Source organism: Drosophila ficusphila, unplaced genomic scaffold (genome assembly GCF_018152265.1).
Source record: "Drosophila ficusphila isolate 14025-0441.05 unplaced genomic scaffold, ASM1815226v1 contig_106, whole genome shotgun sequence".
NCBI lineage: Eukaryota > Metazoa > Arthropoda > Insecta > Diptera > Drosophilidae > Drosophila > Drosophila ficusphila.
In genome coordinates, this window is record NW_025063993.1 from 3,438,325 (window position 1) to 3,582,027 (window position 143,703).

At 39.0% G+C, this 143,703-nt stretch overlaps 12 protein-coding genes across 12 annotated transcripts in view; 9 read left to right on the forward strand and 3 right to left on the reverse strand.

Moving 5' to 3' along the window:
- Positions 1-5,695: 5,695 nt before the first annotated feature.
- LOC108088352 (protein lingerer) lies at positions 5,696-34,869 on the forward strand. The gene is made up of 5 exons (XM_017186099.2): positions 5,696-5,905; positions 8,022-8,391; positions 29,075-29,180; positions 31,294-31,593; positions 33,547-34,869. The coding sequence occupies exons 3-5, from the start codon at positions 29,175-29,177 to the stop codon at positions 34,696-34,698; spliced, it is 1,458 nt and encodes a 485-aa protein (XP_017041588.1). The 5' UTR covers positions 5,696-5,905; positions 8,022-8,391; positions 29,075-29,174; the 3' UTR covers positions 34,699-34,869.
- Positions 16,470-18,324, forward strand: LOC108088353 (accessory gland protein Acp76A). Its single transcript, XM_017186100.1, has 2 exons — positions 16,470-17,442; positions 18,129-18,324. Exons 1-2 carry the CDS (start codon positions 16,470-16,472, stop codon positions 18,248-18,250), a joined length of 1,095 nt encoding a protein of 364 aa, XP_017041589.1. The 3' UTR covers positions 18,251-18,324.
- Positions 34,870-43,135: 8,266 nt separating the features above from the next.
- Positions 43,136-44,402, forward strand: LOC108088264 (protein Gemin2). Its single transcript, XM_017185981.2, has 2 exons — positions 43,136-43,421; positions 43,482-44,402. Exons 1-2 carry the CDS (start codon positions 43,206-43,208, stop codon positions 44,013-44,015), a joined length of 750 nt encoding a protein of 249 aa, XP_017041470.1. The 5' UTR covers positions 43,136-43,205; the 3' UTR covers positions 44,016-44,402.
- Positions 44,403-44,466: 64 nt separating this feature from the next.
- On the reverse strand, positions 44,467-45,522 carry LOC108088262. Its single transcript, XM_017185980.2, has 2 exons — positions 45,329-45,522; positions 44,467-45,273 (listed from the first exon to the last, which is right to left on the reverse strand). The coding sequence occupies exons 1-2, from the start codon at positions 45,374-45,376 to the stop codon at positions 44,515-44,517; spliced, it is 807 nt and encodes a 268-aa protein (XP_017041469.1). The 5' UTR covers positions 45,377-45,522; the 3' UTR covers positions 44,467-44,514.
- A 293-nt stretch (positions 45,523-45,815) lies between these two features.
- LOC108088321 (ATP-dependent (S)-NAD(P)H-hydrate dehydratase) lies at positions 45,816-47,330 on the forward strand. The gene is made up of 2 exons (XM_017186057.1): positions 45,816-46,179; positions 46,253-47,330. Exons 1-2 carry the CDS (start codon positions 45,853-45,855, stop codon positions 46,811-46,813), a joined length of 888 nt encoding a protein of 295 aa, XP_017041546.1. The 5' UTR covers positions 45,816-45,852; the 3' UTR covers positions 46,814-47,330.
- A 182-nt stretch (positions 47,331-47,512) lies between these two features.
- Positions 47,513-48,789, forward strand: LOC108088322 (protein canopy 4). The gene has a single exon (XM_017186059.2). The coding sequence runs from the start codon at positions 47,580-47,582 to the stop codon at positions 48,243-48,245; it is 666 nt and encodes a 221-aa protein (XP_017041548.2). The 5' UTR covers positions 47,513-47,579; the 3' UTR covers positions 48,246-48,789.
- Positions 48,790-48,884: 95 nt separating this feature from the next.
- On the reverse strand, positions 48,885-50,805 carry LOC108088320 (UPF0489 protein C5orf22 homolog). The gene is made up of 2 exons (XM_017186056.1): positions 50,152-50,805; positions 48,885-49,975 (listed from the first exon to the last, which is right to left on the reverse strand). The coding sequence occupies exons 1-2, from the start codon at positions 50,669-50,671 to the stop codon at positions 49,074-49,076; spliced, it is 1,422 nt and encodes a 473-aa protein (XP_017041545.1). The 5' UTR covers positions 50,672-50,805; the 3' UTR covers positions 48,885-49,073.
- A 7,678-nt stretch (positions 50,806-58,483) lies between these two features.
- On the forward strand, positions 58,484-76,691 carry LOC108088287 (dual specificity protein phosphatase Mpk3). The gene is made up of 5 exons (XM_017186008.2): positions 58,484-59,581; positions 75,015-75,132; positions 75,252-75,459; positions 75,527-75,662; positions 76,068-76,691. Exons 1-5 carry the CDS (start codon positions 59,179-59,181, stop codon positions 76,574-76,576), a joined length of 1,374 nt encoding a protein of 457 aa, XP_017041497.1. The 5' UTR covers positions 58,484-59,178; the 3' UTR covers positions 76,577-76,691.
- A 2,717-nt stretch (positions 76,692-79,408) lies between these two features.
- LOC108088288 (sideroflexin-2) lies at positions 79,409-86,648 on the reverse strand. Its single transcript, XM_017186009.2, has 5 exons — positions 86,447-86,648; positions 82,141-82,563; positions 81,318-81,586; positions 80,272-80,810; positions 79,409-80,211 (listed from the first exon to the last, which is right to left on the reverse strand). Exons 2-5 carry the CDS (start codon positions 82,154-82,156, stop codon positions 80,052-80,054), a joined length of 984 nt encoding a protein of 327 aa, XP_017041498.1. The 5' UTR covers positions 82,157-82,563; positions 86,447-86,648; the 3' UTR covers positions 79,409-80,051.
- On the forward strand, positions 83,029-86,450 carry LOC108088286 (UDP-glucosyltransferase 2). Its single transcript, XM_017186007.2, has 3 exons — positions 83,029-83,845; positions 83,906-84,314; positions 84,367-86,450. Exons 1-3 carry the CDS (start codon positions 83,400-83,402, stop codon positions 85,423-85,425), a joined length of 1,914 nt encoding a protein of 637 aa, XP_017041496.1. The 5' UTR covers positions 83,029-83,399; the 3' UTR covers positions 85,426-86,450.
- An 8,926-nt stretch (positions 86,649-95,574) lies between the features above and the next one.
- LOC108088260 lies at positions 95,575-96,943 on the forward strand. The gene is given in 3 exon segments (XM_017185978.2): positions 95,575-95,603; positions 96,042-96,253; positions 96,256-96,943. Coding segments are annotated over 3 exon segments (285 nt in total). The 3' UTR covers positions 96,300-96,943.
- A 10,488-nt stretch (positions 96,944-107,431) lies between these two features.
- Positions 107,432-143,703, forward strand: part of LOC108088276 (protein naked cuticle) — a 44,735-nt gene continuing 8,463 nt past the window's right edge. Inside the window, 1 exon segment of the mRNA XM_017185995.2 lies at positions 107,432-108,483. Coding sequence (XP_017041484.2) covers positions 108,420-108,483 — 64 coding nt within the window. The 5' untranslated portion in view covers positions 107,432-108,419.

Consider the following 143,703-nt stretch of genomic DNA (forward strand, 5'->3'; position numbering starts at 1 on the left):
GCCAACTGGCAAGAGAATACTTTAGAGAAGATTCATGCAGACATTATTTTATTTACAAACAAAATGCATTTTAAAAACATAAATCAAAACAAAATACGAAATAGTGTTGTTGATTGTGAAACGATTTTTATGCACACATAAAAAAATACAACAGCAACACCAGTCGAAAATCAAATGCGTTAACAACAACAAAATATACGATAAAGCAGCAGCAACAACAATAATATTAAATACATTTGTAATTGAAAGAGAAAACCATTTAAAATAAAATTTAACAACGTAAGATGACCACTTTATTTTTATGGGAATGGGCTCAAGAATCTATTGATTGTCCTAATGGTCAATCAAGGCAGGACATTGGCTTCGGAAAAGGCTGCCCGATTCGCTGAACATTGTTCATTTTAAAATAATGGCATTTTCCATGAAGAAAGCTCGGCATGCCAGAATTTTCATACCCTCACATTTGAAACAAAAGCCGATTCATCGACATCATGTTTCTAAACGTATTCGAAAAACATTAAATATTTTACATTGATATTATATGATTTTGTCAATGATATTAAAACAAATATTTCCACTCAACGTAAGCTTCTAGAAAATAAAATAAGGGCGCCCTCTAACGGCAAATGCTAGAAGCATATCCATACTTTTGACATGGGGTGCCTTACATGTAAACTCGATGTAAGATCGTAGCTAACAGAATATGCAATAATACCTATTTAAAAATACCAAAGGACTACAGAAAGTAAAATTCGTTTACTACGCAGTAAGTAAAATTCGTTTACTACGCAGTAAGTAAAATAAGTTAGCAATATAAGTAAAATATGTACTCATATTTTATAAGTAAATTATTACGTAAAGAACTGAGAACAGCTATCAAGCTGGAACTTTTTGAAAAGACTTGTAGCGGTTTTAACATATGGGGGCTACATATCATAAAGCTCTAATAGGATAGATACAATAATAAACGAGATGAGCATTATTATGTTTTAATTTCTGACCATGATTTTGAAAATGTATCCTCAATTACAAATTAAATTTCATAATGACTGGATAAATAAACTTATATATGTATGCCATACAAAATAACAAGAACAATAAAAAATTTATAACTCTCTTTTTTTTATTACAAAATACATAGTAAATAGATTTCCGAGCAAGGGCTAAAAAAACAACAATCCCGATTTTAGCAAGAATTAGAAAATACGTCGAACAATTTAAAATTTTAATTCATTTTTTCAATTTTTCAATTTATCTCAATAAAAGATAATACAACTTAAGAAATTTTGTCTTAGTCTTCCCATTCGCATATAAAATTTTTTGGAGTATCGCATGGTGAATCGTTCATTAAAAAATGATAATGCGATCTGAGTTCCACGCAATCCTCCTTAGTGAAAAGCAAGAAGAAATAGCTAGGCTCGCCAGATGCCCATTTCAAAAACGTCACGACTTGTCCGGTGGCTTGGGAAACGTATTTATCCTCTATACCTAGGTCGTTGATTCCCAGCCAATAGTTTTTGACCTCCGTCAGTTTGGCTGTGATCTTTGACCACTCCTCGTAGTTTCTCGGAACAGCCAAATAGCCTCCCATCTGCCGGCACGTATCTGAAGCAGCCCACCAGTTGGCCAGAAAATTGTTTTCGATGTAGAAATATCTAAACCCGATTTTTTGAAACCTTGGACTTGGTTGAACACCGCTCAGCGAATTATCAGTTGCAAAACATGGGACGCAGAAAGCAAATAATACGAGCAAAAAACGAGTTGAAGTTAACATTTCTTAAATGTTTCCTAACCGTCGAATGAACCCTCACTGACCGCATTGTTCTTCGCTGGTCTTGTTGAAACCTCGTTGTCAGTAAATTATACGTATTGCTTATAATCAACAAGTAATTAACTCTGCCATAGGTTATCAATGGGACAACAAATTGTAACTCGTTGTCGTATATATATCGCATTTTTTTCTTTTATTTCAAAGAATTCCCTGGAAATATATGTGTACTTGTTTCACAGAAAGAAAAAAGAAAAAAAATCAAATAACTGAAAATCACCGGGCATGCAAAATAGATAAGGACAGGCTAATGAAGATAGAAAGCTGGGCGGTGGTTGATATATTAGTTTACGTTACACGGAAAACAGAAACTTGACGTCAAGTGTAGTTTTGAAATGTAATTTAATAAAATAACAAGCACCGAAAGCAAATTTTATACACTATATAATTATATAATGTGAAATGACACAGGCCAACTGGCAAGATAATACTTTAACGAAGATTGTTGCACCATTTAAAAAAATTGAACATCGTAATATTACCACCTAGTTATTAAAAAAATAGGCTCTAGAATCTATTGATTGTCCTAGTGGTCAATCAATGCAAGGTATTGATAAATTCATTTTGAAATAATAGCAATGAGCCGGAGGACATTTAAAACAAACTTTGATGCACCGGCTTCTTAAAATGTATTAGGAAAACAAAAATAATTTTCATTAATGATAATTCTTGTGTTGGCGTCCTTTGACGGGAAAGACTAGAACCTTTCCCGAACTTTTGACATACGATGACGTAACTTTGAATTTAATTCAAAATTCAAAAGTCAAAAGAAAACTCTTTATTCCGTTAATTTCCGTTAATTTTATATTTCTTCTTTCCTATGCCAGCTATATGATGTGGTTCTTCGATTCTTATGAATTAAAACTAAACCTAAAAAATAAAATAAACAATTAATACTGTCCACGCATTTTAGATATTTTTTTTAGAATCCTAAATGTTGCTGTTTTTTACCTTTTTTTCGTATATCTAATCATATTTGTATGATAAAATCTGATAAATATATCATATAGCTACCATGGGAAAGATCGAAAAATGTATATTCCTATGGCAGCGATATGATAGAGTAATCCGATTTTGATCAAATTTAATTAAAAATTCGATCGAAGTTAAAAGAACAAAGAAATCAAGTCGCTATGATCAAAAACAACGGCATCCGGAGCCCCCTTCCCCTTAAAATTTTTTTCTGCGTCTGCCCCTGTAAAGAAGCCTTGACGGAAAAGACCATCTGATGAAGTAGCTTGCATGTAAGAATAATTTGAAATCTTAGATAACCGAACATGCCAAAAATATGTAAAATTCATTTACTACCGCAGTAAAAAAAAAAAGTTTGCAATAAAGGTAAATGGTAGAAATTTAACCGTTTCTGTCCAACCTTGCTACGATATTTAAAGTTTTATAGTTATGTAAACTATTAATTTTTCGTTTTTTTCATGCTAAAGGCATGGACCTCCATATTTGAGTTAGTACACATGTCGGGTCGGACTTCTATATCATAATAAAAATAAATAAAATATGAAATACACAGACAACTTTTAATTGTTTATTTCAGTTTAGAGTTAAAGTTTTCTTTGATATATGAAATATGTCCTCTCAATAGAAATTGAATAGAACTTAAGAAAATTAATTTTGATATTACACTTTGATCAGTCTTCCAATTCGCATATAAAATTTTTTAGAATATCGCATGGTAAGTCGTTCATTAAAAAATTATATTCAGATCTTAGTTCAACGCAATCCTCCTTTCTGGAAATCGGGTAGAAACGGCTGGGTTCGCCAGATCCCCATTTCAAAAACGTCACGACTTGTCCGGTGGCTTGGGAAACGTATTTATCCTCTATACCTAGGTCGTTAATTCCCAGCCAATAGTCTTTGCCATCCGTCAGTTTGGCTGTGATTGTTGAAAACTCCTCAGAGTTTCTCGGAACAGCCAAATAGCCTCCCATCTGCCGGCACGTGTCTGAAGCAGCCCACCAGTTGGCCAGGAAATTGCTTTCAATGTAGAAATATCTAGTCCCGATTTTTTTAAATCTATGACTTGGTTGAACACCGTTCACCGAATTATCAGTTGCAAAACATGGGACGCAGAGAGCCAATAAAATGACCAAAAAACGAGTCGAACTAAACATTTCTGTAATGTTTCTTAACCGTTGATTGAAACGCACTGATCGCAGTGTTCCTCGCTGGTCTTATTGAGAGCTCGTTTTCAGTAAATTATATGTATTGCTGATAATCAACAAGGAATTAACTCTTCCATAGTTTATCAATATATATCGCGAACTCATGTTTATATATACATACATATGTGATAAATGTGTTTCCAGTGAATGCTGCTTCAAGGAATGAAAAAAAAAACAAGATCACTCAATTAACTAGAAATTCCTGAGTGTGCAACACAGACAGTTTTAATGGCTTTTAGAACTTGGAAGCCTGTAGAGTTACAGGGCTTAGCTACTTGCATAAGTTTTGGGTACTTGTTCTTAGTCCTAACTAATTATCTTTAGATATGTATAATATATATTCCGCTGATTTGCTAAATAATCAAAACATAGTTTTATTTATTTGTAGATTTATTTTTGTACATAAAATAAAAAAATGTGAAGAAATAAAAATTTAAAAAATTGTTTCCAAAGTGCAAGTCTTTTAAAATACACAGATATATATATTTTATATATACATATATATATTTTTTAAATGTTTGTTCAAATTATAAAAGTTGAACTGTACTTTCGTATTTCTTGAACTCGCCGTTGTCGTCCTTCAGTTAAAAAATACTGGTTTCATAGAGCTTTCAGAGGATGAAAGAAAAGTTTTATTTCAAAGCTGTTGAAAGCTTAAAACATAAAGAATCGTTACAATTTAAATGTAAGAGGATTCATACATTTATCTCTATTGCCTATGAATACATAAGTGTTAATGTGGTAGTGTTGAAAATTTAGTACTGAAAAGTTACTGCTGTACACTTCAATAAGTAAAATACAAAAAATAAATCATGTTTTCTAACCTAATATACAATATGCAAATTTCATCATTACTTATGCAGAAAATGTGTGGAAAATTATAGCCATAATGCAATTATTGCAATTATTTTTCAATTATAGCCTGTCCATTGTTGCCGAACACTCGACTAAGGCCTTTTCGCCATGTCCTTGCCAAAGTATTAAGGCACGAAATTCCAAAATTTCGCTGCCTTGCCAGACGAAAGTTGCAAAATATATATGTTTATGTGAAAGGGAGGGAGTGTGCCACGCGAATTATACTTATATCTACTTACGGACTTATTTTTAGTGCCAGCTGAGCGGAGTGCAGCCAAATAGCTGTGATGACCTTACGTGCATGAATATTTCAGCCGACTTCTGCTGTTGCCTGGCTGTTGCCGTTTTCAAGAGCGAGGCAAGGTCCTTCTGCGAAACTGAGTGAGGACGAAGGTTGGGCCACCCCCTCGGAATGCCTCCCATAAGCTGGTCAACAGGTTGGAACCCAGTGCAGTTGAAAGTTCTTAAAAGTTTCCAAAAAAGTAGAGAAAAGTGAAATTAGTGGATGCCCCATGTCGCTTGGCCATGAAAATTCAATTAGTAGAGGGGTGCTAATTAATGGCAAATTGAAAGCTTTCCACTTGTTGAGAAAGGTTTTTCGAAAATGCCACACGGCCATTGTCCAGGCACAAAACACACACGGCTCACGTGCAAAAAAGCTCCGCACGTGTCCTGCCGCACATGGAAATCGGCGGCAAGTGTCGGGGGGTGGGGGCAAAGCTTTCACTGCCAATAGCAACAGCGTGCCCCAAACACGAGCTCCCCGAGCTTTGGCCGACTCCAAAAACCAAAAAATCCTTTTGGCCAACAGTTTGTTGCTCTAGCTGTTCCCGAACGGACGTCTCCCTCGGAACTGTTCGCCCCTCAAAAGTTGTCACTTCGATTGGGTCTCGGACTTCGATTCGGTTTCGGGGAGAGGTTCCTCTTTGGCCAAAACAAATTGACAAAAAAGGAGTAACCGAAGCCAGTTCGGAGGGGAGCTGCTCCCTTCCCAACTTCGAGGAGTGAAAGTTTCTTTGCCGTTCAGTTACAGTGTGTTTTGTGTGTGAGTGTCTACATATTTGAATAACACAACGATCGAAGTTAAACAAAACCCACAAAAGTGGCGAAAAGGGAGTGATCCAGCGAGTGTGGACTACTTTTCGGGGAACACGGCTAACTTGGCTGCTACCTAGTTCCTGATTTTTACCCGAACATGCAAAGCCAACATTAGGTTCTGTCAGCCAACTGACTTTAAGTGGCAGCCCAAGACGGCTACATGACCAGCAGAATACCAACCAGAATATAAAGTGCTTAAAGGTCTAGGGTCAGTAACTAACTAACTACCGCAGTATGCACTTCCCCAAGGAGCCGCTGTGGTTAATGTAATTAACACAGGACATTAACTCATCAACCCTGCGGAATCAGGCTTTTGTTGCGGTCTTTTTGCAGAGTTTTAAAAGTTCTGGCCAGGGAAAAAACTAATAAAATAAAGAAGTTTTATTAAGGGGAATGCGGAAGCAGATTCAGTTTTCAGAAAAGGAGATAATTTAGCATGTAACCAAAACACATTCATTTCAGAAACACCTTTTTACGGTCTAATAGTTTTAGAAATCAATAAATCAAGCATAATTGAGCTCCAAGTACAGCACAACTAAATATTCATGGAAATCTATAGTAACTTCTTGATTATTCAATGAATCAAACCAAACCAAACTGAGTTAGAATAAATTATAATTCCCGTTGTATGTTTTTAGCATGTAAAGCTATCTTTTAGTGGAGCGTAGTTAAAGTATTGAAATACACAAAAAACACTGCCAAATAACTAAGAACTAAGGTTCTAAAACTGAAATTATTTACTTTAAAATTATCAACAAAACCAAATAGCCAGTAAAACCAATATATAAATCTATATTATTCTTTATCGAGGCACGTGCAGTTAAAGACTTCCGACTCCTGTTATTTTATTAATATGCGAACCAGAGAGAAAGAAAAGTGCCAAATCAGCATTGATTCGAGGTCATAATCCAAAAAGTTAAATAGGAACAATGAGGAGCGCTTGACTCGGTGCTCCTTTGACTCGGGAATTCTATGGCAAAGTTTTTGAGATTCCCCCAAGGCTGTGCTGTGCTGTGCTGTGCTGTGCTGCCATTCACACAACTACGAGTATTCGCAGTTTTGTTAAGAGTTTAGCGAGACTATTTTGGGCGGAGCATTCAAAGTGGAGCCAGGGGCTAAGCCATGGCCATCCAAGGCCATCTGCATTTCAAATGACCAACGCAACAATGAAGGCTGAAAATCAACAAAAGAGGAGTGCCCCTAAAACAAAACCCAGAAAAAGCCAGCAACATCGCCAGTGACAATAACAGAGAACAGAGGCAACTGAGAATTGTCGCATGCAGGGTGGGGCTAACCCACACACACACACACACACAGACACCCATACACTCACTTACACACACATTTGCAAAGGGGAGGCTACTTAAAACAGCGCACACATGACGTCATTAAGCATATTAAATGAGTTTACAGCGCGTTTGTTGCTGCACACTGAAAAAGAAACAGCTTTGGATTCCAGAAAGGCTGTAAAAATAATTTAAAACACATAAAAGCACATGAAGCTTGTTTCGTACTTTGTTTGGTCACAAAACATGACTTAAGAACTTTATTGATTTTATTCAACCCGAATTAAACAATTGCAAATAAATTCGTTTTCAATTAACGAGAACTTGCCTTCAAACTTAAAATTAAAAGGTCACTAAATAACTTGTAATGTACCTAAGCGATTTAATTTCTGTTGATTTACAGAATTTATAACTTAAAAAAGAATTACTTGTTGTTAATATTGTTAAACAAGTTTTTGCCATTAGAGCATTTAAACCCTTTTTTCGACGTGTCTTGTTGCATGGTGCTTAGAGATGAGCGCAAAACGGTAAAAGGCTATTAACAAACGCCTAATGGCGCACTTGAGACACTTTGCAGCCAAAGGGGCGTGGTCGGTCGGTGGGCGGGGAGCGTTGGATGTTATAGGGTTAGGACAAAGGCTGATAATGCGAATGGATCTGCGGTGGAAGTCGCCTTAAATGGCCAAGTGGGGAAAACTCTTTCCACTCCCTGCACTTTTTCCGTTCTCATTTGCGTATTCGCTGCGCTCGAAATTAAGTTATTAAATATTCATTCAGTGCCCGGAAGAAATCACGTAATCCACGGAAATGTGTCGCGGTCGTATACAAAAATGGAGCGTCTAATGCATATGTGAAATGATCAACCGAAGGCCCATTTGTCAGCATCCCCGAAGCGCGTTGCGCAAAGTGTAAAAATAAACAAGCAACCGGCAGCTAACAAGCAAACAACAGCAATAACAATTTGTCAAGTGCACACAACCAACCACACGGCCAAACGAAAAGCAGGTGAAAATCCCAATAAACGCTTCGTCGGAGCGGCCAAAAACGCGCTCCTCTTCCCAAAAACGCCCCGCAGCAGCGAACAAAGGATTATCGCGATGGCAAGGACCACGCAACTGGAGCTGGCCACGGTGGAGCCTGCGAAATGGTGAGTGGACGACCCACATTGACACTGACCCCTGTAAAAACCATGTGTCTCACTTTTCGATTCGGATCTTTTATCTCGGGGATGCCACTTTAGATGACTCTCGGAGAGGAAATTGTGAAACATTTCCTTTTTAAACAGTTCTTTACAGGGTTTCAGCGGTTTTTAAATCAATGGTTATCAAATTATTTGAAAATATTTTAGTAAGATTAGTTAAAATTGGAATTTCTGTTGTGGCCAATTTTAATTTATTCTTGAGGATTATACAATAAGTTTTTATTGCGATCCCAGTTCAAAAAATCTCTCCCAAAAGTTTAAGTTAAATAGTTCCGCGTTCTCATAAAGAACATAAAACAAAACCCAAACCCACCCATTTTTTATTCTTTTTTATATAAATATATTAGTTGTTTTTGGAGGAGCTAACTGAAATCGCTCCCTTAAACCCTCGGCTCCTCTTAACCAATCAATATTATCGAGTTAGCAAACGCGAATTGCGAGCTTGTATCTGTGTGCGAGGCCTTGTATCTGTGTGCGCGGGTGTTAGTGAGTAAGTGTTGTCTGAAAAAGCACGTGGAGTTTATAAAATATGCAGAGCAATACATATTTAAACAGCCCGGAGAAGCGGAGGCAGCTCATCCGAGCAAAAGATGAACATGTCGAAGCCAACGGCCATTGCTTTTGTTTTTAACATGCCCACGTGTACAGGTATTCTGTGTATGCGAATACTGTATACTATATCCTCGTATATGCGAGTATGTGTACTTCACAAGTACCATATTCTAAGTGAAATCATGTCCTTGCTGAAGATTCCATCTCTCCCTTTCGAAATATGCTCAGCATAACACGCTTTTAATGCGGCATAGTTATCATACAGCGCCTCTTGATAATGAAATAATCATCTGTAACGCCGGTAAACAAGCATTAACTAAATGGAGGATTAGCCCAGAATGCTCTTTGATGAGCTTAATGGAGTTGTGGGTAGGTGAATGCCTGGAAATTTGCCAATAAAGCGCTTTGAAGTGATTTGAATGGGCGCTTAACGTTGAGCATTTGTCATTTGAAGTTTTAGATTATTTGTTGTTCGGTTTAAGAAATGCCATTAAAATAAAGTAGCTGCTCAGAGCAATTGAATGTGAAATTGTATTATCCTGAATTACAAAGTTTACAGGAATAAAGTTAAATATATAATGTAAAATTTAATTGTTCAAAGCTAGAAAATTTAAAAGTAACTAGCAATGCAGATTGTTAAATACCTGTAGCTTTAATTGTAAATCCCAACTTTGAATTATAAGTTAAAGACTAAAAGTTGTTTAACAAGTACAATTCAAATGTAAAGATCTCAAAAGGTACAGGAAACCCAAAGCTTTTCCTTTATTCTCCCACAAAAAGCCCTCTTGATAACGGACAACAAATAAATATTTGCATTTAACAGATTTAATTCCAACACACATTCAATTCAGCCACCCATAAATCCGCTGCCATTGTGGCATTCAAATCCAAAAGGCAGACGTAAACACGCCGCGGAGATGGGATTCCATTGTTGTCTCTCTGATTGGCAGTAGACACGGGGAAATCTGATACCAAAACATGTCGAATTTATGCCACTGATCCGCCTCAGGCTTTTGGCCAAAAATAGCTGCAGGCATAAATAGCCAGAGCCGCGGAAAGAATGCGAAGGGCTTTGTGTTCTTGGGCCGGGGAGTTGTAATTAAAAGGAAATCCATATTCATTTCGTGTAAGCAGCCGCAGCGAGCCAAAAAGAGCTAAAAAGAGTGGCATGCACGGCGCAGGACGAAGGCCTCGGAACAGCGGGAAAAGTGTGGAAAAGTGTGGCACGTCGCTTTGTGTTTTAGTCAGTCTGGCTGGAATGACACCGAAGAATGCTGACAGGAGCATTCCTGGTCCCTGCTTTTTGGTCCTTTTGCTGGGGAGGAGATGGCTACGTGATACAGAGAGTCATATAATCCTGCTGCACTACAAAAATTGTATTTAAAAATGTAGATTTAATAAATAATAATAGAAGAGTTGAAGAAAGAAAAAAAGAAGAGTTGAGCTTACCAAAAATAAATTTTTTAATTCAAGTGTTGCAGTACTCCAAAACACATTTATATTTAATATGTAGATGTTATTCATTTTGTTTATCTTTGGTGAAATCCTGAATCCTGAAATCCGCTTTTTATAGTGTAAATAGCTGCGGTTGTGCATTTTTATTTCGAGCTCTTGATATACCTGTCTCTCTGCGAAAGTGCTCTGAAATATCCGGACTTTTTCCGTGTGTACAGATAAGGGCCTTCAGAGCCGCTGCCATCTCCAGTGCGACCCGCTTGCATATTTGTTTTCACTCGAAAGCATCGAGGTCTGCCGAGGGTCTGGGCCTGGCTACGAGGCCTGCTGCCGGCCTATTTTGTGGCCGCCGCCTTGCATGTTGCAAACAATTTTCCAGAGCGGCGGCAGCAAAGCGGCAAAATGTTCGTGCGACTAATTTGTGAAAAAAGGAAGAAAGCCGGCCAGGCAAAAACAACAACGCAACTGGCACGAGACGTTAAAATCAACGGTCCGTGTCCATTAAAACGGGGCCAAAAGCAGCAAAAAAAATAACAGAAATATACAAGCAGAGCTCTCTGCGTTCCTGTTAATGAGAAATAATCACAAAAAAAATAAAAGAAACATCGGCGAAAAAGGCGAGCAAACAGCGGCACATTTAATGCCCCCGCGTGAACACGCTGGATTTATATAAGCGCATTCGGGTATATTGTACACAAATAAGCGGAACAACAACCTTTTGCGACAATCGGTAAACACACAAAGCTAATAAAAAACTGTAAAATATTCAACAATTGGCAAAGCTTTTAAGAGTCTTGCAGACGCCCCTGATATTGAAATGTAAACCACGCAATTTTCCACCCGCACGGCGAGCGCTAAAAAATATGCTACCATAACGCCACTGAGAAAATTATGGGGAGGAGATCGAGTGGGCGGAGATAAATAAGTGCCGCACGTTGAAGAAAGTGAACTGGTGGAGAAGGGGGCGAGGGGAGGGAGAACCTGTTTTGGCTTCCTATAAAAATGTTTTTGCGAACTTTAAGTGGTTAAGGCATTTGGGTAAAATGATATTTTGAAGTGAAGCAAGTCGTCCGAAAACGATAGGAAATAAAAATGTGTAGATATGTTCGTAAAATACTACATTTTGTTGACAGATATTGGGGAAACTAAAGTTATTATTATAAGGATGGTGTTTTTGGCATATCTAAATTAAAAAAAATAAAATCTTAAAAACCTGTTTAGGTATTATTTGTTCTTACAAATGCAAACAACATACCTACTGTATTTATATTAAATTCAATAAGTTTTAATGATGACCACTAATACACAATTTTCTTGCTGTCTTGATGCTTTTTAAATCAATTAAAAATAATATACCCTTAAAAGGAGTAGAACTAAACACCTTAAATTCGCTTAAAGCGAAAATAGGAATAGGCGTACGATTATCACTAAATCAGGAAATTGGTAGTTGCCTTAAATACGCATTTACCATCAATCACGACGGCACCACCGGCTATTGAAGTCGTGCATTATCCATCTTGTTTTTGAAGGTCGACCCGAAGTGGCTCCATTTATAAATAGCCGACTCAGGAGCGTTCCACTCGCTCCTCGCCGAGATTATGGCCGGGGTGGTGGCCATAAATTACGCAGCCAGGACAATATAGCCGCACAGAACGCACACAGACAACGCCAGCTGGCTTTGGGTAATTCCCCGCTTTCATAATGAGCATAAAGGATAAGCAGACAAAGCCCAAGGAGCGGCGGAAGTGGGAGCTTCTTACGGAATATGCATACAATTATGATCTAACGAAATCGCAAATTAATTGAAACGAATGGGGAGCACAAAAGTTTTTGTAGCAAATGCAAAGTAAGCAGAGCAGCAACTGCCGGGGAGAGCCAACTGCGAAACAAAACGTAAACATTTCAATTATGTCGCTGCGGCCGGGACAAACTTTTCCTCGCTAATTAAGCTCAATGGGTGCTCCGAGTCGAGCTGCAGTAATTAGCCAGCCGGCAGAAGTCTAAACAAAGCCAGAAACTCGAAAGCAAATGAGCCGAGTCGAAATGACACGAGGGGAGGGGAAGGGGTCGGCAAGAACAATGGCAGCAGGCCATTTCCGGTCTGCTCATGTGTGCTGTCGTTCCCCGACGCCAGGGGGCGCTCGAGTGCTCCACTTCCGCCCTCTCCTCCTCTTGCCTACTTTTCTGCGCCTGTGTTGGTGTTTGCCTTCGTGTGGGTGTGTGTGTGTGTGTGTGTTGCAGCAACAGTTTGTTGCTTTGTTTGGCTGCTTGTTTGCCAAGACAACGACACGCTTATAAATTTTTAATTAAATTGTTGTTTTCCAGTTTGTCGCCGTTGTTTTTGCTGTTGTTCTTTAGTCCTATCTAGTCGCAGGAAATCGCATTGATTGTCCCCTTTCTGACATGTGCGTGTGTGTAACAGAGTGTTTGTGTATGTGTGTGTATGGAAGTGGGAGAGAGGGAGTGGCCCCATCCTTTGTTTGGCAATGGACGGCTATAGCTTGTGCAATTGCCTGTCCATATTCGATAGCTTCTCCGGGGCAAATTGAGTTGTTTAACTTGCAATTGAACCGGGCCAGAGATTAAGTGGGGAAGTCCGTTCAGCTTAACCTTTCGAAAGAAAATCGAGCTCAATTGAGCTTAGACTGGCATCTGCGGCTTGTGGCTTAAAGCCACTGTGGCATAAGCTTAAAAAACATATTCACTCTTAAACAATTTTACGAAGCAAGATGTTCCTCGTTAAAGGTGTTGTCAATGTTGAAAGTGGTATCTTATTTCTAATTTCTAAAACGCATCATTTATTATTTATTTTTATTTAACAGACAGCAGTTAAACATTGAGTTGAATAAAGAAACAAATCAGTAATATAAATATTAAAGTAAACGTCGTACAAATTTAATAAGGCCTATTCTTGCTTTGTTTGATATCATTGTCACTAAGAAGATTTCTTTGCATACCAGTTCGATGACTTTATAGTTATATAGCCCTGTAAATATTATACTACGTAAAGAAAGGTAATAAATAAATATCTTTTACATAAAAAAGCAGAGCATCCCAATCATTACTCAATATCAAGCGCCACAAAAACAATACAAGTCACTGGTGGTTATTCCTTCGCATAAGCAGCACACGAAAGTAGTTTATCTACATACACATGTCTAGACCATTAATATCACATTTATTATGTATTCCCTATCAGTGCTCAGCCAAATGCTCAAGCCGAAACCCCATCGAGACCATTTACATGTCTGAACAATTTTTTGTAGGGCTTGCCTATGACAAATTAACTTATTTAGTTGCGGCAGCAGCGGACTGTCGTACGAAATAATTTATCAAATTCCTATATAAATTATTGATGTCCTGGCGAAGGACTGGGTGCCAGTGTGTGTGTGTGTTTCTGAATGGGTGGAAGGTGCATGTGTGCGCTGATCCAACTGCCAACGCCCACACAATATTTTCTGGGTCCTGCTGCAAGGCGAATGAATAAAAATTGCCTTTGGCGTAGGCGTAGTGGCAAATGCCAATCACGGGCATTAAGTCAGTGGCAAAGGAGCGGAGGTGGATTTCGGTGCTCCAGTCTGAGTGGGAGGCATAATGAGCTCCGGGGTGTGGGTGTGGGTGTGGGTGTGGTCCGCGCCATAACGGGAAATCGGGGCCAAATGATAAATGACAGTGCAGCGGAGGCCCCTCGAAATTAACATAATTTTCTCCTTTTAATTGGCTGCCGGGCCAGATGTGCACTGAAATAAAGCTTCGAAAGGTACCATCAAACAAGTGCAAAACATTCTTGACAGCAGAAAGGCATAAGACAAAGATCGTATTTATTTATTTTAATTTCTAAACAAATAACTTATAATGCTTTACATTTACACAAATTATGAAAGATACGTTGGGTAAAGTTCCTTTGAGGTTCATTTAAAGTATGCAAATAATGCATGTCATCTTAATTTGTTGTTGTTTAATAAAAATTAAGTGGAAATTGTACCTTAGCCCATTGTGTAAACTCAAGTCATATTAAACAGATAACATATAAAAAATGCCGACAAATTCTTGACATTATGTTCGCAGAGTTTCCAAATGCGCTGAAGAAATTCCCGACTTTTGTAACAATAAACGAACAAGTTGAGTGCTCGTTACCATTTTAAGAATTTTGCTGGGCTGAAATCATAAAATGTTCATTAATTCTTAAAATTATGCTCAAATTTGATTAGGTCTATCACATAAACATTACATATTACTCATACGCGGCGTGTACCTTACTGACAAGTGTTGCTTGGGTATTCTGACTTCTCATACCAAGACATGGAAACTCTCCTAACAATTTTTCTCGGTGCAGAAAAAGCAAGTAGCAGCTACCATCGTTGGTTGTCGGTTTGGCTTGTTTGCGTCTTCATTGGTGTTGGTTGGTGTTGGCTGCTTCTGGGGTGCCGCTGCCATTTCTAATGCCACTGCTTCTGCCGGTGCCGGGTAATTTTGCATGCAAATAACTGGAAATTAGTGTAAGTGCTCACTGACATGCCACACACTGAGCGCCAAAGCCAGTGACTGTGTCCCTGGTGAAGCTCCTGGATCCTTAGCACCCCCTCTCCTTGCTCCTTGTTCTTTGCTCCTTGCTGCCAGGATCCCTGCTGCCTGCTGCCAACTCAGAGTTTCCAGCTAGGTGAGCAGCCCAAGAAACCCCACAGCCAATGGCAGCGACGGAGATAAACAGACGACGGCACAATGAAGTGGCAAACGCTTAGGAAAACGGCTCTGCACGGGAAAAAATTTGAAAGTCAACGTTATTCCAAAATAAATTTTTTTAATGTATAACTAGTGAAGTGAAGTGCACTTAATATTCTGTGAAAAATAAAACGGATTATTGTGGACTTTAGTTTGTATGCAACAGTTATTTTTAAATCTTTATTGTTTTGGTGTTGTTAAATAAACAACATTGCATGAAATGATTTAGGTATGGATCATCATCTCAATATATCCTAATAAACTAAAATGTACAATACAAAACAGGGATTCGTTGGTTGAAATATTTTAAAAAAGTTAAGCATGTTATATAAAAATATAATAAATAAAATATATATACGTTGTTCTCTCTCACTTCAATGAATGAATCTTTGTTTATATTTCGGCCAGTGTTCGAGGTCTATGTGAACCTGCATGTGGGCGTTGTATGGCAGCATATCTAAATCGACTCCTCAGCCGCTGCCGATGCAACTTTCCTCTTTCGCTCAGCTGCTCGCTGTCCTGGAACATCAACGCTTTAAAAAGCCATTAAAATGCAATGAGCGCACAAACGTTTTATGCCACGAGCTGAACCGAGCTGAGCTCCGATTTAAAATTGCAGTCGGTTTACCCGCGGAAATGGAATAGAAGCGGATGAGAACGGGCGTTGCCGTAGAGATGGTGTTAACATAATTAAGAAACTTGGCTCAGTTGCCCCGTTCAAATTAGAAAAATGAGTGCATGGTGGTTTAATATTATTAATAAACACATTTTCACAATTAATCGCTACAGAAAATGCATGTTGTTTCCGTGGCGAAGAACGAATAAAAAGTTCATTGGTCACACACGTTTAAAGAAACAAAAATAATGGACCATACAACAAGAATGTTAAAACCCTGAAATTCTTTAAACAATATAGTTTTACTTTTACTGTAAACAAAAAAAAATAGATTTTATTTTAAATTAGTAAATTTTAGTTTATTTCAGTTAAGCTTAGTATACAACATTTTAGATAAATAATTATTATAATCATTTTTACTATAAATGTTTTATTGTTTTTGCTCGTCTTTTTTTCTTATTACCCCTCAATAATTGAAATGTTTTTACTTTTTCTTGAAGTATGTTTTCCTATTTTCCTATTTTATTAATTGGTAGTGGGTAATTGGTAGTCGGGACTCTTCACTTCTTTTACGCTTATCAGATTTACTTAATTGATAGGCTTGACAAATTGAATTTATTTTTACGGTTTCCCCAAGCCAATCTCGGATAACAAAATCAGTTTCAGAAGAACCGTAGAAATGGTTAAACCCATTCTGCTGTGCACATCCTTGCTGCTGTTAGCCAAAGGTTTCTTCGCGATCCGATTCCAAATTGATTTAGTTAAGCGACTTAGTCTAAAGTCTTTGTCGGATAACTTTGCGGTCTCCCCATTTGGGGTTTACCAGGCTCTATCATTGTTTTATCTGGGAAAGGACACTCGCAGGGATGTCCAGCTGGCCAGAGCTCTCAGACTAACAGGGCGTCGTCATGAGAAGATCACGTCCTATTTCGACAAGTCTCGTCAGAAAGCAGTTACCCAAGAATTTACCCTGGCAAATCGAGTATATGTGTCACCGAAATACAACGTATCGGAGAAAATGAAAAAACACGGCACAGACTTTGGCGTGGATATAGAAAACATTGGGTTCTCAGACGTCGAAAAGTCGAAAGAAGAAATTAAGAAGTGGTTTAGTAAGTCCATTAACAAAGCTGGAAATAATCTCTTTGAAAAGGAAGATTTAACCAACATCACGGAAATTGTGGCAGTGCAAGGAATTTCTGCGACAACTCATTGGAAATATCGATTTAAGTCGATGTCAAACATGCTTTTCAGCGTGGCAAGACCGAATAAGAAACCAGTTTCTTATAAGGCCGAAATGATGTATACGGTAGCACCCCTTCAGTTTTTCAGCGATGACGAGGTTCGAGGTGCCATGATTCCATTTTCAAACACCGATATCGGAATGTTGGTGATACTTCCCAGACAAAAATTCGGCACCAAAAGAATTCTGCAGAATCTGGATAAGTATCTACAAATCCCATTGAAAAAAGCGGAGGACACGCACTTGTTTTTGCCTATCCTAAGTTTCCAGGATACCGTGGACTTAAATTCAGTTCTTCAAGAGTTGGGCATCCAGAAACTTTTCACAAGTGCTGATCCCGATAGAAATGCCACCGTTGCAAATTTCAAGCAGTTCAATGGTCTGCAAATCAAGCCAAATCGGGTTTTGAGTAAGTTTTGACCTATAAATTAAAAAAAAAAAACAAGAAAGGAAGCTAGCTTCGGCAAGCCGAAGCTTAAATACCGTTGCAGTCATCAAATAAGTCAAACAAAATGCATAAAGACTAAACAATATTGAAGCTATGACGACTTTTCAATTAATTTTCCATATATTTGACTATTGTTCATATGGCAGCTATCAATCAAGTCGATCTGATCAAAAACAACGGTGTGAGAATTTTTTATTTCATTCTCTCGTATGGGAGCTATCCTATATGATTGGCCGATCCGGCCCGATCCGACTTATATACCGCGTGCAATACCTACACAACTTTTGGGAAAGTTTCAGCAAGATAGCTTTTAAACTGAGAGACTAGTTTGAAGAGAAACAGACAGACGGACAGACGTATTTCGAATCAGATCGTGATGCTGATCAAGATAATATCCTTTACTCTGCAAGGGTATAATGTATATCAATATGATATTAATGAAATAAAGTATTGTTGCCCCTTGCAGATGCAAATGTAAATTAGTTAATGCTAGAAATATTGGTAACCATATTAAACAACAAAATAGAAACACTGGTTGCATTATTTTACAAAAAATAGATAACTAGGCTGTTCTGATGTCTTAACTGACTGATTTAATTTAGGTATCAATGCATTTTAAGCATTCCTATTAACAAATATACTTTTAGTATACACCGAATCCGGGGCCGACGATGACCAAAGAGTCCTGAAACTCAACAAACCCTTTGCGTACGTTATCAAGGACGAAAGTACCATTTACATGGCGGGACGAGTGTCGCTAATCCCATAGTGCAGCTTCAGGAATTTACACCGAAATGTCAGCTGAATTGTAAATTAAATTAACCTGAATTAAGCCAAACAAAACCACGCGAAAGTGTGTTTATTCCGGCCATTAGTAAAAGGGGTTTAGGAGGGGCTATCCCGCGAGTCCCCGATGGCATTGTTTACAACGTTGCCGCGCATATTAATTGCCTGTTTAAGCAAATTGAGGCCACAAAACATCAGCATCATCGTTGCCTTTCAGCTCCTGTTCCCTTTTTTTTTCCTGTGTGTGCTCCGTGCCCCGTGGCATTCCACAATTACTCGCGATTGCGGTGCCAACGAAGCCAAATGCTGACAATTGCATCATGGCAGCCGAGTGGCGACCCTCCTTGCATACGGCAATTGCATAAATTATAAGACTGGGGCAACGACTGGGGAAAGCGGCGCTGATTTCCCACAAACCCAGCGGTGCCACAAAGACACCGACGACAGCTCTCGCTCCTCTAAGTGCCGGATTCTCCACAGGATACTCACTGTGCGGTGCGAAGGATGTGGCGACTGACAGGAGGAGGCAGGAGGTCTCCCCAGCTGCAACACACGGCTTTGATTTTGATTTTGGGCGACCTGCCACTGGTTTTAAGGTCGAATAAATGCAAGTATCTAATGTTGCCATCCATTATTTAAATTCTTGCTTAACCAACTGAAGCTTTGCAAGACACTGTCAACAAATTAACTAAGAATTTCAAAGCAGTGCTTAGCACACACAGAAAAAGTATTTTTCTAATTTGCAAAAAGTATTCAAAAGGAGAGCGAAATTAGGGGAGTAGTCAATACTAAAGTGTATTATTCATATTAACTTAATTCTTATTGTATTTTATTCTCTGAATCTCGATGACTGTGACTTATGTATGAACTAATTTAATTTTATTATCTTTCCATCAGCATATTACCAATTTGTATTTAAATGGGAAAAAAAGAAAGCCGCTCTATGAATTGAAAAACATATTTTGTATCAATAAATTAAATCAAGAATTAGAAAACACGTCTATGACATTAGCAAGGGAATTAATAATTTATTGATAAGCAGTGCTTTGCACTTACGAAAAAGTTTTTTTTTTTTTATTTGCAAAAAGTATTCAAAGGGAGAGTGAAAGAAGGAGAGTGGTCAATATTAAAGTGTATTGTTCATATAAACTTATTTCTTATTGTTTTTTTTTTAATTCTCTGAATCACGATCGCTGTAATTTTTTGTATTAACTAATTCAATAATATTGTATTTCCATCATTAACATTTATTAACATTTTGTGTTTAAATGAGAGAAACCCCATTTTTTATCTCAATAATTAAATCATGTATTAGGAAACTAGACCATGTTATTAGCAAGGGAATTAATAATTTATTGATATGCAGTTCCCAGCATTACAAAGCACTGTGGAAAGCCATTAACCTAGAAATAATGCTCCAATTTACGGGTCTTGAAAGTTCTTTCACAACATGACATTGCTCATTCGCTCCGCTGGCCTCACAATCACAACAAACTTGCATGCAGCAAGTATTTTTACTGGTTAAAATGAAAACCGATGGCGCCTACGGTTCACATGGCCAGCAGGCCTCCCGGGTCACAAGTGAGTGCTATTTTGCTCGGGTTGATTGCTGCCACGTAGGGCTTATAAAATGCAACAGAGTGCAGCGACATCGGCATCAACGGAATGCACAAATTAAATTTGTAAAGTCAAGGATCACAGACAGTGCTGGCAATAGGGTGGATTTGGAACTCTTAACTAAGAGGAAGGTCAAACAGCATTCACGAACTGTTAGTAAATGAAAAAGGAAAAAAAAAACATCAGATGGGGGTGCGCTCAGGTATATATAAAAACTATCTAGATTACTAACAAGTTTGTTAAGGTGGCAATATTTATAAAAATGTATAAAGTAATCAATCATTCCGTCTGCAAGCTTACTTACTTTAAAAGTAAAGGTTTTCAAATTAACCTATTCCTGAAATTTAAATTGACTAAAACTCACTTATCTCGTCAAAAATTAACTATATTTTATTGATTGGAAATAGGTAAAAACTTTCAAGTACCAAGGCGTGGCGCTCACACCAAAAAGATTGTTCAAGGGTGTTCTGACAAAGAAAAAGCCGTGAGAAAAGTCAAATAGCCCACGTATCGGAAAAGTTTGATGAGAACAAATGGAAACAATTATAAGGCAGACAGTCGATACTCGTTCTAGATTCGTTCTCTTTGTTCTCGTACTTCAACTTTATCCTTGGGTTTTCTTCATCCTTTCTTTGCACTAAAGTTAAACTCACTTAATTGAATTGAATGCCAACCTCTTCGTAGATGAGGGTGATCATGATGAAGTCAAAGTGCACTCGAGTGCAAGTTATTCAGCCAGCTCTTCTTCAAGCTGGCAATATGGCAAATGGATTTGGGTTACAATGCCTTAGATTATTACTGCCAGCTTTCTACTGGATGGTAGAATCAGGCAGAGAAGGAAGTGTATTAGCGTGTCAAGACGACATAAACTTAAATCACATTTCAGTCCATTGTTTGTTGTAAAGACATGGCAGGAAAGGGCATAAAAACGATAACAGACAAGCGCACAAGAAATGGCAAACATTCACGGGAGTCAACCTTCTCAGAAATTCGTTATCTACGCATTGGAGTTAAATAATTTTTGTAATGGTGTAAATAAAAAAATTTTGATTTTTTATGTCAACGTTTAAGACGATTCTTGCAATAAAAAAATATACTAAAGCAAATCAGTTTTCAAACCAAAATTGCGACAAGGGAAAAATAAAGACTATATATAAATTCTATTTTTTAGATTTTTTTAAATATTAGTAGACTTAAAATTGCCAGCATTTAAACGTCATACCCAAATTACCTTTCCAAGTAGAAAGAATATAACAATTCTTTCTTCAGTTGTTCCACTTTATTTCAACTCACCAATCCACCCTCGTCCAACTGTTGACTCTCACCTAGACGCCAGAAGTCATCCTTTGTTTCCCCATTTTTTTATTGAATTTTCACACGACTGCGAACCACCGTCTAGTTCACAGGACCCCCTTTCCCCTTTCGCCGCACAGCTCATTTAACACATTGACTTTTGGCTTATTAACACCGGGACACAAAGGAAGGGTCAGGTTCGTGGCGAGACCAAGGCTGTTTAACTAATGGACTGGGCATTAAATCGAATTCGCTCGTTATACACATGACTCTGATAATAATCGATAATGATTTGTGTGCGTAAACCGGGGCAAAAGTCGCACCACGTGCCACCAGTCGTGGATTATAGTAAAGCACATGTTATGCAGGAGCACACTATGTCAAGACCATTTATTTTCTACTTGATAAACTATCCTTTACTTAGTGTAATAATTAGTATTATTAAAGAGTTTTGATTGTAACATTTTGTAATAAGCGTAGTTCGGTCACTTATTTATGATATTTTTTAAAGTTTTTTGATCACTTAATACTTTTCAATTAATAATACCATAGAATTTTTCTAAAGTTCAGAAAAATTGATTATTTAACTAAATATTTTTTGAGGGTGGATTAATATATTCAAACTTGTTACATAAATATTATTTGAACTTAACCTTAATAGTAAAGTTTTTATAAAAATAATACAAATTTATAATATTATTAATTTTAATAATAATGATTAATATATTTTTCTATGATAAATAAGTCAAATTGTAAAATACGAGCACGTGCTTCTGTGCGTTTAATTCAATGGTGCTCCCCATCTTTACGACCATCGACTTTGTCTGCGAGTTCCTTTCAATTAAAAACTTATTTGGCAGATTTCGAATGCAAAACTGGCAACTTTTGTTTCCCGACATTTTGCGGCTGCTCTTTGGCAAAGTTTCGCCCTGCGAAAAGTCGCGCTGTGCTACGCATTGAAATTGAGTTGCCCTCATTGTTGGCCCCATTGTTATTGTTGTGGCCACAAAATGGTTGGCGCACAACAACACTTAAGCTTAAGTGACTGCTCGAGACATTGACTTTTTTTTGGCGAGAGGAGTAGGGAAAACCCTGTGAATGCGTGACCGGAAAGTGTTTGGCGCTTCCGGTCGCCGCAGCCACCGAAGCGGGAAAACCACCGCAGCAGCCAAAACCGCAGCGGAAGTTTTGCCACGTAGACAATAACACCCATACAGCCGCAGCTACAAGTGCTCGAGCACACAGACAAAGGCAGCCAGGACGAGTACACCTGGCCCAAACCCAAAATGTGGCTCCCCACTTCTCCTCAAGGCAAACTTTTGATGCTCTGCCAATAACTTGTTCGAGGTTATTATGTTAAAAAGCCAAGATTAATTCAAATCATGGACAGTAATGGCAGTTGAAAGATAAACGATTTTCTTAAAAGTCATATTTAATTATTTGTACTTGAACCTAACCAGAAGCTTTAAACAAACAATTCTCTTAAACCAAAAACGGAGCTGTAAAATTTAAGCCAAAAAAGTTTTTCCTTAAACAGGATTCAATATTTTACAAAATAAAAACTTTTGATTGCAAAACATTATTAGGTTTTCTATTTTCCTTTCTATTCTTAAATGCAACTAGAATAATTATTTTATTTTAAGAATAACGATACACTTTATTCAGAGACCAAAAGCCTTGGTTTGTCTTAATTTTTAAAATCAGATTTCAGTATGTTTAATACTTTTTTATGACTGAAATTTGTTTATATAAAATTTATAAAAATTGTAATAGTTAAAGAACTATTCATGAGTATAAAACAATAAAATTGCATACAAGTTCCGAAAGTTTTATAAGCTCGTAAATAGTCGAGAGATGAATAATAAGTTCCACTGGAAAAGTTTAAAACGGAGTAGTGTCAACTAGCGGCCAAGGTTTATTAAGCTAATAACCACATTATTATCCCACGAAGCCAAGTGGAATCAAAGGCCACTTCAAGAAGCTCAGAAAAGCAAACAATGACCACATCTTGAAAAATCTCAGCTCTTGAGGGTTTTACACAAGAGCATTTCGGTGTCAGCCAGTATTTCAATTCTTCGCTACTTGACCATTGCCCAGAAGCAGAGAAATGTCCTTACAAAGGACGCATAAAACAACAGCTGTTATTCTGCAGAAAATCCCCATAGAGCGGAGTGGATTTTAGGAAGTGAAAAGCGACAAAAAAATGGAAAAAATGGAAACCTTCGACGGAAAACAAAAGCTGGCAAAGCTATACTGATGCAGATAGAATGCTCAAAACAGACCTTTCATAGGCAGCAAAATGTCACGTTTCGACCATAAAATGTGCTAAACTGTTAATTCGGCAAACACACCATAAGCGAAATCAAATAACAACAAGACCAGTGGGCCAGCTATTGGATATCCCTGTTCCATCTCGCTGATTTCGCGCTTTTATGCAACTTCGGAATTGAGAGGGAATACCTGAAGAGGTGGAAAATAAAAGTTAAGTTAATTGCTTTTGCATAAGGCAGGCGCCGAGAGGCAGAAAGTCAAAAGAATACGCTTCCAAGGAAGCTGAATAATGGCGAGGAAGAAATAAAACTCAGTCGAACTGCCAGTTGAGTTGATGCTCAATTGGGTGGAAAAATTTTTCATCCATTGGCTTGCATTTTGCGGGGAGCTTCGGGAACGGTCCGGAAAACTCAAGGCGGGCAGCGAATAATTACGGAGAAATATTTCAAGTCTTAAATCGAAGCAATGGAAAAACGAAAGGAATAAAAACAGTATAAAAATTCCTTGAAACGAATAAGACTTTCATGATTCAAGCATAAATACAACCAAAATTAAACAAAAGTTTATAATACCTTTATCTTATACATATATGCATATATCAAAAAAATGTATACTGATTAATTGTGAGGATTTAATATTTAACGCGCTGCAAAAAACAGCCGCAAACTGTTATACCAAAAATACAAAGACAAGTTTACCTCGTTACAAAAAACTCAAAATTCATTCACAAAGTCAGCTTATTATTACCCATAAGCTTTAATTTATAACCTTCTGGAATAGCAAAAAACTCTTTAACAGACATAAAAATATTGCGGTATGAGTGGGATCCCATAACATTTAACTCCTGTTGTCAGCAATCTCAAATCTTGATCGAGTTAGGCTTAAGCCTCTACCCCAACCGATCCAATTTGTCAAAGGCGAAGTGAAAATCAGCGCGTAATCCAAACAAATTCGGGTTCGGGTTAACTGGCCCCATAAAGAAGCTTAACAAATGAGGGTAAGGGCGACCCTTAGCAGCTAATAAGTACCCCAAACAAGTTTCTTAATCCCACACCCAGCATTTTGGCCGCCTAGGTCAATGTACACGATTAATACGGGGACCCTCCTGAATAAAACAACTGGGATCCAGTTAGGGCCATCTGGCTTTAACTCAAATTCTCGGGTGCCTAAAACAATGACTCGACTTCAATGAGAGTTGAACGACTCGCACAAAAAGCCCAGGAAAGTGTTCTTCGAGAGGTAAACGGCTCTGTTTGCCCGGTAAAGTATGCAGCAATATTTTACACATGAAAGTTTTGTGCCGCAGCCAAAAAACCAAGAAAAAGCACCGGACTCTCCGCACTCCGGACAAAAACACATTGTTGGCCGCACGGGCTACATAAATAATTTCCACCACACACTTACTCACTCACCCAGTCCTGGCACTTTGACTAAATGGTGTGTAATAAAATTTAAATTGCTTTTGTCTGGATTTTCTTTTAGTATTGCCGTTAAAGTTGCCTTTGTGATACAGGAATTTCCTCATCTAGGCCAACTTGACAGCAGGGTGGATCCTCACTTGGAAGTACGAAATTAAAAGGAAGGTGATAAAGACTTGCCAAAAAGAAATGTTTAGAATAAATCTGATATTAATATACATACATTAGGTTTACTTCACTGCATTTGCAAATAAAAATGACTGAACAATAAATACATCCAAAGCTAAGTCAATATTTTTCTTCATATCAAAAAATCATAAAATATAAATATGAACTTATTTAAAATCAATTTATAACAAAAACACAATTTTGCAACGTCAATTCATGGTTTTAAATCTTATACAAAATTCTGAATTTGTTATTGGAAAAAATTTCTTTGAATCCCATAGGGTACCCAAATAATACATAAATTATATATATATGTAATATATATTTCGTGTTATTCTTAAATCCTGAACCACCCTGCTGCTTGTACACCTCGACATTTAAAACAATTGCCCCAATTGCCGCTAATTAAATATGATTTAGCCGGCCAGAGCAAACGTCTGTCTTTGGCTGAGCTGTCAATATTTGTCAGGAAGCGGGCGATAAAGCTGCCGTGTCCTTACACTCTCACACAGACGTGTCTAGAACTGTCCCTGACCTCTGACATTAGACCGTGCATGAAACTGGCCTCGGGCAACCAAATTTGTTTATAATTCAAATACCAGAAAAAGGCGAACTATGCAACAGTAACGAACATTGTGGAATTGTACAAAAAAAGAGGCAAGGAAAACACGTTAAGCAAACACGATAACGATACTATATAGATATGAGAAGGGACCCAGTAAGGACAACAAGGACACTGCCGAAACACAAGCAGGCAAATTTATTTCAATTTAAAAATTTGGTCACGCTCGACACAAAAAGCGAGTTAAGCGAGTGGGTTGGAAAGACATAGTTGCTCGAAGTGGAAAGAATGGGACAAGAACTTGGGGCCACTGCCATTTGTATAATTGCTGTCGTGATGGAGGAGTAAACTGAACTCTGCTCGGCACTGCCAACGTCTTGTTCCTCAAAGATTCCCAGTTTATGCCATGACACGCTCCAAGGACGCTTGACAGCAAATGGATAAGGACATTATCATCCGTGGACAGGGGGGCTTAAAAAACGACAATGTGAAAACTAGCCAGCCCGAGGCTAACTGAAGGAGGCTAGATGTTATTGAAATTTGAGATGAGCGCTGGCCAATTCAAGGGCCTCCAGGCTACGTATTTTGCAAACAAAAAATATTACAATTCATAGGATTTCGGTTCTTAAGGGGTTATATCCAGTTGCGATTTTGAAAAAATCGAAATTTTTTTTTTGCCTATTTTGAATGTATATATATCTAAGAAGATTATCTGAAAATTTCAAAATATTCCGGTAAATAGTATTGGAGTAATCGGTGTATTTGTAAAGACGTCTCCCATGTAGTTTAACTAGTAGCCAAAACTTTAAATGCGTTTTTCTCGAAACTATGTCTTCAAAGTCGGTGAGGAAAATTTCTCGGAGATGGCTTGACCGATTGACTTGAAACTTTCACATTCTCTTCTTAGATATTTTTTTCAGGTAATGAGACTTGGAATTTTGGCTCCGACAAAAATTTCGATTTTTTTAGCCACTTCAAAGTTGAAATTTTTGTGCCAAAAACAAAGTTTTATGTTTGGGAGGCCGCCATTTTGTCAAAAATCAAAATTTTGAAAATCCCAAGTCTCATTACCAGCATTTGTCTATTCTTTACGTAATCCTTCTGGTTTTTTGTATTTCTGATCATTTGCACCGGAGATATTTTCCTCACCGCAAAACCCTTTTTTGAAGTGGACCCTCGGGAAATCCTCTACAGGACCGACGGAGTCCAAAAATTTTTTTTTTTAAAAATGTATTCTAAAACTAGAAAAAATTACCTATCTTTTCATATACAACACGTATACATACAATAAATAGCCTCTCCAAAAATAATTTTCAAAAAAGCTCATTTTTTTGGCCTCGCAACTGGATATAACCCCTTAAAAGAACTTTATATATGGGTTTTTAATATTCAATCTGTCTTGAGTAAACGAAGTTAATAAGTTGTTCATTCCATTCAAATAAATAAAATTTAAAAATATATTGATTTTTGTTATAAGGTACCATTTTTGAAAAAAAAAAATTATTTTTAAGAACTTTAAGAAAAATAGTTTCCTTAATTTAAACTTATTGCATATTAGTCTTAAGCAAATCCCCTGTAGTAAAGGTTGGAATATTCTACCAAAGCAAATATTCAATCTGCGTAGTGTACACATTCTTGCCTAAATATTAAGTTATTTCACTGCGATTCTCACGCCGTCATCTCCCTTGAAATATTTATGCAGGAAAGTGAGCCAGCCAGCCAAGCGTCGACGATTTATGACTGGGAATTACTTGATATGCAGTGGCGATTCGAATCGCAGACGGGCAGTTCGAAGTCGAAAGGACTGCAAGTTGAAGGGGGAGTGCAGTAGTAGTAGAATCGGACAGTCCGAGTCCTTGGCCATGGCAATGAGTCCGGCGGACTCGTGTGTTGACATCGATTGACAAGGTGTGCGGGGGGTGGGAAGGAACCTCCAGGTCGAAGGCCACCAACACATGTAGGGAAAACTTTTTCCAGGCGAGTTCGAGTTCAAGTCTGCCGAACAAAAAATAAACGTGAATGTCGTTAAGTTGAGGTAACCCACGTGTTGTCCTTGCCGCGCGTTGAATATGTGCAACAAGCAATGGCAAATCGCAGAGGTGTGGTGCTGGGAATCGGCCAGGTGTCCCTGTCCACTATATATGTCTATAAGTTTGTATGTGGTCACATTGTTGTGGCTGTGGGAACTAAAAAACCAGTTGAGACCACTGGCCACTGGATAGGCACACAAAACTTGTGGCATCCTTGAGGCAATCAACGAAATTATAGGGGAAATAAGAAAAGTTTACGACAACTTTCCGACATAAGAATTAAATGTTTTATCGGGACATAAAAAAAGACGAGAACAAAGACATGCTAAAAGAAATTAATTTTTTATTCATCGAGGTTTGCTTCTGTTATTCGGTTAACGTTGAATTTATGCATAAAAACATCTGGTTGGTAAAAAAGGAAAATGTATAGCTTGTATAAATCGGGTTTATAAAGGATACATTGAATTGAAGAAAATGTTTTTTCGCAAATAAATTCTGCATAGTATTTTATGGTTCCAGAGACTTTCCTTAATCCATTTTAGGTACAATTTTAAACTGTGTTCAAGCAACTCCACAAATGAACCACAAGAACCTTCACTTAGGAAATCATAGTACTTAAATAAATCACGGTTGAGGGCACTTTACCAGCCACAAATAAATCCGTGGCACTATATATTATCAGAGCCATCGAAATAAGCCGTAAACACTAAATTATAGCTCTCCGGGGACACTTACCAGCACTTAGGATTGTCAACAAGAGCCATTAGCATATGATGCGATCCGCAGGCGAACTTAATTCAAAGTAACGAACTGAATTGCTCAAACTAATTATCGGACCGTTCTACGCAGCTGGGCCAACATGGGGTTTATGGAGGGTCCTTGGGGCAAAGTAGGGGCTCCGGATCCACATTCACATCCACATGCACATCCGTGCCCGTGTCCTGGCGACTGATTTATGCTCGCAGGCGTCGCAAAAGCATTCATCCATCGTGGCACCAACAGTATATCCTTCAACTTGACCACCATGAATATCGGTGTGGGTAGAAGGAGGTGGGTTCTTCATACTGCGGTTGCCATTCAGCTGGATGTGTGTGTGTGCGAAATGTCCTTGTCAAACACTAATGGCGTCGTCGCCAGTGCCTTTGTCCTTGCCGGCGTGTTAATGTGCGACAGTTTCCTGCTATGACGTTTCCTTCCAACGAGCTGAAATCGAATTGAAAAGCAGCGTTTTAAAATTCCCTGTTTGTTTGTTCGAGGTAAAGCAATTGAAATATGTTTCCGGCTCGCCGTGAATTCAATCCGTCTCCTTTGGCGAGAACGAATTGGCAGCCAGGACATTTGCCGTGCTCGCATGACGTCCCCGGGGTCATCGAAAGAAAGACTGCATTCGCTTTTGAACGCCTGCCTCCTGATTTATCCTTTTCTCTGACTCGATTTCTCTCTTGCAGAATTTATGCCTGTGCAGTTTTCCATCGATTTTCGTCTTGCGCCACAACGGACTGGGGATGAAACACCAAGCACATAAAACGGATTTGATATTAAAAAAATATGCAGGTAAACAAACGTGCCAATATAAGAACTTTGGGGTGAACCTTACACAACTATAACATATGTTTGCCTCCCAAGACTCTAATTATTTCAAAAACATGATTGGGAAAATTATAATATATACCTAAATAACTTATTTGGAAAATAGCTTATTATTTTACCTTTAAGTTCATTAAAAGCATCATAAATATTTTCCTACACTTTAAACCATTTTTATTTTGTTCTTTCTTTTATTTAAGGGCAACACTGCGTATGCGTAACATTGTTAGGAACTTTTTGGGATTGTTGCTCACTTTTTAGTGCTCATTTTTCCATTACCTAAATCCTATTATCACGCGACAGAACACATTTATCACTTAAGTTAAAACCTTGTTTAGGTTTTGGAAACAATCGTTTTTGTAAATAATACTAAATTACTACTACATTTTTTAAGTTTATTTCCCTTGAAGTATAGAAATTTCCTGAACTGCTTCGGCTTATGATGTTTTGTTTAGAACAATCATAACAAGTTTTGATAGCTTTAACCAGAATATGTAGCGGTTTAAAACGCCTATGTTTTTGGGGAGGAAACAGTGTTTCTGCTTTGAACTAAACAAAGACCGCAGGGCCACCCTAGCCACACATGGTGGCAATATGCTGCAGGAAACTCGGGGAGCCGAACCCCAAACACAGAACACAGAACACCGAACGCCGAACACCAAACAGCGATTGGCGGCACAGAGCGACAAACAACGGCAAACAATGACTTCCAGCCACTGCGGCTTATCGCAAATGCAACATGGCGGCGGCCAAGTCACGTTTCAGCCGCCACTGAGTTGCTGTTATTGCGCGGTAGTTGCCGCTTGTTAACGGAAAAAACACACACAAGCCTTTTGTAATACAGACACACTCGCCCGCTGACATGCATACAAATTGCAAAATGAGGAACTCAAACAAGCGGCAAGTGCCACAGTTTAAATTGAATAAATAATGCGCGAATTTCGCAAGCAGCGTGCAAGGTCGGTTGCTTCAAATGGAGGCACATAAAGAGATGTTGCATCGCCAATGCAAATATTTATTGACACCGCACCAAAATGTCAAAGGCAATCGCTTTTCATCGAGCCTACGCAAGTGCGGAAATTAAATTACTCCGTCAAACGCGAACTTGTTGCGGTCAATTATACCTATTAAATAGCCATCCGAAATTTCTAAATTATCAGGAGGAACTTAAATCAGAAAAGCATTCCACCAGCAACCAAACTGCAATTGCGTTGCTAATTTATTCAAAAATTCTCCGTTTGACTATATTGGCTATTTTGAGAATAGGATACGCAAAAAGTTATTTTTATTTGAATAGGAGAGACAAAATCATTGAATAGTTTTAGCCCAACAGAACTTGGCAAATTGGCATTTATCTACAACAATTGTTTCAAATTTATTCGTAATATGTGCAAATCAAATATTAAAATTAAAATAGAACTTTTCCTCTCTCAACAAAAAAACATTATAACTTTATTAAATTAAATTAAAACTGAAAAAAGCTAAAGTAGCAATTAAACACGTCCAACCTTTTTTGTTGTTTACAGTTTTTGTTTTTCAGCAGTTCCCAGACTTTTAAATGACACTAATGAACAACAAGTGTGCTTTATAGAGCAAGCCAATTAATGTGTTTCATTTATTCAACTAATTGTTATGCGAACACCGTTTATTTATTTATGAACATGGGAAAATGTTACCTCTTCAAACAGAGAGCAGAAAATTTCAGGAATGAATAATAAATTTGAGAAAAATTAAAAAGGTCATCACAGAGAGAGAGATATATAAAAAGAATACAAAAACGGGCAGGAGCTTGTGCAGATATATTCTTTTTAATTTGCTTTATTCAAATATTAATTTAAGTGAATTGGTGTTTATTTAATTTTCTGGCACAATAAATTCCGAACTTTACGTGAGAGAACCATGCTCTTAATAAAATGCACGTCGAACCAAAAGTCACCTCTGTTGAAATACACCTGTACACATTTTTTGTGCAGCACAATGGGTTGATTTTCCAATTTCGCAGCCATACAATCAACACCATTGAACCCCCGTATTGGCACCTGGAAAAAGGCAATTAATCACCCGACGTTTGCACTTTCAGAAACAAGAAAAAAGGCGCGAGCTGCGCCTGAAGCGATTCTGGCGCTCCCCGAAGACAACATCCTCGGAGGACTCGACCGGCTATGAGAGTCCAACAAGGACGAAGGCGTCCAGCGCCGGCGGGAGCAGCGATGCCCAGAGATTTAACCACCTGCACTACACCAGCCTGTCGCAGGGATCGGGCACCTCGTCCTCGGCGGGCGGAGCCACTGCGTCCGGAGCGGGGCCCACCACCATTGGGTCCTCCGGCAGCAACAAGCCCTCCTGCTCGCTGCCACTTTTGCAGGTGTGGCCCAGCCAGGTAGGCACTTGTCCCCCACCTTGCTTTTTTTTTTTCCTACCCACATATGGGAAAAAACATGTTTCAAAATCAGAACAGAACAGTCGAGGTTGATAAAAAAAGTTTAATTATTCAACTTATAAAAAAAAACGATCATACAATATAAATAACTTTAAAAAATGTAAAAAAACAAAGATTACCTAAGAATTTTTATAAATATTTTACATAAAATATATTAAAATCATAAAATAGTTAAATTGCATACTTTTGGGCACCCTTGGTATTGGTGAAAAATATTACAACACTTATAATTTCACCACTACCTAAAATTAAAAAAAAAATTTAATTAATGAATATGTTTAAAAAAGTCTATTTTTGAAACGTGTTTTTTTCCCCTGTGTAAGCCAACAAAAAAATCGTAGACCAATATATGACTTTTGGGGAAAAAGTAACCGCAACAGTTTCGAAAATTGGGGCTTTTGTGTTATATGTACTGATATTTTTTGTAACCACTCGTCGTATGCGAGTTGTTTTTATGCTGTGGCCAGTTGTGCGTTTTTGCGTTAATTTGATTCTCCGACTCTCTATTTCTTCCCACTACACCAACACCAACACCAACACCACCAAACTCCACCAACACCACCAAACACCACCACCCGCCTCAAATACATACAAACCCCTCTGTGTGTGCGTTGCGTGTTTGGTTCGGTTACGGTTATGGTTTGGTTATGGTTTGGCTTTGGATTTGGATTTGGTTTTGGCTTTGGTTCTGGTTCTGATTCTGGTTCGGTTCTGGTTCTGGTTTGATTGCTGGTCTGTTGTGGTAGCCGCTCCTGCGCCAGGAGGGCTTCGTACAGTTGCGTCGAAACAGCGGCCCCGAGGGTCAGCGGGTATGGTTCCATCCAGTTCCTCTTTTTCCAGCCTCTCTAGTCTGCTCCACGTTCTCTAGTCTTTTCTCCACTCTCTATCTAACATATGCTACTCGTAACTCCTAGCTAACTTTTTGCATGCCTCGATTAACTAACTAACTAACTATCTAAGAAAAAGCCCTCAACGAGCTCAATTCGTTTTTAACTACTAACTGTATAAATCTGACCACAGTACCCATCTTGTTGAGGTTATTTTGTGTATTCTACACGTGTTTTTACCTAGATCTCGTTACTCATGTACTTCTATTGGGAATTTTATGCTAAAAACTATTATTTTTTCATGCACAATTTTTGGGCAAGGGCTGGTCGACAAACACTCTAGGAATGTGGTTAATATTGGCCAACAGAACTTTACGCTTATTATTTTTCAGACATTCAAATATTCAATTACTAATTGGAATTTCAAAATAATATTGCATGACTAGCAATTAAATAAAGCTTGTAAGCAAATTAAATTGAAAACAATTTCATTAAAAAATAAATTCAATAAGTATGGATTACTAACAAAATATAGTCTCTTTAAAATAAAATAAAAATTAATTTACTTTTCTTAAGTAAGAATATTTGTACATATTTTATATAAAAAATAATTAAAGCTCTCGAATTAAAACACTATTTTATTTATTAAGGTAGAGGTTTTTTCGGAGTTTTAAAATTGATTTCAATTCTCAAAAAACTTTAATTTGGCTGATAATACATATTCTAACAAATGGTAATGTATTTATTGTTTCTCATGAGAACTTAAATCTCTTTGTCAATCAGCTCTCGCTCAATTGAACCCCAACCACCTCGTGTAAGTAATCTCCCTCCGCCACACCACTTCCCCTTGTACAAAATAATGCAACCCCACCCCAGAGACAATTTTTGAACCACCTAACTAACCAAGTCACCGTGAGAACTAACCACTCCTCCCGAAAGCAGCGACTCCCACACTGCACCGAGAACCGGCTTAACCTCCCCAAATCCCCCAAAATAAAACCCCTTCCACCTGAAAAGGTTTTCCGCGGGAAGTACCCCATCTCATGTGCGATCTGGACTCTTGCAGGATTCGCCGCGCGGCGAGGCGGACGGCCAGTCGTTCGTGTTCCCGGCGATCGTGGAGACGAGTGTCAGCAGCCCGGTAGCGGTGGCCAGCGGCAGCGGGAGCGGCAGCATCGGTAGCACCAGCCTCAGCCTGAACCAGGCCAGGCGGAGCACCAACCACCTCAGCCTGTCCACGGACCGGCGGAGCTCGCTCTACTGTGATACCCTGCACGCCGGCGACTCCGGCATCGACTCGGTGCAGGCCTCGCCCTCGCCGAACGCCTTCATCGCTCCGCCGGGCGTCCACCACGCCCTCCCGCTCGGCCAGACGGGCGGCGGCTCCTGCCACGTGTCGCCCACCAGCACGCCCACCCAGGGCTCCCCGAACCTCTCGCTGGGCAGAAGGGGCGTGAGGAATAGCATCTGCGTGGTGCCGAGCGGCAACAACGGGCGGCGCAAGTCGAGCGCCCTGCTCCATCCGGACCACGCGCGGCTCTTCGCCCTGCGGATGAAGCATGCGGCTGCCCTGGAGCGGGCACAGACCTCGCCGGACCAGACCTCCATCGAGGACGCGACCGAGTTCCACGACAACGGGCTGGCGACCAACCTGACGAACCTGCGGCTGTGCTCGGCCTCCTCATCGACGACGTCGTCGCTGACGTCCGTGGCCGCGGTCAGCCTGGGCGGCGCCGGTGGTGGGGCGGGGGGTGCGAACACCACCGGTGGCTCCTCCTCCGGCTCCGCCTACGCTGTGGGCGCGGCGGGGGTCCAGCAGCGCGTCTCCGATCCCTGGCTGCAGCCGCAATCCGACCGGGAGCGCGACTCCCGGCACGACGGCCGTCGGCGCTCCTCCACGATGACCGCCCGCTACTCGCTCTTCGACGCTTTGGATCTCGAGTATGTCCTGCTGAGGGCCGCCGCGAGGGGATCCGTGGGTCCGTACAGCCTCAGCGAGTCGATACACAAGCTCACCTTCACGCAGTCACTGGCCTTTCCGGCTTTGGCCAGGGGATTGGCCACCAAGCGACGGAGGTCGGCGACGCACACCAGCTCCCGGCCACTGAATCCGCACGAGTCCGGGCTGAACACCTGCGCCAAGGTGGTCACCGCCGTCGTCCTGGTGGCCCTCTCCTTCATGGTGTTCCTCATCGTCTACAAGTTCGTGCGCACGTGAGGTTTGCTCCTGGCCCCGTCGCCAGAGCTCCCGGTCACATATCAGCCCAGCTACGGAGCGGAGGAGGCCTCGCCGGGGTCCTCCGTCATCTCGTCGGCGGGCCGCAGTCTGGGCAAGCACATGTCGGGGTTCAGGAGCAAGTTGGGCCTGCGCCAGCCGGACTTTGAGTGATCCGCCCAGTTGTAGTTGCAAATGCAGTTGCAGTTGGGGCGGGCATTGAAAAAACTGGTCAGCGACATTTGCACTTTAAATGGTTTCGAATCGGTGATTTATACTAAATCGAACAGTACCTTAAATATTATATTTAAAGTTTCTTTAAAGTTGAAAAAGAAAAGGAATTCTTACATCGGTATTCTGCCCAATTAATTAGAAGAGCATTCAAATTTACGAAAGAAACTCTAAAGTTATATTAATCAAATTCATTTGAACTTGTTTTAGATTGAGGTAAATATTCTTAGTATCCTTAAAAATCTGCAATACAATAAAGACTTAAAATAAAGATATTAATTCTCTGAAAAACAGTTCTTGTCAAACCATTAATGCTTAGCAAAAAAGTTGCTGACCAGTTCAATTTTGTGATAAACTATCAATGAAAGCTAATTTTCCAAAACAAAAACACAAAAAAAAACGAACACATTTACACAAAAGAGAAACCAAAATGTAAGTTAATGGAATAACAAATTAAAGGCTTAAACATTTAGTAAAACAGCTTCAAGAGGCTTGCCAGAGTTTCATCAAATTTATAAAATACTTATGAATAATAATATTTTTTTATATATATAAAAGTCGCTGCTCGCATTTCCTAGGCTCCTAATTAGCAAAGATTTTGGAGTAAATCTAAGAATCTAGTTTCATTGTTTGCAGTTGAAGTGCCTAACTAATTTTTGAAAGTATTACAAAGTACATAAAAATTTCGCTTGTTTTGTTATCTTCCTAAAAACGAATTTAGAAATTGGCAGCTGCTTTGAAATGAAAATATTTACGCGCTGCAGTAGTCCACATAGATTTCCCTGTAGACAAACATTTTCAAAGGGAATAAATAGTTGGTGAGGGAATTGGGAGGATATATGATGACGGAGATTAAGTTTTGCATCTTTTATTTTGATTTTTTAGGTACTTGTATCTATTTCTGAATGTCATTAATTTATTAAGTTAAGATGACCTGCCTTATATCTTTTTCAGTATTTGTTTTATTGGTGCATGGGAGCTGCAACGTCAATTAAATAATTCCAATCTATTCCATGTCTCTTATCCTTGTTAACCAAAGCTTAACCCACCTGTTTTCAGTCCTCACAAGCCCCATAACACCATTTTAGTGTTGAATAATTGGCATTAGATTTAAGGATCAGGAATATTGGCAGACGATTAGAACCTACAAAGACAAAAATTTGTACTGAGTTGTAAGGAGGCTAGATGATGGCGAGACGATATGATATGGAAATCCAGGCATATTAAATTAACATATTTATGGTAGCTATATATAGTTATACAAGCAAATAGATATGAATATGTATACATGCATTATATATATGTACATGGGTGTTTATAAATGTATACCTAAGCGGCTTAAATGTGACAAAGCACTTGCTGAAATACCAATACAAACTCTCTACTCTTAACTTGCTGCCTTACTTTCCTCTAGTGAAAATAGTCGAAACAAAAAACCAAGATCGATGAACAAAGTCCCGACTTACAAATTCTTCATAAATTGCTGCCTTACTCTCTAAATGAACGAAACGAAAATCGAACAAAAACCTTTTGAAAGAAACCTCTTTAACTCTCAGAGCTTTTTTCCTGTTTCCTCTATGAGCTTGGCCTACCAATGAACCCAAAAATACGCAAAAAAAAAGCAAAAACATTTTATATAGAGTAAAAAAATATATACTAAATGTAATGTTAAATAATTGATATTAATATTAAAGCTGGCTAAAGTATAAACATTTTGTTGCATAAGCATAGGCTATTCCTTCCTCTCTTTTTTGCATAAATAATTTCTACATTTGTCGACGGCATTCATCAATATTTATGCATAGTTTTACGACCTTCTCTTTTTGCGTTACGATTGGTGTGCAACCAACTATGGTTAAATAAAAAATTGCATATTAAATGTCACCAAACAGAGATGAGAAGAAAATGAAAAAGCAACTGTAACCGTAACTGAAGTAAGTTGAAACGTGCAACAATAAAAGGAAGAAATTTTCAAATAAACCATTCCATTTGTGTTTCTGTTTTCTTTTGTGAGCATTGTGAGCAAGGGAAGGGGTGAACATTAAATTGAAAATACTACATTTTTACAATCGCATTTATGTCTCGCTGTTCCTCTGGCTGCTGGGAACTGCCAATAATTAATTGAGACTGACGTGGCACAAAGGAACTGAAGCTAATGAAGATGATGATGATTTATGGAGAGCCACGATTCCCAGCACATTAAGTCGGTCAATGCTTTTGAACATAGCTGCAGCAAATGAAAACTAATTAAGTTGGTAAGCTTTAATATTATAATAGAACAGAATCATACTTTGACTTATTAAAAACTTCTTGCATTGAAATCAGCAAGCCTGACTTTTAAAACCACAATGATTTAAGTATTCAAAGTTTTAAAGTGGTAAGTAAATAATTAATAGAGCCGCACAACATTTATATTTTTTTTATACAAACACACTCAACACGCACAACATTTTTGATTGAATTAATATTTAATTGATTTTGATAATAGTTAGTTTAAAATATAAACTCTTGTAACGAATTTAAAACACCATTTTATTATGCTTAACAATTAGTTGCCATTATAATTGCAACAGCCAGTAAAAAAGATAATCCGATTAAATATTTACCAGGCAAGTTTACACTCATTAAAAAATCATGCCATATTTGAAGTACATACAAACCACTAATAATTGAATTGTCAGTAAGCTGGGAAGGCTGCACATTTACGTAATCGATTTAACGCAGATTGATGAGCCGCAAGAACTTTACAAATTGCAGGAAATAAGTTGTCTGGGAACTTTGCCCAGTTCGAAATTGCTCCCCCAATCTCCAGTTTTCCATTTAGCCAGGCAATCACAGTCGTAAGTCGGAAAATTCGCAAAGTTCTTTGGGCTTTGTGATAAATCGGCTGTCGTTGGTTGTCTTTTGGGCAAGTTGCTAATCTAAATAATTAAGCAAACTCAATTTGATTTCCCGGGGCAAACACATACACACACACACATGCGTGTAACACCCACTTTTGTGTGTGTGTGTGTGTGGCCAACTAATTTAACCATAAAGGGCAAAGCAAACGCAACTGCCAGACGAAATGGAACGAAAACACTGACTGAAAGCGAGGCAAAGGACATTTGGCACAGATTGCGAGAACTAGGCCAGAACATTTGACGAAAGCCCGGCCGGATTAAAGGAGCTGGGCCGGAAGAGTCCATTGCCACACACACACTCACACACACACCACACACACATATGGTGTTCTGGGGTCTGGTGCATAATTAAGCACGCAAACCGCAGGGAAACAAAAAGAAAAGACCCGAAAAACAAAATCACTGGCTGTGGACGAATCCATAACAGAGGGACAAGCACAATATTCAGGGCGTTCGATTTCTGCTGCTCCGGATGTTCGAGTGAAATGTGTTTCATATTGCGTATACGCAGTGTGTGACCAGCGGGGAGCGAATGCGTAACAATTGACCAAATAATTGAAATGAAATTTTAAACGATTCACTGCATTCGAAAAAGTCGGCCATATATGACGACTTTCGATTTCAAGCCTCTACTTTTGCTGGTATTAAAAGAATATCAACAGCTTTTGTTCGGCTGCACTGAGAAATATTATTGATTTTACTTCAAAAAGTTGTAAACGTTATAAAGCAAAAAAGAGAAAGCGAACATATGTGAAATAAGTATATAATATGCGTTAAACATTATGAAATCGGCAATAAATACATAACCAAATTAAAAATCATAGTTGGGAATGATTTTAGGAAGCTCTTTTCTTTAATATATTGTGAATTTAGGTAAGTATGCTTAATAGATTTTTTATCTGTGCATTTGGGCTGCCGTCTGTGTTGTATTTGCAGCTTTTGATACGCCTGGGCCGTATATTTTTAGCTCCCAAGGTTGCCGCAACATCGGATGCTCATGCGGATGTGGATGATTTGAAAAGTGGTAGGCAACAGTTAGCAGGTGGGTGGTGGACGGTGGGTGGTTCGTGTTTGGCGGTGCAGGGGAGGGGGCTGAGCACACACGAGCCGCCGCCTTGAGAGCCACCGCAAATGCACCTGTTTTATTTCCCCCGCCTTTGTGTTTAAACTTGTTGCAAATACGAGTTGTAGCTGCGCCGAGCATCTGTCGAGGCCTTGACTCTGACTGTCGGTGTCCTTGGGAGAGGACCTTGGACAGAAATTGAAAATTTTGTGGGCCTGCTAAGCGCTGCACAAGAGCAATACATTCGACCTCTTTTTTCGACCCGGAAAGCGGCGAAAAGAAGTTTTGCCTGAAAGCTGGACCTCGACAGAGAACTAAGAATAAATGCATGTAATCAGAAGAGGAAATTATATGTGCATAAATTTGTTTGCATCCGGGTTACCATTTTCGGTTTTAGCAAGCTCCTCAGATTTTGACTTGATTAAAATTGTAGAAGTTTTCGAAAATCGATCTGGGAAACAAAGCTTATAGGAACTAGATGTATAAGTATTGTGCCTTTATATTTGTAATCTATAAAAGGTGTTTATATAATTTTAGAAAACCAGTTAGAATAAAAATTAAAATTGCATACATAAAATATATTTGCAATAGTTTAATTCGTATGGACATAGCCTTTACTAAAAGAATCGATACTTCTAATATACTCCCAACGGCCTCATTCATTCATTCTGTCAAAGTTAATGGGATATTCAATTTATTGAAACTTTAAAAATCTTAAAGGCCGTATTAATGGCAAGCAAATTACTCTTACTGTTAAAATAGTTATAAATCAACAAAATAATGTTTTATTTTTAGAACCCATATTTATTCAAGGTTTTAATCGGGGAATTATTTGGGTAAATGAGTTTATTTACGCCTAAACCGTTGAAAATAAGCTCAATCGAGTTTTCATAGCCCTTCGCAAAAGGTCAAACTAAATTTGATTTAAATTTTAAAATACGCACACGGTGAAAGTAATTTTCCTTCACATTTTGCAAATGATGATCCGCCAAATTGAATGAAGAAGGCAGTTTTTGGGGGAACTGTGTTTTAAAACAAGATAAGACCTTCTGAACCGAACTGCGGCGCAGACCTTTTGCATTTCAATTAAAAATGATTAAAGATACACAAGAAAAAGGTTAAAAGGCGCGCATGCAGCAAAATTTGTTGCGGGCAAATAACTTTCAAGGGGAAAGAAAAACAACCAACCGGAAAAGTAGTGAAAGCAGAGCTGGAAAACTGTCACACACACTCGAACAAACAGATAAACAGTTAAGATTCCCCAGCCTATATATTATATGTACGTACGTATACTTTTTTTGCAGTAGCATATTTTATGCAAACGTAGGCCGTAGGAGTTTTATGGGGGAAAAGAAAGGTCCTGGAACTCTGAAAATTAGTTTGGCTAACTGCAAGGGGAATAGAAAAAAGTGCGGATAAATTTTGTAAAAGCCAAGCCGGAAACTTGGGACTTCAGTGCATCAGAAGCTAAAAGGAGAAGGAAGGAACCGAAAGAAAAGCGCGTGCACTGAGTTTTCCCTCGCTCAACACAATTGGGAAAAGCATCAAAATGTGGAGGGGGTTTTGGGAAAAGAAAAGCGACTCACTGTCTGGATGTCGACGCATGTTGTTGGCTTTTTACATCCTTTTCATTCATTTTTGTTGCCTTATAACATTTCTTTTATGATTTTCTTAATAAAGCATACAGCAAAAAAAAAAGAGCTCTGCCGTATAATATAATTGATTTATCCGTAATGTATGTTTACGAAATATAAGCTTAACATAACTTACTTTTAGCAATCAACGTTTAAAAAATGTATCCAAAATGTCCCATGGTAAGTAACCAAAAGCTTAAATTCAATAAAATCAGAACAAAACAAACAGCTTTAATATAATTTTTTCTTGATTTAAAAGGACTAGAATATAATAATTTTTTTCTCTGTTAGAAACATACAAAAAATTAAAACGTTATTATTTGTTTAGTAAGAGACGTTTTTTAAATAAATATTTAGTTGTCTCTTATATTTTAATTTATGCCAAAATCACGACCAGAAGTAGCCAAAATTTCTACAATTTCAATTCGAAAACATATGCCCTGCGCCCTTGGCTAACGTGTTTTTCCCTCAGCGCGTTTTTTTAATGAATTTTAAATTTAATACAGGCACTTAAACTGGTAGAAAAAAAGAAGCACACTGCCGCGCATAACTATTTGCAAATTCAATGGCGAAGCGAACATATAAGAGGAGTCTTCTTTGGATACCAGTTCGTCCTGCGACTGACAGCTAATTGAGCTCAGTCTGCTCCTTTCGGGCTATTTTACGGCCCCAAGGAACTCGCACAAAAGCCGGACAAACAGCACCTGAGCCTGAATCAGGAACTTATCCCGAAGTCGGGGTAAAGTCTCGGGTCCCGACTGCCCACCCACTCTCGTAAGACAATTATGAAATGCTTTTTTTATAGTCCTATTATTGCCGGGGACTTGGGATGTTTCAAGGCACACAATCGGGCTTTGTTATATGGCCAAGATCGCTTTGTCTTGCCCTGCCGTTGATTAAAAACGTGCATGCATTTGCAGGGAAAATTTAATTTTCCGCTGGGCAAAGGGATTAAGTTTAAAATAAGTCAAAAAAGTAGGCATAAAATCGTTAATAAAAGGTAATTAACCTTAAGCTTCTTACAGAGTGCTTTGTTTCAGGGAGCACCCTTTTTGAGGTTTAATTCGGAATTTAAGAGAGCACCAACAAAGGAAACTTTCGGAATTGTGGAGATTTTTAGGAAGTGAAAATTTAAAAAAGGGTAAAATAACAACATCAATACGTTCTTAATAGGATTTCCATCACTATGGCATTCTTAGGTCATATAAAAATTCAAGCAGTGGCGTAACTATAGGGTGGCAGAGGTGGCCAAATGCCACGGGCCCCCGACCCAAGAGGGCCCCGGCTCAAGAGGCCGATAGCTCAGTTTTTTTTTTTGTTCTATGTGTTATAAGAACCTGTGTATTTTATTTGAATTGATAATATAAATATACATATTTTAAGTTCTGGATCTCTATAAATGTATACAGTGTCGGATAACTAACTACTTAAGGGGGCTTCTCATGTAAAATTTTAAAAAATCGATTTTTTTTCATGTATCGATAAAATAACGTCTTGAGAGTATATTCCCGAAGTTTTATGACTCAACTCTCAATATTATGGAAAATGTGAGTGATCGAACGAGCGCGCTAACAAGTTCAAGACCCACTAACTCAAAACTTTATCATCTTTTCTCAAAACTATGATTTTAAAAACGCGGTACACGATTACGAAGAAACTACTGAACCGATTTTTGATTTCTAAAAAGTGTTTTGCAGATTATACATTGAACGAGAGTATGAATCGCGCCACACGCGAATTGAATAAGTCCGCCATTTTGTTTTTTAGAATTTTCAAAATATGTTTTTCTCATACTTTAAACATGTCTTCAAATATATGCAAAAAATTATTCGTGTAAGTTTTTTTTTTTCCAAGTGAAAAAAATTCCCAAAAAACAACTACTTTTTGACATATTACATGAGAAGCCCCCCTTAAGCGGTTTATTAAAATGACAGGGCCCCATCAAAAAAATTTGCCACGGGCCCCAGATGGTATAGTTACGCCACTGAATTCAAGGTAAAAATCTACAAAAATTAGCAAAAAAAATTGATTTCTAACCGAGTAATCGGTTTCTTGTATAAATTGATTTTAAATGACAGTAAAAATGAGTTTTAAATGCTTTAAGGGGTATCGACGGAACCCAATATTTTTTTTTTTAAATATGAATTCTTAAACTTCGTTAAATTCCCTAAATTTTCATGTTTCAATAAAAAGCCTCTCCAGAAAGCACATTTTATCGCAACATACAACTGGATATAAATTGATTTAAATTGATTTTATTTTGAGTCAGATTGGATGAAAATATTTTTTGTGCCAAAAGCTGTCTTAAACAATATTCTAAAGCTTTTCGAAGTCCGAAAATGTAGAACACAAGTCTGCTAGCCTTCAATTACTAAACAACAAATTTAAACACATGATTTAAAAACAAAGATAAAAGAGAGTCTAATTTGCCTGCACAAATTGGAAGCAATGGATATTATAATTCTTTTGTTTTTGTAAAAGTTAAAAACACATTTTGTGCAGTGAAATTTAAAATAAACGTATTTTAACTGAAAGACTCTGACACCCCTAGATTCTTAACATTGCAGCTGGCGATAGTTGGTATTTTTTGATTAAGCTGCAAACGGGTACACTGTTCGCCGGCTCAAATGCGCCACCAAACATTTTGTAAAATACAATAAGATAAATACCGAAAGTAACATGCAGCATGATGCCGAGGAACAGACTTTCCAGCTCCAAGCACTGGAGATCCGGGAACCGGACGTCAATTTCGACCCTAAAAAGCCACCAGAGTCCGGAGAGGAGTACTTAATGCACATGTTGTACGAAAGGAAACGCTGTCCAGCGGTCGTGACCAAAAGATCGGACAAAATCAAGGATAACGCGGGAAATAACAACTTCGAAATGTTGGAAAGCGTAAGTAGGGATTCTTTCTATTGAATAAATAAGTAATTATTTAAATTATATGTTTCGTAGCCTGCCTTACCGCCTTTTAAGTGCCTGCTGCCCACGCCCGAATGGCGCCATGAACAAGTGAAATCCTTTCAAGCAGCCCGCTCTCAGGTGTTAGTCCTTCGCCGAGAGTTGGTCAATCACAACTACGATCAGTCAGCAGAACCCCCTTTAACCTCAGATCAGGAGAAGTGGCAGGAATTCTGCCGAAATCAACAACCCCTCTTGAGCACTCTTTTGCATTTAAGCCAAAGCAACTTGGAGCACCTGCTGGAACTGCTCAGTAAATGGTTGCAAGTTAAAGACCAGGATAACAGCTCATCAGTCGACCTCCTCCAAGATGTGTGGCTAGCCCGCTGGCTTTATGCCACCTTGGTCTGTCTGCATCTTCCACTGGAACCGTATGTGTTCAGCACCCTTCGCTATATCGCACGATCCTGCATCCACTTGAGGAATCAACTAAAGGCGGAGGAAACTCAACGTGCAGCGCCCTACAATTTATTACTAACACTTATTGTTCAAGTTTTTGAGCAAAGCGATTTTAAGGATTACATTTAAGGTATTCATTTCTCGATAACGTAAGCCGTAATTTAAGCACAAACATAAACCAATTGTATAGGTTGCTAAGCCAAGAAGCTACATGGACATTTTTATTGATTTTTTGAACTTCAAAAACCTTTCACCAGTTAATTTTGAATTGTTAATCGTAAAATGTAATAACTTTTGCCAGAAATAACATAATTCAAGTTTAATATTCAACTAAGAATTGAGCGCCTATTAGGTTACCGGTTATTATAAAAAAAGCTGATTAGTTATTTTCTTCAGTAACTGAATTGAACTTTTTTAGTTTAATGTTCTTTAAGTCAATCTTCAGACTCAAGCTGTTATAAATAACAATTATGTATGCTAAGTCCAAACAAACTCATTAAATTTTGTTCTGATCTATGTCGATTATTACTATCAATTCTTTTGCAAAATGAAAAGGTACATATCTATTTCAAAGGGAATAGAATAGTGTATAAAAAAACAATGATGTTTTTTGCTTAATAATTTATATTTAATAAGCGGGAAACATGCGTCTGTAGGCTTGGCAGATTTCACAACTGTTGTGGTGATCGTCCACAGGATTACTACAGCTGGACAAATGGCTGCACTGCGTCAGCGAGGAACTCTGGCTGAGACTGCTTAATTGAGTTGAGCTCGAACAGGTGGACAAACGTCGCCCCTGCTGCTGTTTCTGCTGCTCCGGAGAGGGGCCTCTCCATCCCGAGTAACTTGGACAACAATTGGAGTTCCTGCCGTGGCACACTGTTCGCTGCTTTCGAGGCTTATCCAAGTGGCCCAAGCAACGGCTTTCCACATGGCGATTTATAGGAGGAATAGGCTCTTCTCTGAAAGCATCGCAACTGCATCCCTTCCTTCGATCCTGAGTAGTCAATTGAGCAGACAGCTCCACTTTGGGAGCCAGGATTCCGGGAAAAGCTGGCGTGGCCTTCATCAGCAACTGGACATTGGAGCTGTGTGCACAACTCAACCGAGGAAACGTGGGCTGCATCACATCCGATAGACTTCCCACGAAATAGGCCAACCGCCGACCGTTCTGCCAGACGGTTATCTCCAACTGTTCGGCTTTCAGTAGTTCGTGCATATCCTCCAGACACTCCACACTTTTAAAATAACCCTCCATCGTGAATTGATCATGGCACAGCATTGGAAACCGCGGCTCCATCGCTCCTGTACGGAAGTAGTAACCCAAGGTCTTGACAGTGGCCTCCAGGTATCCGTGGGAACAAAGCCAAACGCCGGGACACGTGAGCTAAATTGGAAATAGTCTTGAAAACATAAACAATACTGTAAACTGCATAACCAACCGCATGAAGTTGCAAGTCTAACTTCACGTAGAATCTCTTGTGTGACATTTTTTAGCAAACTTTAAGGGAAAGTTTATTTGACTGGCGGAAAGGGGCCAACTTGGCGGTTGAGATTGGGGATTGGGGGTACAAGGCATGGTTCTTTGTTTTGGAGCCACCGGTTGCCGGGGCAGCGGTTAAAAGTGAAATTCAAAGCCGATTAACTGTCGATAACAGGGAAGGGGCTGTTTGATAACCGAATATGGACAAATTAACTTTTCTATTTATTTAGGGCTCATAATGAATTCAAGTCTCCAATGGTCTTTTTGAAAATTTTTTTATTTCTTGCCCCCTTCAATTTAGTTTGTAAGTAAAAATATTAACAATAAACAAATATTAAACTTTGGTAATCAGCGGATTGCACTTTGTGGGGTTACATTATAAATCTACAGCTGTTTTCATGTGACCGATAGTACATTTAAGTATTTTCTCATCACTAGATTTGATAACGAATTAATAACACAGAGTATTTTAAACCCAGGACAATGTCAACAGTATCTGAAATACCGGTACACTTGCCAAAACTTTTGGCACTATTTAAAACTATAGTACCAAAGTTGGCTGATAATAAGCATAAGGGACAATATGGACGCATTGCCGTGATCGGCGGAAGCGAGGAATATACAGGTGCACCCTATTTCGCTGCAATTACTTCGATCCGTGTGGGAGCAGATTTGGCTCATGTGTTCTGCCATTCAAAGGCATCGCCAATCATAAAATCCTACAGTCCCGATCTGATCGTACATCCTGTTCTGGATTGCCCAGACGCAGTAGATAAAATAACACCGTGGTTGGAACGACTTCACGTAGTTGTGAGTACTTGGCAATTAAATAAGAACTATTTATAATCAAGAACTATTTTTAAACAATCTAATTCAATTTAAGGTTATTGGCCCTGGATTGGGACGGGAACCAAGTGTCTTAAAAACGGCATCCAACATCCTCAAGCTTTGTATGGATATTCAAAAACCGGTTGTTATTGATGCCGATGGACTGTTCCTTCTTAATGATAACATTGACTTGATCCGTGGGCAGCAGAATGTAATTCTGACTCCTAATGTCATGGAATTTCGGAGACTCTTTGGGGAGGATATCAATGCTGCTCGTCAGAAAATGTCCCTGCTTGGAGATGGAGTTGTCGTCCTTGAGAAGGGCGCCAATGACAAAGTTTATTGCAACGAAATCTACTCAATGCCAACAGGTGGTTCCGGTCGCAGATGCGGTGGCCAAGGCGACTTGCTTAGTGGATCCTTAGCTACCTTTTTCTACTGGTCGTTGCAGTCCAATCAACCAAATCCTGCCTATATTGCTGCATGTGCCTCAAGTTATTTTGTTAAAAGACTGAACTCGGCTGCGTTTCAAAAGTTTGGACGAAGTTTATTAGCGAGTGATATGGTTAATGAAATACCCGCAGTGTTTCAGGCTGATTTTGAAAATAGTGTCTGAAACTGGAACAGGCTATATTCCCAACAAAAGTTTTTACATTTTAAGAAAGGCCAACATCAAACTAAATCGTATTTAAGTTTGCGAAAAGGAATATAACTACATACGTACGAATTTATTCCAAATTTCTTTGTTAGTAATGTTTGCATTTAATTATTCTTCATTTAATCTATTTCCCAACGCTTTTATACGAGGGTCTCACTTTTTATTTTACACAATTTAAGGAAAACACCTGTTTTTGACATAACTTTTCGAATTAAAAATAACAACATCTGTTCCTTAAATTCAAACTATATAACAAAAAGAAGAACTTATGTCGTTCACCTAAACCAACTAATTGGAAAAGCATTCGGAATTTTTATCAAATCTTATGAACACATATCTATATATATTTTGTTGCTGTCTGGGTTTTGGTATACCAGTTATAAATTACTATAATTTAAAGGGCAAATAAGAATATCTACGAAACATAAAGTTTAAAAATAAATACTTTTACTCGTTTTACGGATTATCATCTTAATGGAAGACTCTTAAATAAAAAACGGACCTTTTGCAAAATGTAAAATTAAAAACATTTTTTAAATGTCGAATTCTTTTCAAAAATCAGTTGAATAAAATTCCATATTTCAAAAACCGCGATACAATTTGGCGACTAAAAAGCTAACTTATCAGAACTGCTGACTTTAGCGCTTTAGAGCACTAATTCTTATCGCGAGCGGCATTTCCACGTCAGGTTTATTGTTGTTTTCAAAATAATCACTCGGCGGATATGCGCTTTAAGGGACTCACTTCCACTCTGGGACTCCTCGTCCTCCTCCAGTTAACCAGAGGGGACTCCCCCGAGGAGGAACAGGGAGTTCGGTACGCAAATCGCTGTGAGGCTTGCAAAATTTTGGCCACCGAACTGGAGGCCCGGCTTGGAGAAACTGGAAGATCCCACGACGTTATAGAGATTGGTTACTCTGTGGACGATGTCAAGCCCAAGAAACGCACCGAGTACAGAAGGAGTGAACTCCGCCTTCTGGAATCCGTGGAGAACGTCTGCGAACGAGTGCTGGAGTACAATCTCCACAAGGAACGCTCGGACAGCACAAGATTCGCAAAAGGAATGTCGCAGACCTTCCAAACCCTTCATGGACTGGTAGACAAGGGTGTGAAAGTCGATTTGGGAATTCCCTACGAGCTGTGGGACAAGCCACCAGTAGAAGTCACCCAAATGAAGACTCAGTGCGAAAACATGCTGGAGGAATACGAGGAAACAATCAGTGATTGGTACTTCAAGTACCAGGATCAGAAATCCCTAAAGAAACATCTCTGCGAGGATCATGTCCTCAAGAAAAAAGAGGAAAGGGAGTGTCTCAAAGAGCAAATTGCACCACCAAAAGCCAAAAAAGCCGAAAAAGAAAAAACAAAAGGCGATAAGGAAGAGCTGTGAACTTAAAACATCTCCAAGAATTGTGTGTCCATTTCGAAAAAAGCACGTGAAAAAAGTGTTTGAACAAAAAGTTCAATTCTAAAAATTATTTTTGATTGCCTTAATTGAACTGTAGGTTATACAAAATTTTTTCGCTTCTTTTCGAAATGGAAAACACAGTCAACTTTAGTTACCTATAGATCAAAGCAAAAAGTGTTTTAGTATTCTAAGAAAACTCACTATGTCTCCTAATTTTATTTGTAAACCTTCCACATTGACTGAACTACAGAGTGTTACTGAAATTTTCGCCTGGGGCCATTGGCTTATTGATTTCGGCCACGAATTGGGGTCGACAATTAAAAGTTGACTGCCCTCAATGAGGTAGCATGCTTGGACCCCAAAACACCACCGCCAGAAATGCCAGGCTGTCGCCTAAGTATTTACAGAAAAACATATTTATAAATAAGATTTCAAGCATTTCCAGGAAGCCATTGTATCGAATCAAAATGTTTTCATTATAAAACTGAAATTTTAATAAAAAGTATTTACTGTGAAAATTTAAAAATCTTCTCATGAAGCTTCAAGTTTTTTTAATAGGACAGTTAAGTACTGATACTTTCTTTCAACTTAAATTATCCTTGAATAAAAGGGCTTTTTAACTGTTTGTAATAAATACGTTGCGTATATTTAAAAGTAAAAAATATTATATTTCTTATTGGGTTTTGGATCTTTGAGTTCTAGTTTGAAATCACTACGGGTTCTAGTTTGAATCGCGGGGTTTTTCAGTTTTGCAAAATCATAAACCAATTCGAGATGGCGGGTGCAAAAACCCCTTTGATATTAGTTAGCTTAGAGCTTCATCACATCCCAGGGATCGTCCATATAGTGCAGGATGGCTTTCTCGTGCAGTCTATCTCCAAAAACTTCCCGAAGCAACCGCAGAACACGTTCCTCAATAAATGCCACCTGATCCTGAGGGCAGTAATCGTCTTGAGCAGAATGGGCCATCGTAATGGCCACCGGTGGAACTGGAAGTCGTTCTATGAATCTCTTGAAGTTCGCAAAGTACGTTTCCAACTCTTCGGCGGTGCTGATGTGATGGGGCAAGCCATTATTGTCGGTGGTGCTGCCCGAATCGAAAATTAAATGCCAGTCGATTTCATCATCTGGATACTTTTCTTGCAGCTGCTCAGCCAGTTTTACGATCTTAGCATACACTTCAGGAGTGACCACAGTCTCATCTGGCTTCTCCAGTCCCTCGAAGTTGCGCTCCTCCTCCAAGTGCCAGAAAATCGTCTTCAGTGCGTCCAACTGAGTCTGCCGCCTGTCTGCCGTGGCCAAGTAATCGGCGATTGAAGCAGTGCCAGACTTTTTCACCTTCTCCACGCTTTCGAAGTGGAAGATCTCCTTTAGCTGATTGTAGCAATCAGCATCCTTGTAGATCTCTAAAAAGGGATTGGAGGTGCTAAAAAAGTCCAGATCTATGTCCAATATTAATCCCTTGGCATCCTTATCCGTCAAGAATTCGTTGGGATTAAGGTTTTCGTTGTCTGCGTCGTGAACCTGCAGCTCCACGCTCTTAGCATCCTGGAGATCCTCGGTGGTGCAGTAGTTGCCATCGGCTATAAAGTAGTCCAGCGGACAGTCGACGCCAATTCGGTCGTCCTTTTGGCCGACTTTGAAGTCGTGCCTGCCGGTGGGCAGCTGCTGGCACCACGAGTTCTTCAGCCACACCACTCGGTTGAAATGTCCTAAGCGAAAGAAAGATAAGCATAATTAGTTATGATTCGAAATATGAATTACTGGCTATAAGTTTGGATAATTTTTTTAATTCTTAATATTTTTCTTTAAGTCTATTGAACATTAAGGAAGCATTAATGTATTTTAAAGTTCAGAACTTCACAGTTCCCAAGGGAATTATAATAACCTGCATATAAAGTGGGCATAATCCAGTTTTCGATGCTCAGTTCGTTGAGCATGGTGTCCTTTTCGTACGCCGAACTGGCGGCAATATGTCGCGGTATTACCAGATCGGGATGAGAGTCGAAGTGCACGAGGGTGTTGTTCTCCAATGGAAGGTGACGGGTGGCCAAACAGCGGTAGATGAACTCTAAAACATCGTTGTGATAATCCACGATGAAGACGGGAATGCGGTGGAAGTTCCTCGGACTAGCTTGGGTGCAGTTTTGGGAAGTTCGCTCTGCGGGAATCAGCAGGGGAATCTCCTCGTCATCGTCGAATTCTTCGCTGTCCTCGTCTTCCTCCCGACTCTCATCTTTTTCGTCTGCAGTCTTTTGTCTCTTTGTTGGCGGCGCCTCCTCCCCCTCAGGCCCCTCGCCTTCACCCACACTTGGCACCCATTTCTTCGCACTTTCGGGACTTTCACTTTGCGATAACTTTTTTAGGGCCGCCGCAGCACTTTCCTTATCCAGCGTATCCGATTCCATTTTCCCGGGGATTTCTCGGTTTATATCCTTTGTTCCAAGCACGCTTTTCGTTAACTTGCACAAATACAGCAGACTTAATTTCTTTTGTATTTAATTTCTTTGGGGGTCTTTGACCACTAACAGCTGTTGAACAGTGCGACCAGACAGTGCTGATAAAGTAATCCCTCATGTTGCCAAACTAAGGCCTAGCATCTGTAGCATTTGTGTAAAACTATCGATAACACCGATGTGCCGGCGTTTTTGAAAGTTAAATTTTAAGAAAAAAAACTTTTTTTGTAGAATATTAACTTTTGTTAAAACGCCACAACACAAAATTTTAATTTTAATTTGGTTTCTGTTTTTTGATAAGAAATAGGTCAAAAATAAAAACTTGTCTTAATAAAACTATTCGTTCTTAGGGCCCAAAATTAAAAGGATAAAGGATATCACTTTAAACAATTATTCGTTTAAAAAAAATAAAAACATCAAATTAGCATTTCTACGAGCGCCGATTGTGAAGTCTTCAATATCTTAGACTGTTAATTAAAAAAGCAAATTTTTTGTACACCTCAAAAAATGGAGCAAAATGTAAATGTACTCTATGAACATTTTATGATACACCATGTATATGAAGTACATAAATATTGTTAATACAAGAATGAACGCTATCATCGAGTTCCCTGATTTAATGGTACCTTATATTCCGCATTGGAAGCAGTAATTTTAAAAAAGTGTTCAAATGTGGTTTAATTTTTCTAGTAAAATATTCCAAAGATTATTTTATCATTAGCAATTAAGCCAATACTTTACTTTAAAAAATGGGTAGCAAGCAATCCCAAACTTCTATGTTCTTAATGATCATAGGGACATAGGACTGGCCCCAAGTTTCTAATCAAGAATTTTGTGGAGTCAAATGATTTTTTCTTTACCTGATACATACTGTTTATCAAAACATACTTCCTTATTTTTTAAATTTCCATAATATTTCTTATTGAGCGATGCTAATTTCCATATGAATCTTGGTCAAACAAAGTGCAGTGTCGGTATGTCGTGTCGAATGTGACAAATGTTTTTGGTTAAAATGAGACCAATAAGCAAACGAAAGTGTTGCCTTTTTTTAACAAAGTCATAATAGGTCGTGTTGTTAAATTTATTTTAAATTAAAGTGAAATTATAAATGTCTAGTATAAATCTCTTTTGTTAACGTATTCATCAATGTAACATGATCCTTACCAGAATTTATGTTAATTTATGGGACTTAATGATTGAGAAAATAAAAATGTAAAAGCAAACAACTATTATTATAATAAATGAGGAAAAATTGTACAATAAGGTTTTTTTTAATCGAAAAACAAATAGATTTTTTGTATATCATCCTTTTTTAACTAAAACGTATGAAATCAGAGATTATAGTTTTAGATACTATGTCCGTTAGACAATTTTTTTCAAAGAGCAGTTCATTAATTAAACAGCACTTTACAAGCCCAGCCCACACAGAAGCTCTTTACAATCCGCAATCCACACATCTCACACTGCCCAGCCCCCGCCCCCGCACCCGTCCGCGGCCTGCCCACCTCGAGCCACCCACATTTCAAGGTTACTTCACATTTGGAGACTTGGCCTCCAATCAATATTCCGTGTGTATCCGAAGCTCGGACGCTTGGCATAATATGATTGCCATTGAGATGGGCTGAGAAAAGGTGGCTGTGGAGCTTTCAGCCCGCAAAAAGCTGGCCCAGCGGGTCGCCCACGCTCCCCAGAAGCTTTTCATTCATAAGATTTCATTATATATGTGCAAATGTGTATTTTTTGTTGTCGGACTTTTTGCTGTGGGGAATTGGACGCCCACATGGCTGATTGGAATGCGTAAAATGCTGCCGCAGTGTGTATCTGTGAGTTTGCGACTGTGACTTTGTATCTGTGCGTTTGTATCTGCGGCTGCCTTTTTTCGCTTTTCGCTTTTCGCAGCTGGTGGAAATGAATGGCGGCCTGGTGGTCTGGAAAAGCGCCGACTGCGCTGCTCGGGCGTTGGCGTGCAATATTTCCGCCGTCGAGCGTTATCAAAAATATAACTGTATACCGACATTCGTGGGTGTCCCTGTACATACGGCGGCACTCTTCTTTTATTACCATTTTGGCCAAGATATTACGTGGGCGGTGACACCCTCAATGGCAAGCCCACAATTCCCAGCACGCGAACGCTTCAGAACCCAGTTTTATGTAAAGTCTCTACTACAGAAGCTATCTTAACCAATTGGCTTAGCAAAAATATCTTTCTTATCAGCTCTGGGCTTTTATTTGATTTTTAATGCTTCACTTCCAGATTTGGTCCAAATCAAACAATTTAATCTTTTTACAACATAAATAATTAAATTGAATTATATTAGAAAAAATCTTTATTTTATATCTAATAAAGATCTAATCTTTATAAAATTATGCAAATTAAATTATAATATATCTGCTATTTCACCATGTTATCCCTATGATTAAACTAGCCAAATACTTACTAGAAAGGAAATGCATATTTTAATTATACTCAAATTTGATATAGCAAAAAACTGGTTTTATTTGAACGGATTAATTTAATTTTTTTCTTTTTGTTTGAAAAGGTTATTAAATGAATTCACGAATTGCTTATTTTTCCTTTAAAAATTTCAAGGGGTGGAAGGCACAAGGCCTCATTAAGCTTTCTATACTTGATTCACAAATTACTTGGGTCAACATAATTAACGAGCCTGCCAGCTCATTGCACACTCAACAAAATTCTAAAGAAGTGACTACTGGATGGGGAAGTTTTCTGATCGGGGGACATCCCCATCCTCCATATTACAACGGAAGTGACAACATGGAGAGCATCGGCCCCTTAACTCATCATTTGATTGAACCAATTGCCTGCAATTTGGCCTTAAATTGTTGTTCTTGTATCAATTACAGTAGCTCCGCGCTTTCTCTAGCCGTCTCACCCAATTCTCGCAATTAATTTGCCTTCAGCTTGACCCTGTAGGTCAAACACTGTGTCGCATTAACCTTCGTTAGCCCCTCCGCCGATTCAATTGAAGGAGGATAGCTGGCGATGGCGAAAAAGCTGGGGAAGAGCTGTCTGAAATTTCTCCGCTCGGAGAATTTTCGCCGCTCTAGTTTAAAAATATAATCTCGTTAAAGTCAACACCCAAAAAGGATGAAAAACGTGGGGAGATTCAGAATATACAAAAATAAGTTTATTTTTTGAAAGAAATAAACAGAGATAAAAACTTTGAATGCACCATAAATAAAAAATCAACTAAACTCCTTAAAGTCGGCAAACACTGTTTTATTACTTGTTATTTCTAACGTTATTAAGAAAGTTATTTCCTAAAACCAATTAAACTACTTATCAAGAAACAAAGTTCTAAGAATCTTTTGGCAATCTTAACACAGATCACATAAACACGATTCATCAAAAACACATTTATAAAGAGTTAAAAAAAAATGAAATGAAAATAGAGGCTTTTGAGTTTCTCAGAAACATGATTTCGCAATCAATCCACCGTAAAATAATTGCAGAAAATTCATTGAGCTGCCACCGGAATGACGTCAACCGGATTGGATTCTGGCGTAGGTTCGCTCCCTTTTCATTTCCTCCCGTGTTTTGTTTTTTTTTATCCCCATTTGAAAGGAACACGTGGCTGCTGCTGGTTTAAGCCACCGAGAGCTGAGTGAAATGGCCAAAGTGAAATGAGTCAGGGGTCCAAACGGCACAAATTCCAATGTGAGTACAACCAACGTCATTCGAATTTCAATTCGCTGAATAGTCAGTCTGTTGGTCAGGTCGCAGTTTGTTTCGTATCAATCGCAACTTTTGCTCGCGTGGGCGCCCAAAGCCAAATAATTGTTTCACATCTGTTGCCCCTTTCATCTTCTTTAAGTCGTCTGGAACAGGTTTGAGTTTCTAGCGAATTTGTCACAAAGAGACGACGACTTAAACGAATAAAATTAGTGTTTGGAATTATTTTTTTAACTTGCCATGAAGTGCTTTAACTAACAAATATCAAACCGCTTAAAATATTTCTTTATTTATTCATTATTTTAAATAGAATCTTATTATTTTCATATTTAGTTATAAATTGGATTTTGCGTATACGACCTGTATAACAAATGGGACTACAACAAAATGCGTGTATAATAAAATAGGTGTAAAATCAAAATACGGTAAACTCAAAAATTGGTAAAGTAATAAAGGTATAACAAATAGTGTTATGAAGCGTTTTTACGTAGATTTACTTTGTTGCTTTATTTAATTAACAACTTTTTGGCTTTTATAATGTGATCAACACTTGTCTGGAACAACGTCATCGGAGTGCCGCATATTTCAGGCGTTGGAAAGGGGAAGACGTCGAAAAATATATATAGAGAATCTGTGAGATATAGCAGCCTCTTGCGTCTGGTCAAACGTCAAACACACGTCGATCGTCGATCGTCGATCGTCGGCTGGCGCCCACCGACATCCGCTCTTCCAATGGGCGAGTGATTCACAGAAACAACGTGGAACGGAACTCTGGGGGCTGGACTCCAATGTGGGCTGGTCATGTACCAAATCCGAGTGCGAATAAGTGCGTGAGTGTACGACAAGTATGTCTGATCAGGCGGAACGGAAATATGAATGGCAGATAAGCGGACGTGCCAGTTCTTAATCCCATTTCAGTTGTTTTAGGTCAGTAAAGCAAATGCAAACTAGCGTGGGAGAATACTTCTGTGAAGTTGGGAGTGGGTTTGAGTGGACGTTTTTACAGAAGTACATAAACATTTCCTCAGGCTTAATAGTTTTATCAGAAAAAAGTTAGTTGCAAAGCAGTTACATTCATTCATATGTAGATTACAATTAAAGGGACCTTATTTATATAATGCCTATAATGATAACATAAATAACTTAAAACATGTATTAAAATATTACACCCGTTTAACAAAAAGCACATGTTTTAAGTGGAAAAGTTCTTACTGTAGCCATATCATGGACGACGTCACACGCATGAACGTGGAAAATTACTTTTAATTGCAAATCACGATGATCCATTTTTTTAGTCTTCCAAGAACTTTCCACAGTGATAAATATAATAGGAATCGGAAATGGCCATGACTGAGTGTATATTCTATATATTTCTAAGCACTCCTACGAGCGTCATCATCTCTTTGATTTTGAGGAGTTGATTAATCAGAGAGTCAACTAAAATGCCGTCACCTGCACCGTTTGATATAGCCAATCGTGAGGTGCAAAAAATTTAATTTAATTTTTCAGATTACAGCCATAATACAGATAATGCGCCAAGTGATTCATTCAGTTTAAGTAGTGGGTTGGGTATTCCCTTTTTGCTGGAATTAGACTTTGAACTTGGGCCATCGAAGAACGGAGCCCCAAGGACTGACCTTGGATTCTACACTGGTAGAAATAAGTGTGTTGCCAAGGTCAACCCCTGAGACATGCGGCGACGTTCAATTGAGCAGCCTTTTGAAGTAAGCTACCCAGGTGCTCACTTCAAATTCCTACATACTTCAAGGCGACACTCAGAAAAACTGTTAAGGACTAGCAAGAGATTTAAAAAATTGCACTTTAGTTAGTTGTCATTTAGAAATCTAAGCAAAATTCGAAACATAAACATTTTCAAACTTTTTTTTAATATAATCTCAATACAAAAGCAATTTCTAAAAAATCCTATTTTTAAGGAAACGATATTAATTTTTCAATAAAATAAATGTATAAAGTAAAAACAATATTAGAGTAGTTGAGCTGCATTCTAATTTCTATATTCGTGCTAATTAAAATGCATTGTTTGCTTTAAATGGTTGTTCCTTTGAATTGTCAACTTAGGAAGTAATGTATTATTTTTCCCAGTAACTTCTACCTCTTCTTTGTCACCCCGGTTTCAGACGAGCTGGTGGACGCCCACGCGCCAGGGCCAAAAGCGAAGTAAAGTCCTGGGGAATTACGCCCCGTGCCTGCGCTTCAAGTGGCAACCTTGCCCAAAGCCGAAAGTGAGCAATATCAAAGTGCGTGGGTTGAACATAGATTTCGTATCCCCGTTTCTTTCTCTTTCTTTGCCCATCTTTGTCCCTCTCTGCATTTCTTTCTTTATTTCTCCAACGGATTTTGCTGCTGCGTGGGACTTTCATTCATGAAAATTTTGCTTGAAAGTCGTCGCTTGATATGGATGTATGTACCTGAATACATTCATATTTATATACGTACATACATACACACATAAAGGCACGTTGTACTGGGCTTAGCCAACTGTATATTGGTTATGTGTTGTACATAAAGCTGGTGCAACGCAGGCGCAGCACAAAATTTGGCTGTTTGTGGAGAAATTTTTGCACGCGCCGCATATCCTTGAAATTGTCCTTCCATGCGATTTCTCTGTGTGCTTTTATGTGGGACCTTCTTTTTGTGTGTAAATATCAGGGTCATGGTTATAAAATTAAACATTTTGTGGAGTCTCCAAAATAACGGCAGCTTCGTGAGAATTTCCGTTTAGCTTTCGGGAAAGAGAACACTGAAACTTCATTGATGATTCTTTTGCGTTTTTATACTTTCTTATCATCAGGCCTATGTATGTATTTCCAAGTTTTTTTTAAGTAGAGTAAAATATTTACTGCGCTCTCGCACAAAAGAGAGTAGTTATAAAGTTAATTGGAGAAAGATAGGTTGTGGAAGTGGGAGGGAGTTGTAGAAATGCGAAAGAGAGCTAGTTTGGCTGGCGAATTCAATGAATCAACACAATCACACGCACTTGCTGTCCCACGCACACAACTGCATAAAAATATCAATGAACTTTACATTAAACTTGCGAGCGTATGCAGTGTGGAGAAAAGTGGTGAGGAGAGAAAGAGAGAGTGCGGGAGAGTGTTGGAAATTATTCTTTTGGAGTCAATAAATTATTTCGGTACGAAATTAAAATATGTATTTACGTTTCGAAGTTAAAACATTTACGTTATGAAATTAAATTATTTCGTTACTAAATTTTTTTCGGTAGCAATTAACGAGGAATCTTTAAAATTTTCGTTTTTTAAACACAATGGTTTTTAACTTATTTTGGAAAATTAATTTTGAAACTCTTGAAGTTGATGAAGTATGAAGTATAAAATGTAAACGTTTTTAAAAATAAATTTCAAATTTTAAAAGCGATTAAATTTTTCATGTAATTTTTACAATATTGTGCCTACAACAACGGTCCGCTCTTTCGCTGTGCAAATTTCCAAGTGGGTTGTCAGTGCACTGGCTCTTGCTCACCTTTTTGGAGACTTAGAGTGTATGAACGATTCTCTCATCTTAGATTCTCTTTCGTGTACCTGTGTGTGCGGGTCAGTGATGCCAAAAATCGATGGGCTTAAATAGTTTAATTGAAAAGAAATTAACATGCAACAACAAAAACTAAATTACACTTTATCCACAATTTGTCAAATGTTGAAACAAATAAATAATTTAAGGTATGAATGATATTTTGTTAATATCGACAAAGTTTTTTTGGTGAAAATTATTGGGAGTATATGTTACCTTGCTAAAATTAATATTTTAATATTTACAAAAATTTAAAGTAAAATTTATAATTTAGAAGATGCTTGCATTTCGACACTATTAATTGAACTTGTTTTTCGTTGAGTTTCTTTTCTATTAGTTTTACAGATTATAAGACGATATTTAGAGAGTATTATATGAGGAAAATCTTTTTAAAAGTAGCTAGACTTATAGCTAACATAAAATACAGCTATCACAAAAATATAGCTAAAGTAGCAGCGCTGGTGTGGAGAGCAGAGTCTATATAAGCAACTCGCTTACTGCCTGATGGGGAATTTTGTGGGAAATTTTCGTGGGAGTCGGTTGAGTTCGTTCGCGCAGCGCGTTTGCTTTCCATTCAAAAAAAAAAACATCAACAAAAATATGGATATTTGATTGGCACAAAGTAATAACCTATTTGTTTGGGGAAATATTCAACGATTTCGGATGTTTTAATTACTCGCCGACAGGTTTCTCCCTCCGTTCACCGCACGTTTTTTTCATTCGATTCGGGACGGTTGTTGTTGTTTTAGTGAAGCACACCTACAAAAAATACAAAACCACTCACACACACGAAAAACATACACACGGTTGTGATTTGGCGCGCTCTTGTGTGCGTGTGTATGTACAACCAAAACACAAAAAAAAAGAAATTCGGAGTGCAAAAAAAAACAGAAAAAGGCAAGCGATAAAATCGGAAAGCCAAAAAAGCAAAACAGTGCAAGTTACACTTTTCACAAATCGAGGAAAAACAAGAAAATTCCGTTTCGATTTCCAAGATTTTCGTGTGCGATTGTGTGTGTGTGCAACAGCAAATACCAATACCCACACTCGGTAAGAAAGAAGAAGAGAAGCAGCGCGAAGCAGAAGAAGAAAGATGATGTAAACTTTGTTGTAACCAAAAAAAAAAAAAAAACAAAAGAGTAAAGCAGTGAAAAGAAGAAAACGGGAAAAGTTGTACTGCGTATTCTTCCCATTTTCGAGTGACTGAGAATTCTTCAAAATGCCAGAAACGGAGCAGGAGAGTTGCAACAAAGAGTGGCTGCAATCGCAACTACGCTCCCTTGACTCCAAGGAGCTGATTCTTCTGGACTGCCGGGGCTCCCACGAGTATAGTGAATCCCACATCCGCGGTGCCGTCAACCTCTGCATCCCCAGCATCGTCCTGCGGCGGCTGGCAACCGGAAAAATCGACCTGGCCTCGACGATCAAGTCCCCGGAGCTGAAGGAACGCATCCAGTCGGGCTACAAGCTCTGCTGGTTCATCCTCTACAACGGAGAGGGCGTGGCCAATCAAAACCAAGAGATGGTAGGCGCTGGATCCTTCGCTATCGCCATGGACTCCATCATCAGTATCCTGCATCGCCGACTGAAGCAGGACGGCTGTCGAGTGGTTGCCCTACAAGGTAAGTTCAAAGTTCTTACAGATAAAATGACTTACAACGGACCTTTGCAGCCCCAAAAAAACCAAAAATCAAAGTAAAATTTTAAAATGTGGCTAATTATTTTAACAACACAAAAATAATAAGTCCAAGCTTATATTCTTTTGATTTTTTTTACTTTAATATTCTGATTTCTCTAAAGTTCAGAAAAAGTTAAAGCAAAACTACATATTTGTTTTTAATACCTAACAGAATAAAGATTTAAGATTGGTTCCAAAATCTAAATTTCCTATTACTCAATTTTTGACTTCCAGTAAAAATTAAAAGCTATAAAAATTATATATATTAAAAAACTTAAAAAAAAAGTTTATTGTTGCTGTTTTCGAAGCTTAATTTTAAGTTTCAATAGTTCAACACTTACCTAGCTTTTTAATTTAAAAGTTGAAAACAATAAGTCTGTTCTAACTAAACGTTAGCAGAATATTTAACCTTGCAGATAATTTTATTTTCACATTCCTTAAATTCAGAAATTTCCACCATTATTCTAGTATTAGGTCCCTAAAATCGTGCTACTTCCCTACAGCGTTTACAAATCAGAACTGCACATTCCATTCCAACTCAGCATTTCAATTTGATAGCCGTTAACTAAGTAGCCAGTTCTTGGGACGTGTTTAAAAAATCTTACTAATTAAAAGGTAGCGGAATATTTTTCACCTAACTTTAATTTAGAAATTCTCACCGTTTTATGTGGTGCCTGTAACGAAGAAATAAAATCTTAAACTGTTTATTGTTATTATAGTATCAGATTCTTTAAATACCTGATACATCCCAACACCGCCCATAAATCAGAACTGCACATTCCATTCCTAGGCCTAACAAAATCATAATTTATTTATACCACGCCAATGTTGTTTGCGGCATTTTTAGCCCGAAACCCCGAAGAAACCAAAACAAAACAAAGTCAAACGAATATTATTAGCACAACAAGCTCTGCCTGGCCATAAATAAACATTTGCGTAGATTTATTCATTATTATTATTATTTTTATATTTTTCCGAAACCGAAAGTCTGGGGGCGGGGTTGAAATAAGAAATACGAAGAGAAAAGTTTTGCATTGAAGGATGTAATCTAAAGTGCTGATAACTCTAGCGCCAGATTAGATTTATAAATAGAATATCTGATCCCGTTTAAATATTCTATAACATTATACTAGAAATATTTGCGTCTGTGCCTTTGCAAAGATTTCACCTTCTTGAACTTGTTTTCATTTGACACAATTTAGTATTTGGTGATATGAAACTAAGTTTGCACCGACATTTAAAAATCATTGATGTGATTTCAAAAAAACCATTCTGAATTATTCACGGACCTATAGATGTTTGTGAATAATATTAATTATTATAGACTTGTCTATATGGTGTACACCCATATCGTCCAAATATATACGCAATTATCTGACTTGACTGACTATGGCTTCGTTTTTATTTTTATCACTTCAATTTCCGTTCGCTTACAAACCAACCAGTATTCTGATTGTATGGATATATACATTTAATTTTACTTCTTTACCCCTAAAAAGCTATACGCACGTTCTTTTTTCCGTTCAATCTTTGTTTTGTGTGTCTGCTAATATCGCAAATTGACAATAGAGCGCCAAAAAATGGACCGGCTTTTCAACCTCCTCCTCTTCCTCCCTCCTTTTCAAAACTTTTCTTTGTTTACCGATTTCGTTTCGAAAGAAAAATATAACTTGAAAGGCCAACAAATTAGCATAACATAAGGTACCTTCCAAACTATGACGTCAAGCAATGGAAAAAGAGATGGCACTGAAAGAAGAGATAGCTGCACAGGAGCATCCTGTGATTAGGAGAATTGGTCTCGGAAAAATTTTACGACGGGCAATACCAGGGAAACACCCAAATATATAGGAACCTCTTGACATTTGCCAGAAGAACATAATGGAATGGGATGAAGGAAGAGGGTGGAGGGGTACACACAGCGTGAAAATCCTGTGTCACCTTTTAAGAGATTCCATTGTTTTTTCGGCCTGCTAAAGTGCCAGCTTTATTCAACCGTTTTTCTTAATGATCTCGAAGTGGTAAATGAATTTGTTGCCCTCAGGAAATTATTTTGAATGAAAACATTAACGAGCTACCCACTTTTATTGCATTTCCCGAAACAAACTCAATAAAAGCAATACCTCAATTTAGGCAATATGCGAAAACGATTTTTATGATCGTTTGCCCCGTTTGAATCTGGAAATAGTAAGTGAATCATGGGAGTACTCAATTCTCATGGGAGTCCACAATTTTGCCGCAATCCGTAAATGGTTTTCACATTTCGGTGGAAATTGTTGGGCTGTGTTATCTTATCCCGTAAAGTGCGGAGTGTTTATAGGTCATGCAAATGCACAAAAGGCAGCTTTTTGTAGAGGAAACTGTGGCATATAAATTCTGTATCAGTATTCCAGTGTTTGTTTGTGTTGGGGGCTATCTACACATATATTCGATATGGAATGCGATTAGGAATGGGGCAGGAAGTTTGGGTTGCAAAGCAAACGGAACTATGGGAGGTTTGCGAAAAAGGGGAACGAAGCATTAAACGGAAGGCAAAGAGAATATCCAAAAAATGACAATACAATCTTTATACAAAATTTACTTTAACTTAGGCTTTATAACCGGTAATACGATTGGAATGCGGTTTAAATATTTGAATGACATCCTATTCACCGGATAAGGAAAATCCTTTGGAAAGAAACACAACATGTTCTACGTCCATTGGAGCTCTTTATGTGCTACACGGTCTAATCCCTTTTTCTGTTCTAAGCAACAGAAAATCTCCGGCAAACAGTCACCGCCCAACCATCAGTAATCAGCAAAAGCTGTTCCCACAAAGTTTACCATGGACTTCTTACTAATCCTTTTGCAAAATAAAGTTTTCCTCCTCTTTGCCACTAATTAACCTTGAAATTCAATCAAGTCCGGGCAATTATGCGTTCCTTGTCAGCCTTTGATGCTGTCTCTTTCGCAACGCCAGAAGCTGTATTTTTTCTGATTCAGGTTCAGGACAGCGGTGAAAACTTTATTAAGTCCCTGGACAGAATGGGAAATGCATAATGCATCGCGGGCAGATACGAATTCAGCCGATGTAAAATTCGTTTTAATTAAATGCCACTTTGTATGCATTTCTCGGAATTAAAACAATTAAGATGAGGCCAACTGGGGCACCAACTATATATGATATGATAGAATGCGAAATGTACACTGTTCTACAGTAGGGGTAAACAAAATAGTTATTCTGGAGCGATTATTAAGAAGAATAGAATATTTTAGCTCAAACAATAAACAATTTTATTAAATTAAACATAATATTTTGAAGTTGGAAAGTGCTATAAGTAATGGGAAAGAACAAGTTCAACACCTCAAGAAATTAATTTCTTCTCCAAAACTCATACTTCCCAATAGAGTATTTCGTTTTGAAAGTGTTCATCAACATTTTTCTGCTATTATTTCAACCGCGTCTGCCACTTGAACATATGAGTCCACACATTGCTTTAAACTGCAGCTTATGTATTGTAAACTAAGCATTTCCGTTGACTGAATTTAATTCAATTAGGTCTAGCAGAGTTCCAAACCTCCGCAGTGATCACCAGTTCTCTTCGAGGGAGTCAATGAACGATGCATCTCTCTCCGGAGACTGGGAAATCGGGAGATCCGCGCGATGAGAGGGAACTCGTCTGCTTTATTTTCTGTCTTCTGCCTTATTTCGTATGTTTTTATGGCCAGGCGGATACAAAGCTCCGCTCTGTTGGCAGTCGACCCTTTTATAGAGATTGAACTCGAGCTGCTGCGCATGCGCCATAAAAAACCACTTTGCGCCGAGCCGCCTGCATTTCCACTAGCTTTTCCCAACTGGCTTTTCTCCGAGTCTCCGATTCGGAGAGTTGTTTGCCTCATTTGCTGTTTTTAACGAATTCGTTGTTGCCGCTTTTTGTTTGGAGTATAAGTTTTTGGCTTGGGACGGGTCGACTGTGATACTGTTTTCGAGCCCCAGCAATTTTTTTTCAAATGTTTTCCACTGAATTTTCTCCTTAATAATTCAAATATTTACTTAATACAGTGTATCTTCAATACATTCATCGTACCGTTTTACACAAATAAGTTCGATTCAGTAAATTTACGAAATCACAGCCATACTGTATCAAGTTCATAAAACAAAATAACAAGTAAAACAGTAATTTCATCTGACCCTAATATTTTATTTCTGAACAAGGTTAAAATTAACTAAAAATAAAAGTTATTTTTACTATTTTAACCTCTCATTTAATAAGTCTCATTTAATAAGTTATGATTTTTATTACATTTTGTAGTACTTACAGAAGCTTATACCTTAAATTAAGAATTTAAACACGTTAACATAAAATAAATTCAGCTTTATTAGGTTTTACTGTAAAAAGTAAAGTAACACGTGGCACAATCCCAAGGCCAGCCGAATGGACCGTCTCTCATTACGATTTCATGATAATTCATCACAAAGGCGCTGGCTCCCACAGACCCCCTTCCCCTGAGTTTTCCCATCACCCTGGGCATCTCCTCCTCCTCCCTCTTGTTCTCCCATGAGGCAACTCTGCCAACTGGTCTGCCTTCACCGAAAAAAATTCAGCCACAACAACCAGAAAAAAAATCAGTACAATAACTGAGAGGCTGAGACAGTTGGCTCTGTTGCCCACCTACGTGCCAAAAAGCCGTTGGGCCAAATTTGTCTGCGGATACTGTGGGCTAGAGATCACAAGCATAGATTCTTTAAATATCAATGAAATTTAATTATGTTCTTTTGGTATTACCAATACAAATTGTGCAATTAAGAATTTAACTAATCAAAAGAAACACTAGTTCCAAACGTAAAAGTTTAAATAAACTTTTTAAAAAGTATGCATTAATTTAGATCAAAATCTTTTTCGTTTTTGGAGCTAAGGGGTCGTCTTAAATCTCCCCAAAATAATAAAACCTTTTATATAAACTTTCTTTGATTTATGATGAATCTGCATGTGTTCTAAACTGAAAGCACCTTATTCTGCTTAAGCGTACTCAGCATTTTGATTAAGCGTATTACTTAATATCGTCCCACTGTACTTATCGAACCTATTTTGTTGCCTTGTTGTTCTTTGCGGCTTTTTGTTGTTTTTGTCGCATGCCCACATGCAAAGTGAGCCGAAAGACAGTTGGACATCTTTCCAATTGAAGTTGGCGTCAGCATCTTATAAAGTAATCACTGTTCGCGGATGCGGGAGAGAGAGGCAGGATGTGGAGCGAGCGAGCGAGACCACACGAACTGGGGGCCAGGAGGAGGAAGGAAGACAGCAACAATATTTGACAAACAGGGTGTTGGACAGCCAGTCAGTGGGAAAGGGAGAGGTAGAGATAGAGGATAGAAGAGTAGCAGTAGTTGCTTGGTCGATCTCTTTTGACTTCCAGCCTACGTCCAAAAGTTTTAAGTTTTGTTTTTGTAACTAGTAGTTGATTTGGGTCAAAGTTTGTGTGGGCTGTTATTGTAATTAAGCAGGCGTTGAAAACGGATAACTGAACTAGTGGCTAACGGCGAGACCCACATCGAAGACTGACTCTCCGGAGGCTGTGCTAATATTTGCAGTCTGACTGCAGTGAAGACTTTGTAATGCTCATTGTAATAATGATTACATATATAAATTAAATAACTTATGTATTTATTTTCGTTTTTTACCACGTTCATTTATTTAAAATTATTAAATTTTGAAAGATATGTATGTATGTATGTAGTCACACAACATGAAAATAATTAGAATTGTTTGTTTGGTTTGAACAAAATTTGTAATATAAAAAGTAAGATTTTCCTTAATTAAAATTAACTAAAGGTAAAGAAAGATTCGAAACGAAATATTAACATCTCGTAATTTAGATATTGATAGCACTCAAAATATTATATGTATTTGTTTTGAGAAGATTTTATTGAAGTAAAACTGTACTTGCCACATTCCAACGTTGACAGTCGTGGGGAAAACAGCAGTAACAACAACATGTAGAGGCAATAACAAAGACTTCCGGTCAAATTTGTGCGGGCGAGTTGTCTCTTTCTCTCCACCCACCACTCCTCCCCTCCTTCTCCCCTTTCCCCACCCACTCTCTTTTTGCGGCTTGCATACCTCAACGTTCAACGGAAGTTTCCAGGGCGCATATAACATAAACACTCACACGAGCCCACATGGAATGGGAAACAGAAAATCAACGGCGCATTGCAAATGGAAGAATGTGAAAGAAGGCGACGGTTTGCGGGGGAAGAAGAGGCAGGAGACGCGCTTCCCTTCATTCAATTCTTTTTTTCTTAGCGGGGGACGACGCGTAAATTGTTATATTCTTGGAATTAGCAAGCAGCAACAGAAAAATAACAACTTCAGTCTGTCGCGCAGAAAGAAAAGCTAAAAAAGAACAGAGGGGGCATCAAAATGAAATGGAGCTAAAAGTTGTAGTCGATGCGCTCGCTTGCATAAATCTACAGTAATAGAGAAGAGAAGGGAGAAAAAGGAGAGAACCCAGAAGAAAAAGCCACAGCATGAACGCATTTTATCAAAGTGCAAATTAGCAACAGATTCCAAAAAGAGAAGAGAACGAGCCACAAACGGCAGCCAAGGAATCGAAAAAGGGTGGAGAAGAACCAACAAGAAGAATGACAGGAAGCTGTAGAAGAGCCCAAGTCAGATAAAGAAGGAGGATCTTCAATTCTTTTGATTTTTTTCGTAAGGCGTTAACAGTTTTTAACAGGAACCTTTACGAATCTTCATAAACATTTATACTACGTATAAAGTATCTGTCAAATAAATGTAATCTTAGAAAAACATGAACAACTACAATTTTAATTATGTAAAATGATTTTATTTAATATTTTGCAATTGTTAAATAAAAATTTCTTTTTTAAATATAAATATACATATAAATATATTGTATTCATTGTATACGCAAACTTTTTCTTTAAATCTCAAAAAGAAAATGACCTATTTTGTTTGCACTCTCGTTTACACTATGAATATTTTTTCCGGATTATAAATTTTAAGGGGTATTCTTTAGAAAGAGTAAAGTTCGTCAGCTAGTGTCTCCCTTAACCAAGCATCACTGTGCTCTTTTTCATCTGGTGCATATGCAATATTTATAAATTCCCTGGGACCTCCCCGTCATTCTGTTTTCATTTCTCATGTGCCTTTTTGCGTTTTGGCTCTTTTAGCATTTCAATTCCAAATGAAATTCAACGCACGTGGTTTTGTAGTAGGATAAAGTGCTACCGTGCAAATGCTGCTGTCGTCGTTCCTGTCTTTTGTTATTTGTCCGCCCAGCGGGTCGCTTGTGCTTTGGACATCCCAGCGGGTGGTTGGGGGCCACGGGACTTGGGGACCCAGTCTCGGACCAAAGTGCGTTTTCCTTTTTATTATTATGCAAACTTGAAGCTATCTTTCGGAGAAAAAAATCAATACCGGAAAAATACAGTCCAACTTTCTATGGTTGACTTTCTTGGTCCAATTGGGAGGACAAATACCCTTAAAATATAAAAGTGCCGAAGGATTAAATAAAATTTAAAAAACAATATATTTACTACCTGACTAAGTTCTGAAATTGTACATATGTATGTATGTATATCCCTGTAAATTGAATCCACATATTGACTTCCAACTTAAACAAAATAATACTTTTCTGTTTTGGAAATTAAAAATAAAATCATTTAAAAAATTCATGTTGACTACGCCACAGAATTATGACTGTGTCCGATGTTGTACATAGATAAAAATGACTATGAGACTACTTGTTGCATACCCAGAAAGAGCAGGATAATAAAGTTTATCCCACTGCAATTACGAAGAGCATCGGGAGCAGCAGAGGCAGCAACAGGAAACTGCACATTAAACTTGACCCCATTTGCGAAACTTCACCCTCAAACACACGAAACCAACATATTCGCACTTACAGGACATACTCACACTAACAGAGCCTTGGCTCACTTCAATTATCTCGAATTGGTTTGCTTTTCCAATACTAAAATATGAGCTTTCCCACGCAACGTTGCCAAATTTCGCCGCCACTGCCAACATTGTCAGTTGCTATTTTCAAGCAAATACATAGCAATATAATTAATTAATAAAGCGGCATCCATAGAAGACAGAAGCCAAAAAAAGGATCTATGTGCACACTGGAAAAAATTGTGTAAAATGTAGTTTCAAGATAAGCTTTAAGTCTTGATCGTTTCCCTGTTGAACAAAATACTTCAAACATCTCCATATTTTTTTTGGTAATCATGTAGGTTATTTTATTTTTCATAGTTGTAAAAGTCTTTTGTAGCGAAAAATGTAGGACTTTTAAAAAAATGTATAAATTAATGATTTTCATGTTTAAAATAAAAGTTGGAAAATACCAAATTTTAAGAGTGTGGATTTGGGACTCAAAATGTGTCCTGGGGCAATGTTATGCTGCTAAAGCTGCGGCTTCCTGCTATTTATAGCTCACAGCTCAACAAGGGATGAAGCTGGGCGAAGAGGATTGGGGGGTTGGGAAATTTTTGGGGCGTGCCTAGACCAAAATTAGGTTTTAGCTTATTTACATTTTGATTGATTGGCTTACGCAATTTGACATTTTGCCAGCGACCCGAGAACGGATGTTAAAGGTAATCCCCCGGCACCCAAAACACTTCCTCATCCCGCACCCATTATAAGGTCATTAGATGGGTGCCCCCAAAAATTTATGGAACAGAAGGTGAGGCTTTCACAGAGTCTGTTCAATTGTTGAGTTAGCGTTTAATTTGTGTGTCTGAGCAGTTCATTTTACCAAGTTGGGTTAAATATGTATCTGGGGTGTAGTTGAAGTCGAGTTCTTTGGCAAACCGGCAATTTTAATTGCTAGAAACTCATCCAATTTAATAAACAGAAGCTCAAATAATGAGTTTAGGATGATAAGAAGAGAAGGGAGTTTTCAAAAATATAGTTAATGTCAACGCTCGGTAAACCGTTTATTTTGTTACTCAATGTTGTTTGAGATGCTAAAAAAAATTAAAAATAATAAATTACTTTTATAGTCATGTAAAATTCCCTTCATTAGTAACGATCCCCAGGCGAGTTTCCCCCGATGTTCAGTTGGCTTTCGTCACTAATCATCGCTGCCCCTCGGCTCCTCTTTTCCCACATGTCTCATTTGCAACTATTAGCGATTAGCTCGTACAACCATGTAGAACGGACGCCAAACTAGCTTATTTAACTATCCACTCAGTCAGCGAGTCCGTATTGAGCGAGTGACTAACTGATTAAGTGAGCAACTGATGCGGTGACTAAGCTCAGTCGGCACCATTCTATTCTATTCTCCTGTTGCTTGCAATGCGGAAGTGGCAACAATGACTGCGAAAAGCTAAAAGAAAATATTATGTCGCACATACGTTAGAGCCACTGAAAAAATGGTTGCTGTAATGATAGCAAATGTTGAATAGTGTACTGAAATTAAAGTTAAAATTCTGAAAAAATTAGAATACTTAATTTTGATATCTGGTTGCAGGCAGAATGATGCTTTTCTGACTATGTTTCACATAATCAATAGAATACATTATTTCTTTCCGTGTACAAATCTATCTCACTCTTTCGCCGGCGTTTCGTAGTATCCCCTCTTCAATTGCAGCAAATTGAGCCGGGGAAAAAACGTAAAACTTAATTGAATGCATGAATGAATGAATGAAATGGAATGAAAATGGACTTTAACTACTTATGGGGGTCTGGCTCATTTTCCATGCAAATATGTTGTCGTGGGTTGTTGAGCAAATAGTTGCGTGCAAAATTGGCACTTAGTTTACCTACGTAGCTCCCTCGGTGCTTCGCCTTCTTGTTTGGCTTGACTTTCGTTATTACGGGTGGGTTCATTCATAAAAGCAATTTTGGCTTGGCTTGGCTTGGCTTGGAAGGCGGCTTATATAAAGGAAAACTCTTTCACTTTTCCACCCACACAAGCCCAAGCTCGCACTACACACTTACATACATCCACTGTGTATACTCGTACATCAGGTGCACCAGCATAAAAAGCTGTGCGAAGTGGTTCGGGTCCAGGCTACGCATACATATTTATTTTTGTTGATTTTTAAGAGGTCTGCCTTCGCCTTTTTTTATATATTTTTCTCGGCACAATAATATTTTCCTGTGGGCGAGGCATTTATTTAGAATTTTGTCTTGTTTGTTGCAGTTGTTACGTTCATTTTTGGTTTTATTGCCGTGGGCGGGGGATTTTCAGAGGCAAGTTGCCGGTGTGGGCGACTCCCACAGCAACAACAACAACAATAACAACAACTGAGGCACAGCAGCAACATTAACAGCCTCGGTAGCAGAAAACAGCAGCCACAACTGTGACTCGAGCTCTGGATTTTATATTTCTGTTGTATTTTTTTAAGCCCGCTCGGCAGTTACGTCAAGTGCTCGGGCCAGTTGAATGGCCAGGTACAGTGAAACCAGCGTTTATGGGATTGGAAGTTCGTGAGCAGACAAATCAGTCAATGCAGTTTACTGTTAAATGTTTGCACACGCATTCGAATTATTCTTGTCTTGTGTTGATAAAATCAGCATGTATTTTCCACATTTCATTCAGTTTTAAATACCCAATAATAAGTACAAAGCACCTAATGGGCACAAGTTTTTAATTAAATATTCAAAGCCTAACCAAAGTGGATATGGGTAATCTATCGATCACAATCCAGTGTCAAACTTTTGATTGATTATCTTGAAACTTTCACCGGAATCAATAATTCGTGAGTGCCCTTAAATTTTAACCACTTTGTTGTCTGCATGTGTGATGTTTGCCAAATGCCAGCTAAATTTGAGGTGTTCTCATATGCAAGCCCCGCCGTAATTTCCGCCTTTTTACCATCGGCAAAATGGCCAAGGGCAAGTGCAGTTGAAGTAAACGTGAACGTCTGACATTTTGCAAGTTGCTTTCCGTGTCTCTCCCGTTTTTCGCATCAATCAATCTTGTTGTAATCAATCAACTTCCGTTCTTTAACACGAGTACAAGTAGTTAAAATGTCAACGCTTTCAGACAAGAAAATGCAAAACGAGCGGCAGTTGATTAAGAAATTACTCTCACCGGCGGGAAAACGCAATGATTGGAAAATCAACAATTTCTTCTTTGAAATGAACGCAGCCGGAAGTGGCAGACATTAATATTTTCCTCAAGTTTTTCCTGATTCTGGGATTTTTTTCCTCATTTTTCTCTGCACTTTGTTTATACCACGATGGAGAAAAATGTGCCGCTATGAATAATAGCCTAAAACACGGAAAAAGGTTTTGCTAAAATATTATTTTTAGAGTCAAACATGTAAAATTATTTATACAATATCTGCTGTATTTGTTTAATAAGCGAAAACAATTTTAGTAAGGATAGCTCAATTCTTATCCTTACTGATATTTGTTATCCCGTAAGTCAGCGGTTTTCAAAGTAAAAAATAATTTAAAAAACAAATAATGGGACAAAAATGTAATTGCAAATGAGAATAAAAAAAAAATCTAACAAAAGTGCGTCAGTTTAAAAGATTACAAAAATAATTATTAAATTTATTTAAAATGAATAATCCTTTTAAATAAATACTGGGCAGACCAAATGCCATAATTTTTTCTCAGTGAAAGGCATAAAGATTCGATTTTTTGGGGGAAGAAGAAAAATGTAAACAAAATTGGGGCCACGTTGGGTGGGGAAACGCAAAGCACACGCACCCGCCCACATCGATGGAAGATACTAAATGCTCTATATGCATATGGCTAATGGATATGGGGCCCCAAATGGGACTCGCATTATGGTTGCCGTTGTGTTTTACGGCTCTTCCTCGTTCCTCGTTCCTCATTCCAGCTGAAATCGAAATGAGACGACTTCGGACTACTGACTGACTCATTGACAAATAGCATTGAACTGCAGGCGTTGTCTGTTGGTCTGGTTTTTCATTCATGCCAGCACTCCCCATTCTGCCTCCCAGCGCCTCACGAACGCATACATGCGTGTGTGTGCATACACATATAGCGGTATATATAGTGGGTACCACATATGTATTTATAGTACCCCAGTCAGTATCTCTAGTATCTGGCATTGTGCAACGGCCGGCTGCATGCATTTGCCAGACCAGAAAGCACCAGATTCGACCTGGGTGCGAGTAAACAACATTTGCCCAGCGCAGGCACACACTGCGTATGCGTAATATCGATTTCCTCAACTTCGTTGAACTCCTCCCCCAGCACGTCGGCTAATAGCTCGCAATCCCTTCGACAAACAATTCGAAAACTCCTAAAGAAAAAAGAGCCACGGCACATGGAATGCGGGTGAGGAATTTGTGTGCCGAGAGTGATTAAAAAGGCATTGTGAGCCCCGGGAATGGGACGGGATCGGGATAATGTGGAAAAATGCAAAGTCAAATAGCTTTGAAATTCCACTGTACATGCTACGAAAACATGTGGACATTTGAAGCTGTAAAAAATGTACAGAGTATTAGATATTTTGAAACTGTTTGTTGCTATTGAGAAATACGGCGGGGTAATGGCATCTATTCTTATTTTGTTTCATCTTTTTATTTTTATTTTTTTAATTTAAACGCGTAAAATAAATACTAATTTCATGTTGAAAATATCACAAACTTATCTCTTAACCTTTATCCTGCTCAAAAAGTAAACAACCGAACATTCGCTTTGAATTTCTCCGAAAGTTGAAAATCCAATTCCAAATTTCCGCGGAAAACTTTCGAAAGCGGCGTAAACAAAACCATATAAATAGATGCGGGGATAGAAATGTTCGCTCCGTGTCGTGTTCCGCTGGATGCATGTGTTCAACTTCCGGCTTGGGGCTCCGCGGAATCCATCAATGGGCTAAACCCAAACCGACGTACGTGTCTCGATTCGCTGGCGATCCGGGCATGGACTCGGCTTGGTTTTGGGGTCTGGTTGCGTATCGGGCTCTGCATCCAGTGTTCCACTTAAGGGATCTGCGTCATCTGAAACCGCAAATGAATTAAACAAGGCACACACTCGAAAAACGCCCACAGAATGGCAAACCATACAAGGGCTCCCCCCTCGAAAAACACTTCTCTAACTGTTTTCATGCGGCAAAATAGAAAAAAAGCGTAGAAAAACTCGCCTACGTCATATTCCCAACGGATATGACGGCAAAAACAAAAAAAAAAAGTAGAAACGAAAAGGGGTGAACGAGGGGGTTTTGGGGCGTTGGGGGTTCTGAAGTGGTACCTGTGAATGAATTGCGCTGCGGTTGTGGGTGTGCGCCCGTATCTGTGTGAGCGTTGTATCTGTGTGCGCGTTGTATCTGCGGCACTGTTGAAACCCAGCGAAGTGAGCTAAAAGTTATTTAACTCACGTTTTGTCTTTTTTGCGGTCGTTGTTATTTTTTATATTTACACACGGAGATAAACAAAGCCAGCGAGAGAGCCAGATAAGCGGAAAAAATAAAAATAGTATACAAAGGTTATACATACTATAATTAAAAACAAACAAATAAAAAGTAGCAATGAATGAGTGGAACAAATCTTTCCACAAAACTGGCATGCCAACATAATTATTTGAACAAAACTTTATAGTGTAACTTTAGAAAAAACATTAGAGAAAATATAATCTTATACAACAATACTAAATTAAATAGTTAAGGTAAAAAATGAAATCAATTAGGGACAGCATTGGGACAATGTCTATGAGTTAATTTTGGCGTAAAAACCTTTAAAAGCCAATAAAAAAACAATGAATGAGTGAAACAAATCGCTTAAGCCCCCAAACTTTGTCTCCTGTTTTATACAGCAATACAATTATAAATAATAACAACAAATTTGGAAGTTGGTCCGTGGGCGAGTTTGATGAGCTGACTTAAGTGGGTTCGTGGCTAACTGACTCGGTGGGTGGGTGCTTTCAGTCCAGATGTGCTGATGTCGCCAAAATCCGGTTTTCTAACAAATATGAAATATACTCTAAGCATTTTTGTTTGCTCCTATTTAGTTTACGCTTTGTTCAGCTTAGCAATTTGTTGACGCGCTTTTTTTCAAGTTTACATTTTCAACGTTTTGAAGGTCGTTTCCACTGCTGTTCACGATTGTTTTTGTGGTTTTGTTTTTTCTTTGTTTTGTGTGAACTCATCAATGAAACAATCCAAACACAAAAGCACTCACAAGTGTGACACAGAACGTGACAAAAAAAAAACAGTATAGCCATATAGATAATCGCATACACTCACAGAAGTGTGTGTAATTTTAACCATATGAGGGTAAAACTAGAGGAAATCGAGGGGGAACGATTGCCATATGGGCAGACACAAATTGTAAGTTATATGACGGTTAGTTTATAATAGGGAAAGTTACCTGGACGGGATTTCAAATATGTAAGAAGAAGGTTACATATTCTGAGTTATATGGGAAGAGATTTAGGATACAACTTAAAAACTAGCATATAAAAAGAATGAAAAAACTTAAAACTTAAGTTTAACTTTGCAAACTATTAGTGTGTTTGGGGTTCCCCTTAAAAATCTCGTTTTCTTATCACTGAAAGATTACTTGCCAACACGAAAACTTCATTGTTTATAATTTCTGCATTTTGGCAGGAGACCAAATATAAAAAACTTAGGGTGCAGCACACCCTTTTATTCCATCTATGATATTTATATTGAACCATTTGATGGAGCAAAGTTTGAGGAGGAAATGGCTATCAAATGCAGTTTTACATTTCATGCTCGGGATTGATACCCATGGCCATGGCCGCTGCGTAATCGGTGTAAAAATAGCTCCCCTACGGCTTTCCTGCCTTTCAGCTTTCCCGTATCTTGGTCTATATTTAAAACCAGCAGCAGGTGCAGATTGAGCCAGTGAAGTGCGTATACCACCCGTTGGCCGACCAACTAATAAATTAATAAGTTAATGATGAGTGAACTCTTTTCTGCGCCTACCGCTTTCCGGTTTCATTCAATTCGCAGTTTTTCGCATTTAATATGCGCCAAGTAGAAAATTGTGAGCTTCCGTTTGGTTTGCCCTTTTTGATGACAGTTCCCATACCAATCTCCAGCCTGTAAATATAGAAGCAGCATTTCCGTTGCCGCACTTCCGTTTCCAACTGGAGAAATAGAAGAAATCCCTCATTTCCATTCCCCCAAACCCTTTTCACTCACTTCTCTTCCTCTTTTTTCCCCTTTTTATGAATGATTCGCTTGCAAGAATTTCACGCATACGTGGTTTAGGCTGGGTTAATAGCAGCAACAAGTCGTGTAGGTGTTGCCTTACCAAAGACGAAAGACCAAAAGCTACACTTGGCCAAGCATAACGAACGTCAAATTCCAGTGGCCTCAAATGACACGCTGGCCAAAAGAGGACAGAGCGTTTATTTAAGCAAACAGCTCAGCTCGAAAAGCATTCTAATGTTTCCCCTTTCTATTTACCTATCTTGCAGATGGCTTCTCCAGTTTTCGCCAGGCATTTCCAGAGTGGTGCGAGGACGATAATCAGGCGCACAACAAGGAAATGGAATCTAGTCGCAACGTACAGACCGATCAGTTAATGGGTCTAAGGTGAGTAAAATATCTTGATCAAACAACTTGCAAATGTATGCGAAAGTTATCTGGAAATATAGTAGTGGTTTAAGTCTCACTTTTGATTACCCCAAAACTCATGTTCATGTACTTTTCAGATCCCTACGCATTTCCACGTCGCATTCCGATTCTGCGTGCAGCAGTTCGGCAGAATCGTCGGATTGCGAGAGTACCGGCCACCATCACCACCACCACCATCATCATAATTTCAACGAGGCGCCTGTGGAGATCATCCCGGGGCTGCTGTTCCTGGGAAACGCCTCGCACAGCTGCGACTCGAATGCATTGCAAAAGTACAATATTAAGGTGGGTTCTACTGGGTTTACCTTCCCCCTTTGGACAATTACTAAATCATTTAATTGTGCTCTTGCAGTATGTGCTGAATGTGACACCGGATTTGCCAAACGAGTTCGAGAAGTCCGGCATCATCAAGTATCTGCAAATACCCATAACCGACCACTATTCACAAGATTTGGCCATGCATTTCCCAGATGCCATACATTTCATAGGTAACGCGAAATTTTTCTTAAAAGAGCTATTGTCTTGTTTGGAAAGTCAAAGGAATTTTAATTTAATTCTATATTTTATTTATTTAATAATATATAATGCTTAAAGAACTTTTATATAGGTACCCTAAGTCTTACAAATATATTTTAATGATAATACATATTCTTGGTTCTAAATTTGCGTTCTAAAAAGCTTGTTTTAAAAGTAAAGAAATACCAGTTTAAGTTTTCTTGTCACTTGAATACAAAAAGCAAACGTTTTTCTAAGCTGCGAAATGATATCATTTACTCAGTTTACCATTACCATTTGAAATAGTCAAACAAGATAAGAAGGAGAGTTGCATTTTATAATATCATTCTGATTTGTCGACTCCAAGCTAATGCTCTGTTTCTTTTCCGAATCCACAGAGGAAGCGCGGTCCGCGAACTCGGCGGTGCTGGTCCACTGCCTGGCCGGAGTTTCGCGGTCGGTGACCGTGACGCTCGCCTACTTGATGCACACCCGGGGCCTGAGTCTCAACGACGCCTTCATGATGGTGCGGGACCGGAAGCCGGATGTGTCGCCCAACTTCCACTTCATGCAGCAGCTGCAGTCCTTCGAGAGCCAGCTCCGCCTGAGTCCCGGCGACGGACAGGCGATGGACGAGTCCGGGATGATGGGCAGCAACGTGACCCTCGGCCTGGGGCCCGCCTCCTCCGGATCCATGGTCAAAGTGCTGGCCACGAATCCCAGTGTGGTGGCCTCGCGGTGCGGTCGCGGCTCCAAGTTCTCGTGCAACTGCATCGCGCCGGACTGCAAGTGCATGCAGACCGGCGGATACATGGCCGCGCACTTGGCCAAGGCCACCGGGGTCTCACCCGACTCCGGCATCGAGTTCGACCGCTGGACGCCGTCCTCGGACACGGGTCTGAAATGAGAGCAGCTGGGCGGTAAGAGTTTCGTGCTGCCGCCGAGCCAGGAGATCTTGGCCGCAGCCGTTGCCACATCGCCGCCGCCCATCTGCCTGGCAGTGAATCCGGATAACATGTCCCCGGCCAGCACCACCAGCTCCTCCACCTCGACCACCACCACCGCGGAGGCTGTGTCCGTGGTGGAGGTGGTGCAGCACCGGGATCAGGAAATGGCCGAGGAGGACATCGAAATCGGAGGAGAAGACGACGAGGCGGCTTAGGCGGCGGAGCCATTTCCATCTCCAACTCGGTTGTCGTACGCGACTCAACCGCTAATACATACGATACATATGAGCCGCTTATTGAATAGGGGTACCGATTCAAACTTTAAGGAATGTACAAAGTCTTGAGGAAATACCCAACGTACACATAATAATTAATACCACATAAATTAATGTTTAGTAAACTGCTAAGGTCAAAAGCAAACAAATCCAATGTTATCCACACGCAACCAACTACAACTATACAAAATGAAGGGAAAACTAAAATATATAAAATATATTTATATATACGCAGTGTACATGTTTGTATTTAACTCCTAAGCCAAGTCAAGAGAATAAATATACGGAAGCCGAAACAGAAATAAACAATTAATCTTTAATCAGTTTTTAGGCATATAGTTTTATTTTTAGTTTTAATTTTTACTAAAACTCGAATTCGTTTATAAATGTAAAAGTTGTTAGACGCGAAGAAGAAGCCCCCTAATATAAATATACCTTCCACATAATTACCGAATGCCAAGTCATATAAGTGTAAAGTGAACTAAAATACCGAATATCGAAGAATTTTTAAAATTGAAAAAAGAAAAACACTAAAACATGGAAAATAAAAAACAACCATTTGCACAAAACAAATAACCACACAAAAAACCTTTGCCAAAAGCAGAACATTTTCTATGGTTTTTTAAGGGTGGTCAGAGAAATATCGGCCATAAAAGTTAAGACATATTTTAGAAGTTTTGAGAACCTGTCTAGATTGTAGGACAAGCCGATTGATCACATACAATTATTTTCTACAATTGAAATGTTAAAGTTGGTGAACAGCCAGATGGAATGATATGAAAAGATTAATTTGTTATGTAATGGATACGAATAAAGTTGTATGTCAGCTGATTTCCAGTCAGGCAATGTTGGTACAAAATTTTATCAGGTGACGTTTCAAGAAACAAAATAAAACCAAACTAAATCTAAAGAATGGTTTTACACTTAAAACAAAAACAGAAAACAACCACAAAATAAATTCCCAGAAACTTTTTTGGAAAAATAAGGCTGTGCGCAATATGAAAACAATATATATAATTGTAGGGAAAGCAGAGATTTAATACAGAATTTGATAAAAAAAAGGTTGATATGGTAGATTGGATTGGTTAGTTGGATTTATAGGGAGGTGAACAACTTTCTTTAGCCCATGGCTAGATGTTGTTTCTAGCCAAAGCTCGACTGATTCGATTTGATAAAGATGGAAGGGATAGTGACGTGGTAAGTGAAGAGGTCAGAATATTCTAAATTTTAAAGCTCAGGAACTAAGTGCAACCCGAAATCGGTTGTGGGAGTGCAAAGAATGATGGTTTGGGGAATAGAAAACAATTCCATTTGGGGAAAGAGATCCCATTAAAGATGCGAGTGCTAGGTCCATAAAACTCATTCATCTAATCCATTCCATAGAAATGAAGTCCACTTTAAGGAGTTTTTATTGTACAGCAACCTGGAGCTCCGACACGGAGCTAGTTTTGATTAGAAAATGGCTTTATTTAAGCAAACGAATGAGTTTTGATAAGGCAGCTAAATACGGATTGAAGTTCCTGTAAAAAGGGGAAGCTTGCTAAGCTAACAGCTCTAGCCTATAAGATTTTTGCAGTGGTAGCCCATACGATTTTGAACGAGCTTTCCCAGATAAGCGCCAAAAAAACTGGGAAAATAACAAAGCATTAAAAAGTTTAAAATGCCAATTTAATGTTGAAAGCCTCAGTCAGTATAAAATAACGAACAACATGATTATTATCTATTAAACGGCATTGAACACGTTTTTTAAACCAAATACGAATAAAGAAAGCTCCCAAGAGCCCGTAAATATTTGTGCGTCAAACTTTTTGCCACCTAATAATTAAGATAACAGAAAATGTATAAACAAATGTTTGCTGATCCATGTGACAAATTCCAATTTTTTTAACAGCACAAGGCGATCCACTCTTTACAAGCGAATGCGAAATGCGAAATGGAATCGAAATTTGGCTGCCTGGCAGCGTATTTGTGGCTCATGCCCTCCAAAGTAGGCGTGGCATGTGCCCACTTGCTGAGATTATTTTTCTCCTTTGGTTTTTGTTAGCGTAAGATTAACAATTTTACATGTTGTACATCTGAGTGTTAAATTTTTCCATCGATGTTTAGCACCAAGATAAAGAAAAATTGAAGCGACAGTGCCAATAAAAAATAAACACACCTACAACCAAAAGAATTAAATATGAATAACGAAAAGCGATATTGTACCTTGAGAAAGTCTCAGAAACAAGATTTGTGGTGGTAGCAACCAACAAACACCCTGCTTCAAACAAACAGATCGATAAATAGTCGAACAATAAAGAAGACCCCTTCTCTCAACGTTTTAGGATGAATATTCTATAGCTACCTAGTTGTGTTTTGCACATTTTGTAAACTTTACAACACAATGAAAGAAAACCGAATATATTAATATTTAACAGCCCCGCAGCGTTATATATAACGATATATATACTTATACAGGATACGAAAACTTAACTAATAAAACCGTTTTTAAAACCCGTGAAAAAGTTGCAGTTTAAGTCTTGTGGTATTTTGTAAACATTTATTTCAAACAAGTGAGTAAATTAGTCCTAAAATCAAACACATAACGAGTTAGTAAGTCTAATGGCTCTAAAAAGCAGTTTTCGTTGAATTTATTTTTATTTTGAATAAATGTGTCTTGAGAAATATCGTCATTGTTCAATGTTCAGATCTTTTTATTGATACTTTTGGGGATTTTGATGTTATAAAAAGCAATTCACAATGATAAGAAAATGTCTAAAATAATATGAGCATTTTATCAGCTTTAGATTATTACTTTTAAATATAAACCTTTCGCATTACCAAACGACCTGAACACAGCTTAGAACACATTAAGTATTTGCCATGTTTAGCTTTCTGTTTTGGGCAATTTTGATCAAGTTTTATAACTGAAATTCAGTTAAAAAGGTGTTATTTTGAAATCAATCTTTTTAATTAAAATCATTTTTAAATAGTAAAAGTTTGAACATTAATTTTGAGTACAGTTGAGATTCTTTCTAGCTTAGCGACTACCACATATGACACGATACAAGGAACAACTGCACAACATTGCGCGATCTGATACAATAAATGCTACAAAAACATGACGAGAACGAAAACCACTAACACATTATTGTCTTCCCAAGCCAATATCCAGTTGATCTTACAGACCCTTGTTGAAGTAGACATGTTCGGGCACTTTGCCTTTAGTTTTCTTCTCGATCTCCTCATACAGTTCTGGCTCAAAGGTGCGCATGGTGGAGGTGTCCAGGGAGCATTGTTGCGGAAACAGTGCGCAGGCAGTGGGCACCATGAAGCACAGGCTAAAATTAATAAAAATTAAATTACTTTAAGAAATAGTTTAAGAGGAATGAGTTACTTACAAACAGCCAACCATGAGGGTCTGGAAGGGAGCGTTAATCCACTTGACGCGTCGGTAAGCAGGCAGTTTCTCCAGCCTCTCCATTATTAGTGGCAGCACCAGCATTCCCGGCGCCGCCATCGCGATCCTGGAGACAACCACCTCGCCAATTCCCTTGATGGCGGCCAACCTACTCTGGCCCACAATCTCTCCGTCCGCATTTTTCACCTCAATGCCATTAAGTATCTCATTCTGACGCATTAGCGGAATGTTGACAAAGTTGGCCGCCGCCACAGCCGCGAAGGGCACAAATCTTTGGAAAAGCGGACTAGCTTTCTTCGACCAATAGTTTTTGCATCCGATGGCGGCAATAAGAGCCGATGTCGTGGCCGATACATATGCCACGCCCAGCTGCGTAACACTGGTGGGCGAATTGGCATTGCGATTCGTGTAATTGACCACCGCATTGAAGGACTGATTGATGAACTGCCAGAGAACCACAGCCGGAACGGTGCGGTAGAAGGCCAGCATGCCGCCCGTGATTAACATGCCGCCGGGCACCTAATGGGGCAGAAACACAAAAGCATTTGGTTAAACTGTTCAACAAAATAAACAACAAGCACAACAATTATAAGGCATAAAGCAATATTAATTTTTTTCAGATATAACGAGTTGTAAGTATGTAGTAGTAAGGCATTAAATATTAAAAAAAATATTATTAACTTTTAGTAGAAAATGTAATAACTTGTATACTTTTTTTATATCCAGAAATCAAATCTTTTTTTTTTTTAATAATAGATAAAGATAATAGACAGATAAAATCTCATTTAAATGTTTTTACACTTAAGAGACTAAACAAATCTAGTTTTTATAACCTCAGTGGTATTTTTATAAATTTTAACCCCTGAAATCTCACTTAATCAGATAAAATCCCATTTAGTTTGAGATTCCTTGCTGTCTAGTCTTGTATTCGTGCTCCCCCAGTACTTTTGGCAAACTATTCACACTCGTCCGCAGCCGAGGATTCTATTTTCAGCACCCACGTGCCAAACACATCACGAGACTTGCCTGAAAACTCATTCGGCCGCAAAAGTTCTGCAGCTCGCCAGTATCCGGATGGAATGCGGAGTTGTACAGCTTCATGTTGTAGTACACTTCCTCCTGTTTCAACTGCGGCGATTGATCACCTTTCCGGTAGCGTTCCATCATGGCTTTGGCTTCGAGCAGACGCTCGCTGGAGACGATTACGGTCCGAGGATCCGTCATCCAGGCGAAATACTGGAAGCGCCCAGCAAAGGTGCTGAGATCGAACAGCGGCTTGTCCACATCAATAAGGGCTAAAAAAGTTGTCGGTTATTTAGTTGGGAAATTATTTATCTTTTGTGGTATCACAAAAATCCAAATTTGTATCCTAAGTTCGAAACACTCATGAAAACTTATTATTAAATCTGGTAGCGGTTAAGATTTTATTTTTGTTTGCGATAAAATTGAAAATAGAGCAGAGAACAAGAAAAGATTTTGTTTACTATATATTCGTAAAAACATTTAGAGGCTTAAGGTCAGACGTTTTTTATATTTTTTAAAAGTAGTGTCATTAAGTTAATCCCTTAAGCACCCCATAAAAAAAAGCGTTGGACAATTCAGACTACATATGTAGGTGACTAGACTCTTTTTTTAGTTTTAAATTTTAATCGCGTTTTCTTAACAATTAACAACAATCTTTAGCTTCGCTTTTTGGGATGCTAATTAGTTTCTCAATGAAATTATAATTTTAACAGCTAATGCCACTTATGTGTAAACACCAGAGTAGAAAAATTTTTAAGCTTTAGACCGAAATTAATTGGATTTTCGTTACACCACCGTTTTGGTTTGAGTTTTAATTGATTCTTACTTGATACTTGCGACATTTTGGCAGTTAACTTGCTTAGCCGTTTGTAATTGCGAGTGGCTTACGTAAGCAATAACTGTCAGCTGTTGCCGGTTTGTTGCGGCTTGTTGTTGTGGTTTGTGCTTTTGGCCGGATTCACCTTAGCTGTTTGCTTAGGGCCGAGTTAACAGCAAATGATTTTGTTTCAGTTTCAGCCACGCACCCGATCTGCCAGCTGTTCTTTTCACTTTTTCTGCTTAGTAATGCAGTTCAAATGGTTTTTTATGTATTGTTCTTGTCGTTTTTTGGCAATCTTCCAAATTGCAAAAAATATGTTGTTTGTTGTCGCCGTATATTTTCCCTTTTTCTTGTTTTCCTGTTCATCCGATTATACACGCCGCAATTACCCAATTTAGCACTACTTTTGTCGAGCAATTTAGCGAATGACTGGGAACGGAATCGCGAATAAATGCAAATTTCAAATTGTTTATAGCAATGGTAAAGAAGAAGAGAAGCGGAGGGGGTTGTTTGTAAGTTAGTGGGACCATGCGTTTTTAAGTGGGAAACACCACAGGCAAGCAGTTCAATTGGTGGCAGCGACGGGTACAATCAAGCAGTTAAAAAATATAGCTAGAACTCAAAAACAAATCCAAAACTGTTAAATTGTAATAGAAAAGTTTTTATACAATAAATCTGTTTGTGCATTAGTTTAGATAAAGACATAGACATATTTTCGATTTTGAAGTATCGGCTATACCTTGATTGACATTTATCCAAAGAGTTTGTTTCGCTTGTTATTCTTGCAAGTGGTCCTAAAAATATTGTAGAAGCAGTAGAATGTCGGGCACAAAAGTTTGCCTTAACCCCAGATCAGCATCACTGATTATCATTCTCACAGAACGCCGACACCGCCGCACAATCGCAAATATTTCATCCTATGGCATCACTGACGAGCGAACTGTTGTTGCTGCCGTTCTTTTCACTTTCGTTTACGTTTTATTTGGCAATTTGTGTGTTTTGTTAACACCTGTGATATTTCGCCATCGGTTCGTGGCAGCAAGATGATGAGAATCGGTGGAAAACCCAGGACCAGAAGCAGCAGATAATAATAGAAGCCCAACAGAGGCTCCGAGTGTGTGCCTGTGTGTCTGTTGTGCGTCTGTGGTTGTGTGTGTTTTTGCAAAAAACAAAACCGGAAAAGCCAAAAACTAACAGACACGAATGCGGATGCGGATGTAGTTGCGGATGTTAAGCTTAAAGCGAATATTATCCCCTAAAACAAAATGCAAATTCTGCAAGTGCTTTTGGCAACGCTGTTGTGTAGCTTCGTTTTAGGCGCCAACATCCTCGCAGTTTTTCCCAGTGTCTGGAAATCGCACTATCTCTTTGGCCGGAGATTGCTTCAAGAGCTGGTTGGAAGTCCGGCAAATTATTCAGTGACCTTGATCAGTCCACATGCCGCCCAGGAAAATGCGGATGAGGGAATTCCCAGGATCAGGGAGCTGCGAATCGAGGGACTCCGGGAGAACTGGCTCGATATGGGAATGAGTTTCGAGGCCGAGGAAATGCGATCGCAAAGCGTGATGGAGAGGTTCACTCGACTGATCTACGCAGGCACAACCAATGTTGACATCCTACTGTCCGATCTCCAAGTGCGAAAACTCCTGACAAGTGGTGAAAAATTCGATCTGCTCATAGTGGATTTGTTTCTAAGCGATGCTCTGTTAGGGTGAGTTCAAAAACCATCTTCGCCCAGTTGTAGTTCAATAATAAAAATCTTTTATTCTAGCTTGGCTTTCTACTATGGCATACCCACCGTCGCAATCAGTCCCACCGGCGCCAATTCCTGGCTGAATAACATGTTTGGCAACCCGCAGTCCTCTTCACTGGATCCTAGCAATTTCTTACCCTTCACGGAGAGAATGAACACAAGACAGAGGATTTTGAACTCCCTAATGAGCACTTTCGAGCGGTTGACCTACAACTTCTTCCACCTGATCTCCCAACAATCGGTGTACACCAATCACTTTGAAATGCTTGTTAAGGAACTTCCGCTTTATAAAGATCTGACGAAGAATCTGAGCCTGGCATTGATAAACTCGCATCCTGGATTACATTATTCACGCGCCTATTTGCCAAATATGGTGGAAGTGGGAGGACTGCACTTAAGCCCCTCAAATGAACTCCAATTGCCAAAGGTAAGTGGATAGCTATTGCGTATAACCAATCTCTAATTTTAACTTCTTTCAGCATCTTTTGTCGTTCATAGAGTCTGCTCCTAGTGGAGTTATCTATTTTAGTCTGGGAGCAGATGTGCAAACAGCTCAGCTGCCTCAGGAGAAGCTGTCCATTATTCTCGATGTCTTTGGCCACCTTACGGAGTTCCACTTTCTGCTGAAATGGGAAAGGGAGGACTTCACAGTGGAGCAAGAGCTGCCAGCGAACGTGATGATTGCAGATTGGTGGCCGCAACAAGCGATTCTAAGCCATCAGCAGGTCAAGATGTTCATAAGTAGCTGCGGACAGTTGAGCGTCTGGGAGTCAATAAATGGACTAAAGCCCATCCTTGCCATACCCATATTGGCCGAACAGGAAGTGATGGCCAAGCGTCTGCACCATCATGGAGTCTCTTTGACCGTTGGCTACGACTCCATTGCTTATGATTCCCTGCTCCACGGAGTAAGGCAACTTACCCTTAACACCAGCTATGTGGAGAAGATGAATCAACTCAAAGAGCGACTGATTAGCAGCGATTCGTCGCCAGCTGAAAAGGCAGTGCGGAAGATCCAGCTTATATTGGATTCTGGAGGAGCTGACTTCCTCAAGTCCCACGCGAATACTCTAAACTTTTGGAGAGCCGAGGGTGTAGATGTACTACTCATCATAACCCTGGGCATTTCCGGAATTTTAATCATTCCCTTCTTGGCCATTTGTATTGTTTTAAGAAAGTCCTACCACAGCCAAGCGGCGCAGGATCAACCAGCCTGCAGAAGCAACCTTAAAGTAGTTGGCAGGGTGCATAGCTATGGAGATCAGGGCAGTTGCAAGTCCCCCAAAGGATCGGAGCCTCTCAGGAGAACGCGTTCAGCCCAATCCTTGTCGGCTCGGTCCAGCTCATCGAGCATGAGTTCCACCACACCCACGAGCCTGTCAACAGCATCCACCACTCCGCTGGACCTGACTCCACCGCCTGCGATTCAACTGCTCGGACAGGTACCGCCATTGCAACTGTACGTGAATCAGCAGCGGATATACTCAAGCGTTCGCAGGACTTCACAGGAGGAGAACGCCGAACGAAGGTGCTCATAACAAAATTCCGCGAAGAAACCATTAACTTTAACTTAGCGTGGATCAAATGGAAAGGATGATAAACTTAATCCAATTTACATCACGATGGTAAGCTAAGAGTAGGTTATCAACTATATTGTGCAGTTTACTAGCTGGACTTAGCCTAAGCAGCAAAAGTAAATTCGGTGGTTGATGGTGCGGAACTAATCTTTGGGCATTCAAAAGACACATGATTTTACTTCGATCAAATACTAATTCAAATTATATTCATTTTCAAGCTGACCCTCTTTAAAGTTTTTTATTTTTATTTAATAAATATATTTTGAATTGAACTAATTCATTAATCCATTTAAACGCTTTTAGTTGTCCAATGAGTAGTTTCTTATCCAGTAATCCAGTGTCACAAAAAATGATCCACCTTAAACTTACTCTATATATATATATATATTCGGAAAATAGTAGTAAGTGTGATTTTTGTTAATACTTGTGAATGTGTAAAAGAAAATTGTGGTTTTTATATTTGGATAAGTCTTAAAGGTTATAAATTGTATATATTTTTTACTGTATTTGGATTTTACTATTTCTGTTTGAGCAAAAGTTTTGATTTTAATGGAAGATCATTTTTACCGAACGAAGTATAAGAATATATAAGGAATCAAATTTGTTTTGTGTTTCTGATATAGTCAGAGCTGTTTGCCGCAATCGCTTTCAATTAATACTTCAATTCAAAGACTGAACAACTACTTTCGTATACCCTTCAAAAGACAAAAATATGCTTAAAAAACAATAAATGCGGTTAAACTGCACAGTTAAGCTCAAGCATGCATCTAAATATTGAAAGTATGTGTATTTCCTAATGATTAATTTCAAACTGAAATTATCAACTCAAATGTTTTTATGGTAAACCAATTGGAGTAAAGTTTTTAACATGTGCGAAAACTTTTTGCAGTTTTCGTGTCGGTTTATTTTGTTTTGATTATTTAGACTAAGAATATTTTATAAAGCCATGTATGAATTGTTAAATAAAATATTAAATATTCACCAGATATGGTACTGTTTTTAAATTTATATTTCTCGCCAATCGGTCTTCCTATCTTATACAAAACCAGAGATTTTTAAATTTGCTTTATTTAAAAACAAAATTTGGATTCATAAAATTCGCGAAATTTCTTTTTTCTCGAAACATTTTAAAAGTAATTTTAGAAGAATTTTAGAACAATATGTTTTCTGACAGTAAAAACGAATATACTTTGTTATACACAATATTAAATATACTAAATGTTTAAACTACCTCGTTAAAATTGGAGATGATGATTTGTTTCCCATTTAATCTTTTTATACCCTTACAGAAATAAAGTATAGACCCCATAAAGTATATATATTCCTGATCATGATCACGATCTGAATCGAATTACGTCTAAACGTCTGTCCGTCTGTCCTCCTGTCCGTTTCTGCCCAAACTTGTCTCTCAGTTTTAAAGCTATCTTGCTGAAACTTTCCCAAAAGGTGTGTAGTTATTGTACGCAGTATATAAGTCGGAATGGGCCGGATCGGGCGACTATATAGGATAGCTCCCACAAAAGAGATTGAAATAAAAAATTCTAACGCCGTTGTTTTTGATTAGATCGACTTGATTTCTTCCAGATGGCGTTTTTTAGCCACTATTGAATTTCGGATAAAATTTTATCAAAATCGAATAACTCCACCATATAGCTGCCATACAAAAGATAAAAAAATATCTATATAAATAATAAAAAAAAATTATAACGTCGTTATTTTTTATCCCATGAGCATGATTTTCAACACATGAAGTTTTTTAATAAGCCTTGAATCGAGAAAAAAATTTAATTAAAATCCGACAACGTTATCATATAGCGGCCATAGGAAAGATCGAAAAATCTTTATAGAAATACGGGAAATAAAATTATAACATCGTTGTTTTTCATCAGTTTTTTTTGGAATATAGAGATTTCAAACTGCTTTTGAATTGCATATTGAATTTCATCAAAATCGGACAACTATATCATATAGCTGCCATACGATCAATAGTCGAAAATATGAAAAATTAAAAGAAAAATCATCATAGTTTCAATGTTGTTTAGCCCTTATGCATTTTGATCGACATATTTGATGACTGCAAGGGTATATCAGCTTCGGGTTGCCGACCTTTCTTGTTCTCCAGTTAAGGGGTTACATGGGTTTCCTGGGGTAAAAAACGGCCTTTTTTCAAAAATTTTTTTTGCATATAAAAAATGAAATATTTCAATGAAACTTTTTATTATTTAAAAGATACATATTTAATAAAGATTTTGTGAAATTTTCAAAAAAAAATATCAAAATGTCGGCCATTACGACGCCATTTCCGGCAGTCCCTCGGAAAAAAGGTGCCTCCGCGTTGTCAGCAGAACTTCTTTCAGGATCATCCAAAGTAAAAATAAAAAAAAACGTGTTTCAGTATAGACAATAAACTAGGTATTGGACGAAGGAAAAAAAAAAAAAATGAAAATTGGATTTTTGGCAGACGTTTTTACAAAAAAATGCAAATTTCGATGAAAATTTCTCGACATTTTTTTTTTTTTAAATAGTTGTAAATGAAAAAAAAAAAATCCTTCGTTCAATACCTTGTAAATGATATCTCGAATACTTGTGTAAAATTTCATTAAGATCGGTTGAGTAGTTCGCGAGAAATTTTGACAACCGACTTTGAAAACATAGTTTTGAGAAAAACGCGTTTAAAGTTTTAAGAGACAATAAAAGTGTTCTCAAGCGTCCACCTTCTCAAGGCTGTATCTCCGAGACTATTACTCGGATCAATTTGAAAATTTAGGACAATATTCTAGAAAGGTTATAGAATTTAATAAGATAAAAAAAAAAATCGATTTTTTGAAACCGTGAAACCCATGTAACCCCTTAAATTAGCATTCCTTTTGACTTTCAATTTGAATAGCTCGGCTTAAATAAAATTCGCGTTTGTAGGCTAATCACTTGTTGTTTCACGTCTTTGTTTGAACTTCCCTCGTATCGTGGGCAATTCTTAATTCTCTCAGTTGGCATAGAACAGTTAGCGTTAATTATGGTTTCATATGCCATCTCGGGGGCAAGGGGGCGTGTCTAATTAGTTGACTGCGTCGGGCTAATGTCGGCGTACTTTGATGTGCATGGCGGCGTATGCACTTCATTTAAGCCGAGTGCGGCTCAAGTGTCTCTGAGGATGTGCCGCGGATGTGGGTGCGACTGCGGATGCTCCGCGCGGAGCAGGATGGAAGGATGCCAGTTGTTGCAGCCAAGTCACCTGTTTGCATTCATCAGTCCGCACACGTAGACAAAGGGAAAACGAAAGCAGGTGAGTGGAAATTGGGGGCGGAATACGAGTGGATGTGCCCTGTGGGTGGCACTTTTTCACCTGGCTTCCCGCCTGGTTTCCCTGTTAATAAAACTGTATTTATGCACAACTGCCAAAGGTGAGGAGCTACTGAAGAACCCTGGGAGGAAAATAAGCACGGGGCTCGGTTTCCCCTTTTATGCGCATATTTTTGGTTAGACATTGGAAATTCGATATGTAAACCACAAGTGACAAGACGCGTTGGTATTCCCATGGCATAACTCCTTTAGTCTGAAGGTCTCTGGCTAATTCTGGGTGGGCTTGTTCTCCATCGAGAATTAAATGTCATGTTGTGGCCAAGACTTAAAGGTGGCTTTCCCTAGAAGAATCGTTCTTTTTGTTGTGTGTTTATTTTGGTATAGATGAAGATTAAATAACTGAACTAAAAAGTTCACGAGATGTTAGGAGTGGCTTGTAAAACATTATACATTTCGTTTTATATATTCTATAAATAATTTGTGGGTGTTAGCGACCTTTCCAAACACCAAATATTCTATTAATATATTTTAAAGTTTTATTTGCTCTAAGGAAGTAATAAAAGGTTTTTGGGTTTTGTATTATTTCACTATATCTCTGCACCCTTAAAGGTCGCACTTAAACCACATCTAAAGCGCATATCTTAAGTTGCAGGTCAACTTCTGCTCTTGGTCGCTGTCAGCTTACCAAACCGACAGTCCGATTTGGTGTCACATCAAAGCCACACTTGTCCAGGGACCAGAGGGCTGGTCTGGGAAGTCCCAGGAAGGGGGGAGCATAGTGGAGCGGAGTGGAGGCCATAGGCACGACCGCCAGTCGCGAGTGTCAACCGCAAGAAGAGCGCCGGAGTCAAGTGAAGACTTCTCGCATTGACAGGCGACCAGTGCAGTCGGCCACAACATGAGCTCATGAGAGGGGGGAGCGGAAGGTACACTGGAAGAAAATAAGGGGGGATGAAGAACGAACTCAGCAAACGAATTTCCCGACAAATCGGAAAGTACTGCCCACGTCCAGGCGTCTCGTTGGAGTGTTAAAGCAAAAGATTTTGTAATTACCTGAGTGTTGAGGGTGTTAAAAAAAATAAAATTAGTTGAACATCCAACTTTTACCAATAACTCTAGTTTATAAAAAATAGCGCATAAATTAAAAATTTTTAATTGATTCTTAGGGTAGTTATCCTTGATTGAACATGAGCAATTATAACCAAGTAAATCTGTAAGGATAAAATTTAAAAGCCCATCAGATGAGACGACTTCCTCTAGTATCTACAATTCTCAAAAGTTTATTGCTTGGGGCTTGAATTATAAAGAGCTACTGAATAATTGGATGAATTTAATATAACCTGATAGTTTTTTAAGAGCTTAAATTATTGTAATTTACTTTAATCTGAAAGCAAATGTTTTATGTATGACATGTTATAATTTGGACTCCTCTTACAATTTCACGTGAGATTTTCTGAAGAACAATAGGAAGTATTTTTTTTAGTGTACGGCAAGAATTTGACATTCCGAGGTCTCGGGTTACGGCCATGGGAACAGAAAGAGTTCGAATTGGTTTTGGCCGGCACAGGGGCTTCCCCTCCCCTCTTCGCCCCGCACCGCTATTACCCATTAGCGCTGCTGTCAGAGGTCCCATGGGGATCCATTGGGGAGGCACGGCATCAAAGGCCCCCATTGACAGAGCTGCCGAGTTGTTGTCATCATCTGTCCACGGGCGGCTCCTTTCAGCTCCTTTGAAGTCGGGGCTACAAAATTAATTGCATGCTACACAAATCCCTCCTTGGCCCATCTGGCAAACTAAAAACTAAAAACTCTAAATCAACAATCATCATAACTATAACTTTGTACTGGCCCAAAGGGAAAGGGACGGGGGTGAAGGGAGGGGAAGGGAGAGGGGGGCGTTCGTGCTGTCAACATGCTGCCAGTTGCTTTGCTCGCTTCATTCCCTCCCCCCGTATTTTCAACACTTTTGTTGTTGTTGTTGGGAACACACTTGACTCTTGCCACGCCAAATCCCACGCAGTACACACGAAAATAATACAGTTCGAAAATAATCTTACAGTTCACATTATTTATCTTTGGGCTCGATAGATTTGATTTTCTTATATAAGATAAAAAACAAATACTACAAATTGTTCAGCGTTAACTAAACAAATTGAAGGACAGGTTGTACTGATGTTTGGCATTTAGAACTGGATTTCACTTAGCTAACAAATCAGATTAAAAGGTACAATATAATAAAGAGAAATAAATATTTATATTATATCAATAAATAATAAAAATAATTTATTTATTTTTCAAGTTCTTCAATGTATGCCAAATACATGGAATATTTTTTGGCAGTGCCCAACAACACGAACATATGCAGTGCTCGTCATTCCTTCCACTCATGGAGTTTCCGGCTTTTGTGTGCATTTTGCACTCTGTTTCAATTTAATTACTTTCGAGTTACGCAACCAGGACACAGGACAAAGTTCCCCGGGATGTAAATGGAGCAGTAGCCGAATGATTTAGATGCGCTCACTCTCCGCTGCAGTCTTCAATTTAAAATTCATAATTCACAAATTAAATTAGATGTGAACGAAATCCTGAGTTGAAATCCTCGGCAAAGGATAACACAGTTGTTAAGGCGAAAGCCACCGCTTTCCAGGTTTCGTTTGCACAAATTTGCATTTATCGATTGGGGCAGACGACAGGTCCGAACGGAGGCTTTTTCAGATTTCTGTTCTTTGCTGTTGTTTTTTGGGTGACACACAAAAAATAACAACACAATTTGCATAAACGTCAACAGCAGCAGAAGGAAAAGAAACAAAATGCGGCAGCTGTTGCAGCAGCAAGGAAAAACAACATCAGAATAAGTAAGTAGGGGGTATATGGACAGGATAAATCGCCAGGGAGGATGGGAGTCCTGATTGCGAGGTTAAGACAAGGAATCCTGCTGTCAGTTTTATGAGCTGAATCAAAGTCCACAAATATCAAATGGTAAAAGTGAATTTCCGACCGCAAGCAAATATGGTTTTGACTCAATCGAGGGTATTCCGACTTAAAAGAATTAAAACAAAGATCAATACTTCCAGGTTAGCAACCAAAAACACCATTTAAATGTTAGAACAATGTTTTCAGTGGTTGTACAATAACAGCAGTATTCAAATAGTTACTTAGAACCTAATTTTTAGTTATTTGTTTTTCTTTTATTACATCTTTAATACATTTCGTATTTTAAAAATAATTTCATGTACGGATGGTAAATATAGCGCATTATACAGCTGGTCAACCCATTTTTTCATATTGTCTTCTTGTTTATATTTTGTAGAAGGGTACATTTCTTCTACGTTTTGTGAAGAACCACTTCTAAGCAAAAAGTGTTCCGCGCTGTCGTATGCAAAACGACGGTCTCGTTGAGGCGCCTGTTATTTAACAAGTAATATAAATCTGAATATGATATATGCCGAGATCTATCAAGTATGTTTGACTTACTGACCTTTTTTTCATTAGGTATAATTTAAATCGTACAAGCTAGAATTATAATAGATTTAAATTAAGGTTTTAAAATACTTTGATGCTTACAATTAATTTAATTATGTTTTGTAAGTTAGTAAAAATTAACTGATTTCTTAAAAACAAACAATATTATAACTATAACAATCCTAATACCTAATAAAAGGATTTTGGTTAGTACAAGATCCATTTATTAAATTTTGATGAAAAGATTTAATAATCCGTTTGCCATGTAAGTACAAAATGTATAATATATAATTAAAACACAGAGATGCACTCAGTTACGTAGTCATTTTTATTACTCCCTCACCAACTTGAAACAAGTATGTTTGCCTAATTTCCAAACTTTTCCAACCAGTCTCCTTATGGACTCTATTTGAATACCAAAAGTCCAATTTTGTTGACCAAAAACCCTTTCCCAGGTTTCACATGACTCTTTTTATACCCTTGCAGAGCAAAAGGGTATTATAATTTCAGTCAGAAGTTTGCAACGCAGTGAAGGAGACACCTCAGACCCCATAAAGTATATATATTCTTGATCAGCATCACGAGCAGAATCGAAATATGTATGTACGTCTGTCCGTCTGTCCGTCTGTCCGTCTGTCCGTCTGTCCGTCTGTCCGTTTCCGCGCAAACTAGTCTCTCAGTTTTAAAGCTATCGTGCTGAAACTTTCCCAAAAGTTGTGTAGTTGTTGCACGCAGTATATAAGTCGGAACGGGCCGGATCGGCCGACTATATCGGATAGCTCCAATACAAGAGAATGAAATACAAAATTCTCACTCTATTGTTTTTCATCAGATCGACTTGAATTCTTCAAGATGGCGTTTTCTAACTGTTATTGAATTTCGGATTAAATTTGATCAAAATCGGATAACTCTATCATATAGCTGCCATAGGAGGGATCGAAAATTATATATAAAATTAATGGAAATAAATTGATAACATCGTTGTTTTTCATCAGACAAGTATGATTTTTGGAATATAGAGTGTTCTTACGACTCTTGAATTACGAGTTAAATTTGATCAAAATCGGACAACTATATCGTATAGCTCCCATATGATCTATAGTCAAAAATATGGAAAATGAATAGAATAATCGTCTTAGCTTCGATGTTGTCTAGCCTTTATGCGTTTTGTTCGACATATTTGATGACTGCAAGGGTATATAAGCTTCGGCTTGCCGAAGCTAGCTTCCTTTCTTGTTTTGCATAACTTTATTGTGGCTGTCACGGTTATGACTCTTGTTACTTTTGTTGGCAACTTTAAAATGCACTCGAACACGGTTTAAACTTGTCTGTGGGAGTGTGCATTAAGGGGGCGGAAACGTCAGAAAGGGGGTGTGGCGCTGGGGGCGGGAACGGCAGGAAATGTATCCCATAAGGAGTAGACCAGGAACAGAACAGAGCGGAAGGCACTTCCTGTGGATGTTTGTGTGTGTGTGTGTGTGTTTCTTTTGCATCGGTCCTCGGTACTGTCCTGCCTCTATTCCCGTCCTGCTTCCACTCTCCCTCTCGCTCCCACCAACCGCTTGGCTCGATGCAGATAAGAGGCATATACGCTTGTCAAGATTTGCTTTGATATCTTTTTCATGTGCCCGACTTGGGTGCGGCCTGCTCCGTGTCCAATGCTCCATCTCAACAGGGAAAACAATTTTTATTAAAAAAAAAATAAATATTTGTCGCATCTATTCAGATACCGTATTTATTTATTTTTTTTTTGAATGATGATCCTAACTTTTTTTTTAAGAGTAAAGCTAACAATTTTTAATGTTCCTATTGTTTTATGATATTTTTTAATTTGTATATAACATTGAAAACTTTTTCATAGCAGATTAATATTTTAAATGGCTTACAATTTTTTTTCTAAACAGTATCCTCATTAACAATTTACCAAACTTTTTGTATGCTACGAAACTAGAATAAATTAATTTATATTTTAAATGGCTTACAATTTTTTTTTTTTAATATTAATTTCATTAATGATTACCCGATCATAACATATAAAACTAGAATAAACTAGAACAGTTTTAATATCTATTTCATGCCGCATTTAAGAAACTAAAACATATTTTATTACTATATTATATTATATTTACTTATATTATATTTCAATGGTACTTTATTACCTTATCATTGAATCTGTTGCTTTTCGCAGTGTATGCCTTTTTTTTTGCTTAGCTCTACCGCTCTTGTTCCCTCTGTGTGGGTTGACAACAATTAAAAAGTGACGGGCAAAACAAATCGGCAGGAAGGGGTGGAGGGGAGGAGGGGCGGCGGGTCTACCGAGTTAAGTAGCAGCAAATATACAAAAAGCAAAATCTCTTTTAGAACCATTTCAATTGCCTTTTGTTTATGCGAGAGATTTCCCCCGGCCAGCGCCCTCAAATTCGCTTTGAAGTCGAGCATTTCCATGGTACGTCACGGTGTGAGTAAGTTTTATTTTTGGTAGCGAAGAAATTTTATTAGCAAAAGGGTTGGGAAAGCGCTTTGAAGTTCAAGTGTAGGCGCAGCAGCGGCCCCATTGATATATTTATTTCCACACACAATCATTTGCTTTGTGGCCGTCGCAAATTGAAATATCGCATCAATTTGCCATGCCGCCGTCGCGCTTTGTAATAAAAGTAAATAATAATTTAATAAAAAGGCAGCAAAAACCACCGCAAACTACAAAACGAAACACCGAAATGCGGCGCAAAAAAATCGAAAATCGAGTGAGTAAAATCAACCATTAAATGCTGCCGGCAAAGAACAAAGCCGAAGCAACAGACCGGCAAAACCGACAACAGCTGGCCGAAAAGCAAAAAAGCTAAAAAAGAGCCGCTCGGCGGAGGGGCGGCAATATCACCCTCTATGTGTCAGTTGGCCGGCCGACAGCGGCCCACCGTCGAACCTGCCGCGCATGCGCATTGCGCACAATCCCGATGTGTGTGGTTTTCAGCGCTGCCCCTATAAAAAGGTCAAACAATTAAAAAAATTAAAATATAATTAACACGTTTTGTTTAAAAGCGGAAGTGAATTGATTCAAATAAAATATGTTTTAATATTTTTTTTATTTGTTATTTTCAAACGAAGTTTTAAACTCTTATTATGTCTTTTATTATTATGCACTATTTTTTCAACATTTTTAACCAAATTTCTAACTTTTTATCTGTTTTTTAATTGATTTTGTCATTACTGGAATTAAATATTTAATCCCTTTGGGCATCTGAGGAAAGTTATAAAAAATAATTGGTCGTTATTTGAAGTTGAAAACAAAACACGGGTTTCCATACAGATGCTTTAAAAAAGGATAGATCTAACCAAGAAAAGTGCAAGATGCCAACACTGGTGGGACCTGGCTTGAAGTCGACCGAGATGCCGATGCCAACCGCTTCAAATTGATTTGAACGAGCGCAAAAGCTTTTGGACAAGTTGATAAGAGTAAAGATCCGACAGCACCGTTTTGCTGGCATTGTAGTCGGGATTTATCTTTGTATACACTTTCGAAATGCCTTGTTGCTATTAATTTTAGATACCTAATGAGAATAAGAACTATTGTCGAATAATTTTGTCCAGTTTACGACTGCAATAATTGGTGAACGAATTCTTGTTATTACATTTCTCAGCAATTGAATTCCCAAAATTTTTCTTTTTAAAGCAGTAATCGAAAAATACATTTAAACCCAAGCTCAAAATTTTCCTAAAATTGCTATACCTTTTGTCTACAACTATAAGATTAATAAATGAATTTTGTACAATCCCTTCTATAAACTCATATCTTCATTATATAATAAAAATCTAAGGGTGTATAATCACGTCGACTTGCATCGTTTATCGGCGGCGTTTTATCTCAATTTTTCGCACGGGTGGCTTTCGACGTGGCTGAACTGTCCGGTGAGATTCGACTCTCGGCTGAGATGTCGGCGCAACTTCAAAAGGTGTGTGATGGGCGAATGTGTGAGGTGGCCGCCTGCGGGCCTGGCTAAGATGAACATGCCCACATGCAGGCGGAAAAATGGGGAGGAGTGCCTGGAGAAGGAGGATCGGGTCTGTCCAGCTAATCAAGCATCAACTTCATCATCATCAACGTGGATGCACCGTGAACAGTTAGTCATATAGGAAATGCATGGGTAATCGCAGGGAAACGAGCGGAAGAGCTATGATACATTTGAGAAGAACATAATTTCACAGTTAATTAGAGAAATTTCAACAAAAAAATGTTTAGAGGGATGAGGAAATTAAACTACTTTTCATACTGTTAAATGCTCCATTGGTGCATAAAATCTCTTATGAGATATCTATTGAAGTTTTGTTTAAACAGTGCTATTTAAAATTAATATCGGCAACTATGTTGTACAATGAGACCGTGGTTTTCTGTATTTGCATTCGAAATTCGAAGCAATAATTTAAATCACAGTTGCTCTTACAACGTGCGTATTTTGCTTTGTTTCCTGTGACCTTTAAACATGTTTTTTCTTTTTTTTCGTGTTTTCACTCGTGTTTATACGAGCAAATTTGGTTGCAGCAATCAACTTGCTGCAAATTGTTTGCATCGTGTGTTCCTAGCTTTAGAATTACCAACTTATTTTTTCCATTATGACTTAATTGTATTTAAGATGGAATTGTAATGTTTAAAATGATTGTAATCCCTCTAAAAAAACGAATACAAATAAGTTAAATTTTTGGTAATTTTTACCAGCAATAACTAAAAGTCTTTTCATTTATTTCTAATTATTATTTGTAAATTCTTTTATACACACCTCTTTAAAATCAATTTGTTTTAACCCACAGTAATGCAGAATGGTCATTATTTATGTATTTAATTATATTGTTTTTTCATTATGGCAGTAAACTAAGCACAAGTAAACAATAAAGATAATAATGGGTCAATACAGTATATGTATTTCATTTACCAAATATACTTTATGAAATGAAGAGAACATTCGGAACAGTTGCAAGCACGATCATCTTTATAATATCGCTAATTTTGTTTGAAAGCTCGGACTGTCTTTTTAAAGTAACCAATATAAAGTGTCAGTGTTTCGATGATAAATTCTGCAGTTTTCCACAGTGTGAGCTCAAGGTGTTGGGCCGTGGAAAAGTCGGAATATTTGTTTACACCAAGATCCATCAGCTACCAATAAAAAGAGTTCTTGTAATAATTCAAGTTTTAATAAAATTACAATACAATTAATAATTTTTGAGTTTTAGGTCAATCTTAGCCTGCATAGGAAATTTAGCGGTTACCGGCCTTTTATGTACAATGTTACTTTGGACTTTTGTAATTACATCCGAAACCCAAGACGATATCCCTGGTTTGGCATCGTCCACGAGACAATGATCAATTTTACCAATGTGAATCATAGTTGTCCTTATAATGTTGGTATTCTTTACTTATTTTTATTTGTTTGTTTTTTAATGGAAACACTTTTTTGCAGCATGACCTAATTGTGTCCAAGATGGTTTTGAGTGACAGCATGCTGGAGAAAACACCTTTTTCAACTGGATCGTATATGTTCCAACTAATGGCTGGAAATCCCGAGTGGCAGGGCATCGCCCATGTTATGACGGATATTGTAGAGAAGTAGATGTAAATAAATAAAATCAAATGCAGAGAAAATTTAGCCAGATTCAGCAGTTAGCTGAATGCATTTAACTTTATTTTTAGTCAGCATCACGATCTGAATCGAAATGCGTCTGCTTGCCGTAGCTAGCTTTCTTGTTTGTTTTTTATTTTCCAATTTTTGTTTCACACACCACTTAAAAATTTATAAGTTTTTACACACCTGGTTATTATTTATGTATTAAATTATAATTTTTTTCTCATTATGGCAGCTAATTATGCCAACCCGAGCAAACTATTAAGGTATGAAAGCGTCAGCACAGTGTATGTGATTTATTTACCAAAAATACTTTATGAAATGAAGGGAACGTTCGGAATAATTGCAAAAACCCTCATCTTTATAATTTCGTTAAATTTTATTGAAAGGTCGGACTGTCTTTTTAAAGTTACTAATATAAAGTGTACGTGTTTCGATGACAATTTCTGTAGTTTTCCGCGTTGCGAGCTGAAGGTGTTGGGCCGTGGAAAAGTCGGAATATTTATTTACACCAAGCTACATCAGCTTCCATTAAAAAGAGTGCTTGTAAGATTTTACATTCTAATACAAGTTGATTAGTAATATATTTATTGTAGGTGAATTTAAGCCTGTTTAGGAGATTTAACGGCTTACGGCCTTTTATGTACAATGCTACTGTGGATTTTTGTAATTACATGCGAAACCCAAGACGATTTTCCTGGTTTGGCTTAGTCTACGAGTCAATGATCAGTTTCACGAATGTGAATCATAGCTGTCCTTATAACGTTGGTATCCTGTATACACAATTATTTAATATTTAATGAAAAATACATCTTCACCAGCATGACCTAATTGTATCCAACATGATTTTGAGTGACATTATGCTGGAAAAGACCCCTTTTCCAACTGGATCGTATATGGTTCAGCTAATGGCCGGAACTCCCAAGTGGCAGGGCATGACCCAAATTAAGGCGGATATTGTAGAGAAGTAGATGTAAATAAATAATATCAAATGTACATATTTACCTTTTAAAAATCGATTTGTTGTAATGCAGAATGGTTATTATTTGTGTATTAAATTATAATTTTGTTTTCATTATGGCAGTAAACTATGCCCGAGTAAACTGTAAAGATATTAATGAGTCAACACAGTATATGTGTTTCATTTACCAAAAATTCTTTGTGAAATGAAGAGAACATGCGGAATTGTTGCAAACGCGGTCATCTTTATAATATCGCTTAACTTGTTTGAAAGCTCGCACTGTCTTTTTAAAGTAACCAATATAAAGTGTCGGTGTTTCGATGATAAATTCTGCAGTTTTCCACAGTGCGAGCTCAAGGTGTTGGGCCGTGGAAAAGTCGGAATATTTGTTTACACCAAGATCCATCAGCTACCAATAAAAAAAGTGCTTGTAATAATTCCAGTTTTATTAAAAATATGATTAATAATATTTTAGTTTTAGGTCAATCTTAGCCTGCATAGGAAATTTAGCGGTTATCGGCCTTTTATGTACAATGTTACTTTGGATTTTTGTAACTATATCCGAAACCCAAAACGATATCCCTGGTTTGGCATCGTCCACGAGACAATGATCAATTTTACAAATGTGAATCATAGTTGTCCTTATAATGTTAGTTTTCTGTTCATATTTTTATTCTTTTGATTTTTAATGAGAAATACTTTTTTCCAGCATGACCTAATTGTGTCCAAGATGGTTTTGAGTGACAACATGCTAGAGAAGACACCTTTTCCAACTGGATCGTATATGTTTCAACTAATAGCTGGAAATCCCAAGTGGCAGGGCATCGCCCAAGTTATGACGGATATTGTAGAGGCTTAGGGTTGAAAGAAAGACATATTAGCAAATAAAATCAAACCTAACTCATCAGTTAGCTGAAGGCATTTCACTTTCACACTCAATCTGCGCATGCGTGAGTCCTTTTGCTCAGGAGGAACGGCCAACGTGTCGTATGAGTTATGGCTATCGAATGGGCACACGTGTGGCCACCAGGCGAATGGCCTGTAAATCAAACTTTTTGGCAGGGCGTGTAAACAGTGTTATAAATCAGAAAACCGCAAGGCACCCACCAGGCAGCGACCATATTGTCCATGGAGGAAGTCAGACAGACAACTGGCAGTCTGAAGTTGGAGGAAAAGGCGCCCACGCAGCCGGGAAAATGCTGAGGCGGATTGCAATGCCCCAGGATGCAAGTGACGCATAGAGCTATTAACATATTAGTTGCAGGGAGGGTGCGTGGATATCACATTCAGTTGGTGGGTGGGTGGATATCACATTTAGTTGGTGGGTGGAAGTGCGTGTCTAAGATTTAGATTTAGAGCTTCCAGCGCATATTTGTGCATTCTGAGTACCCTAGGAGCAGAACATGGGAATTTAATTAAAACCAAACACTGCCAGAGCAAGATATTTATCACTTTTGTTTATGAAGAACACCCAAAACAATATTTTAGTTGAGCATAACTAACAAGGCTCGAAAGTGGCGCACACGCACATCCAGTGTTTAATTATTATTTGATTTAATTGTCAATAGCAAAAATATTACTTTTTATTATCATTAATTTTTTTTTGTATAAAAATATAACTTTACATACTCGCCCTCAAAAGTAAAATTTATTTAACTAACTGCCACATAGACGGTGTCATTATACCCTTGCAGAGCAAAGGGTATTATAATTTTGGCCAGAAGTTTGCAACGCAGTGAAGGAGACACCTCAGACCCCATAAAGTATATATATTCTTGATCAGCATCACGATCTAAGTCGAAAAACGTCTGTCCGTCTGTCCGTCTGTCCTCCTGTCCGTTTCTGCCTAAACTAGTCTCTCAGTTTTAAAGCTATCTTTATTTCATCAAAATCGGACGACTATATCATATAGCTGCCATATGAACAATAGTCCAAAATATGGAAAATTAATAGAAAAATCGTCATAGCTTCGATGCTCTTTAGCTTTTATGTATTTTGTTCGACATATTTAGTAACTGCAAGGGTATATAAGCTTCGGCTTGCCGAAGCTAGCTTCCTTTCTTGTTTTTTTTTAACAATGGCCACTGATTAAGAAATTCGGTTATTGCGATAAGAAAATTTACTTTTTATCGGTTTTGAATGTTAAATTCATTTCGTATCAATTGAGCTTCTGAAGTCAAGAGTTATGCAGTAATAGGCTAAGAAATAAAAAAAAGCCTCGAAGCTTAATATGCTAAATAAGGTGGCAATTCCTCAGGAGCCACTTCTACCTATACTATAAAGAAATCTAATCCATTATTTATTTCGCACTATAAAAAAAGGAATAGATTTGGTTTCGTGCAATAGTTTGATAATAGTAAACACTTCCATTACTAAACATTGCAGAGCAAATCATTTGGAATTGTTTTTCATTTTGGTATTTAAACTTTACTTCTTAAAAGTTATAAAATATCGAGAGATAAACGACAAAGAAGAGTTTCGAGCACCGACAAATATCGGCAGTCATTCGATTCGGGTTCGGTTGGATACAGGGGCTGCTGAATATGGATATGACTTGGTCGGTCCTCCGACTGGAAATGGAACTGAGTTCTTCTCTCCGATGAGAATGTGTGTATGCCTGTATATATGAATACACGAGTACATGCATAGTGTTCGTTGAGTGATGTGCGCATGGATAATGAAGCAATGACGGCATGAATGACTGAATGAGGCGGCAACCTCTGTAAGATCGGAGGGTTCCCTCAAAGGGGCAGCCGCCGATGCACGACTCCGCCAGCGACTTGAGCTCCGCTTGCGGCTTGAGCGTTTAATTAAAAGGCAACAAAAAAGAAAAAAAACACAAAATAAAGGAAAATATACAAAGAAAAAGGCGGCAACTGAGGCGTCGGCCAGCAGTTGATCATTATCAGATACGGCAGCGTAGATAATGCGAGATACGATCTTGGAGTCGGGTGAGTTGGGGAGTGCTATTTGCTATTTCTGGGCAGCACTTTAAAAAATGATTTTTACTTTTCGCCTGGCCCCAAAAGTAATGCCCTCCCCTCCATCGTTTCTACTAGCTGTCTGCAATTTACGATTGGAGCGTAGAATAAATGGAAAACTTTATTTTGGTCAAAAGCGTGTGGAAAAATAATTGAATATGCATAAATTATTATTTCTTCGCCTGCGGTGCGACCAAGATTTCCAAATGGGTTTGGCGGCGATTTAAGATTTTTCTGTGTTGCAAGATTTGATTATTTATTATGTTAAATATATTTCTTAAGGTTTAATTAAAGTTGAGGGGCGTGATCTAATCAGTGGGTATTTGCAGGTGGCATTTGTAAGATAGTTTAGCATTTAAGTCATCTGCAAATACATTGAAGACAAGAAATTAAAAATTGATTTATCTCACATACTAAAGCCATAATAAATATGTATACTCAAAATCTTAGACTTCCACATTAGTTTTAAGGAAGTTTCAAAGGTTCCTTTTGGAATTTTGTAGAAATTGTATTACCTCATTGTTTCAAATTATTTATTATATTATTTAAAGTAGATTATTTGTTTTCTAAAAATTAGGCAAGAATTTTTGTTAGAAACATTTGTATATATGTATGTACATATAATAGATATCTGAACTCAAATTAACGACCTGGAATATAAACTTCTTTAAATGTAATTCTTGGAAATACTATAATACTTGAGAAAATATCTTATTTTTTCTATTTGAGATATTTGAAGATGCTTCAAAGATGCATCTTGCTCGAGAAGAATTTTCAAAGTCCACAAAACTCCACCCACTGCCCTCCGCTTCCCCTTAGCTTAATCGCTTTTATAGCTGCCATTTAATCTATCGCTTCCCATCATGTTTTTGGCATCATTAATGTGGTCATTAAGTCCCTCAGAAACCAAACCCCCGGCACAACAGACACACTCAACACACATATTTATATATACGTGTATACGTCGGGCCTAATCGTTTGACGGACATCGATGGACGGCGGACTCTTGTAAATGTAAAATCGTAAAAATCCAGTCGAAACAGGCGGGCAAAAAGCGCCTAAAAACACCCATAAAACGGCGGATTGAAATGGCTTCATTTCGTAGACAACAATTTCTTGACTCGTCGTTGTTGTTGTTTGGATAGATTTTTAATGATTTCGGCCTAATAAGCATCAATTGGTGGCACTGCCTATCCCCTTTTCCCGATTCCAATCAATGCACAGTTACAATTTCCGCTTTGGGCAGCAAACAAATTTTCCCTCAGTCCGAACCAATATGCATCTCTTATTTTTTTCGTTGTGGGCCCGCGTTTATCAAAATTAATTGGAAATTTTCGTCGTTTTTTAACGACTTCTGGGTAAAAGTCATTTGAGCGCCGGAGGTGGGGACTTCAAAAGGCCTGTTGCACATGTTACGAAGGGTCTGGAGATATCTTTGGGGGCTCATTTGGTTCTCTGGGCCTGCCACTTTTATGGCCTTACAATATACATAATTTCCTGTCAGTCGTCAGACGACGAATGCCAAAAACTACAATTCATAATTGCTTTCGAAATTTGTTTATAAACGCGACCCACACATCAACCATCATCGGGGACAACTTCATTTGAATTTTACGACTAACATACTATAAAATATAAATATTTATGACCAGCACTTACAACAAAGTTAATTTATTTAATAGTTTCACGATGTACACGACGATGCCCCGGCATACATATGATTTTTATTTGATTTTGTGTGTGTTTATGACTTCTAAAAAATTATTTTAAAACTCTTCATCGAGCTGATCACTGAAAATATATATTTCTTTTAATGAATTTCAACAACGATCCAGCGATGCTTTCAGAGTGACGCAAGTTGAGAAACACATATATCGGCTTATCTAATTTATGGCCGCCCCATAACTTACTAAAAATATTTGGAAAATTCGGAGTGTATCATCGCTTTGTTTTTTTTGAGCGTTAAGTAGAATCTGAACAACAAAAATAATCAATTGCTTGCACATAGCTTCTAAATTATTCGGGTCATTTTAGTTAGTACTAAGAATCTTAATAAATAAAATTAAGATTTATTAGCTTTAAGTTAAAATAAATAAACGTTTTCCAAGAGTTTTCCATGAAAAATAAATAACATATTTGTATGTACTACTTAATGAATATATCTTTATTAAGATATGTGCTATTCGTAATATATTTGTCATTGAACACAAAATGGTTTTTAATCAAAAATTACTTTATAGATACCACTTTAATTACACTTTAATTTAATAAATGGAACCCCATCAAGATTTTCGATTAACACTGGGCCATGGACCTACAAAATATTCCTCCTTTAACAGCGTTCTAGACAAGCCAATTATGGTTATCTCCTGTAGCCAAAATGACCCCCCTAACCTAATCAACTCCCTAATGCCGGCACACACGCCGCATAAAGCCCGATTAAACTCGTCTAACCCTTCAAAAACTCATCAGCATTGCCAATATGTGTGAAGATAGGGACTTTTCTGTGCGGCAGGGGCAGAAAAGCTGGGGAAAAGCGAGGGAAAATGACACAGAGCGAATCCAATACGGCTTCCCTGTCAATTACAGCGACAGTTGCCATGGCCGTCACTCAGTGTTCGTTCTTCGTTGGGGCAAATGTCAAAAACCCTATATATAGCCGTTCGTATATGACCGCCGCCCACCAAAATGCAGCAGGCCGCCAGACATGTTGCACTCGTTTTTGGGTAATTACATTTGCAGCCAGCCTGTACACCGACTTTTGTCAAGCGCAAAGCTGCCAATTGAATGTGCGAAATCCAGCAGGACAGCACAAAGTGCAGGGGTCGGGATGCGAAACCGGAGAAACATAAATCAATATCGGCTACGGGGCGGACAGATCCCCGACATCAATCTGGAACCCGCATACAAAGTTAGGGCTGCGGGGGAGATGGGGCGCAGTCTCCTGAAATTAAGACGGTGGATCAATGTATGACGAAGGCAGCCCAAAAGAAGAGGGTTCACAAAAAAAGAAGAAGGGACCTCAAACCGAAACCCTTCTGTTAGAAGGAGGTTCCCTCGCCGCCTTTGTAGCCCCTTTCGACAGCCCTCTCTTTCCCTCCCCTGCTTTCCTCTCCTTTCCCCTCCTTTTCCCTCTGTTCCCCTCCTTTCCTCTCCTCTCCCCTCCTTTCCCCTCCGTTCGATCGCGTGTTCTTCTTCAATTACAGCGCCATTATACCGAAAGCCGAAAACGTTTTACGGTGCGAAGCCTGCGGACCCCCGAGGGCCAAGTTTAACCCCTTACGAACTTGGCCAGAATGCCCCAAGTAGAATCTATTTGATCACCTAACTTAACACTCAACTTTAACATTTTCTGTACTTATGTTTTTTTAAGTTTCTGACGTTTTTAGCTGTCTAAACTTTTTCCTGAATTTTTTGCGTGATTTCGTAAATTAATTATTTATATCATTCCTTTTGAGATCAACCTTACTGCATTTAATGTCTGATTCAGCAGAGTAAACTATGCCGATCGAAGATTTGGTCGACCCAATATTGTTTTAATTTATAATAAGTTACTTCAGAGTGCTTTGCGCCACATATAACTTTAAAGGGTTAACGACGAGACGATTCGATCCGCGGGTTCCTTCCACTTGCCTTCGATCGCCGAAGAAAGAAAGAGCTTGGCGTTTTTCCTTCTTTTTGCCTTGCCAGCTCTCCGCAGCGTAATTCAGGATTCTCCTTGCTCTGTTATTATCGGCGGGTTTTGAGTTTGGGTTTGGGGTTACTTTTTTCGGTCGCTGGTAGGTAATTGCCCTGATGTTCAAGCTCAGCAGGCGGCTTCTTCTGCGAAGCAAAAACTGGAAGGGGCAGCGGTCGGGATCAAATTTAAAAACAATCAGCATTTTTTTCAGCAGCGGCTATGCATAGAGCCAAATTAAAACCGGGTATTATCCAAACATGTGTATAATCAAAAATTGCTGTTGGAGGGAGCAACAACCAGTCGAAATAAAACTGGTAAGGTGCAAGGCAAAAAGAAAGCTCTCAAGTTAAGGCGTGGCAATCTCTGCAATTGAAGATGTTGTTGGCACAATTGCTTTTTTTGCAGCCAATACTTAGAAACATTCAAACTGAGATTGAAAATTCTTTTTTAAGCAGCTTAATCCTCTGCTAGATACTTTGTAGTCAGCATCAGTTTAATTTAGGCAAACTCCATAATAAGCTTTCCTTTTTTTATAAACTTTTTATTTCGGATTCTTTTAACGTTGTGTTTTAATGCTTTAAAGTTTGAAGGGTATTTATTTAAGAAAGTGTTTTATGAAAAATGTGTTTTACAAAAAAGTGACTTAAAAAAATAGAAAAATAAATGCTTTAAGGCGATGGAATTTATACATTTTAAAATATTAGTATAGCAATTTATAGTATCAGTAGTTAGATTGATTTGAATAATTAAATTTAAATACATATTGCTATTCCATTGTTTGGACCTTTACCATTAAATGGTTAAAATCAAAATTTTGTACTTTAATCATTTAAAAAAAATATATAATAAACAAATATTACCTTTTATTTAGTCTTTTTAATTAAGCAAACTAGCTCAAAATCCCATCATACCCTCCACGCATATTTCCGAAAACCACTGCCACAGCCCAAAAGAGCGCGAAACTGCCGCCGAAAATGCTCTTAAATAAACAAAACCACATCTTACACATTGGGTTGTTTTTGTTGGGTTTTCACAGCTGTCTCTTTGCAACTACTGCCAATGCAACACTTGGAGAAAATTCTCGCCTTCCTTATATTGTCAATTTCGAATATCGAACCGAAAGAGAGGAGAGCGCAGCGAAAGAGAGTCCGAGCCATGGTAGAATAAGTATAAGGTAATCTCGTCAGTCCCTTAACGTTCAGAGTTGGATTTCGAATATTTTTAAAATATCGTTTCGATGATAATTGCGTTTTATAAAAATATAACTATAATACTAAAAAATATCAGTTTAAAATATCGATAAAATTAACAGGCTGCATTTTTTGAATTCTCAGCGTTTAGTACCCGTTGCACGTTACTTTAAAAAACAAGGTTTTAATCAACTTTAAAATATCAGCAATATTAAAAGGGAGACTAACTATTTTCCTTATCATTTAGTTTGGGAACACATTTATTAGGAGATATTAATAATATGAATGAAAATGGTATATTCCTTTATACCCCTTTAACATAACTATTTATTTAAGAAGTTTTAAATGTTAATACCAAGTTGTTAAGTTTAATATTGTTAATAATACTGTGTATCATTGATAAAATCCATGTTATTTATAAAAATGTATTATACATATTTATTATTTTTTGAGGTATTTTATATTTTATTATTAACTTAAACTTAGTTTAGTTGTGTGCAGATAGTTTTTATTTTCGAACATTAACCCTTGTGTGCAAATAAGGTTTTCCAACAGGGCTGTAGAAAATCACAACTTAAACAAAAAATTTAACCAATGTAATATGAAAGGTAATTTTAATGCACAGCATACTGGTTGGAAAATACACTCTATTGCTCGCACTCATTGTAAATATTTTTAACGGACTAACAGAGGCGACGAGCCTACCTTAAACTTATTTTCCGAACGAGAGCCACTCGAATTTCGAACACCCAACCACTGTGTCGGCGATTCTCGAATGTGTCGGGGTTTCAGATTGTTTTCGTCCGTTAATTCGAATAGACGTGTGAGCTGAGACTTCGAGATACTGCGGAAAGTATCTGGAAGATACGCGTAGTTTGGCCCACCAAAACAACTACTGACCGACCGAATGAATTGTTTGTGGCCCAGTGAAGTTACTATCGAAATTTAAAATTATTACCGGTCAAATGAATAAATGTATCTGCGAGATACGCGAAGTGAAGTTTTCTAGCCAGAGAGGAAATCCAAGTGTAAAATCCAAAAACGAAAAACCGCCCCCGCAACAATAATAAAAACAACCGGTACGCCACCCCCGAAAATCGACTTCGCAGTCGCCGTCGCAATCGTTTGGAAATAAATCGTGTTTTTGCCTTTTCGCATTTGTTGTTGTTTTTTGTTGTTTATACGCCAAGTTATTTACGTCGCAAGGCGAAATAACAACAAAACGGCTGGCGAAAAACAAATCGAGTCGGCGAAAATGTTTTACAATTAAAATTACGCGCGCAGCGGGCACAAAGGTACGAGTATCTGCAAGATACACACACGTAGATCAAATAAAGCAGCGCAATATGCGCAAATTAAACTAAAATGCAGCACATCAGAGCTGTAAAAACTTTTACGACTACGACCGGTAACTTTGCCACCCGCACAGTCGAAAATAATACCAGATACAAATTAAGGTCGCCCAGCGGCAGCGCATAAACACACGGTGGAAGTGGAGGATTTCTACCTGGAGTATATTAGTCTCAGTCCTTAGATCCTTACACAAAAGGATAGCCAGCCGGGGAGCGCAGAACCCACACACAAAGGCCGTAAAACATTTCGGGCTGCTGCAGGTCTCCTCCTCCCAGGACTCGTAAATTTCCAACCCAACCACCACACCACCATCACCACCCGAAAAATAAAAACACCGAAAAATCCAAGGCACCGCCAAGTAACTGCATCCTCAACCAACTTATATATAGAAACATATATATATATATTCGTGCAGAGATGGCGGGCAACATTGTCAAATGGTGGAAGCATAAAATTCTCGGCGGCTACAAACAATTCTCAGGTAAGCGAAAGCCAAGCGTTCTCAACTTGTTTAGTGAATTTCCAGATAGTTGGCAACAGATATGGAAAAGATGGATGTTAATGCTCTTGGGGAGTGCCAAAGTTCGGGGACTGGCCAACTGCGGGCGATAGCATTCAAGGAAACAATTTGTTGGCAATTCCCGAGTAAATTAAATTAAAAGATTAAGTGCGTCAGGAGTTTCCTTAAATATGGGTTATTAATTGCTTAGAGATGTACGGATTAGAGTTATTAAATGGGGAGGTGGATAAGTCGGGTTCACAACATTGTTTATGGCAACATTTGTGGTAATTTCCTGTAGTGATCAGGGACTAAAACATGATTTGCGAAAGTATTTTATTGCCAATGGTTAAAAATAGCAAATAAGTAAAATTCCCTGAACAGCGTTCATCCAAAACTAAACCCATTAATTCACGCAGATTATTTCCCTATTCGTTAACCTCCTGTTCTTATCGAAGGCCATTCCCATTAACATAGAAATATCTGGTTCGAAGATCTAAAACACTACCTTCTCCCAAACAATTGCTCACCCACTCACACACGGCCGTTTCCACAAACACATAGCCACCATTCAGAATTCATTGAGTCAAGGGCTTCTCCCACATCCTTTTCCAATAATTACGCCGAACAACTAAAAGTTGAAAATAAAATGTAGGCAATCCCCGGCTGCATTTTTATCTAGAAGATACACAGCCGTTCGCTTGTGGTCTTTTGGAAAATGGGGAGAAGAATGGAAGTGGTAGTAAAACGACACACAAAAATAGAACGAGAAGTCGGGCAGGGTGAAGAAGAAGAAGAAGAACAACAACAAGAGGAAAAACACAACTGCAGAACATCAAAAGAAACGGCGACCCATGGAAAATAAATAGAATTTTTTGGAAACAGATCGAAGCGAAGGGATCCGATCGCGATCAGATCAATAGAGCGTTTCGCTTTGGCGTTGGCTCCTGCTGCTGCTGCTCGGAGATCGCCTCCTTAGTCATGGGTATACTCTATGGCATATCATGAACGTAAATAAACAGGGTCCGATTCTGTTCTCTAAGTGGGATCGGAATCGGAATTGGAAATGGAATTGGAAACGGAATATCGGACGACCTTTCTGCCAAGCGAGCGACGTTGATGTCCGAATCGCTGAAGGAACATCAATCAATCAATGTTCCTTGGGTTTCGTTTTTCTGTCCACAAATTCATCGGAAATATTCTGGGGCCCCATCCCATCCCCTTTGTTTTTCTCGAGTTTTTTTTTGTTTTGTTGCTGTTTGGCTCTGAAGCCCCAGAGAGAGATTTCTTCTCCGGCTGGCCTGGCAATTGGTCTGCGCCAATTAAATGCCAGGCCAACACTTTGAACCCTTGCAGGACGACAAGGCCCGTACACTAATTGCTGACAGATGCAGGGGGAATTCAAAGGAAACCTCCAAAGGCACACCGAAGTATGCAACTTCAAAGAAAGCAGCCTCGAAAATACTACACAACAACAAACGGGAAGAGAGTGGAACAAAAAATGAAAATAAAGCGAATTGAAATGCCGACGCCGTTTAAAAACAACGTACGAACATTTCTTACCTGTTGCAGGTAAAACCGAAGGCAAGTCGATGGCGCGATGGAGGTGGAGTTTGCCGCTGCTGATGGACTGCACGGAGAGAAAATAGTTCAATAAGTAGGCCTATAGGCTTTAAGGCAATTAAAATCTTAGAAAAATCTGTAGTTTCACATATTTTCTTTATAATAATGTGTATTCTGTTCACATTTAAATTTCGCCAAAGGCATCTACAGTTTAAGGACATAGGTAAACAATTTTCTTTTGCGTTTGCTTATCAATAAAGAAATAGTAATATTTTTATTTAATAAATCCCCATTCTATGTATTGATTTGATCAACTTTTAATGCAACATAGATTAATTATTTATTCCCAACCCTACTATATATTCATTTATAATTGTTTCCTGTGTAGAAAGCAGCAGCTGCTACGAGGCCAAGACCGATACCGACCGACTCATACACAAAAACCTTTTAAAACCCTCACGTTGATAAAACAACAACAATAATAACATCGGGCATCAGCGGCAGCAAGTCGTCGAGCCGCCGCCGCAAGCAAAAATAATAATAACTGAGCGGCAGGCGGCAGAGTTGTTGCAAGCTCCCCCTTCTCCTCCGCATCCCCCATCCCCCATCCATCGCCATCTCCACCTCCATCCACAACTCAGAAACTCCCCAACTCCATCTCGAAGATACAGCCACATCCACAGCCACAGCCAACCAGTTCCGCGGCCAGGCCAACTATGCCAAACATCTCGGCAGCGGCTACACAAAAGCGGTTTAGAGACCAAACGACGATCGACAGAAGGACGGACGGACTGGCGGACTGGCGGACTGGCGGACTGGCGGACCGAAAGACGGACGGACGGACCGAGGAACGGCGATCCAGCGAGCGCACTCTGTTTGTATCTTTGAGATACACACCGCGCCGACTGCCAAGCTGCGCTTTGCGCTCTGTTCAAAAGATGCGCTTTTTGCTTTGAGGCGCGGCACCAGAGGCCGTCCACAGTGGTTCGAAAATGTGTGTTTGAATGGGGATTATCGGGGGTACTTATGTGCAGGGAAAATACGAAACCGAAACTGCTGGTTTATTGAGGTTCGGGGGATCTTAAGCAGATTAAATACGATTTAATAGACATCACGTAAGGACGGACTCAAAACCCTACTTTAGGTGGTGGTGTAGTTTGCAGATGAGGTGTAGCTACTTTGAATACCTAAATGCATGAGAAACTGAAATTATGAAGGCCTTAAATCCGTTTAAAGTAGTAAATAAGTGTTCTTTGTACCTAGGAACTTGCTTAAATAAAGTTGTAATGCATCTCATAATTTCATAACAGTAGTTTATTTACGTAATGTTTTTTTGTAATAGGTAAAAAAAATCACATATATTACTTACTAAAGAGAAAGGGATTGCAATAATTTAATTTTAAAATTAACCTTGTCTTTCTCAATTAAATTATTTTTATTTATTTACAATTCTGAGTGAGCTGCATTTATTTTCCGTCCTGCAACCACTGTATCTTGTGCGGGCTTCACAACTTTTGCCTTGGCTTTTCTTCGATGCCGTGCCGTTGCTGTTATTATTATGGTTGTGGTTGTTGTGAATTACGGTAGAAGGCAACAGGCGAATCGCGTCGGCATTGCATCCATTGCCTTCATGACAGGCCGAAAGCAACGTGGTTCGAACCGCGCCGTGGCTCAAAGCCCCCGTCCCGAAGTCCGGGAAAAGGGGTTCCAACTCAAGCTGCAGCCACCAACTTTGACTTGGCACTTTTTGGCTGATCCACAGAGCGGGGAGTGGACAGAGTAGAGGGGGAAGGGGAAGGAGGAGGAGGAGGAGGAGGAGGAGGAGCAGGAGGAGGAGCAGGGGCAATAGCCCGGTATAAGCAATTTTCGTAATATTAGCCAGGAAGTTGCCGCTCTGCCTTTCGACATGCCAGCGACCCTATATGGCCGGTTCGGTTCAGTTCGGCTCGGTTTGGATCGAATCGGATCGGATCGGATGGGTTTTTGGTCTTGGTTTTGGTCCAGCTCGATGGACTGGTTTTTCGGAGGCTGCTGGCAAACCAAAACTCAAACCAAAACCAAAACCAAAACAATGCCGAGCCGCCTTGTGCCAAAAGATAAAAAGCTGTTAGCTCGTAGCTTCTGCATTTCTGCAGGCTTCCCGGGGGCTGGGGTTACTCAAGATATATGTAATGACTTTTGGGGTTTTTGTTTTGGTCATCGGCTTTTGTTTGTGTTGATTTAGCAATTGGCTCTTGGGTCGCTTCTCGGAATTATGCTGGACCTGGGCTGAATGGCAAATACCACGACCCCCATCTCGCCTTTCTCCCACTTGCCATAACTTTTGGCCTTAAGTTTATGCCTCGATAGGGGGCTCTTAAAAACAAATGAATGGCCACGAAACAGAGGTCCTAAGGGTCACAAAATGCATCTCATAATTTAAATGCATATGCTGTGTTTAGATAAATAAACTGAGCACTTAACATTTCCATAAAGAAATCAAAGAACTAACCAAAGCATGTTAAATATCTATTTAATTTGCCTCCCAAGCCAAACACTCTTTCCCCCAAAAGGCGAAAGGGAAAACAAGTTCTAAACAAATATTTATGGAGTCTCGGGTGCCAGTTTGTTCCAATAACTCTGATGGAAGAACCCTGTTGGCTCTTCTTCTTTGCAAATTATATATACGAGGGTCGGTGCCTCTGACGTCTGATTGATAAGCGAACCCCCCGCCTTATCTTAATAATATTTAATGCACGGCAAGGCGAAGCGTGGCGAGGCCGAGGCGAAAATGGTTGTCACCAAGGGGGAAGGGTGAAAAGTGGGGGCCGTGGGGGTTTCTGGGGGCCAGGGGAATAGTTTGTGTATAGTGAAAATGAAATTGAAAATAATACAAAACGCTTTGTCGGTCATTAGCTTTGAGTGGACGCCGCCACCGCCACCGCCGCTCTTTGCCGCTTTCGAGTATTTGTTGTATTTTTTCGGGGATCGTCGCGTCATTTGCTCGCTTCGTTTTGGTTTTGGTTTGGGTCTGGGTTCGGTTCAGTTCGCTTTGCTTTTGATTATGTCAAAGCGAAAAAGCCGCCAAACATGTGGCCCCAACCCGCATGGCTGTGTGCGTGAGTGCTTTGAGGAAAGCGGCCTGGGAAACTTTTTGGGGAAGACCCCACCAAAGTGGAAACTGCGAGTGGGAAATGCTTTAATGCATTCCAAAAAGCATATTCATTTTTATAATTTGAACAAAATAAAGTTTATTTCAGTGAAATCGTTATCTAACAAAATAATTTAAAGCATTTATTTATGAGGATAAACATTGTTTTATATATGTTTGTTAAAATTGTTCTAAGTAAAAACTTAAAATTGTTTACTAAGCCAAAAGTGTATACTATGTTCGAGATCATAATTTGTATATCGATATTTTGCTATAATATTTTTGGGTTTGTTTAATTAAATGACTATATTAACCATCAGCCGTGAATAGAAATGATCAGTTTTTAATGATTTTCCATTTTGTTTTACCAAAGTGGAGTGGCAGGCGGTTTCAGGGGGAGGCGATAAAACAAAAGGCGGCTAACAAACAGAAAACCAGCAGACCAAGTCAACTGACAACAAAGCGAACTATGAATACCCAGAGTATCTGTGTGTGAATCTGGCAGCATGTGGCTGTGTGTTAGTGTGTATGTGTGTGGGGTATTTGGGTGTCTCTCCCACTTTTTGTATATGCGTGTCAACGGCACACACAGACACTTTCCGCTTTTGAAGTGGCTTTTAATTGATAAAAAGCAAAAAATAGGAGTAAAGGAGGAGTAAAAACCGTAGAGAGCAACAAAAAAAATGGGCATTACACATACGCCATGGTGGCTGTGCTGGAAAATTGAGAGCTGATAGCAGCAGGAAAAGCAGCTGCACCACCACCACCACCACCAACGACAACGACAACGACATTGATATTAATTCCCACGCTGTTGATGCGAAAGTGCTCCGCTCCTCTGGACGGGATTTATTTTCGGGTCTGAAACCATCCTCCAATCCTCCCATCCTCTCATCCTCCCATCCGCCCATCCACCTAGTTAAATGATAAAAACGTGTTGCAGCGGAAAAGTGGGATGTGCGGGCGAGATACTTTAAAATGCAAAAGCTCGGCAACAACGGCAGCTAAGTGCTTTGGGAATGAGAATAGATAATGGATGGCTTGCAGCTCCATGAGGCTGAGTGTGAGTGAGGAAAATTCGTTGGGAATTGTTTGTCAGGCGGAACTAGCTTGTCAGAGTGCCTGGTTAAGTATTCCCAAAAATCTTTTTGCTAGTTTATAACCTGGTTAAAGTTAAAGGAGAAGTTTTTCTGTTGGAATTTCCTTCCTAATGCATTATGATTTGAAAATTGAATTTCAGATTCTATCAAATGAAACGTTCTCTTATTTCATAATGACCTACCATTTCAAAGTCTTTTCAGATGAAACCAAAAATCCAGACTAATACAATTTGTGACTTCAAAAGCAGCTTCAAAGCGAACTTGTCAAAGCAGAAATATAATTCTCTTAGCTCAAAATCCAACAGCTCTGTCCATATTTTTCTCACCCTCTTTCCAGAGGAAAATAAAACCATTTCCCTCAATCGTCTGCCGCAGACAAAAATTAAACTGTTATGTTGCCGGCATTTGCCAATTTAAAGAAAATTTCCAATTGTGATTATTGATTATTCATTTCCTCCGCCGACCGACGGCTTCAAATTGTGGTTCCAACTTTACTTTGAGCTTGGTGTGGCGCACCTACGCACAGTGGTCGGTCTTGTATGGAGAAGGCGGCCAAAAATACTTCCAGTAGGAATATCGAGTTGAAATTTTTTTTGTAGGTATATAATAGCGTATGAATGTTATATTTTAAGTATCAGCACCATTAAAGCCAAATATATCCGCTACCATCGTGTTTACCATAAAATGTTCAAAATTTGACTCCCAAATGCATACTACACTTTTTTTAAGCGTAACTGACAAAAATTATATTTGTTAAACACTTAATTTTGGTTAAAAAATTAACAAAAGATAACAAAAAACGATGATTAACATAAATTTATAGTAAAATAAAAGTAATAAAAAATAAATTTTTCAATATATATTAGAAATGGTTACTCTAGAAAATCAAAAACTGATGAAAAAGGAACGAGGTACTCGTCTTCTTTAACAGATTCTGAACGGATTCGCAGCTATTCGCAGATGATTTTCACAGATAATACTAATTAAATATCGATTAACATTTAAAAAAAAATTTCATTATTGAGAAGTTTTGGGAACACAACTTTTACCTTTGCAGAATATTGATGTTTAGTTCTGCAGAACTTGTAAAATTGAGGTGGATAAACAATTATTGTCACAGTCACATATAGCATGTAAAATTAATAAAAATTAGAAAAACACAATCTACAAACCTTCAACTTTAATATTCATTTCACTTTCGGATATTAAACGATTGTTTTATATTTTTTTTAATTATTAACTTAACGCTTTCAAAAGACATGCGCACGCTTTCAGTTGATCGCTGGGTTTGTGCGCTCACTTTGCACCCCAATTTCTCCGCAAATATGTGGAGCAAGACAAAACTAATACTTGCTTTTAAAGCCTTGTTTTATTGATAAACAGATGCGCCAAACTTGAAATTAAAATTCCAAAATTGATTTTTTGATTTTTGGCCTATGGGACCGACCACTGTGCTACGTTTCGAATTGGGATTGCCTAACCCTCTCTGCCGCGCCGTCCTATTTCCACCCCCCGCACCCGCCAGGGGTTAAGTTGAGTCGTCTGTGGAGCCGACATCATCATCACTGGACTGCAGAATTTTCGAATTGGAATTGCCGGGATTGTGTTGTATTGTACAATAGTTTTTTCTCCACCATTCCCTCCATTCAGTTTCGGATATTGTCGGGATTGGATTGGTATTGTGCGAAGGAAGGGCAGGGGTCGGGGTAATCATAACGGGTCGCTTGTTAACATGCTACATTAAATTTTTATCAAGAGCCATGGCAACAACAATCGAGGCGCACATCTATGTTCATCGGCCCATCCCACCAGCTTACATAAATATCATAAATATCCGAAATAATGATGTTGTTTGTTGTTGTTCGGTGTTGTTGTACTCTCGATTATTATGATTATTGTGGAACGGCTGCAATGTAGCATGATTAACACAATCCCGGTGGCGGAACTCAGCCCCCCGAGATGGAGTCCAGGGGGAAACAATCAGCCCAAGTAGAACCTAAAAGCATTGAACTGAGCTTTCCCCCCTCACCGTTTTCCACCCTCCCCGTCCTCTTTAACATACATTACAAATAATCATAATAACAATGGACCCTCATTGCCTGAAAAGATTTTCGGTACCGTTGACCAACTGGGAAAATCAGTCGAGGGGGTTTTCGTTGTTATTGTTGTGGGTGTGGTCAGAGCGGCATAAAAAAGCGTTAAATTACAACATGAAAAATGCTCTAGGCGAGTACTTAAAGTCTGTGAAAAAGTGAAGCGAAAATGGGGGAGAGTGGTTCATTAAACAAGAAGTGTTAATTTGGAGAAAGTACATATATTTATTATTGGAGTACAAAATATTATTGCTATAATATTGGTGCTAATATAATAACCTAAAAAACTAAGAATATATTTTTGCTGCAAATAATATTATATTAACCCATCATCTCTTGAAAAACTCCATAAACGAGTTCAAAAAAAATACCCCAACCTTCAGGCGATCATATATCAAAGTTTCCCATTACCGCAAATAACAGAAAATATCTATGGAAACCTCGTTAGAAGTTCGGCCCTTTCTGCCGAGTAAATATGGCTTTATAAATTATTTTTACGATTTATATAGTATTTATTGCACAAAACGAAGACCATAACAATAAACATAATGACAGGACAAACAACAACAAACAAACAACGCGCACACGAACACATGCGGATACTTTAATGTATTTACGAAGTTGAAGTTTGCCTCACTGACGAAAAGTTTTAATCGCTCGGAGGGCGAACTCCTATCCATTTCGGGCTTTATCATACATTCAACTCGCTATCGGCCGAACAACGTCATAAATTTGTAGCGCCAATTAATCACTTTTCCAGCGACTGGGGCCGCGGGACGAAGTGGGTGGTGGGGGGTCTGTCAGGGCAAAGTTTTCGTTTGACTGCATTGCAGTGCAGTCTATTGAATAATTGATGATGCATCTTGCAGATACATTAAAAACGAGCATACTCAAAAGCCGCGAAAGAGAACAAAACCCACATAAATATACGAGTATATTTTCGTACATATAAAATGCCGACAAACTGTCAATTCCAATTCATTAAAGTCTCTGTGAGACTTGTGGGAAAAAACGGTACGGACTGTAGCAGCAACAAGTTGAGATCCATATACAGATACAGAAACAGAGATACGGATGCGGAAAAACCAGCACAAAAGTATCTAGGGTAATGAGAGACCATTTCAAAAAGGGACGGCTGCGTGCCTGTGAATTAATGAAGGGACGAAGGAGCCCTCGCATCAAAGATGATAAAAAACTCTTATCAAACAGAAGCCCAGCGATTTTTATTGCTTTGACAAATGCCGAGCGGACCGCTGATATATATATCCATTCGTTTTTTTCTGAGAATTTTAAGTGTTATTTATGTTTGTACAGTTAATTTGCATCCCATTGATGTCGGACCCGAAAGGGTTGAGAGCCGTTCAAAGGGTCTCAAAAGATATTTTATGCGTACATAATTAATACTTGGTGCGGGCGTTTTCTTCTCCGGAGCCTAAGCGGAAATGTGGTCCTAAAAATTCCTCGAATTCTCGAATTCCCTCGCAGTCCCTCGTCGCACATTCCATGGGGCATTGTTCGCCGTAAGCTGGCATTAAATTTTCATGGTTTAAACAGCGGCACGGAATAGGCTTAGGTTTCGACCACTATTGCTATTGCTACCTCTTCTTCTGATTTTCCCTCTTCCTTTTCCTCCGCCGCGGCCGCTGCTTCGTTTTCATCATCGGAGAAACGTTTTTCACTTGAATTTCTGTCGGCGGCCATATAATTAAGGTGCACACGGCAAAATATGAGTGCAACGCAACACTTTGTGGCCAGGGCTCGAAGGAAAAGGGAAAGAGAACCTGCAATTTGCCGTGGCCGGGACTCTCGGTCTCGGAATCGCTGAAGTCACCAGCCAGTCGGAGATCCAGCCTCAAAGTTTCCCCGATGCGGCCACGATGCTCATTAAAAAGCCACGTATATACACGGAAACACACGGGGAAGCTATTACTACAAAATAATACAAAATCATATTTCACATAGACAAGGGAAAAGAACTACAAACATTTGCGATTAAGAAATGTTGCTGATGCTTTTTTCTGTTAGGAGTAATGTATCTTGAAAATAATAATTTGTTTACATAAATAAAATAAATGAATTTGTTGCACATATTGTCACCCCTTTCTCTTGGTGTACTTATAAAACCTGACCAACAAATTGAAGCTGCTAGGTTAACGGGGAGTAACTAAGGGGTGCCGTGCCCCAAAAGTGCTACAGTTAATGGGCAGCAAACAGTCCTGGGTCCTCGACATCGTGTCTGTGTTAATTTGATATGCTGCAGGCTGCCCAAGAAGGTAACCGAGTGGGCGGAGGGACGGAGGGGCGGAGGGGGAGTGGCAACGGCAGTGGGAGGGGCCAACAGGAAGCGAGAAGGAGCCATCTGTCAGTTGGAGTTATGGCAAAGGCCCTCTAGATTGCGTTACTTTCTCGGCTCTTTTGATGAATTTTGTTTGTAGATAATTTGAAAAGGAATTTTTAATAAATACAGCTTGAAACTTTAACTACCCTTTGCATGAAAAATTGGTTTAGAAGCTTAATTATTAATAAAGACCTTAGTTTTAAATAAGACTCGTTTCCGCCATTTGAGTTGCGATTATGATTTTTGTTTTTAAACATACAACATTCAATAATTTCGCTTTCTAATATGTGCTAGAATTAAAATACTGTTTTACCAGATATTTTTGTACTATCCTAATATTAAAATTATTTATTTGAATTCTCTTACAATTTTTGTAGGGATTTGTGTTGGTAACAACGTTACAAGAGTTCGTTTTTTAATGTTATTTCTCCCATTTTGAAACCTTAATAACCCCTAGCATTTTGCATACATAAGTCCAAAGGCGAACAAAATCTAATTCCGTGCAATCCGCTTTGGCTTGCTATGTGCATAACCTTACCTAATAATATCTGAAAGCCCAACGGACAACTTTCTACACCCGCCATGTAATCAGATATCTGTTTTGGCCCTACACCAACTGCTCGGCGAGCATTTAATGCAATTTATTTAATTAGTTTTCGTAGGAAGTTTGCCTGTCTTTTCTGTTTTGCTTTTGAGCTGGGTATTAGGTGTCTGTCCCTGTCGTCGAATATATATTTCCGGGCTACGCAATCACGACAGCTACCCCACACCAATCCGTGCCTTTGAAATAGTCAAAAAATTCCACGGGTAAAAAGCGCTCATAACTCACTTCACAGGCGACTGGGAATAACAAGGTTTTGACGTTTATGAATTGATCATTATGCAAAATTATGATTTGTGGCGTTCAAATTACAAATTTGTTACATATTCTTTTCCCTTACCACCTTCTCCACTGGGGGTTCCTGCCTCGCAGTGTTGCGCCAATTTCAGCCAGCCACAAATCACTTTTTTTCGACTCTTATATACACATCTGTATATGTACGGATCGGTTTATCTGGCCCCCATCGCTGCTCTGTGCGTTATAAAAATTGACTTTTCGCAAAACGATAAACAAGAAATATGGCAGGGAAGGGGAAGGGGGGAGGTACGCATATTTACGCATAATTTGTGTGGCCCCCATTCCGATAATAAAAATGGGGTACCCGTGGATGCCAAAAATATGCAGAAAAACGTGGAAGAGAGGGGAGAGGGAAAGGGGATCGGAGGAAATGCATTTTTTTCTAGTGTTTGAGGTGCTCCTTGAGGTGCTATAAAAAGATGAACGGGGAAAGTCTCCACTCATAATGAATGAAAAAAGCTGAAGAGACTTAAACTATCTTGGATGCTTGGGGATTAGTAAATTTATGAGCAATCACGGGAGATACACGGGCTTCTAAATTTAAAAGTCTTTTAAATTATTTAGCTTCGAAAAAGTTGTGTTAAAAGCACTTTTCTACAAAATATTTTTGTTATGTATTCAGTATAAAAAGCTTTCTTTTGCTAGACACAAATAGTTTTCCTGATAAAGTCGTCTCGAATTCTTTTCGTTTTAATGGCAAACATTTGTAACCCTTTTTGTATCTTCCGAATGTATCTCAACAGCATTCTTTTGTCTCATACAGATGCCACTATTTGCATTCCGAGCAACCTTTTCCACTTCCTCCAGCGATCTTTGTGAAATATTTGAGATAGCACCCATACATTCATCAGCTGTCGGTCCGAACCCTCTCTTATCTGAGATCTAGCGTATTTCTGCCACGAATATTTGGCCGCTTACTCATCCAGCATTTCATTCAAACTTGCAGGCAAAACTTTTGCCTAATTATCCGCTACAGAGGCCAAAGATACGGACCCGGCTCAGGGCTGAACCGAAACCGAAACGGAGTTCCTGGAAAACTGACACATTGTTAGCAGCTATAAAAACGTCAAGGAGATCCATGGTCGGATAGGCCAGGACACATGGCGAGCTAAGTCTTTTAGGGATTTTCGTGGCAAACAGAACCGAACAGAACAGCATGACACATGCACGGCTACAAAACTACGACTTCGATTGCAGCTAATGATGGCAGCGGAGCGTCGTGTGTGTCTTCGGGAGATTCCCCGTATCCCACTCCAAAGGCAATTGATTTTAATTTCCATATGTGTGTGTCCCCTGCGACTGCACTGACGCAAACGGTTGAACTGAAAAGAAAAAAGTATTCTGGTTTTTGTTATTACTCTATTAATTATTTCATTGCTTAAGAGTGGTTAACTATCCAAAAATAACATATAATTAAGTTTCTTCTATACGATAAATCCTTATAAAAGTGTATTTTTACAACTTCAACTTTATCTTAGCTTAAAATGTTTACTGGATGTTTATCCGGAAACTGAGCAGATTAATTGAAATATTTTGCATTATGGCTTTGGAAAGTAGATACCAAGTATACAGTATTTATTCAAAATCTTTTTTAATTTCTTATTGGTTTATAAATCAGATTTTTCTCTCAGTGCATGAGAGTGTGTGTGCGGCGGTTGTTAAAACTTCCGCTGCAGCCTCAGTCGGAGAATAAACCGCATCCACAGCTGCTCCAAAATGCGGCGCCGACGATTTTGTGCCTGTTCCCCTCCCGTTTCCACCGCCTGATGTTTGGTGGGATCCTGCTTCTTCTCCTCTCTTCCTCCGCCGCCATTAGCTCTGCTTCTATGCACTTCCGCTGCACACACATACACGCAGACACTCACACACACACCGACAGAGAGAGTGACCCAACTGATGGGCAGGTGTTGCCGTTATGCCGGCATTCTGCGGTCTGCGAGTGCGGTTGAAAGCGGTTGCATCTGTTCCAGGGAACAGGGAACCAGGGAACCGACACATAGGTGTGGTCCCTCCGATAAAGGCGAACTACATTTCAATTCCGAGTGGAAGGGCCGATTAAGCCGATTCCAGATAGCGTAAGTGCCCTGCTGTCATTAGAGCGGGATGATGTGGCCACGGGGAAAGGTTCTCCGAAGTGATTGTCTTTCTTTCTTCTTTTGCCCTTCCAAAGAGCTCATTGTGATTGATTGATTGATGAGGCAGCAGTCTGGAACTGGAGTTCGGAGTGATTAGGAAAGAGATCATGCTGGAAGACACAATGGGGAATGTCCGTGGTTCGGGGAAAGTCTTTATGCATTGTCCATAGCTATGGGAACATGAATTGGTTTTCATTGTGGTTAGGAAATAAAGGTTGAGTCGGTAACGATTGACAAGATTGAGTGGGTTCGAAATAGAGTACTACACAATGCAGTTGGCTGACATAAAGTACTGCTAACAAGACTATAATTTCTGATAGATGTTTAAAATTACGATCAATTATACTTTCAAATAGTGCTCAAAAGAACTTTAAGAGAGTTTTAAACCTTAAGTGACCAACGAAAACATTCACCATTAAACACAATAGAATTCGAGGAAGGGTTTTTGTTTGGCTATCCTTTGGTCTTATCATCTAACCCAATCCAGCAAATTTGCATATGGCAAAAACTATTCTGTGTGGATCTTGGCATGGGTTTCCACCGCCTCACTCTCCTTCTTTTTCTACTGTCATTCACCACTTGCCGGCTGTCATTTGTTATATTTATGACTTGCTGTCAATGAAATGCCACCCAAAGCGTTCTGCCATTGTTGACACCACACGCAGATACAGATACTTCCACAGATACACAGATACAGATACGCCCAAGACAAAGGAGCTGGCAATTGAGCGATGTTGTCGCATTGTTGCACATCTTTAGCAGCCATTTTCAATTTCATTTGTGCCACAATTTAAAATGCAAAACACAGGCGAGGATGTCTGCGATGTGAGGGCTGTGTCGGGGGTTAAGGGGGATATAGGGTAGATCGGGGGACTTTGACAAATGCCGCTGCCACTTGGCCTAGGTGCTAATGGTTCGCTGATGGTCGCTTGTCCGGAACACTCGGACTTCCCATCTCCCTCCGAGGCCAGCTTATTGAAATTGATGAGCGGCCAAGTACGTGGCAGCTTAGCTTAAATCTACCCCGGCAAAAGCCGAGCCAAAGCCGAAGCCAAAGCCATCTCCATCCCCATACCCATACCCATTCCAATCCCCGTGTTTCCAACGACCCTGGGCCTATGAGCGCAACTCAGTCTGACTTTGACATTGATTGATTGCTCTGGCAGTGTAATTTATATGATTGTATTAGGGGAGTTCGCGGGGTCCTCGCTTCTCCACACTTTGTTATTAATAGTTGCCGCCGCCTCTGGTTGTTATTTCAGCAACAAATTCTGCTGAAAATTATTTTCGTTTATAAAATATGCTCGGGCAATTCATTTTTAATGGTTTCCCATGCAGTTTAGTGCTCGAGAGCTTAGCCACCTAGATCGAGTCCCAAATCCACACGAGAACGGGCGATTTAGGGCGAGAGCTGCTGAAAAATTGATGGCAAGTGTTTCCGGATGATAAGGTGACCCAAGCATACGCTTAAATTGGGGATTATTGAATAAAAGCTATTTGGAGGGTTTGTGAAGATAAACTTGTATATCTTGGAGATTTTTCATTTATTAAATCTATTTTAATCAATTATACAATTTATAATGTATGTGTTTCTCCAAATAAATATTATTTATGGTTTGTACTTTAAACTTTTTTCGCTTGTGTGAAAAAAACATTTTTAAACATGTTCCAACAGCCGGCATTCCTGCAGTTTTTGAGCATACCCTTTTCACAGCCCTGCGGAAAAATATTTCCCAATAGAATTTCATCGAGCTGTGAGTATTTTGCACAAAATTTGATACGCAAAATGTGTTGCAGCAGCAACAGGAAAGGTTCTGGGGTGGGGATGTGGCATCTGTGCGGGATAACCAGTCACGTACTGTGGAAAAGCCACGGGCAAGTGCAGCTAGCAATATTCGCACCCACCGCAGTCACGCCCCCATTACGCCCCCGTTTTTCGCCTCGGCAACGAAGCAATTTTGTTTTGGTTTTCAGGAAAAAATTTCACATTTTATTTATGGCAGACGTTTAGCAGCGCAAAGGTGGCGAAGGGAATTCAAGTTGATTTTCAATTTCAGCAGCTGCCCTAAAAAGTGGCGCTCCGAAATGTTTGCGCTTTTTTTTCTGTGGCTGTTTTTGCATTTCGCCTTTTTGTGGGTTTTTTATTTTGCTGCTGCACTAACTTCATTAGGCATGGAGAGACGTCGGAGTCTTGAACTTCTGCAGCTGCCCCGGGCGAAAGTTTAATGTCTTTTCTGGCTAATTGAGTAGCCGGCACCGGCAACTCTAGACGGACGTTCAGGAGGACGGATGGACGGATAGACGGACTGGACTCTCGGCCGGAGCAAGCGAACCGCACATAAAAGACCCTGCCAAGTCATGCATCTAATTATGGCCAGCAAAGGGGCAAAGGAAAATAACGTCGAAACTATTTACTGCAGTGGTGTTGGGGCATTGAGGTGTGTTCGGTTCGGTTCGGCGGGAAGGGATTGGATGGTATGGGGATTATTGGTGGGGATGGCGGGTACATGTGCTCCGGTATGGCTGCTTAAAGGCAATTAACTGTTACTTACGTTGGCATTTTCCAACCAATTAAAAACGCGGAAAGTTAGCAGACCAAGAAAGCCATTAAAGCAAATGTTTTTTCAGTTAGCCATTAGTTTTCCCATATTTTTTAAAGCGATTAGAAGGGATTGTCCTATGAGATAGGAGCTGCAGCACTTGAAAATTTCAAGCTAAATTAAAAGAAGATTTGAATAAGGTTTAAATCTTATTATCTTTCTAATTGGAACAAACATATTCGTTAATTTAATTGTACATTTTTAAATCAACTTACTCAAATCTCTGACATTTTATTACCAACTATGTGATAAATTCATCACTTCATCAAAATGTAATTTACTAAACCGATTTTGATACAGTAACTTTCCGTCCAAGTGATTTATCATCCATCCATGGTTTCTGCTCCAACAATTTGAATTAGAAGAGCGAACCGTGTTCATCGATCAACTAGGCCATCCATCAACAGTTATTTTTCTCCCATCCTTATTAATTACCTGTTAGCTTCCCACGGGGATTCGGGTTCTCTCGGATCGCTCGGCCAACTCACACGTTCTCTTAATTAAGCTAATCGGGCCAAAGACCAGCTCTAGTTACTTACGCTTCGACTTAAACTGTTAACTTAAGCTGGCCACAGCTGATGTTGGCCTTAAGCCGCTTCATTGAATTAAGCCAACTGGAGGCGGACTCCCTCCTCGCCCGCAATTTCCCCTCCCCCTCTAAGCCACCTGTAAATACAGGGAATGGAGAAGGGCGAAGGGAGCTATGGGCGCCATCTGGCAGCCACAGAGCGCCAATAAAATTATACACCGATGTCTCTATTGGACTATCTGCTCTGCTCTTTTATACATCTTTCCCTGGTTCCCTGGTTCCCTGGCGTTTTTTTTCCTCTTTTTGAGTGGTCCGTGTTCCCAATGCGGTTTTTTATGTGGCCCCCGCTCTATCTGTAACTATTTCCAAGCTGTTGCCAGCAATTAAACTTTGTGTCTGCTGCTCTATCTGCGCTCGTTTTCCCTTCTTTAAATTGCTAATGCCATAAAACGAAATTAAAGCTGAGAGGTCTAAGACTGCTCGACTGCTCGACTGTTCGAGTTCGAGGCCAATCCATGGCTCTGATATTTCCGTGCACTTAAACACTTAACGCCATTGTTTATACACTTGAGTGCACTCGCCTCGTCGCCTTTTGATGTGGTGTGAAAAGTCGTCAATGGCACAAACACTCGCACATAAGCTCGACCACATTTCCCTCATATTTTCCTTTGCTCGCTTCTTTTTCTCGTTTTTAAATCCCGAAAACGTATCCGCAGAGCACAATACTCATAAGTGTGCAGCTAAATGGAAAAACATTTCTTTTAAGCGTTGACAAAACAATAAAATAAAAGACGCTTATGCTCTGGAGGGCATTTTGATGCCATTTTTCGATTGCGTTTGTGATTCCGTTGCCGATTCCGATTCCGATGGCAGGCTCCATATAATGAAGGTATTTGGGATTGTCTAAAGTAGTAGGAAGTGTTTTCCTTTTTGGTGTGAAATTGCCGGCAAAGATTTCCGTTAAGACAGCAGACGGCCATTTCGCAGAGGGGATGGAAATCTGAGGGCTACGGCCAATTTAGGGAGAAGCAATTTCAGCACAAACAGAAAGCTATAGAGATAGGTTTTTTTAGAGGCTAAAGGAAAGAGGATCCGTGCGAGTGTGCTGCGTAATCTGCGGAGGAATAGGGAACCCAGCAGGATAGCAGGAAGGTGAGCGGAAGCGGAAGGATGTTCAGGTGACAAAGATGTCAGTGGCAATGTGTCTGGAGGGAAAACAAATGAAATGAGCGGAAAAATAAGCGAACGGAAGTAGAGGGAAACACGTCCTGTTCAAGTTGATTTACTATGCCAACAAGCAGCTTAGACGGGGCAATAAAGGAAAATTAAATGGGAATTGATTTAGAGATTTTAAACATATAAAAAAAAGCGTGTAGGGATAAAATAAATGATATCTAAAATAAAAAGCGTTGCAGCTAAGATAACAAATTTAATATCTAGTCACGAAAATAAATACACCACTTCCTAAAATATCTAAATATCTAATAACAATCGAAATGGAATATAAATTTCGATTAGTCTACCCGAAAAAACGTTTTCCATACATTGGTCGCCTCTGCTAAGTTAACCCCTGTTTTCCCACCAAGAAACTGGGTCAATTCAATGCCATTTCGGTGGCATTTACATTTGTGTTAGCCCATCTCAACCTATTCTTGTTATTTGCCATCTTGCTGCTGGGCCTCTTGTTCTTCTGCGACAGCAGTTGGGCCAAAAGTGAAATGCCAATGTAGCCCAATTATGCCATGTCTCATTCCCCGCCACCCCTTCAACCCCCCTCGCCATCGAAACCGACTTAACCGAAAGGTAACTGCCAACTGCTAACAATGCAAGGCCCACAAACGACGCCACTCCCCTAAATGTATATGTCCTATACCGTATACTTGTATATATTTTTGCTTATTTCGCCTTTTCGTTGTTATCTTTGCCATGGCAGCAGCATCTCCGCTTTCCTCCAAACCCCATCCAACAATTTCCACAACCCCCTCGCACTTCGCCCTGGGCAACAGCTGTCAACCAGGTTACGTGTGTGAAAGCCTGGGGGGTGGGGTTGTAGGCATAAATTTGGCCCACTCCCTGCCCTCACCTAAAATTGCGAAAAACAGAAAAACACCAAAAACCAAGATGACAGTGCCACACAGGCAAAAATTAAGGCAAATATTGAAATAATGTGATCTGGTCAATAGCATATTATTCAGCCCCAAACTAACAAACTTTATTTAGAATTCTTTTTACTGTAAGTGGAAAGCATTTATCTATCACGTAAAGTACTCTCTGGTAGTAATATAATTTTCATATAATATATAGAAAATAAAAGTATATATTCTTTGTAATAACATGTTCAATTATATAATATGGCTTATATTATAATGATTATGTTTCTATAAACTGCCTTTACCATTGTCATATAGGAAATATTTTTTCCTGTGCATGGGGGTCATCTCACACGTACACCCTTACATCCATATATGCAGCTGTATAGTACCCTAATTCGATTTCAAAGCACACAGAATTAAGGCAACTCCGGAGGCCTTTTGTTCTATGCCATGGATTGGTTTTAGCCGGCATGAAAAGCTATTGAAAAATCATGCATGGAGTGGGGAAGCCGACAAGAAACGAAACGAAAGACAAAAGACAAACACAGCAGAAATGGAGACTCATCCACAGTGATACGTGCCTGGCATTTGCCAAGCTGGATTAATTTCGTTTCACCAAAAAAAAAAAAAAAAAACCAAAAAGAAAAGAAAACACACAAAAGACAGAAAAGACGGAAAAGAGAAGCCTCTCTGATAGCCCTCAACTCCTCGATAATGGCAGCATTAATTTGAATTGCATAATTTGTGTTGTGCAGAAAGCAGAGACGAAGAAATTAAGTCAATGGCCCAAACAAAATATAAATATCGATTAGGAGACGAGCTGCAAATGACGGGGAAAATAACTCTCCGCCAACCCATTTAATTGGGAAAATTTAACACGTACGCCACATTTGTATTCATTCTCGGTCTGCCTCGTCTCGTGTCGCTGGGAAATTGGATTAAAGACGTTAAAGACTCTTGGCCCCGTTGTCAACGCTGTCTCCTCGGCAACTGTAAATTACATTTCATATTAGCGGAGGGCGGGAGAAGATCTGCGGAGTTGGGAACTCTGGGAAGACTCCCCCAGACATCCCCTACAATGTGCAAAAAAATAGGAGAGGGATTCTGAGCGAAAACAAAGCGAAGTTTGTTAGTATGCCATAATCGTATGGCGACGAGGCCTTATTTATAGCATTAACGCATATTAGGCCTAATGGGCATAACATACGACGGCGGAAAGGGGAATTTCTAAGCGAAGGGAGCTCCGAAGAGGGGGTCTAAATTGTTATAAACGTTCCGAGAAACTGAGTGTGATCAGGAGTTATGCAAGTGCAGACATTTATAACATTTAATTCAGCAACGTATAGATAAAATATTACAAAGATCTTAACAAAATCTTTATAAGTCACAAGTAGTCGAAAACGATATTTTTTAAAAAAAAGTATAAATGTTTTTAAACATTACTTTAAAAAGAAAAGCACGCGAGGTACCAAATAATACTATGTATTATATATGAGAATAGTTAATTAAAATAAAATAAGCTTAGAGTTTAATTCAAGCATTACACACCTTTTACGGTTTTTGATGTTTTGGAAATCCAATTTCCGTTTCTCAGATAAGCTGGTCAAAAGAAAAATCACAATAAAAGACATTTAATCAGAGAACGGAAATACACATAAAAGCAGATGAAAGCTGGGCAACAAACTAAAAGAAGATAAAAGCGACTTATTAGCAGAGCTAGTTTCATTTCAAGCAGAACCCTATAGATGCACTGAGCCGTAATTCATCCAGAAAAATAACAAAACCTTCGCCAACCGAAGAATATCTAGTGCCATCCCCTCAGGGGACTTTCCTTGCCCACAGCATATTCCAATGTTTACATGTCAACTCCATCACGTTCTAGTTGATTAAATAAACTGATTGATGGCATGCCTGATTGATGCCTTCATCGGGTCGTCATCCCCCACATTGTCGGCATTTTTCCAACATAATTTCCCCGACTAATGCAACCCTTTTCTCTTTTCCTTGCAGGTGTGTACCGAACCAACTCCGAATCAAAGAAGTCAACCCTTAAGGCGTAGTAAGCTCCACGCATTTCTTTTCTGGTTTGGGGGTGTGTTGTACTTTTCACGCTTTGACAAACTGGGCGAATCTCAGCTGGAGAGAACTTAGCTTTGGAATATTTTTAGCATTATAATCGCATTAGAGCGATAAATGACCAAAATCGATAGGCAGTCAGCAGTTTTGGCTATTTAGTTTCAGTTGCCGCCGAGCGAAAAAATCACCGAGGGTGACTTTTGACAGCCCTCGAAAAAACGTCCAAAAACAGAGTCACGTACGTGGATTTAAAGCAACCCTTAGACCCACTCTTAGGCTAAACTTTACCGCTCCACCGAAATAAAACCGGCTTAAACGCCCCCAAATTAGAAGAGCTAGAAGGCAGCCCAGACAGCCAGGAAATATGACAAGAGCCGGGGATTGCTATCGCCGGATTGCAGGCAGCGTTTGCTGCAACGGAAGCAACCCCCAAAAAAACCGGGAACCGATAGCACAGGGCGAAAAAATATGGGTGGGATATACCCCGAGAGCTACGATTATATATGGGGTGAAAGGAAATTAAAAATCAGTTCAGAAAGGAGGGGAATCTGAGTCAGACTTGCATGTTCATATCAAGTTAAAGAAATTGAAACCTTTTTTTATTTAATTTAATTCCGTGTTTATTGGAATTGTATTTGATTTAATCAAAATTAGTTTATTTTAAACCCCAACACTTCCAAATGATTTAGAAAATTGTTTTGAAAAATGTATAAAATCTTTTAAAATTTAAAAACGTCTGTTTATGTTTTGCATTTTGAATCCCAAACTAGCACCTCATTTCTCCGCAGTGCATCGGGCAGTTCCTTTCCTTCGACTGCTCGGATTTTACTGCCTTCAGGAGTTGCTCTTCGAAATTCGCAGTTTATTGTCTGCTGATGATACAATGCATCAAATAATGAAAGGGGTTCCCGGAAATGCGCCACAATTAAGCCGGGGATTTCCACACACTGCTGTGGGTCATAAGCACCACCGATGCGCCACCCTCATGGGATAACCTCCCCGAGGCATTTGAAAACTTTTTCCTTCACACTCTCAAGTTGCCATTTCCTTTCTTTTCACGATTTTTTCTCTACTTTTTTCGCCATACAAAGTGCAAACAAAATTTATTTTCCATTTAGTTTTATAAAGCGGAAACAACATACAACAAGAGAGAAGAAAAAGCGAAGAACAAGAAAACATTGGTGGGCAACATAAAAAATGTAAGGGAAAACAAGAAAAGCAGCTAAAGGCAAAGCCAAACAAAGTTCAATCAAGTTAACTTTGTTGCCAAAGCGAAAGGAAGTGGGCGGCTTGGGGCACATGGGGAAATGGAAAATGGGCGGGAAAAGTTCAAAGCAGCTTCGGACTTTTGACTGAAAGTCGTGGCCGATTTGACCAGGGCACTCCGAACTCCGAAACCTGGCCAACCATCCTGGCTTAAGTGTATTTAAAAAAGTTTTCCTTTTTTTTCGATTTCCCTTCGTTTTTCGCCAGTACTTTATCACTGGGATCTGGGCAACCGCATTTCCCTACTTTCGGTCTGCGTGTCCTTTCAAATTTCAATCAACCTTAAAGCCAGTGACAAAAGACACTTTAAGAATGAAATCAGTAGCAGGGAGGGCAGGGATGATTGGCCCTCGGTCAGAATGTTTAAGCGAGTGTTCTGTTTAGTGAGTGCAAATTTTGTTAAGTTTTTGTCACGTTTTCTGGCTTTGGAAGTGGGGAAGGAAAGTGGATAAGTCAACAGAAGATTAAATTGGGAAAAACTAACTTTGGTTGTAAAGAAATTTAACATTAAGGAAAGTTTAAGTTTGTAGCACGTAGTAAAATTTTAGTTTGATGTTTATAGGGATACGTATTTATAAAAATTAAACTAAAACGTGATGAATATATTATATATATATATTTTTTTGATAGTTGGATAAAGTCTCTTATTTAATTTGATTAATTTTTTATATGTTGGATAAACATATATGTGCAATTGTTTTTATTAACTGGGGTGTAAGTAAGTGCCTAAAGCATGTTCAGATAAACCTTGCTAAGTTTATCTCGAACTCAAAATCCTTGGACTCTGTTATGAGAAACTTCTGTAACTAGAGCAAGTGTAGCATCAAGTATCTAAGATATTTGAAAACTGCAACAGCTGCTGGCTGGCATCCTCAAAAGGCCTTGGGTTAGTAAAGTATCTTTTGAGGCGAAGACTTTGTAAAACAATTCGCAACCATCACGGACGTTCCTTCCGCTCCTTCCCCATCCAGAACAGACTTGGCTTAAGTTTTCTATTTTTTTTTTTACTTCGTAATGATCCGGGCACGCCCAGAAAGTGGGTCAAGTTGTAAGCCAATAAGGCATGAACGTGGACATGGACTTGGACATGGGCCTAGGAAATGGGTATTTGCATAGAACTTTGGCGCGCTTTTGCGGCCTGTGTACGAGGGCAATTAAATGGTTTCCCGGCGAATGGAACAAGAAAATCAATTACAAACCCCACTTGAGAACGGTGAGGAGCCAAATGACTTCCGCTCAAGATGTTGTGGCTCCGTTGTCGGCCAGCTTAATTGCTGGCCCGCAGAGTCTGGAGCGCTCCTAAAACGGAAATCATGTTATGGCCAGAGCCAGAGCCAGAGCTCTGATGGGATGGAATGGCCGGCGACAGCAGTTGTAACTCATAAATATAATGACAAATCAGAAAAATTCAAGAGGCAGCTGGACAGCAATCAAAAGCTGATGAAGAGCCGCTCCGCTGCTGAGTCAGAAAAATAATGGAAAACAATTTGGACTCCTCTGTGTGTGCCGGGGCAGATGAAAGAGGAAATGGAAAAGGACAGGACAGAGCAGAACCGAACAGAACAGAACAGAAAGAAAAGCCAGCAATAACAATTGAATTTTCAAATGCTGCTTATTGTTTTTCCAGCATCGCAGCCAAAGACGATGAAGAAATTGGCCCGACCGAGCCCCTTGTTAAAATGCAATCAAATTGTAGCCGAGAATGCTGCACGGGACTCAGACTCGTACTCGTACTCGTACTCGTAGTCGTACTCATGCTAGTACTCGCACTCAAGCTGAGTTTTTAGTTGGAGTGAGAGCTCGGGGCCCAAAGCCAAACCACAAATATTTGCTGGCCAGGCCAAAAGCCAGTTTAATTTGGCCTCAAGCGGGGAGGGTCAGCGACAACAACAATCTGCAGCCGCTGCCCTCTTCTGGCCACTGAAAGAATAACAAAATTAAATAAGCTATGACGAGTTCATAGGACGAGGCTTAGATACTCTTGGGGTTCTGAAATAGTCATGGCAGTAGAACTTCGGCTAATTGTAGGTATAACAAATTATAGTTATATTTTGGACAAATTTATTAGGTGTATACTTTAATAGAGATGCATAGTTTGTTTTTTAGAGGAATAGTTTGCAGAATTTACTTCTTTTAAAATGCGGAACTCAGCATTTAGGGGAATACCAAATAGGGAAAGTAGAGAGTACCAACGTTCTTCCTTGAGTTATTAAATTTTTCAAAGATGTCAACCAAAACCACCAGTATCCTTAGAACTTTTTCCTCTCCATAATTGATAGACCCCTCAAGTGCCAGAGTATAACGAGTAACAAACCTCAACTTTTTGGCATTCGCTCGAGTGCAACGTGGCATGGAGCCTGAATGCAAGTTTTGGGCTGTTCTGTTGCCGCTGCCTCTTGGCTACTGGTTTTCTTTCTTTTTCTTTTTTTTTGCCGACAAGCCGCAGAAAGAAAAGAGCTGAAAAAGCACACAAAAAGGAAACATCCAGCGGCCAAACGGTAGCCCCTTGTCAGAGCCTACATATGATTCCTACTCCGATCCCCAAGCTCCCCTTTCCCCATTCGAATCTCAGTCACAGTCTCGCATGTGCGGCTGCCAAGTTCCAAGTACGTAAATCTGGAGGCTTTTTGTTTCCTTCCCTCTGTTTTTCGTTTTTTATTTTTTAAATATGCTACGTGCAGCGAGAACCGACAAACTCGACTGGAGAACGTGCTGCGTGCGGAGTATTTGTTGTTTGAAATACGAAAAAAAGTCTACAGAAGAAACAAAAAGTTACCAAGAAGTTGCCGACAACGATGTCGGTTGACTTTGTCATATGAAAAGTAAACAAACGACAGGCAAAAGGCAACAAAAATCCAGGCCCACACAGACCAGGCCAAGTCAAGTCAACCAGGCCCGAAGAGTCGAGCAAGAGGCAAATTATGGTTGCAAAAGAGGAGATCCAGGGGCGTGCGCCCTGGGGGATTGGATAACCCGCATGGAGGTCTGCATCTTGGCGGGAAACATTGCAATTGTCGTGATGGAAAAGCCACTCTGAAACATTAAAAATGAAAAGGTTTTTCAAATAGAAAGGGATCTAAGTTGCCCATTTTGTTTAAAACGATTCATAGTTTATTTTGGGTTATTTTCAAGAAACCCTAAGAAGAGAAACTATTTAATTATAGTAAGAAACAATTTATAGAGCAGAAATATGTTTACCAGATTCTCATTACCAAAGAAGTATTTTCTTTTACATACTTTTTTTTACCCTCTTATCCCCTTCTCAAATTTCCTTGGAGCACCCTTGCTTATTTCGTATTTTTCACATAGTTCAAGACACTCAACGAAACTTCACATTAACTCTCGCGAACGTCGCACACGTCTGAACTTCTCAGGACCCAAGGATTCCACTTAAGCCCTCTGGCTCAAGATTGTTTGTGGCACTGACGAAAAATAGTTAATTATAGTGGCAAGTGGCTTACAAAGAGTGGCGACAATTCCAAGAGCCAGAGCAATAAAACTATTTTATGGCCAAAGTTTCGCATACAGAGAAAGCCCAAAAAAACTTGAATTAATAAAAGTTTCTTGTTTGCTTAAAGAATATTAATAATATATGGAGTGTGGAGGGCGACTGGATGCAATCAGCTTATGCAAATCCTTGTTGATTTTAAAATAATGAAATCGTCCTGGCCATCGCATGAATAATCCACAAACAGTTAAATTGCGCCAGTATCCTTGGCCAAACGTGGCGTATACGCAATTCCTGTTATTGTTGGCCTGGCCGGCGTAATGTAATTGCAATCGAAAGACAAAGCCAAAGTCGTATGCCTGGGAAATGCGCATATTTTCATTAAATATTTAGCCAAATGGTCGCCAGCTTCGTTCTTTTTCCTTTTTGGGGGAAGTGGGGCGGGTGGATCCAATATCCATTCTCGACTTTATGTGCAGAAACTTAATTTGCCGCCGTTTGCACAAAAATTGTTCGCATTTTGGCTGTGCGTCTGTCTGCTTGTGTTTGAGGTAATTGTGCAAACAAATTGTGGCAGAGGGGGCCGCCCACAGTTGGCCCACGAAAGTGGCGGAAACTTCAGAATCAAAAGCGGAGGCGGGGCAAAACACGGAATTTGTCGCCGCTGCCAAGGCGTCGGTTTCGGTCTTGGCACAGTAGCTATAAAAACACCATAAACAGAATGGAAATATGTGAAACACTTCTTAAAAGTCAACGGAAAAGGGGGAACTATTTAGGGGAATAGGAGACTCTTAAAGTTTTAAATTAAGCTGTGAGGTTTTAAATATCGAAATGTCTCTGTAAGCCAGCATAAAATTAAGTAGAAAACTAAATTCTTCATTACTTTCTGTTTTATGTATAAATTTATTATACACACTTTCGTCAAACTGAAAAGATGAACAACAATTAACAGTATAGAATACAAATACTCACCAAATTAAAGGTATTCAGTTAACACAAAAATCTAAAAGAAACAATAAGTAAAACCAAAGTAAGAATTTTTATTTCAGAAAAAATTAAATTTTGCTTATTAGGTAAAAACTTTTGATATTGAACTTTTACAAACAATTTTGTAAACTCAAAAAGAACCGGAAGAAAGAAGTGAAGGAACAGAAAATAATACAGCATATAGAGGGACTGATACAAACCGAATAAAGATAATCCAAGAGATACAACGTGAGCGTGTGTGTGGAAATATCTAGGCCGCATGCACTTGAGATGCGTTTTTCCGCCACAAGATACAACCAAGAAATTACTGAATGAGATGGTCGGCTGCGTGGGCAATCGAGTTGTTGTTCCCGATGGTTGTTTTTTTTTTGTTGTTTTGATTTTGCTTCATCCGCTGCTCTCCAAAGCAAGCCAAAAATGAATTAACATTTATGCGTGTGACGCATTCTAGGCTCTCAAAGTCAAAGCCGAGACAACAACGAGCGCAAACAAAAACAAAATATAAATCTTCAAAGCATTCTTGTTGGCGAAAAAGTAAAAACAAAACAGAAGCAGAAGCAGAAAAGCAGAGGCCAAGTTGTTGTTTTTGGCCAACTAACTTGAAGGGAGATAAAAGAGGGCGTGACGGGGGGTGGTTTGGGGGAGGGGGACTTGGCCAAGTAGTTGGCAGATAAAAGCCGCTATAAAAACTGTCAAATAAACATCAAAGCGGATGCGCAACGCTTGACATGCTAAAATATACTTTATAGTCATGCGTGGCTCTGTGGGATTGGGATGAGAATGTATCTACGATTTTGTATCTGGGCGATGTATCTGCTGTCTATCAGTGTGTGGATCCGTTTAATGGCTGCTCGGAGGTGCCGGCGACGAAGGGGTTCTTCGGGGGAGGCTGCCCTGTACGCCATGTATAGTAGAGTGCTCGCCAATGCTAAAGTAATAGCACATGGCATAACACAACATAACATAAAAACATTGATGGCTGCATGTGATAGAGGGCCGGAACAGAGGCGGCGAGCGGAGGGGGCGATGATTGATGTTCCTATTGAAATATGGTGGAAAATAATATTCTACGTGGTGATGAATAATGTTTGGCAGATGAAGTGCAAGCGAAGTGCGGAAAGAGCAAGTAATATAGAAAATTCAAATACGAAATGATTCCCAGTTTTGTGTATCGTTTTAAATTGCTACAAAAATACTCGTAGACAAAGTTAAGTGTTCTTGGGATGGTCAGTAAATGTAAAAATTTGATAAATGATGGAATTATTTTCTGTATAAACACATCATTAAATAAAGCTATGAATAACTAGTTAAGTGTCTCTTTCATTATTTATTTTGAATTTAAATTTGATTTTTAAAATTTATGTTCCGCAACAGTTTTCATAACCGACAACAAAATTTCTTTTTAACTTGAACGTTCCATGGAAAGAAGCCAGTTTTAATTTCTAACAAAAAACCTTTGTAAGATATTCCATTATTTGAATTTGATTTTCCACCGGGCATGCAAATAAGGATTCCTCCCTCCCGCGCAAATAATGCTGAAGCCATTTTCAATTTTCACGCCGAAATTACAGATCGCATGTGTGTGTGTGTGCGGGGAAACCCTGCATATTTCGAAGCCCCTTTGATCCACGCCACTGCCCGCGGGCCACGCATCATGGCCTCCCCACAACGCAGAGTCCCCTCCTCAGCCCATCGGCACATTAGAAAACGTGACAAAAATTTCATATTGATGTCTTCTTCTGGCGGATGGGGGAAATCTCCCCCATTCCCCCACGCGTTGTATTTTTTTGATGATGCTGCTAAAGGCAATACATAAAATTTTCACACACAACCAGAATGTTGTAAACGAAGAGGACAAAGTGTGAATTAGGCGCAAAAGTTGAAAGAAGCATAATAATTCAGTTCTGTGTGTATGTTTTATTATAACAGTGCTGCGAAGGCTTTTGAAGTGCCTTCTCGTGTGAGTTCGAGTGTGAATCATGGCGAAGGAAACACAATAAGCGAGTATATAATAATCATTTTTCAAGTATTTTCTCGAGGCCCAGTTCGAGTGCATATGTCACTGGCAGAAAGCGAGAGTTTCAGTCGAAACACGCCTCAAGTTCATAATTTGTACAATTTTATTGTCTCTCCGCCGAGGCGCATTGTGCGTGAATTTCCTACTAAATTATTTATACAAATTTTATCTCTTATCTCGCATTTGGCATTGCAGGTGCTCGTAAAAGACGCCGCCTTGTAATAATAAGGGGCATAAAACTCGAGATGTTGGCCCACTCCGCTGGCTGTCTGTCCATCTCCGTCCGCCTGTCGTGTGTCGCGCAATTTTTTACATGACCATAAAAAGGGCCAAGAGTCAACAGCTACAAAAGTCAACTCGAACAAAAACAAAAAGCCAGCACAATAATTTACGTAAATGCCTAGGCATATGCGATATGTGATATGTGATATTCGAGGGTTTTTCGGTGCCAGTTTGGGGCAAAAGGGGGGCTACGGAAATTCTGAGTGACAGCTTCGGGTTTCGTGTTTGGGGTAAAAACTCTGAAGTTTTTAATTTAAAGAATGCTTAGGTTGAACAACTGGAATTTCGATGCTCGAAGATTTATGCTTGCTGAGCTAAGGTAAAAGTTGGTAAAGGTATCTTGGGAATATAAGCTATAACTACTGAATACACTTTTTAATTTCTTATTATAAATATTGGTGAAAAATTGTTTCGATAATAATGCTTAGTATTATAAGCTTGAAAGATCTAATAGATAACGAAAAAAATGTGTCTCTATGCATACATCAAATTAATTAAAGTTTTAATGTTAATGTTTTATATTATCAATTACGTTTTGGCTTGTATTATATTCCATCAAGCTGCAGGTGGTTTTTAACTTTCAAGTTTCGTTTATGTATGTATGTCATTATAAAGTCAAAGACTTACCCATTATTACAAGAGAAATCTAAATTGGACAAGTGTGGAAATACAAATCAAAGAAGTAATGCACTTCAGCTGGCCCCTTTCTGTTTACGCATCCACTTTTGAATCCACCCTCGCAGCATCGAGTGGGAGGCCCCCTGGAAAACGACACTTCCCCTATCTTATCATCTGTCGAGAAGTTCTCAGCGCTCTGAAAATTCCGAGTGTCGCCAGCCTTGTTCAGATACAAAGTACATGCATATTTACACAATTCGCTGCAGCTTCTACGCTTTAGCAATCAAATTACTGGGCAACAACAACGGTTGAGACAGAGTGACAGCGTGAAAACTGGAGCATTGTTTGATTGACATTTGATTGACAAACACAGTCACGAAATAAAACAACAACTAGAACGAATGCGAATGTGAATACGCATAACTAACTACCATGGGAATGGGAAACTTTGTGCCGGCGACATTCGAAAAATGTTGATAAAATTCCAGAAAATTGGCGCCAGCAAAAAAAATTAGATACAGTGATACGAAGGCAGCGAGTAATTTGCTTATGTCGGAAATTAACGCCTTTGAGTTAATGGCCAAAAGCAACAACAGTTCAGCATCTGCCCATAAGGCGGCCAGATCAGCAACAACAACAACAACAACAATCACAACAACTACAGCCTTCGTTTATTATGCCGCTCATTCATTATTGTTTTTATTTTTCTCGGCGCTTTTGTTGTTGGTGCGGCGAGTTTAAGCGCGCTGTTTGTAATTAATTTCCGTTTGTGTGTAGCCGCAGCCGCAGCAAACTTGGGCGCAAAACTTAAATAAACCGCAGCAGGAGACAAAGAGCGAGGGAGATATACACAGAGCGAAAGAGAGAGGGAGAGACAAAGCCAAGTTAGCACACACATTCATAATTCACAAATATGGCCAAGATATGACGAGGGTTCCATGCTCTAGGCAAAAGTTTATTGCCACTAAAATGGAAATAAAACTAAATTTAAGTCAAGGCAAAAACTAAAGTCTTCATAAGGTTTAGCTTATTATTAAAAAAAAAACCATTTCGATTAATGTTTTCAAATAGGTATTAAGAACTTTAAAAAAAAGTATTTTGAATGATCTTTAATAAAACCAAACACTCTACCCATAAAAGGGTTTTACTTTTAAGAAAATTCGAGATCCAACAGAACACTCTGGACCATAGAGTATTTCCATTTGAAACATTGGCCAACTTAATATGTAATTTGGTATGCCCATCTCTGGCTTATAGAGATACAAAATCCAACAGATACAAATGCCCGGCAAACCCGTTTTCCGAACACGTTGCGAGCGGCAGAGATGAAGGCCTCCATCGGGCCGACACGCGCTGAGCCCCAGCTCAGCTAAAAGCGAAAAGCTGAAAGGGAGGGGGAGGGGTAGGGTGAGGGGGGAGGGAGAGGGGGAGGGAGAGGGGGTCTGCGGGGGCTGAGAGCGGGACAAGAGGGCTAGGGACTTTTGGTCGGAACGGGCATATGTATCGCACAAAAGGCACGCTCGATCTGTTCGAAGTCAGACGTCGTCGTCGTCGCTGTCGGCATTTGTTTCACTCGATTTGTGACATTAAAGAAAAGCCATAAGAACGCCGACCGATCGGGCCAGCAAAAACTGCATTATCCGTCCGCGAATGGCCCTTCACTCTGTGCTGTGCAGCTGGAACCTCAAAAGATTTCCCGCCTCGTCACTATTTCGCCGTGAACTTCAGACGGCGATAAGTCCGGGGAGTCCGTCGTGTAACTGTTTGGGTTGGCGCATCGATTATCGGCGTTTAATTAAACGTTACCAGACCCGGTTCCCCACTCCCACTTCCGCCCCCCTCTTGCGGCTCACTCTCTGCTCCCCCTCGAAATAATTGCTACTGGTATTTAGCAAGCATTCCCCCTGATAAGATTTCGCCCCGTGAATGGTGCCGGTAAAATAAAAACAAAAAAACAAAGCCACTCCACACACACAAAAACAAAAACAAAAACAAAATAAAAGTAGGTAACAAAAAACTGAGGCAGATTTCTTTCGCTGATAGGGAATAATTTTTTAGGACCCGTTTGATTTTCGCCGGTCTTATTGCCCCGCTTCGATAAGTGCCATGCCAAATTGTGGTTGTAAATTGTGGAGTGTCAAAAAAATATAATAAAAATAGACGTCGAGTATAAAACACAAATTGGAAAGCACTTGAGTTGGTCTGATCCAGTCATCGCTTTTTGATCAGGCGGCAGATTAAAAGTGAGATGCTAAATCAAAAGAGCTCGATAACTTCTATGGCTTTTGAAATATTTTTATGAAGTGCCTATAAACTGGAAACAATGAAATCATTAATTTTGAGTTAAGTAAACCACATTTATTTGTTTGTGTCATAGAATAATATTCATATTAAGAACGGCTTTGATTTATGTAAAACACCTCCAAGTTAGCCACTTTATGGCACGTGTTGGCTTTGTGTAAGCAGTTTTCTTGACTGCTCCACTGGGTACTTTTTCCTCCTCCGGATGCCCACATTTCCTTCTGTTTCTGAGCATTTTTTTGGCATTTGTTGATCTCTATCATGGAGGGCCGAACATTTTTTGTTTTCTCGCCAGTCGCTTGGCTCGTCGGTATGCGACTTCTCATTAATTGTTTGTTGCTTTGGTATTGCCGGTCGTTCGCGTCAAAAACACTTAACTTCATTAACACTTACATGCCAGATACGAGATATCTGGCCACAACTACGCGGAGCAGCCACTTTTTGTTTTTTTTTCGGTTTATTCGGCTGCCTTTTCCCTCGGTTTTCTGCTTGGCCACACAGACGCAATTATGAAGTTTTATCTTTGGCTTATATCTTCTTTTTTACGAACACTTTTGGCCTGGCCATGTTGGCACATCATCTGTCTAATAAATTGTGTTGCCAAGCGGCTCTTCAAGTTGGACTTTAAGTAAATTATGTGGTTTTTCACAAAGAAAAACATCTTGCTTGATAATTATAATATGTAGATATTTCAAGTCTATTTTAATGAAAAATATAATCTCATAATATTTTCTCACTACATATTTTTGTATCTGCTTTGTAACAATGGAATTTAAAAGAATCAAACTTTTTTTTTCTGTGCAGTCCACACTTCTATTTCCTTCACCCGAAGGTGGTTTCCCAGATTATCTAAGTTGAGTTCTCGCGGAGATTGTATGTTTATTTTTCGTTACTTGGCTTGTACACCTTTTCTAATTAAAGGTCGGCCGCTTGATGTGGCTGGGATCTCTGACTTTCCGATTTTGTTCAGTTCTCGGCCGCTTTGTTTTGCGTTTAATTATCGCCTTTGTGTTTCTTTCAGCTTTTCAGTCTTTTTTTCTCTTTTTTTGAGCAAATACCGCGGCCTTTGCCGACGATCGTGGCGCCAAGATAAACCAAAAGAACATGTTTTGCTCTCAAGTGGCCGACACAATGGGAATCAACTTGTTGTTGTTGTTGAGTCATCAAGAAAGCATTTTGGCGTCTGATATGAAACACGCCGCCTTGCAAATTAACTTTGGCCTAAGCCACTCCAAACAGATATAGGCGCAAATTGAATGGCGAACGCCGGCGGCCAAAGGCTTACGTGACTTGCTGATGACCTACAAAAGGGATTCTATTATACAGTATCATGTTTTGTGAGAAATTGTTAGTTTTGGTAGTATCCATGTAGTGAATGGAAAGCGCAATCAGAAATCAATCAGTAAACTTTACTACCTGAAACGCATTTAAAAACAAGAAAGGAAGCTAGCTTCGGCAAGCCGAAGCTTATATACCCTTGCAGTCATCAAACAAATCGAACAAAATACATAAAGGCTAACAACCTCGAAGCTATGACGACTTTTCTATTAATTTTCCATATTTTCGACTGTTGTTCATATGGCAGCTATATGATATAGTAGTCCGATTTTTATGAAATTTTTTTCTCGGTTCAAGGGTAGTTCATAAAGTCGATGTTGTAAAAATCATGCTCGTGGAATAAAAAACAACAACGTTATGATTATTTTGCCATTATTTCTATATATATTTTTGATCTTTCCTATGGCAGCTATATGATAGGGCTATCCGATTTTGATAAAATTTAATCCGAAATTCAATAACCGTTAGAAAACGCCATCTTGAAGAATTCAAGTCGATCTGATCAAAAACAACGGCGTAATAATTTTTTATCCTTTATTTTTTTGACCTCTTGTATGGGAGCTATCCGATATAGTCGGCCGATCCGGCTCGTTCCGACTTATATACTGCGTGCAACAACTACACAACTTTTGGGAAAGTTTCAGCACGATAGCTTTAAAACTGAGAGACTAGTTTGCGCGGAAACGGACAGACGGACAGACGGACAGACGGACAGACGGACAGACGGACAGACGGACAGACGGACAGACGTACATACATATTTCGATTCAGATGGTGATGCTGATCAAGAATATATATACTTTATGGGGTCTGAGGTGTCTCCTTCACTGCGTTGCAAACTTCTGACTGAAATTATAATACCCTTTGCTCTGCAAGGGTATAATAAGTTAAGTTTTTTATAAAATTAAATCCGATTTAAATGGTGTAATAACATTTCAAAAAAACGTTCTTTATACCTTTACAATAGGTAATAATACTTGTACCATTCATTTAGACTTTAACCAATTAGTGGTTGCTTTGCATGAAATTAGGGTAATTAAATAAACAGATAGACTTCAAATAGGAAGCAAATATACCCTTTGTGGCGCAAATTTCCTTCTTCTACGATCTCTGCAAGTTGAATGTTTGCTGTTTAACTACAGCTCAAATCTGAAAGGTAAACAAGTCCCAGACCTTCACTGCAAGCAAGTGAAAGCTCTAGCCGTCAACTTCAGGTGGCTTTGGACTATAATGGGCCCCGCCCTGAAAAACCTGGGCAGTACAAGAAGCCCCACCTCGAGGCCTAAATGCTAGGCCCTCAGCCTGCGGGCGTAATGAATTGAATTTGTGCATTTGCGTAATGTGTGTTCGTAGGGCAGACATGATTAGCTCCGGCCACACGGACCACTTCAATCCCTCAGACGACCGCAAAAGATGTCTTCAAGAGACTGGAGCCAAGCCCAAGGGCTCAAAGTCACCTGAGAGGTGAGGTCACAGTGTCGAAATGGGCGCCCCAGCCTCATGAATTTTCTATGATAAATGGAACGTCACGGCCTGCGGCTTATCTATCAAAAGAAGCACACGAAACACGAAATTGAATGCAGCCTACGTGGCGGATGAGTAACGCATGTCGAGTTCCCTTCGTCTTGCTCTCAATTGACGTCGCTTCGCTGGAATTTGGAATTTGGTCGTGGGATCGCTTTAGAGCCAGCTCAGATAATGGTCATTAACATATCCATGTCCACATGCTTATCCGGATTTCTGATGCTGTGTAATTTTTGTGTTATCAAGTCACTGGTGCCGCTGATGCTGTAGATAAAAGTTGTCCAGCTGAGATTTGCATAATTAATTAGTGTGCTTGTGACTGGGCTTTATAGTGCAAATCAAAAATGCGCATAAATTGGATGAAAACGTTATAAATTGTCCGTAATAAAACACGAATTTACGAAATAATTTGTTGGGCTGTTAGAAAGCAGGTGGCATTTGACAACTTTTATAGTGACTTGCCGTCAAGGGAAACTGAGATAATTGTGTAGGTGGTGTACGATTTATGAAAATAAATATTAAAAAAGTAGTCAAACTTTTTAATTAACGAATTCATGTTAGATAATCCCAGATTATATGGCATTTTTATGTTCCTTTAACAATAGACTGAAATTCCAGCCAGACGCCCCACAATTTCAGATTGTCGAGTGGTAAATGGGTCAACTCCCCAAACCCTCCATTCGTTAGCCACCTTCACTGCAGGGTAAACAATTCCAGCACTCGGCAGGACTCAACGACTAGCTCATTTCCCTGGCACTTTGGCTAATTGTCTTCAATTGTCGCCACCTCAGCAACTCTTTTCGAAATCCCGCTCCTGCTGGGGAAAACAACAAAGGCGAAAGGAAAAGCGACCAACAAAGTACACA

Excerpts from the sequence above, each read along its gene's own strand:
- LOC108088322 (XM_017186059.2), top strand. The coding sequence starts at position 47,580 with ATGCGCTTTAAGGGACTCACTTCCACTCTGGGACTCCTCGTCCTCCTC.
- LOC108088264 (XM_017185981.2), top strand. The coding sequence starts at position 43,206 with ATGCAGCATGATGCCGAGGAACAGACTTTCCAGCTCCAAGCACTGGAG. Across the intron at positions 43,422-43,481 it reads ACTTCGAAATGTTGGAAAGC|CCTGCCTTACCGCCTTTTAA; the intron begins GTAAGTAGGGAT and ends TATGTTTCGTAG.
- LOC108088353 (XM_017186100.1), top strand. The coding sequence starts at position 16,470 with ATGGTTAAACCCATTCTGCTGTGCACATCCTTGCTGCTGTTAGCCAAA. Across the intron at positions 17,443-18,128 it reads CAAGCCAAATCGGGTTTTGA|TATACACCGAATCCGGGGCC; the intron begins GTAAGTTTTGAC and ends ATATACTTTTAG.
- LOC108088288 (XM_017186009.2), bottom strand. Across the intron at positions 80,811-81,317 it reads GCGGCCGAATGAGTTTTCAG|GTGCCCGGCGGCATGTTAAT; the intron begins GCAAGTCTCGTG and ends CTGCCCCATTAG. Across the intron at positions 80,212-80,271 it reads ACCCTCATGGTTGGCTGTTT|CCTGTGCTTCATGGTGCCCA; the intron begins GTAAGTAACTCA and ends TATTAATTTTAG.
- LOC108088286 (XM_017186007.2), top strand. The coding sequence starts at position 83,400 with ATGCAAATTCTGCAAGTGCTTTTGGCAACGCTGTTGTGTAGCTTCGTT. Across the intron at positions 83,846-83,905 it reads CTAAGCGATGCTCTGTTAGG|CTTGGCTTTCTACTATGGCA; the intron begins GTGAGTTCAAAA and ends CTTTTATTCTAG. Across the intron at positions 84,315-84,366 it reads ATGAACTCCAATTGCCAAAG|CATCTTTTGTCGTTCATAGA; the intron begins GTAAGTGGATAG and ends AACTTCTTTCAG.
- LOC108088262 (XM_017185980.2), bottom strand. The coding sequence starts at position 45,376 with ATGTCACACAAGAGATTCTACGTGAAGTTAGACTTGCAACTTCATGCG. Across the intron at positions 45,274-45,328 it reads TAGACTTGCAACTTCATGCG|CTCACGTGTCCCGGCGTTTG; the intron begins GTTGGTTATGCA and ends TTTCCAATTTAG.
- LOC108088320 (XM_017186056.1), bottom strand. The coding sequence starts at position 50,671 with ATGGAATCGGATACGCTGGATAAGGAAAGTGCTGCGGCGGCCCTAAAA. Across the intron at positions 49,976-50,151 it reads TATGCCCACTTTATATGCAG|GACATTTCAACCGAGTGGTG; the intron begins GTTATTATAATT and ends TCTTTCGCTTAG.
- LOC108088321 (XM_017186057.1), top strand. The coding sequence starts at position 45,853 with ATGTCAACAGTATCTGAAATACCGGTACACTTGCCAAAACTTTTGGCA. Across the intron at positions 46,180-46,252 it reads TGGAACGACTTCACGTAGTT|GTTATTGGCCCTGGATTGGG; the intron begins GTGAGTACTTGG and ends ATTCAATTTAAG.
- LOC108088287 (XM_017186008.2), top strand. The coding sequence starts at position 59,179 with ATGCCAGAAACGGAGCAGGAGAGTTGCAACAAAGAGTGGCTGCAATCG. Across the intron at positions 59,582-75,014 it reads TCGAGTGGTTGCCCTACAAG|ATGGCTTCTCCAGTTTTCGC; the intron begins GTAAGTTCAAAG and ends CCTATCTTGCAG. Across the intron at positions 75,133-75,251 it reads GATCAGTTAATGGGTCTAAG|ATCCCTACGCATTTCCACGT; the intron begins GTGAGTAAAATA and ends TGTACTTTTCAG.
- LOC108088352 (XM_017186099.2), top strand. Across the intron at positions 31,594-33,546 it reads TGCAGGTGTGGCCCAGCCAG|GATTCGCCGCGCGGCGAGGC; the intron begins GTAGGCACTTGT and ends GGACTCTTGCAG.